The 121,896-nt window shown below is 36.0% G+C and overlaps 2 protein-coding genes and 1 long non-coding RNA gene across 7 annotated transcripts; 2 read left to right on the top strand and 1 right to left on the bottom strand.

The window, feature by feature from the left end:
* The first annotated feature begins 1,457 nt into the window (after positions 1-1,457).
* UTS2B (urotensin 2B) lies at positions 1,458-28,741 on the top strand. 5 transcript variants are annotated; one of them, XM_021934980.2, is made up of 6 exons: positions 1,460-2,016; positions 5,966-6,064; positions 7,286-7,323; positions 8,768-8,867; positions 10,556-10,731; positions 14,148-14,325. In XM_021934980.2, exons 1-6 carry the CDS (start codon positions 1,914-1,916, stop codon positions 14,169-14,171), a joined length of 540 nt encoding a protein of 179 aa, XP_021790672.1. In that variant the 5' UTR covers positions 1,460-1,913; the 3' UTR covers positions 14,172-14,325. The 5 variants fall into 5 exon arrangements, with proteins under 5 accessions (XP_031519739.1, XP_021790672.1, XP_021790673.1 ...); XM_031663879.1 differs by lacking the exons at positions 10,556-10,731; positions 14,148-14,325 and adding an exon at positions 28,447-28,741 and having other exon boundaries at positions 1,458-2,016; XM_021934981.2 differs by lacking the exon at positions 10,556-10,731.
* Positions 17,213-76,972, bottom strand: OSTN (osteocrin). The gene is made up of 5 exons (XM_003895275.5): positions 76,850-76,972; positions 63,565-63,666; positions 57,591-57,805; positions 33,620-33,716; positions 17,213-19,999 (listed from the first exon to the last, which is right to left on the bottom strand). Exons 2-4 carry the CDS (start codon positions 63,664-63,666, stop codon positions 33,632-33,634), a joined length of 402 nt encoding a protein of 133 aa, XP_003895324.2. The 5' UTR covers positions 76,850-76,972; the 3' UTR covers positions 17,213-19,999; positions 33,620-33,631.
* Positions 40,148-57,728, top strand: LOC108584747. Its single transcript, XR_001900237.3, has 3 exons — positions 40,148-46,327; positions 53,571-53,638; positions 57,616-57,728. It is a non-coding gene; the product is annotated as an uncharacterized LOC108584747 (long non-coding RNA).
* Positions 76,973-121,896: the final 44,924 nt, after the last annotated feature.

Below are 121,896 nucleotides of genomic sequence, written 5' to 3'. Positions count from 1 at the left end.
CATCATTGTTCATGGTTGAATTCTTACTTAAGAAAGTAAGACACAAAGTGTTGCAATTATTCTTTCAGCTTATTTAGCTTTATAACTGGATGTAAAGTTTAAGGGAGTTATATTTTTGTCTTTCAATTACTAGAAATTTTGGTTATTACTTAGTCACACATCAAACATGTTTTCACTCATTTTTTCCACAAACCACTATGGTACTTGCACATAGGAACAGAAATGACTATGACTGTAAGTGCTCTCAAAGTATTTACAATTTGATAGTGGAGGCAGACACACAAATACATAACTAATGAAAGGAGAAATGAATTTTGAACTATAGTAGATAGAAACAAAATGTTGTGGCAGTCCAAAGGAGAAAAAAAAAAGTTATGACACAAAGTGGAAAAAAGATCCAAAAGGCTAAACAGTTCTGATGGCATTTGATCGGTAGCTTCAGAAATCAGTAGGTAAAATGGCCAGTTGTAGAATAAAGGATTCTAGGCAGCCATGTCAGCAACGCTCTGAAGTGCAGAAAGTGCAGGATATGTTCATGCATTAGTAGTCTAATGTGGCTGGTACACAAAAATATATAGTGAAAAATGAATCTGTAAAGGAGAAACAAGCCTAAATATCAAATGAAGTAATGTAGATTTCATTCAGAAACTTTACTAAGCAACCAGTTAGTACAAAGATTAGTCATTCTCCTTAGTTAACGCCATCATGTGCTGCAGTGTATGCACTGGAACGGAGTCAAGTTTAGAGTGGATACATCCCAAGTCTTTTGGGACAAGTAAATGCCAAGACCAGAGGTCATTATACTATAGCATCCCTGGAGCCATAAAATTGAAATTGGAGATATACCGAAAGACTTTGACTTAAAAGGAAAACCAGCAAAATTAAAGCAAGTATTAAAGAGAGTAACTGATGGGACATTTGCCAGATTCGAATTAATTAAATTCAGCCTTAATTTTTAAAAGTGCTGCTTGCAGCAAAATGAAGCCATCCTTTTCTAATACAGTGAGACAGTAATGTGATCCCATTATGATTCATTTCAAATTTGAGGTTTTCGCCAGTTTATTCAGTTGATTAAGAATAAAGTGATAGTTGGCCGGGCGCAGTGGCTCAAGCCTGTAATCTCAGCACTTTGGGAGGCCGAGACGGGCGGATCACGAGGTCAGGAGATCAAGACCATCCTGGCAAATATGGTGAAACCCCGTCTCTACTAAAAAATACAAAAAATTAGCTGGGCGCGGTGGCGGGCGCCTGTAGTCCCAGCTACTCGGGAGGCTGAGGCAGGAGAATGGCATGAACCCGGGAGGCGGAACTTGCAGTGAGCTGAGATTCGGCCACTGCACTCCAGCCTGGGCAACAGAGCCAGACTCCGTCTCAAAAAAAAAAAAAAAAAAAAGATAAAGTGATAGTTGCAAATAACATCACTATCAGGAAGATGTCAAATGAAAGACATTGTTCCCATTTTCACCTGCCCTCTATGCTCTCAGCTTTAGTATTAATAAGATTTGAGATTAATTAATCCTGGAATCAGGAAATTAAACCATAAGTTATGAAAATCCAACAGTTTTTTATTTCAAGAGATTTTGCTTCATCCTTGTGCATCTATTTGAATGTGTGGGCATGCCTAGAAACGCCTGCTTTTAGTGAAATGGGTGGGTATGAGATGTATTGATTGGGTTCTTCCTGCCATTGACTCTCTAACGAACCTGTCACTTCTCCAAGTAGTGAATCATGTGGACAGGGTGCATTGCATTTTATTGGTTTCTTTTCTTTCTTTCTTTTTCCTTCATCCAGAGCATTCGTAACCGAGGCACATTTGCCTTTTGCAACTAAGCTGTACTGAATTCCAAAGCCATAGAAATATCCATTTTAACCTGGAAAGTCCTTTTCTTTGCTAGTCCAGAAGATTTTTTAACATGAACAAGATCCTCTCAAGCACTCTTTGCTTTGGACTCCTAACTTTGTCATCTGTGTTGATCTTTTTACAATCTGTGCATGGACGGCCATATTTTACCCAAGGTACGTGCACATCAATTTAAAATCCTGCAGACAGGTAAATAATTCTTCTATTTCTACTTGAACAACTTTGATTTTTCTGCCATTGTTGAAATAATGTTGTAAGAAATAAATATTAGTTAACAGCCAAACCTTCCTTAAGTAGTTGCTGGTCAGAATTAAATGTCATCTTCAATGCTGTTCTTTTCAAGTAGATTAATTTTACCCAAATTAATTTTATCCAATATTGCACTAAATTCACTTCAACTATACTTTAAATATTGGGGTGCTTGTTTCTCATTTGTAGTCCATGACCAAAGATTGGGAATGTATCAATAGTATTATATTCTTCATATTTCAGAACTCTCTCTTGGGGAAAGGAAAAGGAGATTTTCATCTTACAAGACTATTAGTAAATTCTTTCTGAAAAGAGTACAACAAAGAAAAATACATCAAAATAGAAACTTGTATTTGCAGAGATTTGCAGAAAATAAAGCATTGGGGGAAATCATAGCAGTTTCAGGAGGGCAATGCTAACACCTACATTACACATTTTTTATCACATTTCCAACATACTTAGGATACTTATATGAAATGAAATAATTCCATCTATGACAGCTAGAAAATATACACCATGATAAAATTAGTGAAAATAAGTTTCTGCTCTTAATATTGTAATGTATATAATTTTTATTTAAAATTTTTGGTTCTTCTATAGAAAAGGTAGCTCTTAAACTGAGAATTCATAGAGCGAGATTTAGTAGTGATTTATTAGGCAAACAACCTAGCCTCATTGAAACTTTAACACATTGCTTTATGTTTCCAAAATAGTGACTTAAAGTAATGTTCTCTAATATCTTTTCCAGCCTGAAATTCTTGCTGTTTCTCTCATCTAACTGACTTCCTTGTCAGGAAGAGGGAGATAACCTTTTACTCTCAGCTTACTTAAGGGGAACTAAGACAGAATGTAATAAATTTTGTTTACATGACATTAGATTGAGAAAAGAGATCAAGTTTCCAATTTCTGATTCTAATTCCATTTTACTAGACCTTGTTACCTCAGTCAATAAAAAGTAGAGTAGTTCTGTTGGCAGAGGAAATAAAATTGCATAATCCCTTATTATTTATTTATGAGGATTTTACCCATTGAAAAACAAGTAGTCTCAGGGACCTAAATACAAGCCTGGGAATCAAAGATTCTGGATTTTATCCATGACACTCACATTCTGTCTTTGGCCAGCCACAATCATTGCATTTGGTCGGTCTCCATTGCTCTTTCTAGGAAATAACGAAATTTCCAATGTTTCTAACATAATGTAAACATGAGAGGAAAAATGTGATTATTTGCTGAAGACTTTGCAAAATTAGGATTAGGCAACTGTAATTTCTAATTTCATGTGCTTATGAAATAGAGAAAAATCTGCCTCTAAAGCATTTACTAGATTACGGTTAAATAACACCTCTGACCTCAGAATGCCACACAGTTATATGCATATATCACTGGCAGCACAGTGGAACTATTTCTCTCAGAGACCTCTTTGATCTCAGTTTTACTATATCTAAATAAGGAAGATTAAATTATTAATAAGGTTATTTTCTATCTAAATAGTCCACGATTAGAGTGAGCTCTTCTCCATGTATACCTTTTTTAAATTCACTATTTGACTTCTTTTAGTCTTTTAATATAATTTTAAAATAAGCATTTATCTGCTGACATAGACTACAAAGTTGGGGTTATCAGCTTTTTTCTATGTGTTAGAACTCGCCAAGACAAATGGCACAATCCCCCCAGCTTACATCTGGTAGGGGCCATATAAAAGTGTGCCTGAGGGAATGAGCCTGAAATCGGGCAAACTGCCTAACACAGCGGAGGAAGAAAGAGTATCATGACCACGAAGATTATGGGAAATTTATTTTGGGGAATATAGTCGTTTTGGGAGTTTCCAGATTTCTTTCTGGTAAAATTTCTTGTCTCTATGCAGTCAAAACCCTCCCACGTAAATGGAAAGCAAAGAGACAACTAAATTTTTTAAGATTCAGTATCTCGAGTAGTAACGAATCACCATTTTCTGTGTAATATTTGCAAAAACGGTCTCTCATGTTGGAACAGCTTTGCCATCTCTTGTGTCAAATGTATGTCTACACTCAGATATTTTATATTCAAATATTTCCTTTATTAATGTTAACCGTTCAAAGATAGAAACATTAGGAACATAATTTTTTGTTTTAAATCTGTTTTAAAACTAAGTATGAAAACGAAAAACAAAAGACTCATTTTTCTGTTGCTTTTTTTTTTTTTAGCCAGTATCTTAACTTCAGAAATCAACTTTTTAAAATTCCTTGAGAAAAGTTTTTCTTCAGAGACTCCCATAAAAGAGGTGTTTTTTCTTAAGAGATAGTGATGAGGAATTTCTGAAGACAAAGAGTTATAGAGGTATAATTATTGGAAGCAAAACTAATAAAGAAAGGCAAATCTATCAGTTTTGTTTTTTGAAAAATGTTTCACTTAACTATGCAGAGGAATGGACTGTGAATTAAGGGGAAAAAAGCTTTAGATCCATACTCTTCTAATTAGATTACTCTTAGTCACATACATTTTCTAAATTGAAGGTAATGAATCTGTTTCTCTTATCATAGTTGTCTTTCTGAAACAAGTTATTATTATTATCTGGCTCTGAAATATCCTGTCTTTTTTTCAATGAAAACATTTTAAAGATTACAATTTAACATTTTTAATGAACGATTAAAATAAAAATTACATTATTTCATAATAATGTCTTTCTTTTAAACTGAACTATCTCTGAGAGTCTTTGTACAATTGATGCTGAGCAAAATTTGATATTCTATTGGTATTTTAAATACTCAAAAGAAAATTTCACCAATAACTTTTATGTTTATGAAGCAAAGAAAATTGAAGAATTGAGCAACAATTAAGTGTCTTTGGTTAATGTAGAAAATTGTGATTCTGTCACCTACCCCAAATTATTCATTTTCTTCTTTTTAATTAGCCATTTAACTGTTTCAATTTATCAACTAACATTTTGTAGAGACAGGAAACACAGGTGATTTTAAGAAATCGTCTAATCAACTTATAAGTCGTTTCTCTAGCTGAAACCATGTACTCACTCCTAAACTTAAATCTTATTAATATTGCCTCTACTCACACTCTAACAGTACAAGAAGAAGGCAGCGAGAAGAAAAAATGATCTTACAGAAATTATGTGATGAAGGTTTGATTTTTCAGGCCATTTCACTAAAGTTCATTGTAATATACTAATTATATACTAATTATTATTTCAATTGAATTATTTGTCAATGGATATTTTTTGAATCTTCATGTTTTATAGCTTGCTAGAAGTCTCTTGTCTCAGTTTCTACTCCAGAATGAAGATAATGATAGTACTGAGACATTTAGGCAGCTGAGGAATGAATGACTGTGAGGTAAATTGACAAAGATGAAAACATGTCAGTTCGGAAGAGGCTGATACCATCCTAGCTCTGCCACAATCTTCCTTGGATGTTTTAAAGGAAATTCATGGAACATGAACTGGCTTATACATAAATGTGTATATCAAATAAAATCACAAAATAAAATGTTATTTTTTTCTTTTGAAAACTACTTTTAGTTTATACTTATGTTAAATAAAATAGTAGAACATTCTAGAAACAGAGATTAAAAAGAAGAAAGTAAAATTCACCTCCAATTCTCCTACTCAGAAGTAATCACAGGAAAAACTGCAACCCTCCAGGTACATGCATATATTCTCTCTCTCTCTGTGTCTGTCTCTCTTTGTCCATATTCATTCAATAGATATTCAATCCTTTTTTTAATGACCCATCCCTTTGGATTATACACTCTCTCTACATTTCTTTTGTTGTTAAATATACAAATTGATAGTTGCCTGTAAGACCAATTTAATTAGAAATATTTTCGGTGACTCAGATTGAAAATGGTGGTTTTTGATCATTACAGGAAATGAAATACTTCCAGATAAAAATGATCCAAATCGTGAGGAACTGTTGCTGGCTCTACTGAATAAAAATTTTGATTTCCAAAGACCTTTCAACACTGGTGAGTTAAGGATAAAGTCAAGCTCTATTTATTAAAAAATAACAGAATCTATTTTGTCTTGAGACTTGCTATTTCTAAATGTTAATTGATATTAAATGAAATAATTACTCCTTTGTATGTTACACTAAAGATTTAAGTGATTTTTTTTGTTTTATATTTATGTTAAATCCATGGAGTTATTAACAAATATTAAAAGCCTATTTTGGTCAATTCGAGGGTCCTAATGGGATTGGTAACCATATAGTAAAAAAAAATGGTTACCTTTATTCATGTTTTCTTCTCATCTGTGCAATTCTCCACTAGTACTCCCAGTATTTTCTTTTATTAAATGTTTCAAAAATGTTATATTTATAGGTTTCTTCTAGAAATTTCACAAATTAACTGCAGCTTTGTTGTAGTTAATTTAGCATTATTTTAATCAAAATCTTTCAATTTTAGGAAATGATTAGAGTACATATGATGAATGAAAAATTTAGGCTACACCAATTGAGATTATTTTTATTTGAAGAACAGAATAATCTGACTTACAAATATCCATCAGATTGTCTTCCAAGAAATGACTGAGATTTTGTCAGAAATTTAGCAAGTCTAGCCTAAGAGAAAATGTGACCAAATGATACTGTGCTACTCTCCCATACAACATCTGAAGTAGTCTAAAAATGTCTGTATTCATACAACAAAATGCCAGTTAAAAGAATAACTTAATAAATACTTTTAAAATTCAGGGTTTTTAAACTAAAAGTTATATATTCCTGTTGAAAAATAAGTGAAATTTATAAAAACAAAAAATTTGTACCCAAATTTTAAGACCTGGAGCAAGTTAGCATTAGTATTTTGGAGAATTTTCTTCTTGATTGAATTATGCATAGGATACATGGCCTGCTTTTCTTCTTCCCATTTAGTGTTTTATGAGAATTTCCACATGCCAGCAAAAATGGTTTATTTCTAAATCATAGGTCATGTTAGAACTATGGTCTACTTTAGAAAAACTTTGTACTTATTGTTGAAAGTTAGATATTTCAGATGTCATAACTGATTGCATTTCAATACTATGGGCACTGAAAAAATATACTGGAGATTTTGTATTAGGAATGGGTGGATGATGTCAAATCATACGAAAAAGACCTGTGCTTTCTACATAAGATCCTAAACGTATGTACTGAAGCAAATTAAATATCACTTGCGATATACGTTTTTTCATATGACAAATGTGTCTTGCAGATCTAGCATTGCCTAACAAACTGGAAGAACTTAACCAGGTGAGAATGTGAAATACTTAAATGATCAATTTTAATAACAATTATAAGGAAATTTCTTCTTGGCACAATGTTTTTTAAAAGAAATTATTAATGCTACAGTGTAAAACTTCTATTCCTGCTAAACAAAGGGTGAAGCTATTTTACAGGAAAAGAAAAATCAAATTATACTAACACAAAACAGAACAAAACTATGGCTGAAGTGATCTTTCTATATAATGTCTAGAAATCTGGATTCTAATTTTAGCTTTGCAATTACCAAACTATGAAAACTGGGACAAACAAATTCTCTAGACTGAAATCTCCTCATCTGTAAAATGGGAGGCTATAAATAGATGGATGTTTTTTGAAGTTATTGTTTTTAAACAGTGGGTATCTTTTCTCCCCCAAATGTTGTGTTTTTCCAGCAAATGAAACATGTAAAAGCAGAGCTGTTTGGCTTGAAGCAGCTGGTTTGAAGAGCCTGAAGTGCTGCCCTCTTGATGGGGGCCCCTAGCAACACCATTTTCTCTGTGCAATTCCATTATTCTGCAAACCATATGGCCGTTTGGGAGAGAGAATTATTCTCATCATTCTCTTCTGAGTAGCACCAACATGGAGATAAACAGTGGTTCAGGCTGAACCCTACTTTTGTAGTTAGTTCTTCAGGGCTTAAGGCAATTCATAACCTTGTTAAAAATTAAAATAAGTAGAATTCTAGATAGAAATCTTAGGGCCTCAAAATACTTTTTCCTTCCAACTAGAAAAGACAAAAAAATTCAGGAAATCCAAGCATTGACATAATAATTTGTAGCTCCTTGAAAAGACCTGCTCATTATAGGTGACACAAAATAAAGTCCAAGTACACAGGCTGTATCTACAGGTTCCCCATTAACAGCTAGAGGTGACTTCCTTTTGCCCAAAACCTATTTCTTTCTGATCTTTTGTTGAGTCATGTACCTTTCCTAGTCAGCCCCTAAATGAATGCTTCCTGTTTTTCGTCTCTTTTTTGTTTCTTTCTTCCTTTGTTTCCATTTCCTCCTTTTTCTCTCTTCCTTTCTTTTGTCCATTTTTTCTCCTTTTTTCTTTCTTTCATCTTTCTTCTTCTTCAATAAAGAGCAGCTTTTTTTTTTTTTTTTTTCTGAGACAGAGTCTTGCTCTGTTGCCCAGGCTGGAGTACAGTGGTGCGATCTCAGCTCATTGCAACCTCCGCCTCCTGGATTCACACCATTCTCCTGCCTTAGCCTCCCAAGTAGCTGGGACCACAGGAGCCCGCTACCACACCCAGCTAATTTTTTGTATTTTTTGTAGAGGCAGAGTTTCACTGTGTTAGCCACGGTGGTCTCGATCTCCTGACCTTGTGACCTGCCTACCTTGGCCTCCCAAAGTGCTGGGATTACAGGCATGAGCCACCACGCCCGGCCAACAGCATGGCTTTATAGAAGACTAATTAATTATCATTTTACAGTTTTATCAGCTGGAAAAGCTAAAAGAACAGCTAGTGGAGAAGGATTCTGACATGTCCTATGCTATAGATGGTCTATTCTCTTCTCATCCTAGCAAACGAGGTAAGCTTTTATTTCAAGGTTTTAAGATTGACTTCCAAAAGATGATTTTTGCAGTTATTTCTGAGAGGAAGATGATTCAGTGGGCATTTCTTAATCTTATGTTGGTGGTCAATAAAAAGGTTCATATTAAAAAAAAATTCTGATAAAAATGATACCACATAAACGTATTTGAGCTTTCTGGTATTTGCAACAGGGGGCAAGTTCGCACTTCTCAGGTTTAAATAAAATAGGTCCTTATTGTAGAAACTCTGGCTTACCCTTGCTATTTTGGCTTAAACACTGAAGCAGCAAAGACCACAAATAGAAAGAATCCATTTTAAGTCAATTTGAAATTTCACAGAATCTATTCTGACATAAGGGGAAACTTCATTGCTATAACACTTGTTCCAAGGTTCGATTCATAGCATTTTATTTTAGAAAGATTACTTTTTTGGTTTATGCTTTTGGATAACTTTTCCTAGGAAATTATTGTTTCTTACTGCCTTTGTTTTTATTTTTGAAAATTATCGTATTACTATTTCTTTATTCATGTAGTGATGAGAGATTTCCTAAGGCATATTTATTTTTACTTGTCCCCTATACCAGATTTGTCTTTAACTTCTGTAAAATCATATTTTCACAATATTACTGAGGGAAGAAGGTGGACCAGTGTCAAGCCCTGAACATATACCAGACATTTTATATTTTAATGTCTCAAAATATAGTTATTAAGCATTCAGACTCTAGAGCTAGACTGCCTGGGTTCAGATTTTAACTTTGACTACCTACGCAACCTTGGAGAGTTATCTAATTTCTTCTGCCTCATTTTCTTTGCCTAAAAATGTGGATAATGATAATAATTTTCATGGGATTGCTGAGAGGAGTACATGAGTTAATTTAATTTAAAATAATCCCTGGTATGTAGTAAGTACTATGCAAGCTTAACTTAAAAAAATTATTTTGATCATTATTACTACAATTATTTTCTACACGAATCCCATATGATGGCTATTAATATGACTTTTTTTATAGACGAGAAAACTGCATCTCAGAAGGGTTAAATTTCGTGCTGAAAATAACCCAACTGCTAAGTGACTTAGCTAGTAAGGCTGAAGGATAAAGTGGCAGAAGATGAAGTGGAGGGTAGGAGGGAGGGAATTTAGTGACTTTTTTTTTTTTTTTTTTGAGATGGAGTTTCACTGCCCAGGCTGGAGTGCAATGGCAGAATCTCAGCTCACTGCAAACCTCTGCCTCTGGGGTTCAAGCAAGTCTCCTGCCTCAGTTTCCCAAGTAGCTGGGATTACTGGTATACACCATCACGCCCAACTAATTTTTGTATCTTTAGTAGAGATGGGTTTCACCATATTGGTCAGGCTGGTCTGATTCGGGATATATTTTGAATAAAAGTCAACAAATTTTGCTGAAGAATTACACATGAAGTATAAAAAATAGGCAGGTGTCAAAAATTACTCCAAGGTTTTTGTTTTGAGCAATGAGGAACAAAGGACAGTTTCTGTTTACTGAGCCAAGGATAACTGGAGAAGAAAGTACAAGAGAAAGGTTGAAATAGAGATTTGTTGGACCTTTCCTGAATCAGTATAGCTTAGGCTATTATGTGTTAACAGTTTTAATCTAAATCTCAGAGACGTAGTGTAATAAATCGAAAATCAAGTCCAATGCTTGTAGCACAGCACCGCTCTATTCTGTAGCCCTGTCATCTAGAATGTTGATACAGCTTAACTGCCTCCAACATTGCAAAACAGAAGAGGATAAAGGATACATCCCAGCTTTCAATTGCCTCAGTTCAGAAGGGGCACACATCATTTCTACTGAAGTCCATTGGCCAGGATTAGTCACAGACTACCACCAACATAAGGCAAGGAAGGTTAGTAAACATAAGGAAGTGTTTATAGTACTTGGTGAGCACTGCCTCTATCATAGTCTATCCTTCGATCTCTTCTTAAAAACATAGACTATTCCCAACTCATTCTCGTTAGAGACAACCCCAAATCTCTACTAGTAACTGCACTCAGCACAAAGAACAGACTTTGCAGGATACATTTACTAGTCTTCATCAGATATAATGTGGCCACTGTTTTTTTTTGAGACGGAGTGTCACTGTGTAGTCCAGGCTGGAGTGCAGTGGCATGATCTTGGCTCACTGCAACCTCTGCCTCCCGGGTTCCAGCTACTCTCCTGCCTCAGCCTCCCGAGTAGATGGGACTACAGGTGCCGCCACCAAGCCTGGCTAGTTTTTTTGAATTTTTAGTAGAGATGGGGGTTTCATCATGTTGGCCAGTCTGGTCTCAAACTCCCGACCTCAAGTAATCCACCTGCCTTGGCCTCTTAAAGTGCTGGGATTACAGGCGTAAGGCACCATGCCCAGCCAAGCTACTCTTCATTCACAGACCTATTAACTGAAAAGAAGAATTATTATTCACCCCATACAAATCCAACAGTTAGCAGAGGAACAGAGAAAGGATAATTGCAATCAACGGCAACCTGAACATACTGCCTGCCAATTTGTTCTTTTCCAGCCTTTCTTCTAGGAGCTCTAGTCACATGGTCTGAATCCCAAGCTGTTGCAGATGCCAGTTTTACCACTTATTTTGTCATTTAATAAAATACCTCTTAATTTTTCAAACCTATGATATCAGTTTCCATATCTGCCATTAATGAGTTGCTGATACTGTGTCAGATTTTAGGTATGTTTTAGAGCAGCACCCTCACTTCACGTTATCAAACTGTATATTGGGATATGCTAAGCAAGCTAACAAAATAGCCTTTAAATCTCAGTGCTGCATCTTTCTATAATTTTGATCGAGTTTACATGAAGTCTTACATATGCTGATTATTTTTCCTTCACTTCATGCATACACTATGTGGAACACATGGTCCCCATGTACCTATAGTAGGACAGAAGACAGATGAAGCAGGTAAATATGCTTTTAACTGCCAGAGCTATGCATATGATCCCAATTTAACTTAATGGGGATGTGGGATGCCTAGGAAATATAGAGAAGTTTTAGGAATAGTTGAAGAGTTGTATTCCTACCACATGTTTTGGGTTTGTTATGCCATAGATAATAAAATCTTCCAGTAGTAAATTGAGTAGGAGATTAAATGTATGTATGAATTTGAAGTTAGTGAATATGAATTTATATCTCCAATCAGCCCAGATTAAAGATACACATTTGACAGTTATCCGCATAAAAATATTGTTTGGCATTGTGAAGAGACCATCTAGGGAGTGACTCCAAATATAAAGAAAAGGTATCTAAAGACTGAGGCCCAGATCATTCCAAGGGCAGAAACTGAGCAGATGAGGCAGAATCAACAAAAGAGGCTGAGTAGGAGTAGGTACAAGGAAGGAGGCAAGAAAGCAACATCCAGAAGTCAAGTAAAAAAACTGTTTCTGAGCGAGACTCCATCTCAAAAAAAAACCAAAAAAACAAAAAAACAAAAAACTGTTTCCAGGAAAAAGGAGTTCAAGTCTATCCAAAGCTATTGTTACCAAAACACCAGGGGTTCAGTCTAGGTCCTGCAGCTCACTCACTGCACAGAAAGCTGATCACTGAGACAAGTATTGCCAAGGAAGAAGGCTTTAATTGGGTGCTGCAGCCAGGGAGATGGAAGCTCAGTGTCAAATCCGTCTCTCTAACTCACTAAAACTAGGGTTTATATAGCAGGGAAGAAATGTAACTACGTGTGAGAAAGGCAAGGAAGCAATCATGATGAATGAGGGGTCCAATATCTCATTGTCTGGATGTGGTGATCTCGTGAATTTCAGTTCTTTGATACTTTTTTTTTTTTAAATACAGAGTCTTGCTCTGTCACCAGGCTGGAGTGCAGTGGTGCGATCTCTGCTCACTGCAACCTCTGCCTCCCATGTTCAAGCGATTCTCTTGCCTCAGCCACCCAAGTAGCTGGGACTACAGGCATGCAGCCACCACCCCCAGCTAATTTTTGTGTTTTTAGTAGAGACGGGATTTCACCATGTTGGTCAGAATGGTCTCGATCTCCTGACCTCGTATCTGCCCACCTCGGCCTCCCAAAGTGCTGGGATGACAGGCGTGAGCCACTGCACCCTGCCCTTTGACACTTTGTTTGAGAGGCCTAAAGGTCGTTTCCTGAGGAAGAAACTCAGCTAAAACAAATACAAGCTTTAAGCTTTAACAGCAGAAGGGTCAATTTCTGATTATCCAAAAACAACTGTCTATGGGACTATTGGGCTGGTTTCACTATGATAGATCCAGTAAAATGAGGACTGAGAACTTCCAGTCGAATTCAGTGGAGGAAAGGTCATTAATGGCCTTGCCAAGGATTGTTTGGTGAACTTTTTGTAAGAAAACATGACTATAGAACTGGAACCACTGGTGATAGAAAATTATCTTAAAGAATTTTGTGCTGAGGAATAGAAAAAAATTTGGTACATCAGCTAGAATGATTTGAAAGCATCCAAAAAAAAAAAAACACACACACACACACACACACACACAAAAAACCCTTTTTGTTTATTTATTTTTAAGCAAGTAGATACTGCAACATGTTTGTAGGCCAGGTACCAGTGGCTCACACTTGCAATCCCTCTACTTTGGGAGGCCAAGGCAGGAGAATCACTTGTGCCCAGTCATTTGAGACCAGCCTGGCCAATATAGGGAGGCTGTGTCTCTACAAAAACATTAAAAAATTAGCCTGGTGTGGTGACCCACAGTAGTCCCAGATACTCATGAGATTGAGACCGGAGGGTCCCTTGAGCCCAGGATTTCAAGGTTGCAGTGAGCTATGGTTGTGCCACTGCACTCCAGCTTGGGTGACAAAGCTGAACATAACCCACATTGCACATGAAGTGTTCTAATGTTGCCATAACTAGAGACTAACCACTGTGAATAACAACATATGAAGATGAAATAGACCCAGAAATCCAGCTTAAGAAAGTAAAAACTTATGCTTACTATGAAATATTGTACCTTTCTTTAATCTTTTAATATATTGTCGATAGAGATCTGCTACAAATATAGCTATTCAACTCCTAGCGTCATGCTAAAAACAGAGAATACAAGAGTTAACAAGACAGCCATTAAGTGACACTAGAAAGTTGGTTGGGGTTTTACTTTATGTAAATGATAACTGGTGCACGCTATAAACATTGGGGAATTGGCTCTACCACCAATATGACTCATGACAGTTCCCTTTGATCACATCCAAAAAGTTCTCCAAACTATATTCCATTGTATATTTAATCGAACTGTTCATGTGGTATAAGTCTTGGCTAAGTGTAAGTTTATGTTCTTCTGCCAGACTCAGATATTCAAAGGCATCTGAAAGGACAGAAGGAACAGTGATGATAACTTTCCAAAGCATACTATAAGAAGAAGATTGGCCAGACATGGTGGCATGCACCTGTAGTCCCAGCTACTCAGGAGGCTGAGGTTAGAGAATCACTTGAGTCTGTAGCACTCTATAATCATGCCTATGAATAGCCACTGTGGTTCAGGCTGGGGAACATAGTGAGAGGCCTCATCTGAAAAAAAAAAAAAAAAAAACTGAGAAAAAAGAAGACGGTTAGATTAGTGGGTGAGGCGCCTCACTTCAGTGTCTGAAAATAGACTTCTGCTTTTGCAGGGTTTGAATGTGGCTTCTAAGGGAAACTGTGGCTCTTGAAGAAATGAAAAATAGACTCTGAGTGATATCATAACGCTGTTTATATGTGGTGATAAACACAGGGGCTACAGTGTATTTGGGGAGGAAAACCTGGGCAAGCAGATAGAAATTTATCATTCATTTCAATGAGAGATTATATCTTTTTCAAGTCTTGTTCACTGTAAATACTGCTGATCAACAATGAATCAAAGACCCTTCTTCCAAGGGATTTAGTTTTATAAGGTCGTTAAGTAAAAGGAAATTAGAGAAGCTGATAATTAGCCAGGTGCAACTTCTCTAAGTCAAGTGATCGGTAACAACCTACAGAAGGTTTAAAATGATTCACTTATATATTTGAAGATTGAAATGCCAATATATTTGGTTTGATTTCTCTGAAGAATCATTTTATGATCAGAGTGGGAAGGCTAAATGTGATGATAAATGAAGTTAATTAAATATCATTTTATGGTCTGCAAAGTGACCTTCAAACTGTCTTCCTTCCTTTTCACTCAATAAATAGACTGTCATTAGCACTGCTTTTTTACTTATGTGACTTTCTTTTTGGTATTTCAGTTACCTCAAGTGTAAAATAGAGGGATGAATCTCATAGGGCAGTCCACTGAATTCTCTAGACTGTATTATATGTATTATAATGTACAACAGTGCTGTCCAGTAGAATTTTCTGTGATGGGAACATTCTCTAGTTTGTACTGCCCATTATGGTGATCACTGGCTACAAGTGCTACTGAGCACTTGAAACATGACTAGTATGATGGAGATGCTGAATTTTTAATTTATTTAATTGTAATTAACTTAAAGATCCACATAAGGCTAGTAGCTACCACATTGACTGTCCCTTTTAAAAACTTCACTCTCTCATCGAGCCACACATAAGCTATTGATTCAAGAGAAAGTTTTATCAAATATTCTTCTAATAAAAAAGGTATTTTGTTTTCTTCTTTAGCTTGCTTTTGGAAATACTGTGTTTAAAGCTTTTTCTCAGGATGCAAAGAAAGATAAGAATATCAGGAAAAGATATGTATCTACCCACTCTACTGTTTAAAATTGTAGCTGTTTCAATCACAAAGAAACTGGCATTTATTCTGCATATGATGTTTTCACCTTGTTCTTGTTACTAAGTCAATTGTAATAAGCTTAAGGTTTATGTTGTGAATAATCACTAATCAGTTGCACTTTTGAATGGCATGTCATTATCAAAATGGGTTTGTAGAGCTAGAGTTGAAAATGCTGTATCTATTGTATGCTTTCTATAAATTCATTGCTCATGTAAAGTTTTGTCCTGTTGTGACTATGCTGAACTATTAATTAAAACATTTTGAAAAGCATCTTGGAAGGTTAAATTATGTTGTCTCATGTTACATGGAAAATATGCATTATTGTTCTTTCTCATTTTTATGACTGTGTTGGCCACCTCTCTTTTCTATGAATTTGAACAATGGTCATTGAGACTACCCCAACAAATGAATACATTACTAAAGGAGAAACAGATTTATTAAACTCTGGGGAAAAAGTACTAGATGTCTTAAAGATAGAACGTTAAGAAAATTTTCTTAAAATAATGATTTGCCTTTTGTTTTCTTAATTTTCATGTCTGCCTTCTCCACAACATGAGAAATTATTTGAGACTCTCAGCATGCTTGTAAGAGTTTAGACACAATGTGGTTAAAAAAAACCAAAAAACAAAAAACAAACAAAAACAAAAACAAAAAAACAAAAACCACAAAAACTCGTTGGCTTTCTCTTGATTAGTTTTTGTTTCACGTCTATACATCATACTGCCCTTGCTTACATCTAAACAAATTTATTTAGTCAATTAAAAGTTGGATAGTCAACCTCAATTTTGTTTACAATCTGTGCTGGCACAAATATATGGCCAAAGTAACTTTACAATGAAAGAATATTAATGGCTAGCTTACTCTGTGATAGCTGACCAGATCAGTCTACGTACCGCCCTTTACAATATGGGGAGGAGAAGATACAGTTTAATCTACATAACATTGTGTGGTGCTTAAGATAAAGCTGTCTTATAAGATAAAATGAATGATATTGCTTAATCTATTAAAAAAAATTAAGGGGCCGGGCATGGTGGCTCACGCCTGTGATCCCAACAATTTGGGAGGCCGAGGCGGGCAGATCACCTGAGGTCAGTAGTTTGAGACCAGCCTGACCAACATGGAGAAACCCTGTCTCTATTCAAAATACAAAATTAGCTGGGTGTGGTGGCACATGTCTGTAATCCCAGCTACTCCGGAGGCTGAGGCAGGAGAATCACTTGAACCCAGGAGGCGGAGGTTGCCATGAGCCGAGATCGCCCCACTGCACTCCAGCCCGGCAACAAGAGTGAAACTCGGTCTAAAAAAAAAAATAATGAAAGGCTAGGCCCAAAGGCTCACACCTGTAATCCCACCACTTTGGAATGCGGAGGTGGCAGTGGAGGGCATCAGGCTTAAGCCCAGGAGTTTTGAGACCAGCCTGAGCAACATGGTGAAACCCCATCTCTATAAAAAATACAAAGATTAGCAGGAGTCGTCACATGTGTTTGCAGTCCCAGCTACCTGGGAGACTGAGGTGGGAGGACTGCTTGAGCCAGGGAGATGGAGGCTTCCGTGAGCTGCGATCGCACCACTGCATTCCAGTCTGGAGCAAGACCATTTTTCAAACGACAAATGTGTTATAATAAATAAAGATGAAAACTCCTGCTTTCATCATCTCATGTTTATTAACTTTGGAAAAGTTGAACCATACTGAAGCATCTTGAGCCTTTCGGCATAAAGGGTACTATCATTCAGAAAGCTTTTCATACTTTTTCCTTTTAGAAGACTCTATTAAGTTATTTTTTCATAATTTGGTTGAAGAAACTTAATTCCCTAAAGCTATGAACAGATTAAAGGTACAATCTGACAGACATTTTGTAGTGTGTGTAAATTTTAGGACAACATAGCCAGGAACTAACATCCTCTTATGAAATTTGATTATGTAATTGACGCTAGAACCCAGAACTCCGTATACATATATTCATTTGCTGTATAAAGCTTCATGCAGAAACAAAGAGAAAAAAGGTAATACATTATTTTGAAATGAAACAAAAGAGTCCCTTCAAGTTGAAATACAGTTGGATTAGTAATACCTAATGCATTGGATAAATAAGTGAGATGATTTGTCATATTCTTAACAAAAATTATGTCTTAATTTACTGCTACGTTAAAAGAACAGCCCCATTATTTAGTATATCGCTGACTTATTTTCTATTCTGAATGAAGTAATACTAAAAATTAAAATATGAAATAAAATGAGTTATAAGTGGAGAAAATATTTTCTCCCCTTCATGGAAATTGTGTATATATTATATTAGGAGAAAACATATTACACATGAAACTATAGCATAAATCAATATATTGTGACTTCTTGTTTTAATTAAATTGGATGCCATAATCTAATTTTGAATTAAAAAATAAAGAATGTAGGAAATAGATTTGCATAATCCAACTTCCAATATTTACCATGAGAAAGTTTTAGGCTAAAGTAGGTTTTAATACCTTTTGTCAAAGCACGAAGCAGAACCCAGTTGGATTAGAAGCTTACAGATATCCAAATGTGAATACAAGGAAAGAAAGAGCTTGTAAGCAATAGGAGCATTTCTATAGTTCATCACAAGGTTGGGGAAAGGCAGACAAGGATATCATAACTTCTTAAATAATTCTTTCAAATCATGAGTCCTCCAGGATGCTTCCCTATGTGCTATTGCTAGCTTTCTAACACACATTTATGAAAAACAGAATTGGTTAGTTTTCCCAAAATTCACTTCTCTTTGCTCCAGCCCTCTACCATAATTTGAAAAAAAATTTTATTTACTATTTTTCCTAAATTAATTTTGAAGACTTTCAATTTGAAAAGTGTCCAGAAAAACTAAGAAGTTACATACAAAACCAATATATATTCTAAGTACACATGTTCATTTCTTTCACCTCTTTTTGCCTCTTTTAAACTTTATCTTTAAAAAGCACATTGGATAACTGAAAAATTCGTTGTTTATAAAGGTCAATTTCTTAGTTTAACTCTTTATCTAATTTTTTTGTCATGTTTCTTTGAGTTTCTTTTATTCGTTGGATCACAGAAGTCCATTAATTTTTAGTTAAGATTAGCAATTGCCCATTTCTCTCTTTTTCCTTTCATATGAAGACACCTTCTCACAGTACTCTCTTTTTATGCTAAAATAAGCCTTTGCTCTACTGGCCAAGCCTTTTTTCCTCCCACATATCAGACAGTGATTTTTAGGGTTTACAGAGGAAGTGTTTTTCAGATGCTTTATAAACTTCTGCTAAGTAACTTATGATGAATCTCTGTTCCATAGAAAGTTTTTTTGTGTGAAAAAAACTTCACTTGAGAAGAGTTTTGTGTGTTTTCAAAGTATATCCAATGCACAATGGGCCTATGTGTCCAAGCTACAGTAACATCATAGTTATTACGGAGAATTGAGCTTTCTACAATACCAAAACTTACGTTTTAATAAGCCATTCAAAAATAATCTGAATCATTTTAAAGAAATCATTCTCAAAATCATTATGCTCGTCAATTGACTTAAGGATAAAAAGGCAATTGAAGCCAAATAAGCCAATATATGAAACAGAGTAAACAGGTTCTTAGATGAGTCCAAGATATCAAAAAAATCACATTGTACTATGCTGAAATGTACTGAGCTAAAATGATGTGTGCTTAGCTGGCCCTAACCTGTTATGGTGGTTTACTACTTGGTGGTAATCTTTGACTTCCCTCCTACTTTCATTTTTACTTCTGCGTGTACTTATTCCACTCCTAATGAGACACCGCTTCTCTTAACTATCAGAGTTTAGAAAAATGGAAAGTTTTTAGGGGGCAAAGCATATCTACGTTTGACAAATGAGTAATGTCCTTCACTTTCTTAATTCTAAGGCAATATGCTCCTTAGGGCTGTGTTTTATTTTTCTGAACATGATTGAAACTTGAATATGAAAAGAGAAGCCTAATTTCATAATTGTTACCAATCAGGCTATTGGAAAAATGGAATACAGGGAAGTGAAAGTACTTAACAGAAAATATACAGCACTGCCTTTCCTTATTCCCCAATAACAAACAGATTATATCTAAATTTTACAGAAGCAAATCTGTCTTTTGTTATTATTCTTTGACTACAAACATATGCATGGCAAATCCATACAGACGGCATTTCACTGTGTTGTGTTTTTAATTATTATTTTTAAAAGTAAGGTTTAAGGGGAAGTTAACCATTCTTGAATAATTAAGATATATAATTTTTAAATGAACGTGTATCAAAATGATTTACACAACTTAATTGAAGCTGTAACAATGCTGTAATGTGATGGACTGACGTTCAAGCTTTGGAAAGGATTTGCAGAAGGTCAGTTCCTTGAAAATGTAATCATTAAGAAGTGTGAATAACTTCAGTGAAGCATCTTCCACATTTCTGTGACATTTCACCAGGGAAGTTGCATCTGCAAAAATGAAAGTTGAGATTGTTAAAGTTAATGAGAACTCTGTAGATCAGGTGGAAGTCCATCAACTTCATGTGAGAAGAGTGAAATATTTAATTACATGCTGTTCCATTATAGCCTTTATTTACATGGCACATTTTTATTTTGAAGATCATAATGCAAAATAACAATTTCAGTTCAAAATGCATTAAAAAGAATATTTTAAACATATAAGCTAAGTGCTTATGCTCGTTTTAATAAAAATTATAAAAAGTCTTTTTCACAACTCCTTTCTTCAAGCACCAACTATATTCTATTTTGCTTGAGTTTTTAATCTTTGTTCAAAGGATACTGCCATGACAAACAAAAGAAGAACAAAGAAAACCTGAATACTACTTTCTGTTTATTGTAACACATTGAAAATTGTATATTTTGCACATTCTACCAAGAATCCCACAATATACTGCCATTTAAACAAGATTTCTGCTGTGTTTGAGTTATATTAATGTATTTGAACAATGGTATGTCAATATACGTCAATGTAAATCTAAAATAAAAATTGTCAGTATAATTCAGCAACATGTGTCTCACCTTATTGGAAGAAAAGCCTTAATGGATGTGCCAGCAAGTGGTAGCACAATTAATGGTCACGTTTCTTTTCTTTTTTCTTTTTTTTGAGATGGAGTTTGCCCAGGCTGAAGTGCAATGATGCGCGACCTCGGCTGGTTGCAACTTCTGCCTTCCGGGTTCAAGCGATTCTCCTGTCTCAGCCTCCAGAGTAGCTGGGATTACAGGCACGTAGTACCACGCCAGGCTAAATTTTTGTATTTAGTAGAGATGAGGTTTCACCATGTTTGTCAGGCTGGTCTCAAACTCCTGACCTCAGGAGATCCACCCACCTCAGCCTCCCAAAGTGCTGGGATGACAGGCGTGAGCCACTGCGCCCGGCCAGTAGTCATATTTCTAATTTTATCAGGTTGACATTCTGATTTCAATGGCACAGACCTAGAACTTGCTAATTTCATCTAGAGAAGCTAGGAAAATTTAGACAAAATACTTCTTTGAATTTGAGTTGCTTAGAGCTAAAGTCTACTAAAAACTCGAAACTTTGGTACAATGTATTAATGATTTCAGAATGCCATTGCATAAATACCAAATTATCGTCCTTTTGAAAATACGTATCAGAGAAGAAATTAGTGTTTGGTCTGGGAACTAGCGATGGAAATCAAAATATTTTACCCAAAATATACTTCTTTGACTTATTTTGAAGTGGCTCCACAAAGCTGTTTTTTTGTGGGGGAAATTTGCATCTGTGGAGAATTTGCGTTAACGCAGCCAGCCCTCCTTTTGTCTAGATCTAGGGAAGATTAACTGAGAGTCTAATGCTTTTAGAGGTCTGAAAAGAACATTTGCCATCTATTCTCTCTGAGGGCTTCTGGGTTTTATCTACATAACAAGACTACCTTTGCTAGCCAAGCCTCTTTCCTTTCTCTCTCCCATAACCTCTCTTGCCACTAAAACCTGTTTTTGGCCATGCTCTGAGCCTGCATTCTTTCTGTAACCTCAAGATAATATATACTTTTTTGTACACCATTGGTAGATTGGGTCTTCATTCTGAAGGCTCCCCTGCATACACATTAAATAAAGTTGTATCCTTTTCTCCTTCTAATCTTACATCTGCCGCATGTCAGTGATTTTCAGCAAACTTTCCAAGGGACAAAGGTTAAAGTCAGCCCTTGGCACCTTCCGTTTGGTGCAGTGAGCAGGAAGATTAAAACTTCACCCTGCCAGAAGTCACAGTTATAAGAACCCAAGACCTAATCTGCTGGCAAAAAGAGTAAGAATTTCTTACCAGAAAAGCTCCTGGCCTCTATCTCTCTCTGTGTAATCTGGTCGGGGAATGGTAAAAATCACTGTTTCCTCTGCACAATTTTGAGTAATGTGAGACAAAGATTTATGTGACTTAACTTGGGGTATAATATCTCTGGTGTACTTTTTGGTACTTTGTGGTATGAATATTCATATTGTGTGATCTCTTTCCTCCCAGAAATAGTCTTTTCCTTTGCCTCTGTCTTTCTGTGTTGTTCATAAAGAGGGATATCAAATAAAGCTCCCTCTTGTTCAATTTTATGTCCTGGAGAGCCTGACATCTCACTAAGTGGGAGCATTCTTTCCTGGTCTCCACCACCCGAAGGGCATGATTTTTGGGTCACATCAGGTGGTCATCCTAAAAATGCCTGGGAACCCGACTTTTTTGTGACTAATCTCCCAAGCTCTTGGGGGCGGGGGTTTGTCATAAGAAGTCCCGTCCATAAGAGGCTTTTGTTTTCTCAGCCCTTGTTGCCTGGTTAATGCTGGGAAAGTCCAATCCCAGGAGGGGACACCTGGTGTCACAGATTAACATATCTGTGACTGGCACCCCCCCTCACAAATCTGTGGGTTTCTTAATATCTGTGGCAACAAGAGTCTTTTGCTATCTGAGCCTATTTCTGGGAGTGAGATTTTGCTGGGGGAATCTTTGGCATTGTTTCTTCTATGCCCTAACATTACATTCTGGGCTTTACATGGAGAGGCTTTTGGATTGAGTTGTTACTGGAATAAGTACACCACTGGAAATCTTAATTGTCAGTGGCCAGAAGACGGATCCTTTAAGTTAGACTAAAATTCCTAAATTAAAAAAAAAAAAAAAAAATTTAGAGATGTCTTATACCAAACAACTGACAAGAAGATTAAATTAAAAGAAGGATACATAGGCTGGGCATGGTGGCTCACACCTGTAATCTCAGCACTTTGGGAGGCTGTGGTGGCAGATCATGAGGTCAAGAGATCGAGACCATCCTGGCTTACATGGTGAAACTCCGTCTCTACTAAAAATACAAATGTTATCTGGGCATGGTGGCGTGTGCCTGTAGTCCCAGCTACCTGGGAGGCTGAGGCAGGAGAATCACTTGAACACGGGAGGTGGAGGTTGCAGTGAGTCGAGATCGCACCACTGTGCTCCAGCCTGGTGACAGAGGAGACTGTCTCAAGAAAAAAAAAAAAAAGAAAGAAAGAAAGAAGGATACATAATAGGGTCATGGCTAGCCTTCAAAATTCTCTTGACTAAATTAAAGAGCAAAAATTTGACCTAAAACTTTTAAAGTCTTTTGTAAGAGATCGCCTGAGGGAATAACAATAAAAGCCATCCTGCCTTGTGGTCTATTAGTTAAAATTCCATGCTTTCAGCATCAAGGCCTGGGTTTGATACCCAGTCAGGGGGCCCTATTGGTTTGACATTTGTGTGACTTTTGACTTTTTGGGAGTGCTCATTCACTTCTTTGGAGACACCTCATACATCCTTGGTTAAGTCAGAACCTTGGTTAAGGCTTATTAATTTTACCAGGGAGTGTACTTTTGGTTAAAAAAAAAAAATCGGAAGTCCAGGCTTGGTGGCTCATGCTTGTAATCCCAGCACTTGAGAGGCCAAGGCGGGTGGATCACGAGGTCATGAGTTCAGGACCAGCCTGGCCAATATGGTGAAACCCTGTCTCTACTAAAAATATAAAAATTAGCCAGGGATGGTGGTGCACGCCTGTAATCCTAGCTACTTGGGAGGCTGAGGCAGAAGAATCTCCTGAACCCGGAAGGCGGAGGTTGCAGTGAGCTGAGATGGTGCTCCTGCACTCCAGTCTGGGTGACAAAGCGAGTCTGTCTCAAACAAACAAACAAACAAACAAACAAAAAATCAAAGCCAGAAATATTAAGATCAGCTATTTGTCCCAGTTAAAATCTGATAATAAAAACTAAAGGGATTTTTAAAAAGCTCTATGGTTAAAGATCAGCTTAATTAAAAGTTGATATCTGAGCTGTGTGTGTGTATGTGTGTGTGTGTTTGTATGTGTCTTTCTGCTTTTTCTCTTTGGATCCTGTTTTTGGACATTGTTTTTCAGTGGACTAAAACTTTTTTTGTTTTTTTAATGTGCATGTCTCTCTGTTCCCTTCTTTTCTTAAAAATTGTTCTCCTATGCTGGGCGCCGTGGCTCACGCCTGTAAATCCCAGCACTTTGGGAAGCCAAGGCAGATGGAACACCTGAGGTCAGGAGTTCGAGACCAGCCTGACCAACATGGTGAAACCCCATCTCTGCTAAATGCAAAAAAATTAGTGGGGCATGGTGACGCATGCCTGTAATCCCAGCTACTTGGGAGACTGAGGCAGGAGAATCGCTTGAACCTGGGAGGTGGAGGTTGCAGTGAGCTGAGATTGTGACATTGCACTCCAGCTTGGGCAACAAGAGTTTTTTGAAACTCCATCTCAAACAAAAAAGATTGTTTTCCCATTTACTTTCACTTCTCCCTACTTCTCCTTCCTCTCTGCCATTTTTGGTACCACAGGAAATGATCTAGAGAAGACTTCTAACAGATCACACTCCTTCAGGAACTCAGAAGTAGTTTACTCTGAGTACTCTGACTGCTTTCTGGGAGTCTTCTTTCCTTGCAGTTTCAAGCGTCGTAGGCAACCTCCTCTCAGGTCTAAAACTCTGCTCTCTTCTGTGTTGTGTTACCTGATCGCTTTGGCTTTTGACTAGAAATTATTTGATACTGTGAGAGAACTTGACTTTGGTGTATGTAATAGCGAGGCAAGAGAAACAGTGTCAGACATGGCCAACTATAGTTGTTTCCAATAAATGGTTGTTACTACAGGGGGCTACTCATTTATTTGCACATTAGACAAGCAACGGTGCGGTTTAAACACCTACAAAAAGGTATTTGCAGCAAAGTGCCCAAAGTGTGTGGCCTGGTCTCCATGGTGCTTTCCTCTTTTGGGGGGGACCTGGGATTCAGTGAAAGCCTTGATTTTTTTTTTTTTTTTTATTATACTTCAAGTCCTGGGATGCATGTACAGAACGTGCAGCCTTGTTACATAGCTGTACATGTGCCACGGTGGTTTGCTGCACCCATCAACCCGTCATCTAGGTTTTGAGCCCCGCATACATTTGGTATTTCTCTTAATGTTATCCCTCCCCTTGCCCCCTACCCCCGGACAGGCCCTGGTATGTGATGTTCCCCTCCTTGTGTTCTCATTGTTCAACTCTCAGAAACCCTTGATTTTTAAACATCTAAATGCTTTGCCTTTTAACCGCGTCCACTTTTTTCATATTTAAATTATTAGGCCCTATAAACTAAACATACTTTGTTAGCCTTGTTCCTTAATGAGTTCTGTCCTGACCTCAGTGGTCTACTTGAAAAACACAGACTAAATTAAAAGCTCCTTATGCAATCTTATGGTTAATTCCTAAGGAATCTTGGCATCCATTTTTAATCTTCCTTTGACACACCCAAGCTTCTTGAAAAATCAAGTTCTCTCTGTACTTTGAGATATAAATTTGCTACCTGTTTTCTCTGAAACTCAGAAAGGATTCTCCATATAAACCTTAAATTTTTCCATTTACAAAGGCATAGTTTGAATCTGTCTTTTTAGACTAGAGAGTTTTACCTGTCTTGTGGCTAAAATTCTAAAATCAAAACAATGAAGTCTTTGTGTGCAGAGTGTATGCTATACCTTGTGTGTCTCTGTACATACATGTATATGTATATATGCATTTATAACTATACATGTTTAATATTGTCTACACATGGTACCACGATAATTTAAAAATAAATGAGTACTCATAAATTAAGGCCAAACGCTTTTCAAGTTCATGTGAATTTAGCAATCTTGGAGAAATAAAGATAGTTTTAGAATTATTGGTAAAATAAGATTGAAATGTCTTCAGAATTTTAATTTAGACATTTTTGTCTGAGTCTATTGATCAGGCAGGCTTACGGCCAAAAAGCTATTGCTTGAGATTTTTGATACTTCATTACTTTGTTTCTGAGTCTGTGTATCTTGATTTGAATCTTTCGATTAGAGGTCTAGACAGATGCCTATGATGAGGCTCGGGGATGACACCTGGTCCATCTCTCCTATCCCAGGTATGCCTCCCCTGGTGGGAGATGCTGAGAGAAATTAGATTCTCCAGGCATTGTCTTTTGTCCTGGGCTCTGCATCTGATATGTAATTAAAATTACCTACTTCCTGGGTTTTTTACTAAGATAAAAGTTACTAATTATTAACACTATAATAACCACAGGTAGTCAAAACTACTAGATATAAGAGAAAAAATATGCAAAGTGTGTAAGGAAGTAGAGTATGTTTTTGGTAAGAAGGATTATAAAAAGGCATGTAAATTTGTGTGTCTGTGGTCTTTTTCTTTTCTTTTCTTTTTTTTTTTTTTTTAAAGAGGGTCTTGCTTTGTCACCCAGGCTAGAGTGTAGTGGTGTGATCACGGCTCATTGCAATCTTCACCTCTCAGGGTCAAGTGATCCTTCCAACTCAGCCTCCCAAGTAGCTGGGACTACAGGCTTGCCCCACCAAACTTGACTAATTAAAAAAATTTTTTTGTACAGATGGGGTGCCCCTTTGTTGCCAAGGCTGGTTTCAAATTTCTGGGCTCAAAGTGGTCCTCTTGCCTTGGCCTCCAAAAGTGCTAGGATTATAGGCTTGAGCCACCACACCCAGCCTTGGTTTTTGTTAAAGTTATTTTGTCTAGTTTAGAGGTTTTAAGGATTGTTTTAAATTGAAGAAATTTTAAAAATTGTAAGAGATTATAAAACTGATTGAAATTGTATGGATTTGTTTATAAACGTATTAAAATTAGCTTTAGTATTAATAATACATGAATACAAAGGTAAAATTTGGTTTTCTCCTTTGAATAATCTTTTAATGTAGTATTAATAAGAGGTAGTAAAAATTTTATTTACTTTTTGAGTACGCTGCAAAAAAAAAAAAAAAAGAAGGGGAGAGGGGGAGAGACGGATTCAGTTTGCCTCATGCTGTCCTTATTAGACCTTATGATTGTTTAAGAAACTGAGTCTCCTCTCTATGCTTTTTGAAATCTCTGAATTATTATTTTAGCTAAATGAATGTCTTATTTTACAGAGACCTGTGATCTTATTTTGTGATATCAAGTATTTTAAACTTTTGATGTTTGATAAACTTTCCAAAATCAAAATTCAAATGCTAAATTCAGTCTTTTTTACCTCAAACTACCTTTTGGAATATTAGAGCCCGTGGAAGTCCAATAAAAACATATACAGTTTATTTGGCATGTTCAAATCATACAGGAAGCATTGTGAAGTCTGAAATGTGTTTTACTTTGCAATATATTTATATAAATGTGGTATTAAGATGTGTTCTAAAATTGTATGAGATTCCTAAAATTCTGATATGTTTTAGCATATGTTATCAGTAGTATTTCGTTATAATTATTATGTTAAATTGTTGTATGCTATAGAAATAACTGATTTTTCTTGTCAATTTTCTTTAACCATGCCAGTCTAAGACTTTTGTCATATACAGACAATCATTATTTTACTCTGACTCTTCTTAAAAGGTGGTTTATAATCAGCTATAATCCAAAATTTGCTTCTTTATGGAAATTCACGGAAAGTACTTTTATAAGTACTCTTAAATACAGGTTTCTAATAACTTTGGAGATTATACAATTTGATTAGGTAAAAATCCCAAAATTTTTAGGACTCTAATTAAAAAGCTGATGCATTCATGACAACTGGTAACCCAACATCAAGCAGAGCAAGAGTTAATTACATTGGTTAAAAGTAATAGAAAACTGAAATCATTTTAATGACTTTTTTTGTTTGAAACATTGCTGATTCTTTTTCTTTCTTTTTTTTTCAGAGTTAAAACACTTTTTTAGGGCTATTTATATCTTAAAACAGATTGAGTAAAGCATACTTTCATGAACAAAATTTGAAGCATATTTCTACCTGCCTTCTTCAGAATTTAGAAACTATTTGTGAGCATTTTTAGTTTATAGGAATATAATGTTTTGTATAAGTTCAGGAAGAATATGTTTTCTTTTTTAACGGTACACAATTGCAGACACTGGTTATTTCATCAAGGATTTGAGCGGAGTGGTATATTTTCAGAAATGTCCAGACTACTTTGAGGAATTGAGTTTGGCTTTATAGAGCCAATAAAAAGCCTCTTGGAAAGGCTTGCCTGATACCTTGCCTGTGTGATTTCTTTACAAAGTTCCTGACCTGTGGTAAGTGAAGCAGCATTCCCATCCTCTGGGTTGCAGACCAGCACGTGTCTGTCGTCTGTTAGGAACTAGGCCACATAGCAGGAGGTGAGCAGTGGGCAAGTGAGCATTACCACGTGAGCTCCACCTTCTGTCAGATCCGCAGTGGCATTAGATTCTCATAAGAACACGAATCCTATTGTGAACTGTTCAGGCAAGGGATCTAGGTTGTGTGTTCCTTATGAGAGTCTAACTAATGCCTGATGATCTGAGGAGGAACAGCTTCATCCCAAAACCATTTCCCCCCCGTCCCCTGGTCCTTGGAAAAATTGTCTTCCAGGAAACCAGTCCCCGGTGCCGAAAAGGCTGGGGACTGCTTAAGTAAAGAATGTCACTTTCTGACAGGCCCAGGAATCTCAAGTTATTTTGGGACCCTGAGAAGAGAGAAATTCACCCAATTCATACAGGTATGTACAAGCACAAATAAATCTTTGATTTGGTTAACCTCAAGAAGCTTTTGAAAGTCTTATCTGAGATTCCTTATAAGGAAAGTCTCAGTAAAGCCAATTTCAAAAGACGTTATATGGCCAATCACATTTTTGCTGTACTTTATGCAAATAGTCAGACCAAGTATAATATATAATATGACTGAAACTTATTTTGCAAATAAATAAGGACTATGACTTGTCTTTGGTAGAAATGGGGAAGTGGAGAAAGAAAAATTATCTTTCAAAACAAAACTATACAGACACCTGTTGTTAGATTCTAGCCTTATTCATTGTTTTTGAGTTTTTATTATTTGCCTATAGTTTGGACTGAATCTTGAATTCTTTCTTGGCTACAAGTCTCCTAGCTAAGGTTTTTATTTTTTTTCTTCCATTTTTTTCTGACCTGAAATCTCTAGAAATTAAAACTGTGCTTTTCATAAAGCCCTGCAGACTGAAGTTAGACAACTTAAATTTTGAGATAAATAACAGCCACTTACATGTAAACAACCTTCATGCCTGTTGATGTAGACTTCTCAAAGCTCACTTGAACCACAATTCAGAAGAATCTGTCATATTGCCATTGCATTCTGAAGATGCCTCAGAGACTCTAAAAAAATTGGTCTATAGACCGCTCTAGACATTTTTTAACCTTTGTTGTTTTTTTTTTCTATTTCCTTAGAAATACTTCATACCTAGTGTAGGGTATACTAGGTATAATACTTCTTATTAAAGATCTGTTTGTCTGCATCACCTATAGAGGCCTAGTCCACCTTCAGTGCCACCTTCTGGAATGGGACACAGCGATTTAACTGAACCCATCTATTCTCAGGATTAAGAGACTGACTAAACAAGATGTGAGATAATATATTTAAATTTACTTTTTTCTGTTTATCCCAATTTGTCTTTCCATTTTTTGTCTATTTGTATCTAACAACCTCTATTCCAAATCTCTCCAAAGCTATTAGTTTGGCTTTTAATATGTGAAATGCTTTTTAAGTTTCAAAGTGGGGATTGAAGTAAATAAAAAATATTTTACTCCAAAATATATTTCTTTAACATATTCTGAAGTGATCCCGAAAATGTGTCTTTCGTGGAGGAAATTTGCATCTGTAGATCTGTAGAGAATTTGCATTAATGCATCCAGCCCTCCCTTGTCCAGATCTAGGAAAGATTAACTGAGAGTTTGATACCTTTAAAGGACTGAAAATCAACATTCACCATCTAAATTCTCTGAGGGCTGCTGCCGATGAGGTTTCATGAACATAACAAATCCACCTTTGCTAGCCAAGCCTCTTCCATTCTCTCTCCCATCACCTGCCTTGGAACGATTGATAAAAGCTGGTTGTGGCCATGCTCTGAGTCTGCATTCTTTCTGTAACCTTAAGATGTTACATAAGCATCTGTACCTCCAGGGAGAGTTGAGGTCTTCATTCTGAAGGTTCCCATGTGTAAATGTTAAATAAATTTGTGTGATTTTCCTCGTATTTATCAATTGGCCTCATGTCAGTGGCTGTTAGCAAAGCTCCAGGGGGCATTTGGCCCCTATACTAGGCTGTCATAGAGCAGCTGTGTCTAGACTTGACCTCAAATCAAGCAAAGCTTCCATAATTAGGGAGCAGTTTTACTTTTAACGTGAAGTGTTAACGTGAAACCCAGAAGATGAAACCCACAAATAAACCTGCTCCAAAAGTAAATCCATCAACCTGCACAGAAGTGAAACAAAGATGTTTGTAAAGTGTGAGATACCATTTCTGTTCGTCTTAGAAATGTAGAGCCAATGAATGTACCATTCAACAATGAACACTTAGCACCAAGAAGACCTTTTGGGTCATGAAGAGAATGTCGGCCTGTAAGTCCAAAGACCTGGACCCCAGATTTTGCTCTGCCCAAGAGTCTATAAAATTTGAGACAAGTTAATTTCCTCTTGCAAGCTCCAATTTCCTGAATTGTTTTAAAAAATGGGGTTGGACTAAATGAAACTTTATGTTTTTGAACCTCTTAGCTGTATGACTGTGTGAACAGTATTTAATGACTTTTAAGTTGCTATCTATTAAATGATACACTTTAGTACACCCCCTGTTTAACTCAAAGGAATATTGCGACAGTAGATAAAAATATCAAAAGTAACTTTGAAAATCTGATTGGAAATTAGAAATATATTATCATCTCATGTCTTTTGTTATTCATAAATTACATAACATGAGGAAGTAAACAAATGTCTGAGAGAATCTTGGTGACAGTGATGGAAAAGAAATAGAAACATAATGGTTGAAGAGGTGAACCCACAATGATTGATGAATGGGAGGGAAAATTTATGGTAAGTTCTTTTCTAAATCGATTCTTTTGTGATATTCTCACCTTGCAATTTTAATATAAGAACAATGATTGTCAAGATGCTCAACAAAGTTTGCTGAGAAAAGGACATAACAGGGCTGGGTGCAGTGGCTCACGCCTGTAATCCCAGCACTTTGGGAGGCCTAGGTGGGCGGATCACGGGTCAGGAGGTCTAGACCATCCTGGCTAACAGGGTGAAACCCCGTCTCTACTAAAAATACAAAAGAATTAGCTTGAGTGGTGGCCTGAAAGTCCCAGTAGCTACTCAGGAGGCTGGGGGCAGAATGCGTGAACCAGGAGGTGGAGCTTACAGTGAAGCTGAGATCGAGCCACTGCATCCAGCCTGGGGCGACAAGTGAGACTCCCTCAAAAAAAGAAAAGAAAAGAAAGAAAAGAAAAGGACACAACATACAAATTGATTGGATTTCACTCAACAGTGATTCAGGAAGCACTGTATTCAACTCTCTTTAGTTTAGTAGCTAGCTGAAATTTCTACGGTCTCAGTCTTCATACAAACATTCAAGGCCGGGCCCAGTGACTCACGCCTATAATCTCAGCACTTTGGGAGGTGGAGGCGGGAGAATCACAAGGTCAGGAGATCCAGACCATCCTGCCCAACACGGTGAAACCCCGTCTCTACTAAAAATATATTTTTAAAAAAGTAGCCGGGCGTGGTGGCGGGCATCTGTAGTCCCAGATACTCGGGAGGCTGAGGCAGGAGAATCGCTTGAACCCGGGAGGGGGAGGATGCAGTGAGCCGAGATTGAGCCACTGCACTTCACCCTGACCAAAGAGTGAGACTTGGTCTCAAAAAAAAAAAAAAAAAAAAAATTCGTGTGAAAATGAGTTCCCCATATAATTTATCATAACTTGTTGTGGTTGAGCTAAAAAATGTTGAGATGGGTGATAATCAAGGGTGGTAAAGGCATATGTGGAAACCAATCAAACTTGATTAATTTTACCTCATTGTCATAATGTTCTCAGAACATCAAGAAACTGGAGGACTCAAAGAGTTACTTGGTTTTTAAATAGCAATTAACTAGTTTCTACTCAAATATAATGTGGCAACTTTTAACAACCTTGAAGAGTGACCATACTTGGTATATCTCTAGATATGAAGAAATAATGTTCAATCTATTTTGAAGATGATGCTGATTAAAAAGCAGTGTTCTTGGCAGGATTCAGGAAGTTCTGTTGTATCTACAGGCATTCACTAACAGCAGAGGTTCATTAAACAACTGCATGATAAAGAAATTTATTTTAACTGAGTGATTCTGAGAATGAGAGAGTTGAGATAAAATACTGACTATTTATTGTGGTTTTAGAGCATGAGAAGGAGGAAAAAAATGGGGGGATTTAAATTAAGAGAAGATCAGGGCTAATGTGATACTTTTGAGGCCTCTAAATTATTGTTCTAAGGATTATCTCGAGAGAAGCAGAAGGCAGAATTCCCTCTTCTCTGGCCTCAGATTGTTAAAGCAGTTCCAGTTTGTCTTATTTTTAGGGAGCGGGGATGCACCTTCTATAAGCCCTATTGGAAGAAAACATATTGCTAAGATTTCACCTTCAAAAAATATTTATTTAGTGTTTAAAGGATATGTATGATTAAATGCTGTGTTTAACATATCCACTCAGGATGTAATCTTTCTGGATTTTAATTCTATGTGTAGCATTTATACTCTATGTGGCACTGTAAATTAATATTTCTAAGCCTTCCATTTATTTGTATAATAATAATATTAGCTAATACTTATTAAGAAATTAACATGTCAGGTACTATTATAAGTGCTTAGTATGTATCTATTTATTTAATCCTCAGGACAATGCTATATGGTAGAAATTATTATTCTAATTTAATGAAGGAGTGTTTCAGAATTTAAATAAGTTCCCATAGCTAACAAATATTGATAGATGACCTGGAATTTGAACCCATAAAGCCTGATCTCTTTAGCTGGCAACTTTAACCCTTATACATCAATACTTCTCAAGATATTGGAGATAGTGATAGTATTGCTTTATGAAATAAAATGATTAAGTGAAGCAATGCACATAAAGTGCCAAGTATAAGGCCTGGAACAGTAAAATTTTAGAACTGTAATATCAACTATCACTTGCATGTATTGTGTATCCAATATATTGTAAGCCCACTACAAGCATCTAATTTAATCTTCATAATACCTCTACATTATTACTGAAATGTACAAGCTGTAGAAAAATAAACTATCTTAACAGGAACAAGCTAATGAATGAATGAAAGAATCAGGATTTGGCTAAAGCATTTTGATTCCATAGCTAATGCTCTTTCTGCTGTGCATTTTCTCTCCTATGCTCCACGTTATCATAATTCTAATAACGTACTTATTGAAAACAAAATGATGTGTATCACTTGAATGTGTCTTCTTCATAACACAGGGATTGTTATACATTTATGAAGGAGATTTAATATATTGACTAGGATTTTAACCCTTATCTGCATATTAATATTCAATGGTTAATTACATAGGAGTCTGAAAACAACTAAATCATTAATTTTGGAGAGTAAAGCAGAACTAGCACATTCTTTTGCTTTTTAACTATCATTTAAGTGATTTAACATTAATATACTATACTAATTGAATACATAGATGATTGAAAAAGTGAATTGATAAGCTAGGAAATCAAAAAGGGAACTTATAAGCAAGAATAGATTGATTACTCCATTGTGAAATGTTAATCAAATGCCTGCATATATTGTTACTTATTCAAATTGTACTCACAATTGGAATCAATTAGCCTCTGGAATTTGAAAGCCGGTTTCTACCAATCCGATCCATGGGGATACCAAATCGCCTTTTTGGATGATCTGCTACTTTCCTGAAACAAACCAAGGAGGACATTGTTAAGCTAAAGTGCAAGTTATTGATCATTATTTTTGTTCTTTTATTTTATGGAGATCTGGGGGCTTTCTCTGGGAGCTGGAATAAACATGATAGTTCTCACTCACCAGTACCCACTATATGCCAGACACTATCTCATATTTTCAACATCTGTGGGAGTAGATATTACTAGATATTATTAGCTCCATTTTACATATGAGGAAACTGAGGCTTAGAGAAGTTAACTTATCCAAATTCAAATAGACCAAAACAAAAGCCAGGTCTTATCAGCATACTAATCTGCCAACTAAGTGCTTTAGTTTGAGAAAATCCTTTCCCCCTTCAAATTGTATTTTCCTGTTATTTGGTGAAGATTAAACTGGAACAGTAGTTTTTCACAAACTTTGCTTCAGAATGGCTCATCTAAAGAAGGATGATGGTGGGAGAGGAAAGAGTATGATACTAAGACTGAATGTAGAGGTAAATGTGCCTCTCATGCCTTCCCTTAGACTTCACCCAGAGAAGCTTTGTATGTGGTAGTCGACATTTGCTTATATTCTCTTTGTTAAATACTGTTTGAAATAAATTAAACATCTTCATTATTAAAGCGAAGTATAAAAAATCCACACAGTACTACCAAAGGTCTAATATAACTTCCAGCTTATATTTTCTATAAATTACCCCTTTAAAAATAAGACGCATTTTAGAAACTTTTCAATTTGATTTGCTAATATTATCATCACTTAGTTCTATCAAGCCAAAATCCTAACAAGAGAGGATCCAGAACTTTCGTTGTATAACCTTCACTGGCCGTGGGAATTAAGACCAGTGTGAATCTTTATGAAGAAAGAGACAGCGGGGAGAGTCTAAGAAGCCTATGTAAATGAGTGATTTATCTCATAGAAAAGGTAACTGGCTTATAATAGTGTTAGGCTTACTGTTGACAAAATATACATGCAGAAAAGAGGGCAGAAAGGAGGGCATATTATAAAAGTATTAGACATGTACAGATTTTAAGTGTAGTAAATTCCCAGACCAAGAAACAGAACATTACCAGCAGACAAACACTTTTGCAATGAGAAATACACTTAAAAGGCTCTTCTCCCACCAAATGTAAGGAATTCTGCTGGAGTGCAGTGATGTGATCATGGCTTACTGCAGCCTCAACCTCCAGGGCTCAAGTGATCCTCTCACTTCAGCCTCCTGAGTAGCTAGGACTGTAAGTGTGTGCCACCATGTCTGATTAATTGTTTTGAATTCTTTGTAGAAATGGGAGTCTTGCCATGTTGCCCAGGCTCATCTCAAACTCCTGGGCACAAGGGATCCTTCATCTTGGCATCCTGAACTGCTGGAATTAAAGGTGTGAGCCACCGTGCCTGACCCGCTTCCATTTTTTGACCAATAGTGATATACTTCATTGCTTGAAAATCTCAGTGATGTAGGACATAGTGTCTCACAAGGAAACTTAATTTTCAGGAGTTTAAACAGTCAAGAAAATATTTGCTTCAGAACATTTTCAATAACTTTTTTAGTTCTTCTGTAATTCCTAGTATCATATTATTAAACTATGCTTATTTACCAATAATTACTTTATACTAGTTTAAACACTAAACATGAATGAAAACCTCAATGCCTTTGAGGCTTTTCTTATTATGATTTAATTGTTTTTTCTATTATAATTTACTGTGTATCTGCTATGTATAAGGTTCTTTTTGCGGCTGTTCATGGGTGGAAGAAATGAGTCAGAAATAGCCTTTTCCCTCAAAAACCTATAACTGACTACTCTCAGATTGATGATGATTTAATGTAAATAGTAGAGGAAAATAATTATGCCAATTTTTTTCCTTAACTACATGGTCATATCAGTGCTCCTGATATTACTATGAAGTAAATAACTTAGTAAAGGTCTTGGAGGCCAGGCCGAGTGGCTCATGCCTATAATCCCAGCCTTGTGTGCATAGCACCAAGCACAGAATCTGGCACAGAGAAAGTATTAAGTAAATATTAATTGTCTTTAAGTACATTATTTTAATTAGAATTAATCAATGTTTATAGATATTTTTAACGTACAAGGTACAACAGTAAAAATCTCTCATGTTCTCCATACTTTCCAAGACTTTTTTTTTCCCCCTGAGTCAGAGTCTCGTGCTGTCACCCAGGTTTGAGGGCAGTGGCACGATCTTGGCTCACTGCAACCTCAGCCTCCTGGATTCAAGCGATTCTCATGCCTCAGCCTCCCAAGTAGCTGGGATTACAGGAGTGTGCCACCACGCCCTGCTAATTTTTGTATTTTTAGTAGAGACAGGGTTTCATCATGTTGGCCAGGCTGATCTCAAACTCCTGACCTCAGGTGATGCACCCACCTTGGCCTCCCAAAGTACTGGGATTACCGGCCTGAGCCACCACACCCAGCCTACTAGTTCTTGAAAGCAAATGGGGATCTTGGTCCTGCCACTGTAAGGAACTGAATTCTGCCAACAACGTGAATGAGAGGAAGTGAAAAACCAATCCTCCCAGGTGTTTGAAGGACTTGTGAGAAAGGGAAGGAAACAGCAGCTGGGGAAAGCAGTCACATGATACCTGCACTGATTCCCCAAACTCCTTTTAGAAATAGACGTTGTCAGGAAAAAAACAATACATTTACTTTTTTTTTTTTTTTTTTCTGAGACAGAGTTTCGCTCTTGTTGCCCAGGCTGGAGTGCAATGGCGCAATCTCGGTTCACTGCAACCTCTGCCTCCCGCGTTCAACCGATTCTCCTGCCTCAGCCTCCCGAGTAGCTAGGATTACAGGCACCTGCCACCACGCCCAGCTAATTTCTTGTATTTTTAGAAGAGACGGGGTTTCACTATGTTGGCCAGGCTGGTCTTGAACTCCTGACCTCAGGTGATCCACCCACCTTGGCCTCCCAAAGTCCTGGGATTACAGGTGTGAGCCACCACGCCTGGCCCCTTTTACTCTTTTAGAGATACATATGATTAAAACAACATCCTTTGGTCTCTCCTACCAAAATTTATTTTCTCAAAAATGAACCTAAATAAGTGAAAACGTGTTTTTCTTTTTTGCTTTACTGCAGTTGATCTTTCCCTGCTCAATCAAATAAGACGCAGCTACGGTATAGTGGAAAGCAAAATAAATTCTGTTTTACTTCCTTTCTTTCCCTTTTCCGCATTCTCTCCTCACCTTCTTTCCCCCAGATTTGATCCAAAATGTATTAGAAACCAGGAGATGGAGGATTTGGGTTCTACTTGATTCTTTTACTTACTGATAGTATGACCCTCTGCAAGTCTTTTATTCTAAGCTACTCTTTCCTTTTTGATAACATTCAGATAATACTTGCTATGCCCGTCTTCTGGAGCTGTTTATTCACTTAACAAACTTATTTGTTAAGTGATATTTGAATGTTTCATGCACTACCATGTGTTACACGGACTTAACCATGTGTTATGTGTTGTTCTCTGCATTGGTGTTACGATGGTGAACAAGACAAAGGTTACCTCTCAGGGTTCACATTTTACATTGAAAAGAGCTAATGAGGTAACACATGTAAAAACATTTCCTACATTTCAACTGACACTAATTTTTCCTGCCAGGCTAGTCCAGTGGTTTTCAATTTGTAATTATTTCTGTAGATAAAAAGCTTTATAAAAGACAGCAATATCTGAAAAGTAAAGAATTGTCCCGGTAAAAAAGTATCCCTCTTACTCCATATATAGTGGCCACTGACAGACCTTCCAGAAACACTGTAGGTTCCTCAAAGCGAGTTTAAGTGAAAACTACTGGTCAACTGGATAAAATAGTAACTCATGGTTTTACTCTAGCAATAAATTCATAATTACTTTGATTCATCTTATCAAGTTGGAGATTGGTTGTAAATGCTTACAGATATCTGGAAATCAAATAAGAAAAATAAATATAACAAATATATATATATATAAATCAATTCACTTTTAAATTTTTAGTACTAATACAAAATAAAAATAATTTTCATAAAGCACATAATCAGAAACCGTAACAGCCTGGTGAAATACTTTCTATACAATCTATATCCATCAGAAGTGAAACAGCAAGCTAGTAGTAATTTTAACATTTTTGCTGATATGAAATATCTATGTATATATAACGGTACTATATTCTAAAACACATTCACTGGCATGAATATAGTGGATGAAAAATTAATGTTAGATAGAAAATATAATCTTAAAACCAAAAGGCAAAGTTGTACTTTTTGACTATCTAGTCCCTCTTGTGACAAAATGATGGTATGACATGGCTTATATGATATATGCATTTAAAACAACCCACGTTTTCCATTCTGAAATATTCTGTAAGTAAAGTAGTTTAAGGATGTAGAATATTTATCAAACTAATATGATGACAATGATTAGATTGTTTATTTTAAATGCAACTTTAATTTTCACACGAAAATCTAAACTTCCTATGTGAAACAAGATTTTCTTTAACATTTATAGTCTTGGATAACTCCATTTCTAAAGGTATTTTACATTCTAAAAAACAGCAGTTGGAAAAATTGTATTTAAACTTTTTATTGAGAATCACTTCACACATAACAGAGTCTATACATTTATCTGTGTTCAATTTAAAGAGAGTAAAAATAGCCCTATTCCCAGCAGCAGCATAAGAAATAGAGCATTACCAGTACTTTAGAAATTCCGGTATTCCTCCTCCCAAACTGCAACTGTTGCATGGCTCAGTCCCAGAGTAATCTATAGACTAAATTTTGGTCTAATAATTCCCTTGATTTTCCTCATAATCTCAGAATCTATATGTATTCTTCAAAAATCTGTTGTTTACTTGACAGTTCCAGAATTTCACTTAAAAGGAATTGAGTACTACAAACAATGTACAGCATTGTGACTATAGTGATAATGTTGATATTAACATGCTAATAATGTAAATATTAATTATTATGTTGTTAATGAGGTTAATAATAATCTATACTTGAAATTTGCTAAGAGCAGATCTCAAGTGTTCTCACCAAAACAAAAAACAAAAAACGGTCACTGTCAGGTGATAGATATGTGATTGTGGTATCATTTCACAATGTGTACATGTAGCAAAACATCATGCTGTACACCCTAAATATATACAATTTATATTGTCAACCATAGTTCCATCAAGCTGGGACAAAAATTATATATGGATTCTTCTCTACTTCTTTCAGCAAATATTATGTGTTTTGAGAGATTTTCCAAGCCTTTGGCAGGGGCTGTAGTTCCTTTGTTTTACTGCTATGTAATATTTCTTTTTTTTTTTTTTTTTTTTTTTGGGAGCCGAGGTCGCTCTGTATCGCCCAGGCTGGAGTGCAGTGCGTGATCTGGCTCACTGCCAGCTCCGCGCTTCCCAGGTTCCATGCGTTTCTCCTGCCTCAGCCTCACAGTGGCTGGGGACTACGAAGCCCGCCACCAGGCCTAGTGAGAATTTTTGTATTTTTAGTAGAGATGGGACTTGCATTATTTAGCCAGGATGGTCTCCATCTCCTGACCTTCGATCAGCCCTTGGCCTCCCAAAGAGTACTGGGTTGCGATATCCGAACCACCGCACCCAGCCACTGCTGTATAATATTTCATTGCATGAATACACAACCATTTGTTTATACATCCTACTGTAGATGGAAATTTGAGGTATTTCCTCTATTTGTTGTTGTTATGTACTGTTCGGCTGTACATGCCTTTGGTGTTCATGTAAGGATTCCTCTATAGTATATTCCCAGTAGTAGAATTGACAGCTATTCCTATACTTAATTTTATTCCATAGTGTCATATTATTTTTCAAAGTTATTGTATGAATTTACGAACCCAAGAGCAGTGTATGATAGTTCCTATCATTTCAAATTTATGCCAATCCTTGTGTTCTGGGATTTTTAATTTTGCTAGCCTAATGCTTTGGTAATCATATATCATTGTGGTTTTAATTTACTTTCCCTGAATATTAGTGATGTTGCTCAGCTTTTCATTTGTTTATTGGCCACTTGGATTTCTTTTTTTGAAAGTGCCTGTTTGAATCTCCTTCCTGTTTTTCTATTGTTTTTTTTTCTTTTCTTTTAAACATTTATCTGTAGGAGGGCTTTGAATACTCTGAATATTAGACTTTGAGAGTTATAAATTTCAAATATCTTCTCCCATCTGTGATTCATCTTCTTTATTGTGATTTTTAAAAAAATATTTGATGTTGTTTTAAAACATCAATATTTTTGCATCTCATGTAATAAATCACCTCTACCCTAATATTATGAAGATATTCTCCTATGTCATAAAATATTTTTGTAGGTTTGCCTCTCACATTTCAGTTTTTAATACGTTGAAATTAATTTGTGCAAGGCACAGTGGCTCATATCTGTACTACTAGCTACTTGGGAGATTGAGGAGGAAGTATCCCTTGAGTCCAGAAGTTCAGATCAGATTGAGCAATATAGCGAGACCCCATCTCAAAACAAAATAAACAAGAACAAATTTAATTTGTATTTATGGGGTAAGTGAAAATCATGTTTCTTTTTAAAAAATCTATATTCATGCCTAATGATTCAGAAATTTTAGATTCAGCTTGTCAAGTTCCATAGAATATCCTATCGCTATTCTGACTAGAATTGTATTAAATCCAGGTATAATTCATTTAGGGGAGAATTGAAATCGTTATGATATTGATTCTTACTATCCAAGATCATTTATTTAGAGTGTTTTTAACGTCTTCAAATAAATTGTAAAAATTTTCTCCAGAGACCTTTTTGTTGTTGTAAGTGGCATCATTTAAGAATATATGTTGTAGGCATTTTTAACAGTGTCCCTTACTTGGTTAAAAAAAGTTTCCCTGTATTATTAATTTACTAGTGATTTCAATCATAGGTGGGGGTTTAGCTTTACTGAATGCTTTTTCTGAATCTATAGAGATGATGTGATTTATATCTTCAATTTGTTAACTCCACTAATTGATTTTCAAAGTAAATTAAGCTTATATTGTATTTTTGTGATAAACAACATGATAATGGCATTTTTTAAAATACATTGCTGGATTTGTTTTGCTATTTTTTTGGTAGGAATTTTCTATCTGTAGTCATTAATGAGGCTGTCCTACAGTTTTCTTTTCTTATTCTCTCCATATGTGGTTTTGGTGTTTAGATAATGTTATTCTCATTAAATGAGTTGAGAATTGCACCTTCTTTTTGGCTATCCTTCTGTCATTTAATTAATCACACTGTAGCTTGAGAACATGTTTTTTATGATAACTATGCCTTTAAATTTTGTAAGGCTTATTTTACAGACTAGCACTTCATTTAAAATTTCCATGTCTAAATGTTGTTTAACTGTTCTTAAGAGGTGTTTCAGGTGTCATTAAAACTTTTTTTCCTTCCATTTGTTGGATACAACAACTTTTACTGATCCTGTTCATGGTTTCGAGATCCAAGGAAAGAAACTTCGAATCAGAGTGTGGAAAATGTTCCTTAAACTCGATAGTCTGATTTCACTACTACATCTTAAAGGGGCACTAAAATACTACTCCTCCTTTAAGAAAGGCACAGAGCTCCACCAACACTGAGTACTATCCAAAATGGGAGAAAACAGTAATCACTAAAAAAGAATGTTCCTTCAAATAGTTCAGTAATTTAGATTAGTAAAACAGGGAAATTAATGATTATAGTATAAACCTTACATGAGTGTACTAGCCAGACTCCAAGGTGGAGCCCAATAATTCTACCCTTATGTAGTCTCCTTCCGCATTGAATAGGGCTGACTTCTCCAGCCAATAGACTATTGTGGAAATGACACTGTTGGAAGTAATGAAAGCGATGGCAGCTTCTGCCTTACTTTGTTGGATCACTCCTTCTGGGGGAAGCTGGCTGCCATTTCCTAAGTGCATGCTAACAACCCTGTAGAGAGGTTTATATGGCAAAGAACTAAGCCCTCTTGCCAACAGCCAGTGAGGAACGGAGACTTCCTGCCTTCAGCCAAGTGCGTGGGCCATTTAGGAAGTGAATACTCCAGCCTCAGTAAAACTTTCAGATGACTGAAGCCCTAGGCCAACATCTTCACTGTAACCTTGAGAGAGACCCTGAGCTGGAAAAAAATGAGTCAAACTTTTCCTGGATTTCTGGTGCACAAAAAGTGTATGAGAACAAAAATGTGTATTGTTGTTCATTGTAGGTAATTGTTGCATAGCAATAGATATCTAATATCATGAGATTCACGGTGCTCTGAGATTCCAGGAGAGAAGAGACCACACCCAATTTGGGGGTTCTAGAAAAAACTTAGAAAACGTAGGAAAAACTTAAGGAGCATGTAGAAAAAATAAATGATCCTCCAAGAATCTTGCAATCTTGGTCACTGCAATTGAAAATTACAATGCAAAACTAAGAAATGTTTACATTAGGATAGATATCACTATATACAACCTTGGAAGGACTGACATGTGAGAAGAGCCCAAGATGCAGGTCTTGGCAAGAACCTGTGAAGGATGAGAAGGAAAATAATTTATTAAGTGGGGTGTTACCCCACTTAATAAATGGGGTAGTTTTGAATAACAAAAGAAAGTGCTAATTCACTTAGCAGGAAGTTTACTTTTGACTTCTAGGATTCTGTGTCAAAAGTGATCATTCACTTTTCAACAGATTCTGCTCAATTTATGATGATGGAGCTGACTAGGCATAATGTCAGCTTCTGATGTATTATCTCCAGGGATTGGCCACATGGACAGGCATTCAGAAAGAAACCATGAGTACTGGAATCACATAATGAGATTTAAGTGACTGTATTGGCATGCTTAATTTGGAAATGGCTGTAGATGAGGCAGGAAAATAGGGTCTGGAGGCAGGGAACATAAGCCCGATACACACTTCAGCTATGACAGAAAATATCCTCTCCATAGGGTGTGCCCAGTATGTGACTTTGTAACTTAATTTCATCCCTTCATTTACATAGGGCGTACACCAAGTAACCAATGGAATCCTCCAGAGGGTATGTAAAACCCATCAAAATTCTGTAACAGGGCCCTTGAGCCCCGCTCCCACCCTGTGGAGTGTACTTTCATTTTCAATAAATTTCTGCATTTGTCGCTTCATTCTTTCCTTGTGTCATCCTTTCCTTGCTTTGTTTGTGTGTTTTGTTTAATTCTTTGTTCAAGACACCCAGAACCTGGACACCCTCCACCGGAAATATGGAATTTATCATATAAAGCAGAGAGGGTCTCCATTTGCTTGGCTCATGAACCTTGAGGAGCTAATGAAACTTTTAAAACCTCTAAAACTTCTGTTCGGCGAATGGATTTAATACAAAAAATATCCTGTAGAATGCTCTTTTGGGGGTTAGGGTGTGTAATACATTGCAAAGCCTATATATGGAATCGAGTATTATCCCTTTGGGAGAAAGTGTTAAAGCTTCATACATAAGTTGGGTTGGGAGAAAAGGTAACAGGACTGTCTCATCCTGTGTTCTTGAGCTGAGCGGAGAAGAGGCATGCAGTAAGGAACAGTCACTGGCGACAATGGCCCGAGATCATTATGCTCAAAGGCATTTTCCATTGTGTAAGAGGGCAGCGCTTAAAAGGGCAGCACACTCTTGTGAAAGAACATGGAATCTTCTCAAATCACTATGCCAAAGGGAAAGTTAAGTTAGGGAACTGAGTCAATACTACTGCCTTCCTTTTGTTTCTAAACTGAGCTATAATTCCACAATCCCGTATCACAGCCTAATTTCCTCTATTCCCTCTTTTCACATGTTTACTTTATCTTATGTAAACTGTAGATTTACTGAGCATGAGAGAATGCATAATTGACTTTTCCCTCTACTTGCTCTTGTCATATATAAAATGTAGATTTACTGAGGCTCATCAGAGCCTCACAAGAATGGAAGCATCTGCCTCACTGCCCGCATTTCCTGCCTTTTCCCCCTCCTGCATGCTCTTTCCCCTTGAAAACACCCTTTGGAAAAAGCACGGGTCACAGGTGCTCCTGGGACTTGGATTTTTTTCCCGTGAGTATCATCAACTTTGGCCAAATACACCTCTATTGATTGAGAAATGCCTCAGTCACATTTCCATTAATACTGAATCCCTTTTCCGTGTTTCTCACACCTGAAATGGAGCTCATTCTCAACTGCGTCCTCTGGAGATGACCAAATAAGAGCTAAAAAAAAAAAAAAAAGCATAAACCTTGAGATGCCGCGATTGGCCTAGTTCTGTGGCATTTCTTCACAACAAATTAGAAAGAAAAGAAAATGTTAGAATTTTTACCGTAATCTTTGGGATTTTTGTCAAGAAGGGCAATCATATCTGACAAATTGAATCTGGCATTGCTAGTCTCAACTTTAGCCTGAACCTATTGTTATAGTGCATAGAGCTGTACTGGGGCATGAACAGGAACGGAGCAGAAGAGGGCCTCACACCTCACCAGGAAAGCCGGGTAACCATAGGTGATGGTCAGGCATTTGTCACACGGTCTCTCTAAAGCAATAATTGGTCACAGCCAGTACAGAGAAAGGCAGTTTCCGTATAGATCAGAAATATCTGAAACTGGTGATCAGCAGCTTCCTGATAAGATCTCAGGACTTGGGTGACTGGGCTCAAGCATGTGCTTTAAGAGGTTAAATGGTGGTGTTTAACTGGTACATGACCTTCTAGGGGCATTCCACTGAAAGAGCGACGCCAGATGCCGGAAGTAGGTCAGCATATAAAACCCTAAGGCCAAGGTCAAACCGGAAGATGTCTGCTTGGCCTTCTTCCAAGTGTACTTTACTTTTCATTCCTGCTCTAAATCTTTTTAATAAACTTCCACCCCCACTCTAAAACTTGCCTAGGTTTCTTCTTCTGCTTTATGCTCCTCAGTCAGAGTCTTTCTTCTGAGGAGGCAAGAATTGAGATAGCGGCAGTCCCGGTAGGATAGAAATCCATATATCATGGATACAGTAATTCTAAAAGGATTCCTTTAATGCATATATTCTAAGTGAATCTTACTGTTCCTGGCCTTTGACAAATATCTTATTCGCACAGAACTTTAATTTCTTTGTAGAAAGTCGCTTGAGGCTACGCATAATTGACTTTTCCCTCTACTTCCTCATTTCACGTGTAAAACCTAGATTTACTTAGGCTAATCAGAGCCTCACAAGAATGTAAGCATCTGCCTCACTGCCTGCCCTCGCTGCCATTTTTCCCCTCCTGCTCGCTCTAGTAGCTTTGTAGAAAGGTAGTTTCTGCAAAGAAATTAAGTGGAAAGTCATGGCCTTGGAGTTAAACAATCTGGCATGTAATTTATATCAACATAATCTCAGGGAAATCATTTTGTCTCTCTGAAAACATAATAAAATGTGGATCCTAATGTCAGAGGCATTTGAACCAAAGAGACTCCATCTTGAATAGGGGCTGGGTAAAATGAGGCTAAGACTTGCTGGACAGCATTCCCAGAAGGTTAGGCATTTTAGTCAGAGGATGTTTACAGTTAAGAAAACATGTTAATAATGTTGATGGAAGAAATCCAGGACTTAGTAGGCCCAGGAAATGTCCTGATGTTACGATATCGTAAGAACAAAAGCATCCTTAGTTTAAGTTTCACTTTAAATATAATAATAGAAATTATTGTGGAAGACAGTAGTTACACAAACATTAACAGTCCTTTGTCACAAGCCCTTGTAGTAGTGCACATCTCCCCAAAGATTTTTTCTTCTTTTTTGCTTTGTTATCTTATATGTAAACAAGCATTATATCTAAAGTGGACACATTCCTTCTCTTGCTTTTGGGCCCTACTCTGTCTATGGAGTAGCCATTTTTCTGTTTCTTTATTTCTGTAATAAAATTGCTTTCACTTTACTCTGTGGACTCGCCTCAAATTCTTTCTTGTGTGAGATCCAAGGACCCTCTCTTGGGGTCTGGTTTGGGACCCCTTTCTGGTAACAATACCTCCTTCTTAGTGTGTGATAGAAATTTTTAAAAAGCAGTGTGCCAGAATACTAAAATAGGATGCTTTCTCAGTTTTTTGCTGTGGCTTTAAAAGGCTGAATAAAAAAGAGAGAGAAAGGGAGAGAGAAAGTATGTGGGAAGTATTTCGTTTTGCATTCCAAAGTGAGGTGCTAGACTTATGCAGTATTTCCAGAGGAGGTTGCTACAAACTAATTTTTTCCAACTTCAATCCAGTAAAAGGATTCCTACTGAATAGCTCAGGAAAGGAGAATTTCTTGGGAGCAAGTTATTGAAAAACAATGGCATTTCCCCTCTTCCTTCATATGGGGAAAGGGCTTTGAGAAAAGAGTTTAAAATATGCCCATCGAAGCATGGTGAACCTAATCAAATAGTGTCTATGAAATCTAAAGGGCAAGAAACTGTGAGAACTGGCTTGATACCAGGCTGAAGAGATGACTGCACCAAGAACAGCTTCACTTTCAGTAACCAGAGTCAAGGATGTGGGTTTTCTGTGGGCAGATGTAGAGAATGTGGAGAGAGTGAGCCTGGGTCAATTATAGAAGGGACCTTGCCCCAAGGGCTTTCTGCCAGGGCTGACGGGTGAAGCAAACACAGCAGGATGCTGATGGTGGTGTCAAATGCAGAAGACGGGAGAATAGGATGAGGATGAGGGGCATAACAGACCTGGCAGAAGAGGAGTATTCTTGGGGGTAAGAACGTCTATGTTACTGTTCACACTAGGGTTTATGTGACTCCCAGAAACATTCCACAATGAGTCAGCTTTGAGCGTTCAACAAAGTCATGAGAGCACAAAGACAGGTCATGATATTAAGTCAAATAAGACTTTGTTTTACTTCTCTGCATGCATCTCCACCCCCAGTTCTGGAGGAGACAAAAGGCAGCCTACTGTGGTAGGGGAGAGTGTGAATATAAAATGGACACAAGCTCCTTCCCACTGAAGCCTTCCAGGATGAATGGGGTCGGTCCAAGCTAGGGGAAAGAGAAGCTTTATTAATATTCATGGTTTGAGGTCACATATAAGAATGGTTATTTGAATGACTGTTATACGGTTATTTTTCTAGTACAAGTAACCAGAGGGATTCTTGTTATTTCGATGTGACCAGTAGAGCCATTAATACCTGCCTTTTGGTTTATTCAAGGGGTAGTGAACAACTCCCCCTGAGTGGGTTGGAATGCAGGGGATGGGAGGAAAAACTGTTTTCTCTGATTATGACCTATGGAGTTTTTCTCTTTCAATTAGGCGATATAATAATATTCTGGAGCAAAGTGTTTCTTGACCTAAATCTCTAGAATGTGTAGAATTTTGCTGGCTGTCTTCCCTCTGCTCTCAGATATACGCTGCCTTTTCTCACCCTACTTTTAGTCCTAGAAGGCTGAGCTTTTTGGAACACGTAAATGTTCCTGTGCCCTCTGGCTTTGGTGTGGATCAAGCAATAGATAATTTGGGGAAGAGAGAACAGAGGAAGAGCTGGAGACAGGTCAGGATACTTTTCTCCTGGCCACTCCTTGCATGACCTCTTCCAGGGAGGTAAGCTCCTGAAAAAAAGTCACTACTTTTCTTTTCCTTTTTTTTTTTTCGGGATGACATCTCACTCTGTCGCCCAGGCTGGAGTGCAGTGGTGCGATCTTGGCTCACTGCAATCTCTGCCTCCTGGGTTCAAGCGATTCTCCTGCCTCAGCTTCCCAAGGAGCTGGGATTACAGGTGCATGCCACCAACATCCGGCTAAATTCTATATTTTTAGTAGAGATGGGGTTTCACTTTGCTGGTCAGGCTGGTCTTGAACTCCCGACCTCAGGCAATCTGCCTGCCTCAGCCTCCCAAAGTGCTGGGATTACAGGCATGAGCCACCGCACCCGGCCAAGTCACTACTTTTCTCAAGGCATCTGAAACTCTATGACTCTCTGACTTTTGGAAACCTCTTCCTTTCTTGTCTTTTCCGGCCACCATGGGCTGCTGTGCCATCCATTATTATCTGCCTGTACCCAGAGTTTTGTAAATAGTCTTCCTTTGAAAAAACCCTCCTCAAATTTTCCTGTTTCAAAGGTGACACCTATTTCTTGTTGGAACCCTAACACAATGGCATTTCTTGCTTTACTGACCTAAAATATTAAATGTGAGAATTAAAGCAATAAGAGTTGTAAAAATGTTTAATAGTAATTAAATTCAAATATACAGCACTATTACTGTGACTATTTGCAAGACATTTTTAGTGTTGTGTGAAGGAGTGAGAGAAACCATTATTTAGAAAAATTCTAGGCCAATCATCAGTATCTTTTTTTTTTTTTTGAGACAGAGTTTTGCTTTTGTTGCCCAGGCTGGAGTGTAATGGCGCGATCTCGGCTAACTGCAACCTCTGCCTCCCGGGCTCAAGTGATTCTCCTGCCTCAGCCTCCCAAGTAGCTGAGATCACAGGCGTGCGCCACCACGCCCGGCAAAGTTTGTATTTTTAGTAGAGATGCGGTTTCACCATGTTGGTCACGCTGGTCTCAAACTCCCAGCCTCAGATGATCTGCCTGCCTCGGCCTCCCAAAGTGCTGAGATTAAAGGCATGAGCCACTGCGTCCAGCCATCAATATCTTCTAATGTTAAAGAGTCATTCAGATAGTAGATACTATTTTTTCCAGAAAAAAGACAGGGCTTGGTAGCTCACGCCTGTAATCCCAGCACTTTGGAAGGCCGAGGCAGGCAGATCACTGGAGATCAGGAGTCCCAGCTACTCGGTAGGCGGAGGCAGGAGAATCGCTAGAACCCGGGAGGTGGAGCTTGCAGTGAGCTGAGATTCTGCCACTGCACTCCAGCCTGGGCGACAGAGCAAGACTCCGTCTCAAAAAAAGAAAAAAAGAAAACAGAAATAAAATGATAACTTCAGACTTTAAACAAGTGAATGGAAATAAGGAAAATATTTTGGGCTTCAAAGTATAGTTGAGTTAGTGTTGCCTGGAGAATTGAAGTAATTTGCACATGAATCAGAAAATGAAGCTAGTGTCCTATTCAGGTAAAAATATGTTAAGCAATACAAAATAGGAACAACAGGTGGTTCTTTGTCTCAAGTTAATATGATCTGATACAGGGTTTTCCCTGTTTAGCTTTTTATATTTGTTTCTTTTCATCTTTGTTTTCCCTAGCTTTCATGAGTTTTTTTGTTTCCATCTCCTGGTGGACCTTTTTGAAAGTACAGTTAATTTTCTTTTTCTTTTCTGATATTCTGTAGTAATTTAGAATTAAATAATGCATTTTGTACCCTGGTGACTCAGAGTTTTAAAATCTGGTATTATGTAGCAATATAATTCTGGGGCCTATACATGTAGATGGGAAAGGGTTACATCTTTAGTTCCATTAACCTGTAAATGAAAGATAACATTTATGACCGAACACAGTGCTCACGCCAGTAATCCCAGCATTCTGAAAAGCAGAGGTGGGCGGATCACTTGAGGCCAGGAGATCGAGACCAGCCTGGCCAACATGGAGAAACACAGTCCCTACTAAAAATACAAAAATTAGCCAGGCATGGTGGCAGGCACCTATCATCCCATGCCTATAATCCCAGCTACTCGGGAGTCTGAGGCAGGAGAATCACTTGAACCTGGGAGGTGGAGGAGGCAGTGAGCCAAGATCTCACCATTGCACTCCAGTCTGGGCAACAAGAGCAAAACTGCATCTAAAAAAAAAAAAAAAAAAAAAAAAAGATTAAGCCACTGCCCTCCAGACTAGGCAAAAGAGTAAGACTCCATCTCAAAAAAATAAATACATAAAAATAATTTTTTTTTTTTTTTTTGAGGCAGATCTTCTCTGGCGTCAGGCTGGGTGCAGTGGCCAGATCTCGGCTCACTGTAAGCTCCATGCCTCCCGGGTTCCACGCCATTCTCCTGCCTCAGCCTCCCGAGTAGCTGGGACTGAAGCCACCACCTGCATCCGGCTAGTTTGTATTTTAGTAGAGGCGAGGTTTCACTGTGTTATGGGATGGGTCTCAGTCTCCTGACCTCGTGATCTACCGTCTCGGCCTCCCAAAGAATGCTGGGATTGATTACAGGCAAACCACAGCATACTATTGCTCTAAAATAATTTTAAAAATAACATTTACTTTATGAATATAGAAAAGAAATAGTAGTAATTGTTGTGTCTGAACATTATTACTCATATAAATCACCAGATACTTTCAAAGCACATTTTAGTTATCATAGATGCTTTTGGAAATGGGTTATGTTCTGCACTAGTTACAACAATTTATTTTTTGAGACAGTCTCCCTGTCACCCAGGCTGGAGTGCTGTGGCACAATCTTCAGCTCACTGAGCCTCTGCTTCCCCGTGTTCAGCCGATTCTCATGCCTCAGCCTCCTGGGTAGCTGGGATTACGGTGGTGCCGCACGTCACCAGTTTGAATTTTGTATTTTTAGTAGGGCAGGATTTCACCCATGTTGGTCCAGGCTGCTCCACGAGACTCCCTAGCCTCAGGTGATCTGCCTGCCTCAGCCTCCCAAAGTGCTGAGATTATAGAGAGGCGTGAGCCACGCTTTTAACTACAGCTATTGTTTGCAGTCACATCAGCACATCTTATTTTAGGTAATAAATAAAATAAGGTGCCTGTATGTTATATACATGGAATTAGTTTAAAAAATTGATTTTGATAATTCTGTTTCTAAACGGTGGGTAACCTTTGAACTCTTATAAATTCTATCACTCTAAAACAATATTCTGAGGGAAGGGGTTTCCATGGTTTCACCAGAGCTGCTATAGTGACCTGCTTATTTTAAAGTTTGTGGATCCTGAATTAAGTGATGTATGTAGTCTTTAAGCACAGAGTATGGAGAATTGCATCTCCGAGATATATTCCAAATAATCATAAATGAAACCATAGACATTTTCATGATTTTTGTCATATCAACAAAGTATAAAATTAATTCTCAGTGTAATCCCATTAGTAATTAATCTCTTAAAATTGTAATCTTATCTGTATAAAACTTCTAGCCATTCTTGTTACTAAATGCATTTTAGTCTTGTGGTTTATATATATGTGACATATATATGTAATTTTTTAAATGATGCTGAAGCCTTAGTAACAGATGAGAGAAAATTTGCTTACTGTATTATGTTTGAACTATCATTACACCTCAAAACAAGTCTGAAATTGTTTTTAACTAAAACTCAGAAATGTCTATAGAAATATTTTATGCAATAACATTGTTTTATCTTTCATCATTTTCTGCTTTGGAATATACAAAACAAATTTCATATTTGCTTTAAAGAGACAAAAGAGAGGAATTCCTGTATGTATATTTAAAAATGCTGCTGAAACATCTCAGAGGAAGTGTCCTTGGAATTTAATTGAGATACATAAATTATCAACTATAAAAATAAAAAATATAGGCCGGTGGCAGGTGGCTCAAGCCTGTAATCCCAGCAGCACTTTGGGAGGCGAGGCAAGGCGGATCCGAGGTCAGGAGATCAAGAGACCATCCTGGCTAACACGGTGAAACCTCATCACCTCTACTAAAAATACAAAAACTAGCAGGTGAGGTGGTGCATGCATGATCCCAGCCTTCACGGGAGGCTATGAGGCAGGAGGAATAAGTGACCAGGGAGGCGGAGCTTGCAGTGAGCTGAATCCGGCCACTGCCTCTCAGCCTGGGTGGCAAGCGAGAGACAAAGTCAAAAAAAAAAAAAAAAAAAAAAAATATATATATATATATATATATAAAAGACTAGAGAGTATACATTAGGAGGAATTCTCAACTTTGGAAGCCCATGGGTGAGCTTTTGTGCAAATGCCTCTCGCTCCTTAACACTGCCAAACTTCTCGAAATAGTAGGAGGTGGAGGTAAAGGAGAGAAAAGGAGAAAGAAATAGTTCATTTTTAATTTCCTAGGGTCATCATTATTCTACTAAATTCATTTCTTGCTTTATACAGCATTGGATGAAACTTTGCAATCTAGCTCCAGGGATATTGACTAAGGTTATGTGGGTTTTGCACTGCACATTCCAGAAGGCAACAGTATGAATGGTTGCAGAATGCAGCATTCCTTTGTGACCTCCGACTCTCCTTCCCAATTTCATGTCTTGTCCCATTTCTTATTCTTATCACCTAGTAGTGAGTTCTCGTGCTACTTAGCCCTTTTAAGAATTTTATTTATTTATTTATTTATTTTATTTTTATTTTTTTTTTTGAGACGGAGTCTTGCTCTGTCACCAGACTGGAGCGCAGTGGCCCGATCTCAGCTCACTGCAACCTCCGCCTTCCAGGGTCAAGCCATTCTCCTGCCTCAGCCTCCCGAGTAGCTGGGACTGCAGGCACCCACTACCGCGCTCAGCTAATTTTTTGTATTTTAGTAGAGACGGGGTTGCACCATGTTGGCCAGGATGGTCTCCGTCTCCTGACCTGGTGATCCACCCGCCTCTGCCTCCCATTACAGGCGTGAGCCACCGCGCCCAGCCAAGAATGTGTCCTTAATGTTTACGCCTCTAAGCCATCTCCTACAAGATTTTCTCTTAGCAGAATAATCCACTTAACCTGTCAGAAAGGGCACTAGTTATGTGCCCCAAAATTTGTTTTAATTACTGAATTTGAAAATGTTTTCACTATTTCTTGAAAAGTATTGATAAAATATCCTGTTATTTATTTATTTACTTATTTACTCATTTATTTATTGAGACTGAGTCCTCACTCTGTCGCCCAGGCTGGAGTGCAGTGCTGCAATCTTGGCTCACTGCAACCTCTGCCTCCTGGGCTCGAGTGATTCTTGTGCCTCAGCCTGCCGAGTAGCTGGGATTACAGGCGCCCACCACCATGCCCAGCTAATCTTTTCGTATTTTTAGTAGAGATGGGGTTTCACCATATTAGGCAGGCTGGTCTCGAACTACTGACTTCAAGTGATCCACCTGCCTTGGCCTCTCGAAGTTCTGGGATTACAACTGTGAACCACTGCACTTGGCCCAAAAGTTATTTAAATAGTAATTATTTTTCTCTTATTTGTTCCCATAAAGTTCTTATTAAACTATACATTAATTTGTTTTATTCTATTCTTCATATGTTTTTGATATATTGAGTCATTTTCTTGACCTTATTATGTTATTAATTTATTTACTCTTTTACCAGGTCTAATCTGCTGTTTATCTCATTGCTTAGTTTTTAAAGGAATTTACTATAAAATAGTTCAGACATATGACAAAATAGAATAGTATAACAAACTCCCATGTGCACATCATTCTAAGTCAATAATTATCAGTTTACTGCAAATCTTACTTCATCCATTCCACTCCCACTCCTGCATTACTTTTCTAAAAATCAGATAATACTTTCATATTTAAATATTTAACTGAGGTATCTCTCTCATTTTTAAGGTCTGTATCATTTCATATTTAAAAGTAAATAATAGTTATTTAACATTACCAAATAATTACTGTTCACATTCACAATTGTCTGTTATGTGTATTAATTTTTTAAAGGATCATTGTTTCAGTCAGGACACGTAAAACGTTTTAACTGGTTAATCCCTCTACTTTAGAATCCCCTTCCCTTTCTATCTCTTTTTTAATCCCTTCAAACGCTGTAATTTATTTATGGAAGAAACTGGATTATTTGTCCTGCAGTTTCCCACAGTCTGGATTTTGCTATTTGCATCCCCGTAGTGTCTCTGAACTCACTTCTGTCTTTCACATTTCCTGAAAATTGGTACGTATAGAACTAGAGACAAGACTGCTTTTGGCAATACTATTTTATAGGTAGTGCTGGGTTCTATTATCGGAAGGCATATAATGACTTGCTGTTTTCTTCTTCTGATGCTAACAGCAGTTAATGATAATTGTCTAGACCCATCATTTCATTAGGATTTGCAAAATAGAAATTTTCTAATTCTGTCATTTTTTAGCCAAAATAATTTTATAAAGAGAAATTTCTACCTCATTTACTAATTCCACAATTTCTTGATTGTTTTAGATGCAAAAATTCTATAAAGAGAAAATTCCAGCTCCTCTACTATTACTGGTGAAGGTCATATAAGAAAGGTAGGTTTAATGTTCTCTTCATTTATATGTTTTCAAAAACAATGAATTGATAACTAGCATTTCCTAAAGATTTTTCAGTCATAGATTTAAACAGATTTAATGCATTCAACTGGAAAGAAAATGTCAGTGAATTTCAATGAAATAGTAAAAATACAGTTTATCTAGTAGGAATATAAAATTATTTTCTAATAAGATAATACTGCACTCCTACCAAATAAACAGGATTTTAGTAATATCTGAGGGATTTGTGATGGTGAGTTAGACTGTATTTGGCATAGAATTTGGAAATGTAACTTGAATGCAAATATGCTGCAAAATGTTGAATGTATACATATAAATACTTGTTCTGTCGATGCCAAATGCCCATTGTAAATGAACCTTAAATATTACAATCCTCCTTTGCACAATATTTCTTTATAAAACTCATAATTTTGTTTCCCCAGGCAGAGTTGGGGAAGAAAATGTACGAAGTGAGCTTGAATATCTTGTCATACCTGATAGCAAGGAAACTTATTATTTCTAATTTCAGTTCAAAAGAACTCAAGAGCCAATTTGAGGATGTTCTGATTAGCTAAACTATGACAATCTGAGCATCAGTAAAATTATTAACTACAAACTATTTTGGGAAATCGTATTGCTGGTGATAATCCTGGTATTGCTATTCTGAGATGGTTGAGTTTGTATTGTGAAATAAAGCAAATATGTATTTATTTGATAATCAAATTCGATCATTCTTGATGCAAATAAGAAAGGGGATTCACGGCATGGAAAAAATGAAATAAAGTTATAAGTTGAACATGTTAAATAATATTATAACACCTGATATGGCATGATTTCAAAATGTCCAAAAAACATTCATATTAGTATAAATTTATGTTTCTGATTAATATCAGCGTGCACTCATGACTCAGTCTATGCTCTAAAATTCCTAAAAACAATCACTAATCCAAGAGAAATGGGCAACCCTAATGCCCAGATGGCCATCTGTCAACACCACTTTTCACTTAAAGGATCCAGTAAGCCTCCTCCGAAAAAGAGTTATTCCCCCAGGACAACAAACTGCCCTTAAGAGTCATTTCTTTGTTATCACAGGTGTCAATATTTTTCTGTATTTTGCTTATAATTTTATTTTTTAAATAAAAAGTTTATAATAAATGGTTCTAAAATGAACAGCCTTATGCATGCTTTCTTCTGCTAAACACATCTTTACTAGTATATATTTGGGAGAGATATCTAGAAATAGGAGGAAGGCTGGGCCAAAAAGTCAGCACACATCCACTCTGCTGGATATTGCAACATTCCCCTCCATGTGGGTCCCATTTTGCACTCCAATCAGCACCACGTAGGAGTGCCTTTTTCTCATAGCCTCAGTAATTATTTTGGTTTTTCAAAAATCCATTTCTACCAATCTATCAGGTGAGGAATTGTATACCAGTAAAATCATAGTACACTTCTTTCTTATAACAAGAATGGTGTGCATCTTTTCACACGGCTAAAGGCAATTTACATTTTTTTCATGAATTGACTACTGTTTTTTACCCCAATTTTTCTATAGTTTGTTCTTTTTCTTCTTTATTTTTCAAGGTTCTTTATATATTAAATATAGTAACCCTTTGATTTAAGTTACAAACATTTTTTCCAGTTTATTCTTTGTGTTTTTACTTTGTTTTATGGTATCTTTTGTCATGAAAACTTTAAAATATGTAATTAACTTTTTCCTTATTTTTTCTATTCAAATTTTACAACTGAATTTAGAATACCTTCTCTATTCCTTCTCTATGTAGAACTTCCAACAATGTCTTCTTCTAGTACCTATATAGGTTCACCTATTTCTTCAATCAAATCTCTGATGCATTTAGAATTTATCATAATGTATAGTTTGAGAATGAATTAATTTTATCTTTTTCCTCATATCCCAACATCACTTATTCAAACTATATTCTTTTACTTACTAAGATCTGGTAGGGCTCTTTCTTTCTGTCTCTTTTGCAGAGTTTTTCTGGCTATGCTAGCTTTTATTCTTTTAAATGAACTTTATCATCAACACTGATGGCACTTTTTATTAGAATTGTGTTAAGTTTGTAATTTAACTTAAGTGGAGCTGACATGTTTCTGCTTTTGAGTTTTTTGACTTAAGAACACAGTACGTGCCTCAACCATTAAATAAGATGTTGGCTTTTGGGCTAAAATACAAACACACACATACATATACATCATGTTTAAAAAGTGTTTCTCAGTTCTTATTCCATTGCACTTCCTTAGACATTAATAAATATTAGATTTTGTCAAATACCTCTTCTGTCATCTATTGATATAATCATATGATTTTTATCTATTGTTCTATTAATATGAAAGATTACATTATATAATAACTAATATTAACTCATATTTACTTTCCTGGAATAAGCCCCCCTTGGTCAAAATGTATTATATTTTAAAAAGTGCTGTTGGATTCTATTTGCTAACATTTTATCTATGACTTTTGTGTAGATATTCATACATGAGATAAGTCTAATGCTTCCTGTTTTGTAAGTACTGCACACTAATCAGTTGCACTACTGAAGCTCCTAAAATTTTCTTATTTATTTATTTGAAATAAATTTTATCTTTTACAAAGTATTGTTAAAAAATATTTTATTTTAGATTCAGGGTATACATGTGTAGGTTTGCCACATGGGTATATTGGACGATCCTGGGGTTTGAGTTTTTAGTGAACCCATCACCCAAATAGTGAACATAATACTCAGTAGGTAGTTTATCAACTCCTCCTTCTTCCCTTCCACCTTTTAGAGCTCCCAGGGTCTGCTGTTTTCATCTTTATGCCCATGGATACCCACTGTTTAGCTTCCACTTATAAGTGAGAACATCTAGTGTCTGATTTCCTGTTTCTGTATTAATTCAGTTAGAATAATGGCATCCAGCTGCATCCATGTAGCTGCAAAGAACATAATTTTATTCTTTTCTTTTTTACGACTATATAGTATTCCATGGTGTCTACATTCCATATTTTCTTTATCCAGTCCACCACTGTTGGACACTTAGGTGATTCCATGGCTTTGCTATTGTGAATAGTGCTGTGATAAACATAATTTCCTTTTTTAATATATAAGGCAAACGGTATTTACAGAGTTTAGTGAGAAATGTTCAGGGTGAACAAAAGGAATCTTGGGTCAATTTCCCAGGTGTCTGTCTATGGTACTTAGGTGGTCTTTTGTGCCACTTCTAATATGAAATGTACAGTATGAAGAACAGATATTGAAGAAAATGAACTAAGTTTGAAATGATGACTTTAAATTACTGACCTAAAGGGATATTTCACTACTCTAAATCTATTATAATAATTAGCATTCTATGAAGCACTTACATTTGATTATCTTATTTGAATTTTATGGAACCAAGTAATTGTTCTCACTTTGTGGATAAATAAGCTGAGGATCAGAGAGGATAAGATACTTTACAAGTCACATGGAAAGAAACAGAAATTTGACAGAAACACATGTGTTCTGACTCCAAGTTCTGAGAGCTTTTCACTCAGATTCATTCACACAATTTGGAAAGGTTTGTATCAACGGTAAAAACCAAAGGATATTCCAATTACCTCTAGTAAATGGAAAACTCAATTCACCAGAACATTTATACCACTGAGCATATATTTTGCGTCACCTCCCAAACGCAGTAATGTCTTATAATAACTGTTTTATATCTGCATAAGACAGAATCTTACTTAGGAAACATTATGACAAAAATACTAATGCACACTGTGGCAGTCATTTTGCTCCCTAAACAGTTATTTCGAAAATTATATTATTAAACCTATAGATTAGCTAACATGCTGTCAAATCTGTTTCTATACAAAGTTTTCACTGTATTTTTCATGTGGAATTCGCTGTTTTAGAATCCAGAATAAAATAATTAGAAAATAAAAACTTTCCTTTTCTAAGAGTTCACTTACCTCTGTTTACCTTTGTGATCCACAGAGCCAGCTGAGAGTCTGTCAAGGGGAGACCCAAAACCAGAGAAACTCCTTTTCTTCTTTGTCTCAATCACGTCATTTTCTAGGGACACCAATTCATCAAGAAGCAAGAGCTTTGCTGTCAGATCAGTGGCTGATTTCTCTTCCCTGACTGTGGGTGTTGACTGCACATCTATGACTCCAGAATCAAAGGCCTATAAGGCAAGGAAAGGTGATTCCATTAATTTAGACAAAGAGACTTCAAGTATGTATATATGTATTTGGCTTTTGCTACCATTAGCTGACATTCTCATCATGTAACATTTTATACTTTTTTTTCAGACAAAGTTTTGCACTTGTTGCCAAGGTTGGGGTACAATGGCGTGATCTTGGCTCACTGCAACGTCCACCTCCCGGGTTCAAGTGATTCTCCTATTCAGTTCCCAGAGAGCTGGGAGTACAGGTGCCCACCACCATGCCTGGCCAATTTTTTGTATTTTTAGTACAGGCGGGGTTTCACCACGTTGGCCAGGCTGGTTTCGAACTCCTGACCTCAGGTGATCCACCGGCCTCGGCCTCCCAAAGTGCTGGGATTACAGCATGAGCCACCGTGCCTAGACTTACAATTTCTTACGAAGTTATTTTCCATAGAGAGTGCTAGATCTTTGGGGACTGAAACATATAGAAGAGGGGTATAAACAAGGGAAAAAAACAAGACAAGAGAAGAAAAGAAAAACTCCTGGAATGCCTTTAACATTTAGCATATTTACCGATCACTTTTTCAGATTCTTTTCCAGCAACAACTTCATCCTTCCTCATCATTCCCATAGTGCTTTGCTATATACCACTTTCATCATTGCACTTATTATTTTTTGCCTTGTGCCAGGTTGGTTACAATACATTTGTATTTGTTATTAGGTTGAATCTTGAATCAATGAGTTTGTCTAATTAGTCTTTCATTTGATTTATTTCATGCTTCATCTCATATTTTGCTCATAGTTAGTATTCAGCAAATTTCTGATGAATATTTATTAAATGAATTCCGAACCAAATCTCATGCTATTTTCTTTTTACCATTCATTCATTATTTACTAACTCAAGCCATTACTAATCCACTATGTACTAGGTTCTGCATTGGACATGAAGGATACAAAAATAAAAATTTAGTCTCTGTGTCTAAGCATCTCACCTTCTCTATCCCTGTGATTTATCAACAAGTATTTGTGTCTGCAATGTGTCTGAGATATCCCAATAACTTTGTGTGCCCTGTAAAATTTCTTGTTTGTTTCTTACACCTATTGCCACTTTGCACTTCATCCAAGTCATAAATCTATAGCTGTTCAGTTTGTGAGGTCTGTCTTTTCCTCTCTGAGGCCCAATGACAGCATTTCTTAAATGCTCCTACTAACAATCTTGAGTCATTCTGTAGTCCCACAAATACTGCTTTTTTTTTCTGAAATCGTGAGAATATTCCCATGTGGGAAAATTTTTAGCTCTGGGGAATCTCTTCCCACTTCTAGTGATTCTTCCATGTGCCAGACTATTGACCTTGGTTTTTATTTTTCTTCACTTTCTGTTTTTCTTCTAAAATTATTCTTTCTATTGTCTTTTGACATGGTTTGACTGTGTTCCCATCCAAAATATCATCTTGAATTGTAATCCTCATAATCTCCAAATGTGAAAAGAGAGATCGGGGGAGGTAATTGAATTATGGAGGCAGCATCTCTCATGCGGTTCTTGTGATAGTGAGTGAGTTCTCACGAGAGCTGCTGGTTTTATGTGTTTGGTAGTTCCTCCTGCATTCATTCTTTCCGCTGCCTTGTGAAGAAGGTGCCTTGCTTCCCCTTCACTTTCCACCATGATTCTGTTACCTGAGGCTTCCCTGGCCATGCAGAACCGTAAGTCAATTAAACCTCTCTCCTTTATAAATAACACACTCTTGGGCAGTTCTTTACAGCAGTATGAAAATGGACTAACACAGAAAATTGTTACCACAGAGAGTGGGGTGCTGCTATAAAGATACCCAAAAATGTGGAAGCAACTTTGGAAATGGGAAATAGGCAGAGGTTGGAACAGTTTGAAGGGCTCAGAAGAAGACAGGAAGATGTGGGAAAGTTTGAAACTTCCTAGAGACTTGTTGAATAGTTTTTACCAAAATGCTGATAGTTTTATGGACAATGAAGTCCAGGCTGAGGTGGTCTTAGATGGAGATGAGGAACTTGTTGGGAACTGGAGCAAAGGTGACTCTTGCTATGCTTTATCAAAGCGACTGGCGGCATTTTGCCCTGGCCCTAGAGATCTGTGGAGCTTTGAACTTGAGAGAGATGGTTTAGGGTATCTGGCAGAAGAAATTTCTAAGCAGCAAAGCATTCAAAATATGAGCTGGTGCTCTTAAAAGCATTCAGTTTTATCTAATCACAAAGAGATGGTTTGAAATTAGAAGTTATGTTTAAAAGGGAAGCAGAACAAAAAGTTTAGAAAATTTGCAGCCTGATGATGCAATAGAAATGAAAAACCCATTTTCAGAGGAGAAATTTAATCCAGCAGCAGAAATTTGCTTACTAGGAGCCAAATGCTAATCGCCAAGACAATGGGGAAAGTGTCTCCATGGCATGTCAGATGGCTTCACGGCAGCCCTTCCCATCACAGGCCCAGAGGCCTAGGAGGGAAAAATGGTTTAATAGGCCAGGCCCTGGGCCTTGCGGCTTTATGCAGTCTTGGGACTTGGTGCCGTGCATCCCATCTGTGGCTAAGGGCGGCCAACATACAGGCAGGTCGTTCTTTCAGAGGGTTCAAGCCCCAAGCCTTGGTGGTTTACACATGTTTTGGGGCCTGCTGGTACACTGAAGTAAATAATTGAGTTTGGGGAACCTCTGCCTTGATTTCAGAGGATGTATGGAAATATCTGGATGTCTAGGCAGAAATTTGCTAAAGGGGTGGAGCCCTCATGAAGGACCTCTGCTAGGGCAGTGCAGAAGAGAAATGTGGGGTTGGAGCCCCGACACAGAATCCCCACTGTGGTACTGCCTAGTATAGTTGTGAGAAGTGGGCCACAGTACTCCAGGCCCCAGATTGGATAGATCCACGGAGAGCTTGCACTGTGCATCTAGAAAAGCCACAGACACTCAATGCCAGCCCATGAAAGCTGCTGAGAGTGGGGCTGTACCCTGCAAAGCCTCAGGGGCAGAGCTGTCCAAGACCATGGGAACCTACCTCTTGAATCAGCATGACATGGATGTGAGACATGGAGTCAAAGGAAATGGTTTTGGAATGATCTCTAAAGGTTTAATAACGGCCCTATAGGATTTCTGATTTGCATGAGGTCTGTGCCCCCTTTGTTTTGGGAAATTTCTCCCATTTGGAGTGAGTTCATTTGCCCAATGCCTGAACCCCCATTGTATCTAGAAAGTAACAAACTTGCTATTGATTTTACAGGCTCATAGGTGGAAAGGACTTGCCTTGTCTCAGATGAAACTTTGGACTTGACTTTTGGGTTAATGATGGAATAAGTTAAGACTTTGGAGGACTGTTAGGAAGGCATAATTGTGTTTTGAAATGTGAGGATCTGAGATTTGGGAGGGGCAAGTGGCAAAATGGTATGGTTTGGCTGTAACTTGACTGAAAATCTCACCTTGGATTGTAATCCCCATAATCCCCACATGTCAAAGGAGAGACCAGGTGGAGGTAATTAAATCATGGGGATGATTTCTCCCATGCTGTTCTCACGATAGTGAGTTCTCACAAGATCTGGTGGTTTTATAAATGTTTGGTAATTCAGTCTCCTTCCTGCCACCTTGTGAAGAATATGCTTTGCTTTCCCTTCACCTTCTGCCATGATTGTAAGTTTCCCAAGGCCTCCCAAGCCATGCAGAACTATAAGTCAATTAAACCTCTTTCCTTTATAAATTACCCAGTCTTGGGCAGTTTGTTGTTGTTGTTGTTTTGAGACAAAGTCTCATTCTGTTGCCCAGACTGCAGTGCAGTGACTTGATCTTGGCTCACTGCAACCTCTGCCTCCCAGGTTCAAGTGATTCTCCTGCCTCAGTCTCCTGAGCAGCTGGGATTACAGGCGGTCACCACCATGCCCAGCTAATTTTTGCATTTTTGATAGAGATGGAGTTTCACCATGTTGGACAGGCTTATCTTGAACTCCTGACCTCAAGTGATCCACCCACCTTAGCCTCCCAAAGTGCTAGGATTACAGCCATGAGCCACCACACCTGACTGAGTAGTTCTTTATAGCAGTATGAAAATGGACTAATACATTTTTCTGTTCTCTTCATTTTCTCCAGTAGAACAAAAGAGTAGCATTTTCAAGCCCTTTAATCATTGACTCAAGTCTCTTTTAAAATACCTGTAGCCTGGCGTGTAAACTGAAAGCTATTGAGCCTCCTGTTTCCTTATCCAGTCATATGTGCCCTAAGTCTGGTCAGTTCTTGCAGGACAATCTATCTTCTTCTGGCTGCTATTTTTGATTCCCATCAGTGGTGTTTTTTGTTGTTGTTGTTTTTGTTTTGTTTTTGTTTTTGAGATGGAGTCTTGCTCTGTTAACAGGCTGGCACAATCTTGGCTCACTGCAACATCTGCCTCCCAGGTTCAAGTGATTCTCCTGCCTCAGCCCCCCAAGTAGCGGGGACTGCAGGTGTCCACCATGACGCCCAGCTAATTTTTGGATTTTTAGTAGAGAGAGGGTTTCACCATGTTGGCCAGGCTTTTCTCTAACTCTTGACCTCAGGTCATCCAAGTGGTGACTTTAAATGAAGGCCTCCTTACTGCTTAGTGTACGCCCTTAATCACCTTACAATTTGCTATCTCTCTCTTCTCTATTTCACCCGTAATACTGTTATAAAGTTAGTTATCCCCAATACTAGTTTTGTCATATAAAAAGAAAATTACAAATCTCTCATAGTTCTTTATTACTTACAGCACAAAGCCCACAATATGGTTTCAAACTACTGAGATCTTAGCTTCTATCACTTCCCTGTATAATCCTGACAACATAGAAACTGGAGACGGGAAGGATGCAGAAATAACCCAAAATAAACCCTAAAGAAGGAGATAAACCTTCAAAGGGCAAAGGTTTTTTATCTTTCAAAGCATCCTCCAAAAACATGCTTTTATTTTTCCAACTAACACACACTCAACAATCGTTTTTCTAAGAAATATCTTTAATCTTAAAAAAAAACAAAACTTTTACAAAACTTGTCCTTCAATATAATGCATTTGAGACTCTCACTTGATGCTATTTAAGAAACATGTATATATGTTTCTAATAAGATCAAATAAACTAATTTTTCTCCTTGTGATGCCTCCACATTTCTTTTTCTTTGTACTTTAGTCATAGCACTACAAAAACATTTGTACTGTAATTAAAAGTTTGAACAAAACTACTCAAATTTTGGCATGCAAACAACTTCAAATTTTACATAAAAGCCCTTCATTCTGACATAACTGATTTAACTAAATACGGCTGTAATAATGGATTTTCTCTTAAAGCTTTTTTTGTTCAAGGAATACAAGTCTTTGTTCTTAAGTTTCTTTTCACATTTAGATAACTGGCTTGCTCTGACTCCTCTGTGAGGAGAAGATCATGATTACTGCTCTTTTCATTTCAAGTTCACAACCTTGAATGTCATGTTGGCAATAAAAAGAAGACAGTAAGAAATACTTATTTTCTTGATTTTGTGTTATTTCTCCATTTTATTTTGTGTACATTTTCTTGTTGGTAGCTGCACCTCCTTCTTACTCTAGTGGAAATGACATGCTTACAAAAGAATATACATGCAATATATAAATATATACATTATATTTATAAAATATATATTCTATATAAAATATAGAAGACATGATATATAAATATATAAGTTATATTTATGTATATGAAATATATTTATATATATTCTTTTATATATAAACATCATTTATAAGTCATGTCAAACATATATATTTATTTCTCTAAGTCAGTTTCTATTACCTCTGTTGTTGTTACATCTACTGAGAGGACTTTTCCTGAGTTCCACAGTGTCAGTGTCACAGCCAGGATGAAATGTGCACTTGCCAATCTCCAGTCCAGCATCTGAGGGTTAAATGTGTCATAGTTAGCACTGATTCATTTGGAATGTAAAGATAAAAAACAAAAGATCCTAAAAGGACTGTTAGAGGCAAATGGTAAGCCAAATTATTCAGCTTTGGTCCATTGGAGTGCATCTCTACAAAACGTAAATAATATGTAATAGAAGCTGTCCATCCCCCAGAATGAATTCTGTCAAGGTTTCTTTTCTATGGAGACCCTGGATTAGGGTTGTACAGCTATAACAATAATTTAATTCAAACTAACCCACAATCTGAGAAATACAGCTAATGTAACTTTATTTTTTTACTCTAAAATCTAGAGATTAAGACATTATATATGTACCTGAGGAGAAATTTGTAACAGTGGCAAGGTATTAGAGAATAAGTACTGATTGGGTCTGTGGTGAACCAGAGAGACTATAGTGTCTAAAAAGATTTAAGTTCAAAATTTCAAAACCCCCACCATAAATTAAGAGAATTTCTTTATGTCCTTGTGTTATGCCAGGATTTCATAAGCAAGATTCAAAAATGTTATTAAAAAACTATCAGATGTTATTATATCAAAATTGAAAAATTACATAAAGATACAATAAAAAATCGAAAAGCAAATTACTTAATGGAAGGTATTTTCAATATATACATAAAAGAAAGATTAGTATTTGGAAAATGTAAATAAACCCTTTAAATGTAACTTTAAAGACAGACACACAACTAAATAAAAATGGGGCAAAGTTATGAATACACACTTCATAGAAAAGAGGAGAAGTGAATGAACAAAACCTTCCACAATACATACAATCTCTTTAATTCAAATAAAAATAGAAGCAAAATGCCATTTACACACATTAGATTGGCAAGAAATTGATCAACCTTGCAATGTTAGAATGGTTTTAGGAAACAATATCACAAAAAATTCTGGTGGAGTTGAAAATGAATCCAATCATTTGGAGAAAATTGGACACTATGAAAAGGTTGAAAATGCTTATCTCTTACCTAGGACACATTTATTTCACTTCTAGGTATGTGTGTATTCCTGAGAAGCTGTCAGTGTTTATATGGAGACATGTATCTGAAAGTTCATAGCCTCATTGTTTATAGTAGTCAAAGATTGGAATCAACCCAGTGCCCCATTCAAGAGAAAATAGATTTATTAATTGAGATTTATTCCAACTACTGACTTGAAGTAAATGACTTAAATACATATTTACTGTTAAAACAAATAACTTAAATGTATGTTTGTCTGTATGCATGGATTTCACAAAACGGTTTTGTGGAGAAATGGAAAGTATAAAACAATACATGACATTATACCATTTACTGAAATTGTAAATGCCCAAAGCAATACCATATATTTTGGAATACATACATATAAAATATAAACCAATGGAACTTGATTCATGATTATGATTACCTCTGCAGAGATGAAAAAGTGAGTACAATGATAGAAAAAACATACGGGAATCAGTTTTTAATCTATATGTAATTTAAAGCAAATATGTAAAAATCTTAACACGTGTTACTTCTGGGTAGCGAGCACAAAGATGCTTTATTTATATATGTCTGACTTTTTAGATTAAAAAGCCACTATCCAGCCAACTAAAGCTCATCTATGGCCTACATCAGGCTGACCTGCTGCTAGTTTGACTACTGGCAGTTACAAAACTGTAGGTAAAATGGGGCCTTGCTCTACTGAAGGAGGATCGTGGAGTATGGGCTAGAACAAAGTAGGCATGAACCCAAGCTTTGCTGCTTAGTACATGACACTGGGAAAGCCTTCCAACTTCATCCTTTGTGAATAAGAAGTCTCAAGAAACTCTATTTTCTTTAAAAAAAATAATTTGGGAAACCTGCTGGGGGTCAAGAGAAAGTGGGTGCTAGAATGGAATCTGTAAGATTGGATTTGAGTCATGTTTTTGCTTTAGTATCAGTGTAACCTTGAATATGTATCATTTACCCTACTCAGGCTTCATTATACTCCTTTGTGAAATGAGAAGGAATTCCCATCTCCAAAGAGCTTTGAGAGGATTGAATCCATTCATGCATATCCCTTCTGTCTCATTTACTATTTATAATCTGTATGTGAAAGAATATGAGGCATCAATAAATATTTCCTTAATAACTACATTTGTTTGGGTGTGTACCAAGATTGTTTTTGACATTTTCTTGAAGAATTTGTTACTGTGGCTCTTTCCTTGCCCCCAGTGAGTTTGTGCAGAGGCAGAGGCTTGAGTGCGAGCCATTGCAAACCCACTGCCATGAGTTGCCTCCAGTGCTGGAGGTGGGGCCTGGAGGGAGATGACTGGATAATGGGGACAGATTCTCCCTTTGGTGCTGTTCTCTCCTGATAGTGAGTTATTGCGAGATCCGGTTGTTTAAAAGTGTATAGCACCTCTCCTCTCTTTTCCTCCTCTTCCGGCCATATGAAGACGTGCCTGCTTCCCCTTTGCTTTCCATCACAATTTTAAGTTTCATGAGGCCTCCCCAGCCATGCTTCCTGTACGGCCTGCATAACTGTGAGCCAATTAAACCTCTTTTCTTTTTAATTACCCATTCTCAGGTATTTCTTTATAGCAGTGTGAGAATGGACTAATACAGTTAGCCTCTGTAAAACTTACAGAGAGGGAAGCCCCTGACAAGTGGTTGATTGCAGTTGTGTAGCAGTTAAGGTCTATGGCAAAGAATTTTAGGCCTAGGATGTTATCAAAGAGTATTTCAAATGCAAGAAATGGAAAAAATAATAAAACTTTTGCCCACATTCCTAAGAAAACAACAACAAAAAACAACTTGTCACTATTAAACAGCGTAGATTTTAATAATAAATGTTACATGCTGGTATGTGAACAAATGTTTTACTTAAACAGAATAGTATCTGGATTAACTATGTTGGCTAAGAAAAAAATGAAGATACAGTATTTTAGCACTGTCTACAACATTTATTTATCAAATATCATTTTGATTTTCATGTAATGTCTGAAATAATTGTTCATTTTGACACCAATTAGTCTACTTCAGAATCTTGTCTCATAATGCTAGTTACTAGCAACTTCTCTGTATTCTATTTTTTCTAGAAGGGAGCAGTAAATTTTCTCTGTATTCTCTTCACTAACTTGATATCTGAACTGAGATTTTCCATACGCATAAAAAAAAAAAAAAAAAAAAAAACAACCCAGTAAACTATGTCTCTAAACTGGGAAAATAACCAATAAGAATGCAATAGTTATCTGATGAAAATATCAACCCAAACCTGCATTAGTGATTACTTTAGGAAGCCAGCTACTTAATTGTATTCTTCTTCTCTTGATTTTGCTGATGTCTCTTTCACTTTACATAAAGGAGGATATACTAAGAACATAACTGTATTTTTTAAATGATTTCATATCTCTGATACACCTTATTTATTTATTTTTTTGTGATGGAGTTTCACTCTATTGCTCAGGCTGGAGTGCAATGGCGCAATCTCAGCTCACTGAAACCTCTGCCTCCCAGGTTCAAGTGATTCTCCTGCCTCAGCCTCCTGAGTAGCTGGGATTACAGGCGCCCACCACCACACCCAGCTAATTTTTTGTTTTTTAGTAGAGACAAAGTTTCACCACGATAGCCAGGCTGTTCTCAAACTCCTGACCTCATGTGGTCCACCTACCTCAGCCTCCCAAAGTGCTGGGATTATAGGCGTGAGCCACCATGCCTGGCCTGATATATCTTTTTTAAAAAAATTGTTGTCCCATTTAATCAAAGACAAACTACAGTTGTTTATGTTTTCCTTTCTTGCTTTTTATCATAAAAATAGGTTTCAAATGTGAAAATTGCCCAATTTTATATGTCTTTCCATGTGGATTTCCTTTAACTATTTTTATGTACATTTCACTTACCAGGTTTCTCCTCATCTCTGTAATCTTATAAATGGCACAGGATGATTAGTGTTTATAATATTGATGATTATGTCTGAGGTATATATTTTTGTGCTTGGGTGTACATAGGAAAAAATCATGATGTATCATCTTACAGATAACCACATCCTGATTATTTGGATAAGGAGATGTAAAAATAAATGCTGAGTTTAAATACACACATTTAATGGTTTAAAGCCATGCTTGTAGCCAGTTAACCAAAAGGCCAAGTTCCTAAATATGGCATTTGGTACACTAATGAAAACAAACACCTTGGCACCTGCCACACAAAAGACATTTGATTAACTAGTTGAAACTTGACTGCTCCAAAATTAGAAACGGAGGAAATTATAGGGAGGAAAGGAAAAGTCTAAGTTCAGCCCCATTTTCCTATTTTGTTGATAGTGGATAAATATAGCCCATGATTTAAAATCTCTTAGGCACCATGTATACTCTAGATCACAGAAGGTTCAAAGAAAGGATGTTCACTGACTGCATGAATACACCAAAGTAAAGGTGTTTGCATTTTTTTAGCACATCATTTTTTAAAAGTAATTTTTGAGTAATATTTCTCTGGATAGTGTGGAGTTTCAAAAGAAACAGCAGCCATAGAATCTGCCTTATAAGAAGATTATCTGTGTACTTCCTTGGTTTTTTAGACAACTGGACTAGTACGTGTTTTGACGTTTCAAGTAATTCTGCTGAATAAACAAACATATTGTATAACATCTTATGCTTTATTTTAAGGACTTTCCAAATGTAAGAATTGATTACGCCTTGAAAGGATCTTTCAAACTGGCTAGAACGATGGTATATGGAATAAGGCGGTGAAGTATAAAGTTTTGTCAGGAGGTATAAAATTTTGTCATTTACATTTGGGATATATCGTACATTTTTAAAGAGGTGTTAAGAGTTCCAATTCACGTGAAAGGTTCTGAAATTCCAGCAATAAAGAAAAACTGGTTTAACTATATTTAAACCAGAGTTTAATGAGAAGCCTGTTGAGATGAAGAAAGATGTTTTTATTAGTAGGAATCAGTGTCACAATGAGCCATTGTCATTGTGAAAAAAATCTCTCAAGTGGGCTGGGGCAGAAAAAAAGAGATTGAAAATCACTGATCTATGAAAGAAAGAGCAAACTGCTATGAGAGGTGTAAATGTTAGAGATGGTTAGACTGAAAGAGGGAAGCAATGTGAGCTAGTATGGGATCTCATGCACCTGTTAATCAATAAGACTTTTAAACTATCAGCATGTGAAGTCTGGTGTTGAAGGAAAAAAATAACTCAGGTGTAAAGGACATTTCTCTTCAACCTGCAAATTTATGATTAACATCTGACTTATGGATAGTTGATCCAACAATTAGAAATTCACGAAGGTACTAGGTTTATGGGTAAATCTTGATATTGTCCAGAAATTTTTAATTATTTACCCTAATACCTTGACTGGAAATACTCAAAATAGACTCCAGCCTCATTTGAACAAAAACTTAAAATAAAGGACTTAATTAAAGGATTTACAAACTAATTCAGTGGCTACATTTTCTTTACTTTCTCTTCTCACCATGACAGAGCACATACATTTAAGAGATTTAGCAGGATATTTTATAAAGGGGCCTTAGTTCTGACACCATGAAATGACCGTGTGTGCCTGCCGACAACACCATCTACAATCTTCCCTCATTGAACTACTGGTGTTCTTCCAGGCAGGTCGTGAGTCAGCTTGGCTCTTAAGTAAATCTGTAAAACACAGTACGTTCTTACCCCACTCCATGAAGTTATAATCTCTCAGGAATAATAAATGACACAGTGACAATAATTTTTTGTTTTAGGAAAAGGCCTAAAAGGGACAGTGCTTAACACAAAGTCTGCATAGCTCGCTGTAATGGAAAAAAGACCTGAGGCAAGGGTTGTGAGACTCAGGCTCTTCACTGCCTCTGTTGCTACTTAATGATGTGATGTTGGGCAAACACTTTCCTCTCGAGACCAAGTAAAATGGAGATGGTCTAACTGACCTCTGATGTTGCTTCTGGCTTTTAAAGTTCACTGGTGAAGCTGCCTATTTTCTGGTAAAAGTGCAGACACTTAACATGTAGGTAATGGTAATAGTGCAGATTTAGCTAGGAAAACTGACTTGATAGTTTCTCAAATCAGCCAGTTTATGCAAAAAATTGCATCTAGGCTGTGACACAAATATTTCCCTCTTTCACTTTCCGTATTTTTTAAATCAAGTATTTCTAGCTGAAAAGAAAGAACCTCCAAATCCTTGATTTTTGGATGTCGCTTATGGTCAGACATTCAATTTTTAAGAACATTTAAGAAAAAAAAAAAACCAATGCTACCAAGTAAATTGATATGCTTATCAATGTAAGACTAATTCCAATTTCAGAGATGTTAAATGGAGGCAAAATTGATGACATATGGTAATATATTTTAAAATGTTTACTTAGGTTTTTTTTTTTTTTTTCTTCGAGATGGAGTTTGCTCTTGTTGCCCAGGCTGGAGTGCAGTGGCGCAATCCTGGCTCATTGCAACCTCTGCCTCCCGGGTTCCAGTGATTCTCCTGCCTCAGTCTCCCGAGTAGCTGGGATTACAGGCCCTGCCAGTGTGTCCGGCGAAGTTTTGTATTTTTACTAGAGACAGGGTTTCGCCATGTTGGCCAGGCTGTTCTCGAACTCCTGACTTCAGGTGATCCACCCGCCTCAGCCTCCCAAAATGCTGGAATTGCAGGCATGAGCCACTGTGCCCAGCCTTACTTAGGATTTTTTTCTTACTTCTCTTTTTTTCCTATCATGCATAAGTCAGTATGCTCGTTTCCCTACCCTTTCAAAACAAAAAGTATTAGAACTGAGGTTCCAGATGCCATAGAACGCAGTTATATCCTCTCTTTTAAGCTGACAGAAAGAAAAGCTGGTATGATATTTAACTTGGTTATCAGATAGAAATGTTGCAAATAACATAAATAATATTAATAATTTAAAAATAATTGAGTACTACTCGCCTGCATTTTGAATTAACAGTCTGTCAAGATAAAATAATCATTTGAATATTTTCTCAGTAATCATGATCTTAATTTTAGTAGATATAAAATTGGTGAAGACAAAATAGGAATTTTTGATAATAAGAATTTTCAAACCTCTACAACTTCCACCAATATCACAAATGTGTGTGATATTGGTGGAGGTTGTATATACATGTATACATATTTTTTACACAATGTAACTCCCAAAATCCTCCATCAGTGAAAGAATAAATATTCAAAAAACAAACCTCTTTCAGACAATATATAGATATTCAACATTATGCTGGGGAAAAACTCAGGCTCAGACTTGAAGGACAGGGATCAGAGTTTTATTTGTGCTCCTTAATGGGTTAATGATCTTGAACAAGACTCCAACATTGTCAAAACTGTCTGATGAAACTGATTTTCTTCACAAAATGTAAGTTATTTAATTTTAGTTGATCTTAAATTAATTTACAAAGAGCACAAATTATGGAATTAGCTTAGAGTTCAAATAAAAGAAATAAACCTTTTAAGTTTATATTTAATACTGTTTGCTAAAAATATATGAGGATATAAATTTATCTATGAGAAAACTACACTATTTTAATTTGTATTTTATTATAACTAAAAACTTTGCAATGGAAACTAAAATAGTATGTAGAAACATTTTGTAAACTATAAGATAATTTGAAAATATTATATTTTAAAACATGATTAAAAATAATTGTTTTGAAGTGATTGTTATGTAGCTGAAGGCAGATGTTTGAAGCCAAATTTTTTCTATAAACACAAAATTTACACTCAACAGTCACTTAGGGAACTTAGAGACACTCACAGAGACAATCTGCAAAACTTACATTGAAAAAACCAAAAGGATAAATTGTAGTTTGTCATTATACAGGTAATCTCGATATTTCAATAAGTGACAATACTTGAACAAAGTTTTAAAGAAGGTTTTTCTAGCTTTCTTTGATTAGGGAAGCACCCAGATGATTGAGAGACTTACCTGCTGGAAAGCAAAGATTGGGACCTCCTGCCATTGTGGTCTCTTTTTTTATTGAAACTGCGGTTCCAGTCTCTAATGAACTTTGTCTCACAAGCAAGGCAACTGAGTGTGGCTGTGGCACTTAGAAGCTTATACATGGGTAAGAAGTTTGGGATCATCATAAACTCAAATTAGAGATTTAAAATCATTGAGGATTTTCACCCAAGAGCAATTGAAGATTGCTAGTGGCTTGTAGCCCCTGTCACTATCATATACATCATCTATATCATCCTCCTAAAAAATACATTTGAGAAATACTCATGGTGCATAGCCATTTATTTAAGAATTTCCTTCTGAAATTTGCTATTTTTAATAAATTGTGTAATGGTAATTTATGTTTTGGATTCCTGAAAAAAAGGAGCAAGTTGAGATTGAGAAATTTAACATTTCTTGTTAAAAAAAAAATTAAAATACTGGCTGGGCACGGAGGCTGACACCTGTAATCCCAGCACCTTGGGAGGCCGAGGTGGGCAGATCACCTGAGGTCAGGAGTTTGAGACCAGCCTGGCTAATATGGTGAAATTCCGTTTCTGCTACAAATACAAAAAATTAGCCAGGCGTGGCAGCACGTGCCTGTAATCCCAGCTACTCGGGAGGCTGAGGCAGGAGAATCGCTTGAACCCAGGAGGCGGAGGTTGCAGTGAGCTGAGATTGCACCATTGCAATGGCTTGGGCTACAAGAGCGAAACTCCATCTCAAAAAAAACAAAAAACAAAAAACAAAAAATTAAAATATCAGGAATGTGTTCTTCCCATTTGTCGGTGCTCTTCAATTGGCAGTAGCAAATTTTCCAAAGTCACAAAACCAGTTAGAAGAGCCAGAACAACAATTTTCATTTTCAGACTCCCAGTTTCATGCTTTTTCGAGTATAACCTATTTGTGTAAGTGTAAAACCTTTTTCCATCTCCCAAACAAATTTTTTTATAAAGTAATATTTTTATGGATGCAGTGTTATTAATGTGGCAGACACCTACATTTTAAAATGACTTTTCCTGAAGGCAACAAATTAGGAAGAATGATAAATTACTAGAACATGTGTTAACTGATTTATTCTATTTGGCACCACTTTCACTTTTTTTTAGACACTTAGCCTTCCAAAATCTTAAAATTTTATTTTTAAGTATCTCTGCCTGTTTTTTTTTTTTTTTCCCTCTGTTTGGATTTGTGATTAATACTACTAGTCTCTTTCTCGCAAAAATTAAGAAGCCAGAAACCTACAATGCCACTTTAAAGAGAGATTCCATTATTATTTTAAACACCCAGATCTGGATGTTTCACAAAGTGTTTAGTTGTTACAAACTCATTTAGGGCAGAGACCATGTCATGTTCACCATTGCATCTAAGCACCTAACAGAATGCCTGGCATAGGGTCAAATGTATGCGTTGAACGAATGCATGAAGCAGCCTTATGTGGAAGGTAAACAGGAATGCAGGGCAGTTATTAATATCCCAGCTTTCTTGATAAGAAAACCAAGGTAGAGGGAAGATAACAGATTAGCCTATGTTTCTACACTTACAGTAAAATGTGATGAAGTTCATGCTGGAATCCTGATACATCCTTTAGCATTTCACATCACAGATTCTCCTTCTAATGAAAGTTACATGCATCACTAACCTCCAGTGATCATTCCTCTAAACGTTAGGATTTCTCCTTTTCACACATTAATCTGTACTAAATCCCCAAATAATGAAATATTTCTTGATATAAAACTATGTTACTTAAAAATAGAAAATAACATTAGTGTATAGTTGTAGGCAATTCTGTTAAGGGAATCTGTTGTTTAATTCTAATGATCACTAATGGGAAAATAGCTTTAAAACTGTACATAGGGAAAAGCTAACAGAGTTGCACATATCAGCTGGCCATTCTATACATAGGCAATTTTTTATGCAGCATTAAAAGGCTTTCAGAGGGTAAAATTGGATAAATTAAGTTAAATATAGCATATTTAAATCTGAAGTTAATGTGGAATATCACGACCCCCTTCACCGTTTACCCCACTTTGTACTTAGATAAAATACTTGATCGAAATCTTACATAATAATTACATAATAATGAGAAGTACCTCTAACATGTAAAGGGGCAAAAATATAAATTTTATAATACTCAACAGCAGGATGCATTTATTAGGCATACACTGCATGTCAGACACTGGGGATATAAAAGTAAAGAAGATACATTCTCTGTCTTCCGATTGCTCACAGCCTGGTTCAGGTGGAAACTCCTCAACCACTTGCCCTGCTCAGGGATTTTGTTCTGCAAGAGCAGACCCTTTCTGGAATGCTTCCACCTTCTTCAAATGGAATTGTCGTACACAACCTTTTCAAAAAATAACATTTGCATAGGGCTTTATTATCTTGAAATTAATCTGCTGTCATCCTTACAAGTCATGTTAGAGCTATATAGAAAACATTACAATTCTGTTTTTAAAAAATCTGTGAACTGAGACAAGCTGAGTTACTTTAGAAATCTGGTCTCCTAACTCCTAGTATTGTATGTACATTTTCTAATACAACAAAGTGAATTAGTAGAAATAGGCTGGCTCTTAAGTTACATAGACCTGGATCTGAATGCTGATTAGGCATGTCATTTAGCCTTTTTGTTTTAACATCTTCTTCAGAAAAATAGGGGAAAGACCTAATTTGTAGGCTTAGTATGAAGATCAGAAGTAATCTGGGTAAAGCGGCATGCATAAATTAGTTACTCAATATATAACAGTTATCACCATTGTGATATTGCCTTTGAAATATGGCAACTTTTCAAAATTTTTTACTTTTTAATTTTTATGAAAAATTATTTTTATCCTTCATTTTAAGGAACAAAATTAGTCCTCAAAATCTAGAACTATGGCAGAGTGATAGAAAATAAAATATAGTAAGAAAAATAATATTGAATGGCGGTAGAAAATTTCACTATAGAGAGATAGAAATAACTCTAACATTTGGTGCATTATCATTATTTTGAGTAATAATATTTCTATAAAAATTGCTTCCAACTATAGAAAATGTAATCCTGGGAAAGAAACAAAAGAAAGCCCAGCTGTACTGAAGGCATCATTATTCTTCTAGCTCTATTTGTGCCACCTAAAGTGAATTTTTAATACTATTATATATAATATTTTAAAAGTGGAATTTTCACATATTTATAGCCTTAGGTATCATAGGAATATAGAATTTTAGAAACAGAGGAAGCAATCATTAAAAATTGTCAAATTTAATACCCTCAATTAATAGATGGAAAAAGTGAGACTCAGAGAGAATGAACCTGCTCAAGGGAGAGGAAAGAAGATAATAATATAGAAATGGTTGAAGAGGAAGAGGGAGCAGAAGGTGGTGGCAGAGGCATTGTTACTGGAGGGAGGAGATGGTTTGTATTAAGGCCTGAGCTGAAGTAGTGGCAATAAGGAAGAAGGGGTCACTGCTCCAGGGATGAACCATGACACTTATTTGAAGAAAGAAGAGAAAGGGCTAGCTAAAAAAATGCCTTTAATCTGAGAGATCTTAAGCCATTTGGAGAGCTGGTTCATTTAAGAGAGATACCCGGAGTTAGCACCTTGTTGTAGCTTACCTATTGTATCCTCACAAACTCCTGAGGGGAGGAGAATAAAGCTTCAGGGAAGCTGAATGATTTGTCCATACAGCTGTTGAAGTCAGACCTAGAATTCGAAGTCTAGTTTTCTGCCTCCAAAGGTTGTATTTCTCTGACTGAACTATTGAATCTAAGCAAAAGTTGCTTGTAGGTAATAGTCATAGTAAATGAAATATTGGCAAAACAGTTAAATTAGCTCTAAAGATTAATCCTAAGATTCTGTGATACTGAGATTTTATTCTCTAATATAGGGAAAACTGATTGACATGGGGGTTTCCTCAAATATTTTTATACTCAGTATCCCTAGCACTTCTATTTTTTTTTGTCCTTTTCACAAGGACAAAATACAATGTTATCAAGCCTTAATTTGTGCTTCAGTCTTGCCTGAAGTTGTATAGGTGGATTATAGCAGAGCTAGAATGATAAATTAGGATTTTTTACTTCGAGTTATTTTTTGAGACAAGTCCAATTAATCTAATTTTATTAATCAAATGTTCAAATCATTGAGAGTATTTGAAGTTAAAATGAAAGCTCTGAGGTTCCCGTGCCCAATCAACTGAAGATATCTTCTTGTCTACTGCTCATTATTCATTATATAAGAATCAGTTAAAAATCCTGGGAAATAAGAGGGAGAACGCAAACGTCAACCTTCAAGACTCTAAATGATTTTTGAAAGAAGCCATAGTAAAATTCACTTACATGAAGGAGACCTGAACTGTTATCTACAGAAAGTGCTCCTTAGAAAAGTTCTGTAAGACTGCTGAAGAGTAGTACCAAAGTAACAGAAGACACAGAATGTCCCTGATGTTTTTGGTATAACATTATCAATTCTATAACTTACATAGGCATTAAAATCACCCTAATTCATTCTCAAAAATGTTAAATTTTTAGAAGGAAAACTCATAAATAATAATCACATTCCTAAACCTATAGAGTCTGTTACTCAAAGAAACAACATTTGAACTGTTAGAACTGAATTCATTGAGTGCACACTAAACCTGAAATAAAATTTTAAATTTCCTCTCAAACAGAACTCAGATGTATGGTTCAGATTAACTCTCAATTCAATCATTGACTAGCAAGAGCACTACAAATACTGAAGAATAGACATACTCTAGGTCTACTCCAACTATGTTATTAAGATCACATTTGCATATTTAACATATAAGGAGAAAAAGAGAAGATGCATTAGGTTTTAAGAACATAAGATATAGAATTTCCTTAGTTTAGAGATGTTTCCTAAGTTCCAATCTTGATAGAAATAATGAGAAAAAGCCTTTCTTCTTTATCTAGGTTGTTTAGACCACTCTTCTATGTTAAACATTTTTCTAATATTAAACAATTTTGAGGAAAGCAAAATGATACTATTAACATATATATAGAATTATTATTTTGCATTCACTTTCTCTTTGTTTTGAAATGGAAGAAAAGCAAAAAGCAATGTAAAACATATGAAATATCTGAGTAAGCAATTAGTTCTACCTTAAGTTTGCATTACAAAAATATCTTTTTCTACTCATTTTAGAGAGGGAAATATTACCAAAAATTTTTCTAATTTTAAGAAAATCAAGTGTAATCAAAACATTTAAAGAGTCTGTGAAAGTAAAAATAATAGTTAAAAGAAAAAAAGCACTAAATCTTTATCAATTTTTACATATAACTTACCTTGTGAAAAATCAGGAGATTCTAACTTTAGAGTACTGTCTGTGCAGTTTCTCCAAAACTCAGCCCTGATGGTGAGTTTTCTCTCTGAGTTTTTATAGTCTCAGTTATACACCCCTTACTCCAATCCCTGCCTTTGCTTTCTCTTACATCATTTCTACAGATTTTCCACTGAGCATTTTCCCAAGCCTCTCTTCAATCTCTTTCTCTCCCTCCCTCTCCCTCCCTTCTTCAGTTTCTCCCTCCCTCCTTTCCCTCCATATTTAGTCTATCTATTGCTTTGAACATGGCATTTAAATAGCAATGGAAATATAGGCTCTGGAAAATTTAAGTATAGATTTAGTATTGTGTTCAGTTTCACACCCATCACCTCTTCCTGAGGTTTTAGTCCAGCTCTGGTTATTACAAATCATATTTGGGAAATACAATGCACTAAGATTTGTTAAAAATCACCAGATCACCAGGGAATCTCAAAGTATGATTTAGGGAGATTATAATCAGACACAAACTGATATATTAGTATAATTTTTGGACCTTTAAATGATCAGCTATGGAAATAATGAGTAGTTTCAGCCTCAGTCAGGTGCACAGTGCTGTGTCAGTGAAACACAATGACAGCTACTTCGTAATTAACATTGCTATACTGGGAAGGCTGTCACTAACAAACCTATAAATACTGAGCTGTGACATGTGAGCTATAAATGAAGACATTGTAATCATTTTTATCTTGCTCTTGTTCTTCGGTACTTTAATTTCCTTTTAACCAAAATATTCCTGCCTTTGGCAGAAGGTTTCCTCCATTCCTATCTCTTACTAATCACATTTGCATCCTTACATGCACAAATTATTTTTTTAAATGAATTACTAACTTATAAAGGTAACATGCTATCTTATTAGATTATTAATGGCTCATTTGATTCACCAGAGGGTCCCCATCTGACAGGTAAAGAGGCCGAGGCTCAGATGAATTAAGTGACTTTATGAGATCACACAGCTAAGAAGTAGTCGCAGAGCTGGATTTCAAATGCAGATCCTCCTAATTCCATATCCAGTTCTTTCCCCACAACTGCATTCTGTCTCACTACTGTAAAAGCTAGAAAAGAGAATCCAAACCAGATTATATTTTTGCACAAAAACAAATAAATTTCTTCTTTCTGGTTTCCCTAAAAAGGGCATTTAAAATACTACTCACTAGTATAAGAACAATTACATGGTTAATTTGGATCTAGATGAGGCAACTGACCAGAGCACACAGACTTGGTGGGACAGTAAAATGCTTCATTTTTATGAAGGGTTTCCAGGGATAACATATGTCTCAACAAGCTTGAAATTTGAGTAGTTGGCAGAGACAGTTCACAAATCAAGATAAAAATACAGCCTAATTGTGGACCCTTGTTTAGACATTACTGCCATAAAACAATTATGTTAGCTTGAATCCACATGATGGAAAACTCTCAATATAGAATTAATGGATGCATCATAATGTTACCAGAAGCCAATATTATTGACATACCTTCTATCCTTATTTGAAATGCCTTTCTTAGCATGCCGACAAGTGATATCTGTGGCTGATTTATTCCAGATCTGTGCCTGCTTAGACAGTCCAAAGATTCCACCCTATTTGTGGATTTTGTTGACCTAATTCAAAAGTTTGACTTAACTGTCCTGCAGCAGTAGAAATAGCAACAGTTTATTCCAGGAACATCCATGGTACATTTAAGCCATTTATACAGCCTTCTGTATATTACACACCTCTATGTGATTTACTTATGCATTTATACAGGATAGAAAAATTCCATTACCTTCAAAGAGAGAGGAAAAAATGGGAACATGCAAATAAATGAGAAGATACAGAGAATAAATATTCAGTGCTGGATGGGGAGAGACTAAGATGAGAAAGGGAGAAAATATTAATGACAACTTTTTCAGCTAGCATGTCATGATTTAATTCCCATAACAACCTTGCCAAGGAAGTATACTTTTTCAAATATAATGGATGAGAAAACTGAAGCTCAAATTGTAAAATGGATAGCCCAAGTCTTCTTAGCTTAGAAGTGACGAGACAAAGGGTTGAACCTTCCTGTCTGTATTGGTCAGAATCTGGCAGGAAAGAGGTGATGCATTCGGATTGAGTAATTTGAAGAGAATGTAATGTGAACATCGTATAGAAGAACCAGAAGCCATCATGTGGTATCGAGAACCCCAGTCCTGAAGAGTCAAGGATAGTTACAGGGACACAGAGACAGAGGATCCTGAGTAGAGAAAGTTGTCTGGCAGAAGTGTGACATTTCACAAAGCGACATGGCAAGTCAAGAGCAAACCAGAGGGCATGGGACCTATGAAATAAGCGCAAGACTTCACTCTACTTCTTTTCTTCAGTCTCGCGTAGTGTTTCCCTTTGGTGAAACCAAACTGGAAAAGAGATTGAAAGAGGGTAGATAAAAGGGACCCGATACATCATTTAACCTCAAAACTGTGCTCTGAGAAACACAAATTGGGTCCTTTGTAAAGACGAATATGACTGCAAATGCCACCGTTATTCACATTGTTATCCAATATTTCCTGCTTGTTTTTCAAGTCAGGTTTGTTGAGGTATAATTTACGTGCACAACATTTACTCTTTTAGACTGTACAGTTTGATGAGTCTTGACAAATGCAGATGCTGTGTATCTTCCACTACAATCAAGACACAAAACATTTCTATTATTCCCCAAATTTCCTAAATGCCTCTTTGCAGTCAATCCCTTATCCCACCCCTAGGTCCTGGCAATCACTGATTTGATTTCTGTCCCTTTTTGTGTCTTTCCTAGAAACTGTAGGAATAAAACTTAAAGTATGCAGTATTTGGGATTTATTTCCCTTAGAATAATGTTTTTGAGTCTTATCTATGTTGTTAAATGTACGAGCATTTTTTGTTGTTGTTGTTGTTGTTCGTTTTTTGTTTGTTTGTTTGTTTTTGAAACAGAGTCTTCCTCTGTCACCAGGCTGAAGTGCAGTGGCGTGACCTCAGCTCACCACCCAGGTTCAAGAGATTCTCCCGCCTTAGCCTCCTGAGTAGCTGGGACTGTAGGCGTGCACCACCACAACCCTGCTATTTTTTTTTTTTTTTTTTTTGTATTTTTGGTAGAGACGAGATTTCACCCTGTTGGCCAGACTGATCTCGAACCCCTGACCTCAAGTGATCCATCTGCCTCGGCCTCCCAAAGTGCTGGGATTAAAGGTGTGAGCCACTATGCCTGGCCATGTATGAGCATATTTAAAAGGATGACTGTTCTATTGGATGAATGTACTATAATTTGCTTATTCATTCACCAATTGGTGAAAATGTGGGTTGTTTCCAGTTTTGAACAAATATGAATACAGCAACCACAAACATTAATGTGGAGTTCTTTGAGTGAATACATGTTTTCACTTCACCTGAGCATAAACATAGACAGGGGATTCCTATATCATGTGGTAAATGTATGTTTAACTTAAGAAGCAGCTAAGCTGATTTCCAAATGGTTCTACCATTTTGCCTTCCCACCAGCAATGTAGGAGAGTTCTATTTGCTCAGCATGTGGGCGAGCATTTGATATCGCCATTAAAAAAATTAAGTCATTCTGAATATTGTATAGGGGTAAAACATGTCATTGTATTTTAATTTGTATTTCCCTAATAAGTAATGATGTTGAGAATCTTGTCATGTACTTACATATCTTCTTCGGTAGCCTGTCTGTTCAAACATTTTTTAATATTGAGTTGGGAGAGTTCTTTACATATTCTGGATACAAGATTTTTGTAAGGTTTGTGTTTTGTGATTTGTTTTTTACTCTAGTTTTTTTTTTTTTTTCATTTTTATAAGTTTATTTCACAGAGCAGGCATTTTTAACATTAACAAAATTCTATTTATTAGCCCCTTTTTAATGGGTCAAGTTTTTGTGCCCTAAGAAATAATTCCCTCACTCAAGTTTGCAAAAATTTTCTCTTACATTTTCTTCTAGAATATTTTCAAAATTCATTTGACTATTTTAAGCCCTTTCATTTCCGTATGAAGTTTATGATCAGCCTATCGATTTTTAAAAAAAGAATCTGCTAGGATTTTGATTGGGATCTCATTGAACCTTCAGATAAACTTGGGGAGAATTATTGACATCTTATCAGTATTGAGTCATCTTATTCATAAACATAATATATTGCTTTTTTTTTTTTGAGACAGAGTCTCACTCTGTCCGCCAGGCTGGAGTGGTTGAGATCTCAGCTCACTTCAGCCTCTGCCTCTCAGGTTCAAGAAATTCTCCTGCCTCAGCCTCCCAAGTAGCTGGGAAGACAGGCTCATGCCACCATGCTCAGCTAATTTTTATACTTTAAGTGGAGATGGGGTTTTGCCATGTTGGCCAGGCAGATCTTGAACTCCTGACTGAAAGTGATCTGCCTGCCTCAGCCTCCCAAAGTGCTGGGATTACAGGCGTGAGCCGCCACACCTGACTGATATATTGCTCTTTTATTTAAATATTTAATTTCTCTTAACAATGTTTTAAATTTTAGCATAAAAAATTGTACATATTTTGTTAAACTTTTCCCTAGTTATTAATTATTTCATGCTTTGATGCTCTTGTAAATTATAATTTTTAAAATTTCAATTTTGGAGTGGTCAGTCCTACTATATAATATTATATATTGATCTTTTATTCAGTGATCTTGGTAAACTTATTTTTTATTCTAGTGAGTTTCTTTAGATTACACATGTGTAAAAAAATCATCTTGTTTGGAAACAGAAAGTGTTATATCTCCCTTTTGAATCTGTATGTATCTTACCATTTTTTATTATCTATTGCCTCAGCCAGTTCCTCCAGCACAATATCGAATAGATGTGGAATGAATGAACATCCCTTATCAATTGGTGGTGTTGAGGGGAGAAATTAATTCTTTCACCATTAATAATAATAACAGTAGGGTTTTTGCAGATGTCTTTTTTCAGGTTGATGATGATTCCTCCTATTATTAATTTCCTGAAAGTTGCTTTTTTTTTTTTTTTTGAAGGAGGGTCATAAATGAAGATTCAATTTTGTCAATTAAAAAAGTTTCGGTTATTGAGATTGTTTTGCTTTTTGTATATTAATTTAATGAATTACAACTTTGCTAAGATAAACTCCACTTGATTATGATATGTTTTCTGTTTTCTTTATTGCTGAATTTAAGTGCTAATTTTTTTTAACAATCTTTATTCATAAGGGATATAGGCCTTTTGTTTTTAAAAAGTTCATCTCTCATGTTTAGTATCAGGGTTATGCTTATCTTGCGAAATGAGTGAAGAGAATTACGCCCTCATCTATTTCTTGGAAGGGTTTTTGTGGAGTTTGCATTACTTCTTTCTTAAATATTTGGAGAATTCACTGGTGAAGCCATCCATGCCATTAGTTGTTGTAGAAAGGCTTCTAGCTAAAACTTTAAATTATTTAATAGATATAGAGCTAATCACTTTAGCTATATTTTTTTCTGAATGCACTCTTATAGGTTGTGTCTTTTAAATATGTCCATTTCACTATTATTAGAGTGTATTCATATTGTTTTTATTTTGTCCTTCTGATAGCTATGGGATCTGTAGTGATGTCCCTATTTCATTCTCAATTCAGTATTTTTTTATGAGTACATGATAGTCGTACATACAGTATTCTTCTTTAAGCTTTTTTCTTGATTATTCATTCTAGTATTTTATCAATTTAATTTATTCAAGAAATCAGTATTTGCTTTAATTAATTTTCTATATTATTTTTATCACTTTATTTTGTTGATTTTACTTTGCATTATTTCTTTCCTTTTGTTTCATTTGGGTTTAGTTTTCCTATAGGTTTTTATTTTTAATCTTAAGATAGTTTCTTAAATTGCTGATTATAGACATTTCTTGTATTGTAATATAGGGATTTAGTGCTATGATATGGTTAAGTTTTGTGTCCCCACCCAAATCTCATGTTGAATTGTAATCCCCGGTGTTGGAGGAGGGGCCTCGTAGGAGGTGATTGGATCATGGGATTCCCCCTTGCTGTTATCACCATAGTGAAAGAGTTCTCGGGAGATCTGGTTGTTTAAAAGTGTGTGGCACCTCTCCTCTCTCCTTTTCCCCCTGCTGTGGCCATATGGAAATGTGCCTGCTTCCCCTTTGGCTTCTGCCATGATTATAAATTTCCTGAGGTCTCCACAGCCATGCTTCCTGTACAGCTGCTGGAACCATGAGCCAATTAAACCTCTTTTCTTTATAAATTATGCAGTCACATGTAGTTCTTTATAGCAATGCAAAACCAGATTAATACATACTATAATTTTTTTTTCTAAGCACCACTCTGGCTACATCCTATATATTTTTATATTTTCTGTTTCCTTTTTTTTTAATTTGAAATATTTTCTTTTTTTGTTTTGTTCTGTTTTGTAACAGAGTCTTGCTCTGTTGCCAAGGCTGGAGTGCAGTGGCATTATCTCAGCTCACCGCAACCTCTGCCTCCTGGGTTCAAGTGATTCTCCTGCCTCAGCCCCCTAAGTAGCTGGGATTACAGGTGGCTGCCACCACGCCCAGCTAATTTTTGTATTTTTAGTAGTGACAAGGTTTTGCCATGTTGACCAGGCTGGTCTCGAACTCCTGACCTCAAGTGATCCACTGACCTTGGCCTCCCAAAGTGCTGGGATTACAGGTGTGAGCCACCGCGCCTGGCCAAATTTGAAATATTTTCTAATTTAAAAATTTATTGTTGGTCATTTAAACGTATGTAATGTATTTTCAAAATGGCTGATTATTTTCCAGATTTTTTCTGTTATTGACTTTTAGTTTAATTGTTTTATTATCAGTAAATATACTTTGTATTTTGTCAATTCTTTTAAATTTGTCAACATTTGTTTTATGGTCAAAAATATACCATCTATTGGTGACGTTTTATGTGTACTTTAAAAATAATTTTCATTATTGAGTGGATTGTTCTACAAATCTTAACAGTTCCATTGGTTCAAATGTTCAAATCCATATTTTAATGAGTTTTGTCTACTTGCTCTCTCAATTACTGATGAAGGAGTGCTTATGTCTCTAAGTACAATTGTAAATTTCTCTATTTGTTTTTAATTGCATCAGCTTTAGCTGTATGAATTTTAAACTCTTTATTAGGTGTATACCCCTTTGTCATTATGTAATTTATCATTTTATCCCTACTAAAATTATTATGTTGATATTAATTTGCTCACTACAAAGCTTTCTTTTTATGATTGTTGACATGATATTCCTTCTCTCCTCTCTTTTTACTTTTAGTTAATCTATGCATTTTTTCAAAACTGAGTTCCCATAAAGAGCACAGAACTAGATTATGCTTTCATTTCTCCAAACTGACAATCTTCAAATTTTAATAGTATATTTTGATTATTTGCATTTAATGCAATTATTGGTATACTTAAACTTAAAACTATTATTTTGTACGTTTTTCTTCCCCATCTGTTCTTTGTTCTCTGTTTCCTCTCGTTCTTATTTTGGATTGTTAATTTTACCTCTGTTTTATTTTCAAATTGCTGCTATAGGTTTACAATATGCATCATTATATTGCTACAATCTTCCTTCAAATAATAATTTTCCACTTAATGTAACAATCTTTCAATAGCAAATATCTATTTTCTCTTTATCCTTTGCAGTATTATTGTCATATATTTTAAGTTTACCTGTCATAATCCCACATTTTTTCATTTTTGCTTTCTATAGTTAACTATTTCAGCAATGTAAACATTTTTATAATTTTTCATATTTACCTACATTTATCATGGCCAGTGCTGCTTTTTGTGAGTGTTCAGATTCACATTTCCAAGTAGTACCTTATCATTTTGTCTGAATAATTTCCTTTAATTTTTTGTAGTGTTTTCTCTAAAAAGTGTTTACTTCACCTGTATTTTTGAATGTAAATTTTGTTCATTATAGAATTCTGAGGTGACAAGTTTTCTTCTTCTTCTTCTTTTTTTTTTTTTTTGAGGCATAGTGTCGCTCTGTCGCCCAGGCTGGAGTGCAGTGGCGCGATCTGGGATCACTGCAAGCTCCGCCTCCCGGGTTCACACCATTCTCCTGCCTCAGCCTCCCGAGTAGCTGGGACTACAGGTGCCGCCACCACGCCCGGCTAATTTTTTTAGTAGAGACGGGGTTTCACCGTGTTAGCCAGGATTGTCTCGATCTCCTGACCTCGTGATCCACCCGCCTCGGCCTCCCAAAGTGCTGGGATTACAGGCCTGAGCCACCGTATCCGGCCAACTTTTCTTCTTTTAATATTTTAAAATTAATTATATATTTGCTTTTGGATTGCCTAGTGTCTGATGGGAAGTCTGCTATCATCTATCTATGTCGTGCTTAGCTAGACTTTACTTTGTATTTATCTTGTTTCGGGTTCTCTAAGATTCTTCGTTATTTTCTTTCATGAATTTTGGGAGGAAACGGCTATTACCTTTCCAAATTTTTTTTTTTTTGGTCCCATTCTCTCTCTTTCCCCTTTCCGTTACTCCAATTACTTGTATGTTAGATCAGTTGCTATTTCCCACACCTCTTGGTAGGTCCAATTTTGTCTGTATTCCTTTTTCTTCTTATATTTCAGTTTAAATTATTTCTATCGATTTAGTTTCAAGTGAATTTACTGTTTCCTATTCTGAATCTAGCCTCTGATACTGTGCAGGTGGATATCTTTATTTTTAGCCTACTAGAGCTCTGACATATAAATGTGCATTTTACTTTTGTCTGGGGCTCGCAGGAATTCTAAACTCTTGTGCTGACTACACACTTACTTAAAAAATTTGTTAAAGTTTCAACTTATAAAACGTTAACCACTTTAATTTAGCAAGAACATCACCATAAATCACTTCCTTAAATGCTCTGCCAAAGGTGAAACAATTTGTATGCTTGCTTCCCTTACGGTGGATTGTAACGATTTTAACTTTAGTACCCCTGGTTGTTTAGTGACCTCTCTGATGGGTTCAAAGAAAAGTTGGTTTTGCATAATTTTGTGAAATTGATATTGTCGCACAGCTGTCTACGTACTAAATGGAAACACAATTCTCCTTCCTAAGATTTTTATGCTTGTTTTACAGCATAAAAATCTTTTGATAATTCCTTTCTAGTTTTTTCTAACAATATTGTTTTTGTTAACATCTTAATTTTGCAAATATAAAAATAGAGTTGAAAGATCTCACACTATAGAAATAAAATGTAAAATATGTCATTCAGCTAAGTCCAGTCTTTCCCACTGCATTTTCATCTGTATAAATCATCCTTCCAATGATGGATTTCAGAAGTTTGAGAACTGCATTCACAAGTCTTCTCATGTTTTCCCCTGTATTTATCCTGACGTGAACACTAGAAAGCCACATTTCTATTTCACCTTGATCTGCCAGGTAAAGGGACTGATTTCAGAAACCTCCAGATGACTTTAGGATTGCTCATGTTACTCTGACTTTGTACTGATTTTTATGTATTCCACATATGGGCTGATTGTGCCTAGGTAGTTGCCATGTTGTGGGCTGTTTCAATAGACTAGAGATTTACATATTACCTTTGAGCCACTAGCAGTTTACAGATTAGCTTTGAGCCAAAGCACAGTAGCTTTGACCTTTATTTTTATAGGGGTGGAGCTGCAATTATTCTTGTTGGCCTTATTTCAAGAACTGCTTTCACAGCCACACTTTTTGCTGATCCCAATGAAATGCCCTTGCTCTTTGATCTTCCACCCTTTACACACTTTTCCCATTAAGATAATCCTTACTAGTTACATCAACTACATAATTCTACCAGATAAATTCTAGTAGGTCATAACTGACTTTAAAGGCATGGAAATTCTCAGGACACAAAAAGCCACGCTAGAAAACCAATGGTCATATATCCCCAATTTTATCACATAGACATACACATACACACATATTCTATGCCTAAACATAGAGTGATGTAATAAACGTAGACATTGGGTCCTCCCAAAGAAAACCATTTTCCTACAATGAGGCACTAATATAATAATAATAACCTATTATCATACAACAATCAAAATTTGTAAATCTTTTTATAATTTTTATCACTGCCATAGTACCTGTTCGCTTGAGATACAATTCTCTTATTTATTATTTAATGGAGCAGCTATTATTAAGATTATTATACAGATGAAGAAAGTAAAGTTTAAAATATATTTATCTTTCCTATTTGATGTGCAAGTAATTTTGCTGGGTATATAGAAATAGAGACCCTGCTCTCTAGATGCCTATATTCTAATGGAGAAGAAAAAATTGAAATGCAAATAATGCCAGAAAAGCCACTATATTATTCTGTGAGAAATTCAGCCATCCTCTTTGAGCTTTTATGGGAATTATTTTTACAAGGGTTTCTCTCAGGTTGAGTCAGGAATTTTTGTCTTAAGTTAAAAGTTATAAGAAATTGTAGGGGTGGGCACTAGGAAATAATAATAACCATTTATCAACTACCTGTTTGAGACAGTATTGTACTATTTTTTACAGTTATTATTATAATCAACATAATTTATTGAGAACTTACCACACACCAACTTTATGTTGTTAAGTCTTCATTTCTATACAGTAAATGATAAATTATGATTCTCATTCACAGAAGAAAAAAAATTGAGGATTTACTGTAGTTAATACACTAGTTAGTGGCAAAGCCAAGATTTAAATAAAAAATTTTTGACTTGAAAGTCTACATTTTTATCAACTACACTATATTGTCTCTCCCGCTAATACTAGAAACCATCTTACAATATAGGTATTATCCAAAATTAAATCCTGGGGAAACTAGGTTTGGAACATGTTCAAAGTCATGCAGTTATAAATGTCAGATATGAGATTTCTGTTCATGAAAGATTACTACAAAACCTTTTCTCTGAAACCTACTCAACACCCCTATCCACCCTACCACATCAGTGGCACTGAGAAGTCAATGCAACAGCTCTGGATATCCTTGACATTCCTGGTGTGCAGCTAGTTAGGCTATCAAGTTTCATCATTGTGAAGGAATAGTGTCTCTGTAATTTATATATTATTTGAACTCATATTTCTGAATTCACTCTGGGAAGGATCTTCAGTCATCACAAAATAAATAAATTTTGTTCAATATATTATGCTTACTAAGATTGGTTAACTGGATACAATAAAGTAACTACAAAATACTACTAACAAAATCATTAAATTCCCTAAATATCTGGTAAAGTTTATGTGCCCAGTGCAAATCAACACTACTATACGGATGCCTAAAAATGTTAATATAACTGTTAAACAAAGACTGTAGATCTGTGTAATGTCCAAAGCCTGGAGGAAATAGTCCTAGTCTACTCTATGCTGGTCAGATTACATTCTTGTATTAGCCCGTTCTCATGCTGCTAATACAGACATACATGAGACTGGGTAATTTATAGGGGAAAAAGGTTTAATTGACTCACAGTTCAGCATAACTGGGAGGCCTCAGGAAACTTACAGTCATGGTGGGAGGAGAAGCAAACACGTCCTTCTTCACATAGCAGCAGGAGACAGAAAAATGAGAACCTAGTGAAGGGGGAAACCCATTATAAAACCATCAGATCTCATGAGAATTTACCCACTATCACAAGAATAGCATGGGAGAAACCATCCCCATGATTCACTTACCTCCCACCAGGTCCCTCCCATGACATATGTGGATTATGGAAACTAAAATTCAAGATGAGATTTGGGTGGGGACACAGCCAAACCATATTATTCTGCTCCTGACCCCTTCCAAATCTCATGTCCTCACATTTCATAACACAATCATGCCTTTCCAACAGTCCCCCAGATCTCAACTCCTTCCAGTATTAACCCAAAAATCCAAGTCCGAGGTTTCATCTGAGACAAGGCAAGTCCTTTCTACTTATGAACCTGAAAAATCAAAAGCAGGTTACTTCCTAGATACAGTGAGGGTACAGGCATTGGGAAAATAAACCCACTCCAAATCGGAGAAATTGGCCAAAACAGAGGGACCACAAGCTCCATCCAAGTCTGAAATTCAATGGGGCAGTCATTAAACCTTAAAGTTCTAAAAGAATCTCCATTGACTCCATGTCTCACATCCAAGTCACGCTGATGCAAGAGGTGGGTTCCCATGGCCTTGGACAAGTCCACTCCTGTGGCTTTGCAAGGTACAGTTCCCCCTCCTGGCTGCCTGCATGGGCTGGCATAGAGTGCCTGTTACTTTTCCAGGCACATGGTGCAAGCTGTTGGTGGATTTGTTATTTTGGAGTCTGTAGAATGGTGGCCCTCTTCTCACAGATCCAGTAGGCAGTGCCTCAGTGGGGGCTTTGTGTGGGGGCTCCAACCCCAAATTTCCCTTCCACACTGCCCAAGCAGAGGTTCTCCATGAGGGCCCCACCCTGGAAGCGAATTTTTTTCTGGACATCCAGGCGTTTCCATACATCATCTGAAATCTAGGCACAGGTTCCCAAACCTCAATTCTTGTCTTCTGCACACCTGCAGGCCCAACACCGTGTGGAATTTACCAAGGCCTGGGGCTTTCACCCTCTGAACAATGGCTAGAGCTGTATCTTGGTCTCTTTTAGCCAAGGCTGGAGTTGAAGCAGCTGGGACATAGGGCAACATATCCCAAGGCTGCACAGAGCAGGGTGGGCCCTGGACCTGGTCCACAAAGCATTTTTCCCCCCTATGCCTGTGAACCTGTGATGGGAGGGGCTGCCATGAAAATCTGTGACATGCCCTGGAGACATTTTCCCCATTGTCTTGGTGATATTCTCCCTAGGAAATAAGATTTTCTTTTCTAGCTCATCGTCAGGCTGCACATTTTTCAAACTTTTATGTTCTGCTTCCTCTTGAATGCTTTGCCCCTTAGAATTTTTTCCAGAAGATACCATAAATCATCTCTCTCAAGTTGAAAGTTCCACAGATCTCTATAGCAGGGGAAAAATGCTGCCAGTCTCTTTGCATAGCAAGAGTGACCTTCACTCCTCATTTCTCTCTGAGACACCCCAGCCTGGACTTCATCGTACATATCACTATCAGCATTTTGGTTAAAGTCATTCAACAGGTCTCTAAGAAGTTCCAAACTTTCCCACATCTTACTGTCTTCTCCTGAGCCCTCCAAACTGTTCCAGTCTTTGCCTGCTACCCAGTTCCAAAGTCACTTTCATATATTTGGGTGTCCTTACAGCAACACCCCACTCTCTGTGTTAACAATTTACTATATTAGTTTGTTCTCATGCTACTATGAAGGACATACTTGAGACTGACTAATTTATAAAGGAAAGAGGTTTAGTAGACTTACTGTTCAGCATGACTGGGGAGGCCTCAGGAAACTTACAGTCATGGTGGAAGGGGAAGCAAACACGTCCTTCTTCACATGGCGGCAGCAAAAAGATGTGCAGAGCACAGAGGGAAAAGCCCCTTACAAAACCAACAGATCTCATGAAAACGCACTCACTGTCATGAAAACAGCATGGGAGTAATTGCCCCCATGATTCAAGTAGGTCCCACTCAGTCCCTCCCACCACATGTGGGAATTATGGGAACTACAATTTAAGATTAGATTTGGATGGGGACATAGCCAAATCATATCAATCCTACTATGAGAAAGAGATACAGACAACCAAGTGTGTCCCCAAATGGGGACACAGCATAAGGTGGGAACCAGAAGCAAGTTAACCTAAGGACCATTTAGAAGTATGAGTATATTTAATTTGAAGAAAAATAATTATCTTGGGATATAAATTATAGGAATACAAAGTTGAGTTCATCAGAAACAAGATTATCAATTATAATTTTATTTAATAATTTTTGATAATGAAACTCTTTTTCCTAAAGAAGAATGAGCCCCTACATCTAAAAGCATTTATGCAAAAATGGAAATGTCAGGAATGCGGAAGCAAGCATTGTCATGTCAAGTGGGAAGGGAGATTAAGAAACTAATAAGGTCCTTCCATGCTTTGTTACCTATAAACAAAAATAAAAATTAGATACCTACTTGCATTTAAATTGATAAAGAGTGGCTTAGTTAGATAATCTGCCATGCATTGATCAAAGTTATTAGCACATGGAAGTTTTAACTATAAATCATATACCCTAGTGTGGTCACCAGACATGTTGGGCCCACCAAAATAAATTTGTATTCAATGCCCATCTTTGGCATAGAGTCAGTTTATATCTTGTTACATAAACAAATACACTGCTTAAATAAAACTTATATGTAATATGTGATTTGATCACTTATCTTTCTTGCTTCAGAATTAGCTCAATTATTATATGATATCTGCTCACAAAATTATAAATATTTTCATTTTAAATAGGGATAGACTGGAGTAGGTATGAATGTAACTCCTAGCCAGGCATATTCTTTGTCAGATTTCACTCATCTCTCTGATTATGATCTCTCTATATGAAATTATAGTAATTTACTCACACCACATGCAAATGGTTCTAGAATTATCAGTTTTTACTGTTTAATTTATTGTTTTATCAAGCAAAACATTTAAAGCTTAGTTGTCTCTGTTCATTTCAATAATAAAATGATGAAGGAAGGAGGAAATGATCCTCAACTGATTTTGTAGTTTCTTTAAACTTTGAATTTTCTTTTCTGCCAAGTGTTAGGTTAGAAGGAATAGTGAAGCATTCATAACTCAGTGTTTGGGAGTTCGGGCTAAAACATATATATGTATATATAAAAACATATATGAATATGTAAAATGTATTGAGCATATAGTATGAACTACAAGCTGCTCTAGGGCATTTTACATGTACCAGTTTATTTAATCATGAAAATAATTCTATAAGGTGAGTTCTTTTGTTATACTCATTTTGAAAGTGGTACATAGGTGTATAGAGGTTAGTCATTAGATTCTATTTGGTAGCAAGGCCAGGTGCCTGGCCATTACCCTTTATGGATAAAGTGCATTGTGTAAAGTCGGGGCAAGTATCAATCTTAGCTGGAATAGCAGTAGGTTTTATTCATAAAAATAGTCAAGAATTATTCAAGGCAGGACAAGTGTGAATCTTAACTGGACTAACAGTCCTTGACTATTCATAAAAAATAGTCAAGAATTAGTGAAGATAAGTTTCCTTTTTAAGTCCGTATTGATATTAAATGTTCTTATATTAATTTTTAGATTTTCATATAATTATTAATATCATTTCCTTGAGACTATTTTCTTATCCAAATCTCTTTGTTTCCCTTTCTCTTACACACACACACACACACACACAAACTCTTTTTGGTTTTGTGCACATTTTATGATTTTGTGCACTAAAGGTGAATATATATTTAGTAGAGCCACCAAGTCGCCTTTGTCTTCATGCAGAATTTTTACCTTTCATAGCCTTCTGCAGAACTGGACCTTTGGCTGCCAGCCATGAATTAAATTAAGAGCAACCCACAGGTCTTCCCTTTGCAGATTACAAGTAAGATGTTCACTAGAACAATGACTCTCTGGCGCCCTTTGAGTCTCTATGGACAAAGGCTGCTGTAATCTGGATCAGGAAGTAAGAATGGAACTCTGTTGTCCTGTGCTGGTCTTGGAAAAGTCTTATATTTTCTAGGCTTCCCTAGGTTCCTCCTCTGTGAAATAAAAAACTTATTCAGATGATCCCTAAACCTTTTTCCAGTTTTGAAGTCTCTGATTTTCTGTCAGACTACTGCCATTTGAGAATATATCCGTATTGACTACATTATTCTGTGTTTCACTTCCACAAATATTTCCCCAGAGTCTTTCGTGTACCTGGTTTTGAGAAAGTCATTGTGTACAATAAAGAGTTTGTAAGGAATTTTTAGCAGTGTCTTTAAGTAACTCAAGGTTCCACAGAGAAGAGCGTTAATTTTGAAAATAATGGCACTTTGATGTGATTGGTGCTATACAAATGGTATGAATTTTTTTATGGAAGCGTATTTTAAACTTGATTTGAAAGATTTACCTTCTGTCATATTATTTTAGTTGCCAGGGTGCCTGAAGAGTGGCTGACAGATCTCACGCTAACATTAAGTGTGTGCACACATGCGTTTTGAATAAGGATGCATCTTACCATTTACAAGCCAAAACTAGAAGAAGGCTTTAAGGCCCACAACATTAAAATTACAAATGGACAAAAGTAACATTTTTTTTTGCATCCAAGACTCATATTCTCTTTCAGCTTCCATGAATGTTAAAAAAATAATTGAAGCTATAAATCAAAGTCCAGGCTTAAAATGATCTTGCCTACAATTATCACCATGAACTATTTCCTTGAATAGAAATCACACATGCTTAGCCAGTTTCTCTATATTTCTTAGAATATAAAAGACTTCTGTTTCCTAGTCTTCACATTGAGCCTTTGTTTCAGCATTTTTACTGATCTTGCTCATTACTTGAAATAAACTCTCACTCATACATCTGCCAAGTTACTAGAATTCATTGACCTGCCAAACTGAAGAATAACAATATACCTCTAATTAAAATGTAACTTTTAGCCTTAAACCTAATTATAAATGTGGATATGGTAGCATAAAATTAAAAGTAAAGCTAGAGCTTAACCTTGTACATATTTGCCAAATGGAAAGGTATATGTGTGTAAGAAAAGCCATCCTCTTCTCATTTCCTCCCACAATACTTTCTAATTTTATCCATCTTTTCTGAGCAGCACTGGAGTGCTATCAAAACTTATTCAAGTTTTGCTTATATTTCTTACACATACCCAAAATCGAACATGAAATAACAATGAAAATATATTAAATTATTGGAATAAAAATTAATTTCATTATAGATATAAAACAAACAGAATAAAGTAAAAAAAAAAGCACTCTGAACAATACACATTGAAGTGTAAATATGTGTATAAAATTACTTAATTGTTTAATTACAAATTAAAAAGGATAGATCCAGCTGGTTCTTCATTTATTAAAAGTTTTCAAATGCTTTCAAAGATTCTGAGTTCATTAAATAAGCAAATTCCTAAGAAAATGCTTCCATGAATAGTTGTATGCATGTATCCTTTGACACACTATTAAATAATTATGGTTTATTGAACCTTGTCTCATTAAAAAAGTATCTTTTTTTATTTGGTTATGATGATCTGATCTAAACAACTTCATGACCCTTCATTCCTGTGAACTGGAGAGCAATATTTGGGTTAAGGTGAAAGAAACTGAAATACAGAATGATATGTTTACTTCCATATTACCAAAACACGAAGTCGAGTAACAATAATGGTAGTTACGAACGTTTATTCAGCGCTTACTCAGAGCCAACACTCAGCTTTCACTGTTCATTATCTTCTTTAACCCTCGCAGTAATTCTACGAGCTGGGTATTACTATTAACTGTAAGTTTAAAGCAAGGTAACCATGGCATAAAGTACTTCAGTGATTTAATAGAGGTCACCCAGCTGGAAAGTGGCTGAGGTGGATTCAAGCTTGATGTCTTAAAAGCCCACATTTCTGACCATTTCTAACCATTTTTAATTAGATATCACATGCCTTCTTAATATAATTAATTTCTATTCACCCTTTTTTAATTAGAAGTAGTTACCTAGAACTTCACACCTATGCTTTTCTTTTCATTCTTCATTTTTTTCAAGAAACTTTCTGCTGGAATGAAAAAATATTTGGAAAAATTCAGAGAAAATATGCAGAAGAGAATATCCTGGCACATACACGTGTAAAAATCTCTCTTTGGAAGCAAGGCTGGCCAGATTAAGGAGGAAGAGTAAAGCCATAGAATCTGGCCCAGTATCTAGTGCTTTAATACAAAGAATTCGAAATCCCAGGGAGATAGCTCTCTACACAATTGGGGGTTTAAAGTGCAACAGTTACTAACTCATCGGACTATCCTGAAATAACTGTCTGTTGGAAATGCCTTTCTATATCATATGTCTTAACAATTAAAGCTTTATCCATTTATAAAAGCAAGCCAAAATTGATTTCTTTAATTCAGTATTTTTATACTACTTAAAACATTGATTCTGGTATAAAACATAAAATTACATGCTTAAGTTAAAGAACATTAAAAGTAGTTTTAAACAGGAAAAGCCATACAATTCTTTTGTTAGCACATTGATTAGGTCGCTTTCAAAAATTATCTTACACTTTCTCAAAAGCATTCTCTTCTATATTAGAGAGAAAATGTTAATTTATCAAATATTTCTCTTCAGATAGGTTTGTATCTACTACAAGAAGAGATTCGCTTCTGTTCTGAAGACAGAATAGGTAGAGTTAAACTAATACACGGACATTGAAATTCAAAAATGTGTGGCTTCATTTCTGGCATATATTGCTTGTATTTTCTGGTAGAAAGGGCTGAGTGCTCTTTCTGTTTTGCTCAGGGTCTGTCAAGTGTACCTGACCTACATAATCCATATATGGCTTGGGTTTCACTTCTGGAGACATCCTTATGCCGCTTCAGGAAATTCCAGGTCACTTTCTTTTTGTTCACTACATTATTTTACTCTTAATTTTTCTGCTTTCTTAAATAACTAGTTGGTTTTGTTGCTGACTCCCACTGACACTTTACTACTTGATTTGACTTTTTAAATATGTAATTGCCATTGGATTTTAATTTTTTAATTCTGGCATTTGTTTTCTATTATCAAGTTATCGAGATAAAGGTTCCTACTGTGAGCTCAATTTTAGCCCTATGAAACATGTCCTAACTGGCATTGCCTCTCATGCATATTCTACCTTACAAAGAAAAAGAAATTATTATTCCCCTTTACCAAGATGGAGTAGGATGAGTGGAGGATGTAGGGAATGGTGGTTCATTCATAAATATTTCAGAGAGAGAAGTATTTATGGAATCCATGTGAGAACTTGGATTCGTCTATGACATTATTTGATACTTCACAGCAACATCAGCATCAAACCATCTTTACTTTCATTTCAGCAGTGAAGCTGGATACCTGACTTGTATTAAGATAATGGTAAGTTTTCCCTCCATTGAACAAATGATTTGTTTAAGTTTCACCAGGATTACACGGCCTATTTTGAGGTTCCATCTCATGAGTCCTTTTTAGTTATTTGCTAAAATTAGCTTTGTAATTATTTTGTTAAATATAGAAGCTCCTGTAAAAGTTGATTGCTGGTTTATTCCTTTAACAACTTAGTATTACACTTGATTAAAATCTAAATAACGGGGCCGGGCATGGTGGCTCACACCTGTAATCCCAGCACTTTGGGAGGCTAAGGCGGGCAAATCACGAGGTCAGGAGATCAAGACCATCCTGGCTAACACGGTGAAACCCCGTCTCTACTAAAAATACAAAAAAATTAGCCGGGTGTGGTGGCGGGCGCCTGTAGTCCCAGCTACTCAGGAGGCTGAGGCAGGAGAATGGCATGAACCCAGGAGGAAGAGCTTGCATTGCAGTGAGCTGAGATCGAGCCATGGCACTCCAGCCTGGGTGACAGAGCAAGACTCCATCTCAAAAAAAAAAAAAAAAAAAAATTCCAAATAACGGAGTGGTCCTATTTCCCTATCACATTCCAGTTGTTCCCTCATCTCATTTCAACTAATTGGCCAGATTACTGTACTAATCATGGTTTCCCTAATCCTCTGTGCCAATACACACACACAACCACGACTTTGGGTAAATTTTCGGTACAAGGTAGATACCAATACATAGTCTGTAAGGCTACAGGGATGATTAATACTAATATTGTATGTAATGCAAAAGTAAATGCATAAGGTGGTGACTATCATCACAGTTTCACATCCAGTTGGACTCTATAGATAGCTATGTTTTTAGGTGGTCATTATCATTATCATACTTTTCTATTTGAGGGCTTGAGACAAAGTGAAGTGACCGGGTTCATATCACATATCCAATAAAGTACAGAGATTGTCTTGAAGTTTGAATAAATTATTCTCTTATTCTCAGAAAATTTGTGCATTGGAAAGTATCAGACACACGAACACAAAGAGAAACAAATGCTTAGTTTCTCCAGATTTGAAAGTTAAAATAGGACTGGGTTGTGACGTAAATGAAGATACTCTGGTAGATGTTCTGGCAGCTGAGACAGTTCTCAGGAGTTTTTAAAAATACAACAGAGAGCAACTCTTCCACATTATATACTATGAATATCTTCCGTCTTATCCAGGAGATGAGCAATGTAGGCTGATACAAATCTTTGAACTAAACTATTGCAACTAAAAACGTGAAAGTTTATTTTTTAATAGTGAAAGTTCTCTCTGTCTGATGCATAATAAGATGCATATGTGGTCCTGGAGTGAGGGATTATAGGAGGTAAAATGTAGAAGGCAGGTTATCTCATTTAACAAATCACTATTTTTCTCAGCTATGTTCCAGAAGGGTGCTAAACATTAGAGCCCTAAAAAGAGCAAGACATGTTACTCTTACTCCTAAGAAATGCATTCTGAGACAAGAGGTAGAAAAATAAGCATGTTATATCAAGCACAAAGGCTGCTGTCAATTCCGTAAGCACATGAAGAAAGCAGTCTAACTGCCTCTATCTGGGAGAGTGGGGACAGGTTTCATAAAGGAGGAGTATTTGAATTAAGACTTGAAGAGTGTGTAAAAATATTAAGGGATGAGTAAACACTACGTGCAAAGGCATTCCTGGATAAAATTGCATGTTCTGGAAGTAAGTGTTATACTTAAGCAGAATATGAGATAATTGGGGACATAATCTTTCAATCTTGAAGTTAGAAAAATTTAAAAAATACTATCTCAATAAGTAACAAGATGGATGTAGTATATTTAAGATTAAAATAATGCAGTTCCCTTATCATGTTCAGATTTAACTCACACTCACTTCAGGTCTATTATTAGAAAATTTTATAATAGACCCAGGCCTTTATACCAACTCGTTAACCAGGTAGAGTTAATAATCACAGCTTAGTTATTCTCTTTGAGCTATCAAATATACTCCATTCTGAAGTACAGAGATTAGAGAAGTGTAAGCTATATATAGTCCAAAAGACTAAAACCTCAGTAACTAGAACAGACATTTGCTTATTGGCATAGGTACACTGAAGGATGTCTTCTCTTCACATTACTAACATGTCAGGATTTTCAACAGATGTTATTAAGACACCACAGTAATGCAGAGATGTATGTAAGCTGAGAGTATAATCACTATGAGGACTGAAGGCTGATGATTTAACTGTGTTGAAATTACTCTGGTGTCCCTCTAATTTGTCACATGACTTAATGTTTAACTTCGTTATATGGTTTTAAAATCTGAGTCCTTGATGATTTCTTTTTCTTTTTCTTTTCACAAAGTAAATGATGATTTGTAAACTGACTCTTCATGTTCCCAAACCACTGAGCATTTTAAAAATTAGTTTCCATGGAATAGAAGTGGTTTCAAAGGAAGTTTTGGCTCAAGCAGCTTCTGTTTGGGGATTTTGACTGCCAGGATATCCATTCAAAGAAAGATGGTGATTTCTAAATTATTCTATTTTTAGTTTGATATCCTCCCTGTAACTCTACAATTTTCTCCATGCTGCTTCCCAGGATCTCCCTCCTGTTTGTCCTCAAGATATGTTGCCATTAGCAACGGCTATTACTGGCCCTATGTGTTCCATCAGCTACCAAATCTTAGCGTAGAAGTGGAAAACCTTGCAAATATAATAGTTTAAGGAAATATTTCCACACGTACTACAGGGAGTGATCTTTAGGATTCTCTTTTTACTTGTTAATACATGAAAGGCAGATTAGAATCAGGAAAATTATCTTGGTTATTTTGAATACACTAGAGCACAATGATTAGCCTTAATAATATGAACACAGCATTCGATTTTCCTTTACATCTTTTGACTTGTTACTCCTTTTTAATGCAAATTTGAACAACAAACGGTAACTAAATGCTTATTTGTTCTAGGCACTGTGTTAAGAGCTTAGAAAGTGATTAAAAAACTCAGAGTGAAAATTCTACTCTTCCGAAATCTACCAGTTAGAGAAAGAGACACATAAATAATGATTTTTGTAAGGCGACTAAAATAACTCACATGATGCAATGTTAAATTTCCATTTTTTTTTTGGTGGAAACACAAACTTGATTTTCATATATTAGGGGCTCACAGACTTTGGCATTAATTCTCCCTAGAGGATTTAGATGTTTGGACATGCCTGGAGGCTCCACATTGGAGAATTATCTGGATTTTCTGTGTACGAGACAACAAAGAGCTTTCTGGGAAATAATTCCAAGTAGTAGAGTAGGTTGAGATGTATAAAAAATGAGTCCATATCTCATTGGAAGAGAGAATTTTATCTGGCTCTCCTTTTGCAGACATGTACTTAGGTCCTAAGGAGAGGAAAAAAAGAAGAAAGAAAGATCTGAGTCTTAAGTCTCTGTTAAAGACGTATGGCGTACAGTGTATATGCAATTCATGATTGTGGTAAACACAGTAGCCCAAGTGGGCAACAATGTCCAGCAAATGGGTCAAGATAAAAGAAGAGAAATATGTCATGCTTTAGCAATTATGGACAACTCTGTCAACACATGGGCATCATGCCATCTTCTGCATGGGCACCAGCAATTTTGGCCTGGGCACTGGGAGCAGTGAAATTACACAAAAAGTGCACACAAAAAGTCTAATGAACCTTCAGGTTAATCTAAAATAATGTTTTTATTTAGGGAAGGTGCAGAGCTTGGAAGTTAGAGTCTTAGTTTTGGAATCACACTTTATTTAAATACTAACTCTCATTTCCTCTCTGTGTGCCTATGAGTAGTTTAATTTATTTAATTTTCTTTTCTTTTCTTGCAAAATGAAGATATTATCAGGTTAGTACAAAAGTAATTGTGGTTTTTGCCATTTAAAAGTAATGGTTTTGCCATTTAACACTAATGGCAAAAATTGCAATTACTTTTACACCAACTTATTTTGCCTCAATAGCATATGACTATGGTTAGTATTCACAAAAATTTAGTGAATGCCCGGTTTGTGGAGTATATTATTTTAGGGAGTAGAAACAACAAAAACTAAGAGTTAGATATGAATCTTGCCTTTAAGGAAAAGAATGCAGATTTGGGGAAATGGAACAGATACATATGAATAGTTGACGTAAAGGAACGACTCAGTTATGTAGGTGTGTTATCAAGCTTACTATTTTAACACTAGTTCAGTATTATATCCTTGAAATTTTTGTTCAATGTTAATTTAGAGGAGACTCTGAATGCTCTGTTGAGGAGGCATCCGAGCCAAAGAAGGACAGCTGGTGCTACATCCAGTCTAACTACCCAAAATAGACTATTTTAAAAAAGAAGAGAATGAAATACCTTTATTTGTGAAGGTCAAGTGCTGTCTGTTATCAGTCGTCAGAGGGACTTCATAGTACATTGCATTCAACTACAGAAATAAGGTTAGAATTTTTCATACTTCAATATCCGACTAGATATAAGTTAAGTATCCCTTATCTGAAATGTTTGTGGCCTGAAGTGCTTCAGATTAGTTTTTGGATTTTGGAATATCTGTGTATCTTGGGGATGGGATCAAAATCTAACCATAAAATTCACGTATGTTTTATGTACACCTTATACACATAGCCTGAAGGTAATTTGTTTCCCTTGGAGACACAGAATGAACGGTGTCTTGTGAATTTGCATTTTGACTGTGACTGGTCACATGAGGCCCAGGCCAAGTGTGGAGTTACCCACTGTAGCTTCATCTTGGTGCTCAAAAAGTGTAGAATTTGGGAGTATTTAGAATGTTGGATTTTTTTGGATTAGAGATTCTTAATCTGTATACATTTTTCATACTCTAATTTCTGACTCCCCCCGCCACACACACACAGATGAGCCTTGACTTGCAATAGTTCAACTTATTGATTTTTCAACTGTACGATGGTGTGAAAGCAATACATATTCAGTGAAACCATACTTTGAATAATAAAGTAGGCTTTGTGTTAGATGATTTTGCCCAACTGTAGGCTAATGTAAGAGCACATTTAAGGTAGGCTAGGCCAAGATATGATTATTGGTACTTTAAGTGTATTAAATGCATTTTTGACTTAGAATATTTTCAACTTACCACTTTACTGGGATGTAACTCCATCATATGTTGAGGATCATCCATACACACAATGTATACCTATACATCTGTATATGTATGTGTATATGTATACATATATAATTATACGTCCCATATATAATCTAATTTATAGCCCACATATGGGAAAAACATAGAGAAAACATATTTGCAGAGGTCAACTCTCACAAAGAACACCTATGTAATCATGACTCAGTTCCAGAGACGGAATGCTGCCAACATCTATTTCACGCCCCCTCACTGTCCCTTCCCTTTCAACAAACATAACAATATATTAATCTGTAATATTACCCTTTACTTTTGCCTTCGTTACCCTTTATTTTTAAAACTTTCTTGAACACGGAAACATACAGTATGTATCTGACTGAGTTCTTGTGATTAGTGTTAGGTGAGTGATATTCTAATATGTTGGTATGTTTAGCTGTGATTTATTTTCATTACCATGTAGTATTCCATTGTATAAATATGCTGACAGTTAAATATTCACTCTTTGGTTGATGAACAGTTGGGATTTTCCCAGTTCTTGGCCATTGTGAATACTGCTGCTATGAACAATTTTGCATATCTCTTGGTGCATATATGTATATATATATTTTGATACATACTGAGTGGAATTGCTTTGTTATAAGGTATTAATTTCTTCAACTTTAGTAGAATGTGTCAAGACATGTACACTAAATTATTTTGGCTAGTCATTGTCTATGAATATTCCATCTGTTTCTTGAAAGAATGTGCATTACGCAGGTGTAGGGCACAGCGTGACACATATTTCAATTGGGTCAAGTTTGTTAGTCAAAGTTCAAATTTTCTCTACACTTACTGTTTTTTTTTTCTGCCTTTTCTATTAGTACATGATTAAGCTGTATTGAGATATTCCTCTATATGGATTTATCTATTGTTTTCTCATACATTTTGAGACAATGGCATTAGGTATATACAAATATGTCTTTTATATCTTTATACACTACAAGCCTGATGGATTAATGTTTTACCATTTGATGTATCTGTCTTTATTTCTGATAATAATGTTTTATATTAAAGTTTACTTCAATACTGGTAGACTTAACAGCTTTTTTTCAGTTATTGTTCATATTCTACCACTTTTTCCAGTCTTTAACCTCAACTTTATTGTATTCTTATAGTTTAGACATCTTTGTAAGTCTCGTATCATTTTAAAAAGTCAGTTACATATTTCTTTTAATTAGTCTAGTTGTAAGTAATATAATTATTGATATATTTATATTTAAATGTATCATGTTTCTATTTTGATTTCTATTTATCCATTCTCTCTCTTTTCTTATTCCTCATATTCATAATCTTTTGTGTAGATACATGTTTATTTGGTTCTATTTTCTCCCCTCGTAAGTAAAAGTTTTTTTTATTAATCTCTTTGTATTACTTTGGGAATACAATATTCTTGACTAATGTAATATTAGTTGGTGTTTTTACATTATGCTTGTAAAATACAAGGAATTTATAACATTTTAAATCTTTTTACTCCTACATTTCTAGCTATTGTTTTTATTGTTGTAATATATTTTAATTCTCTTTCTACATATATTATATATGTACTACGTATTATATGTCAAACATTATTCCTAAAACTGTGTAATTATTTTGTATAGTCAATGTTTGTTTATATTCATCCTGATATTGATTGCTTTTATTGATCTTTATTTCTCATACATTTCTGATATTTCATCTGAGATTCTTTTCCTTCTTGAAAAATACTCCTTGTAATTCATTTTGTCTGTTGGGAAAAATTTTCAAATTTTATTAATATGAAGATAAATTTATTTCACATATGTTACTTGAGATCCTTATTTTATTATTTTTCTTAGTATGGAATTCTTGATTCATATTTATTTTATTTCAGCATTATAAAGATAACACTTAAAAATTATTATTTCTTTGAGCATTTAGCTTTCTGTCAAATTGTTGCACTTTTGATTTTTTTTTGTGTTTTTAGCTTCTTTTACATATTGTTATTGTCTCATATTTACAGGATTATTAGTAAAGATACGAAATACAAAACAGTTTGCTTTTATCTCAAAGGATTTCTTGAATGTTTTTGTCTTTCATCATTGGATAATTTTCATCCTGTATCTCTTTACATATTGGTGCTCCTTCTTTCTCTCTTTTTTCTTTTACTGAGATTCCAATTATACTTATGTAAGACTGTCTCACTATATCTTAAATGTTTTACTCAATTATTTTGTCTTTTCCATTCTTTTTCCTCCATGACTAATTAGTATGTTTTCTTCTGACTCATCTTCAAGATCATTGATTATTTCTTCTGCTATCTCTAAACTTACAGACATTATGTCTAAACTTACAGACATAAGCTTATGTTAAATCTTATCATTCAATTATCAATTTCAGTTTTTATATTTTTCAGTTACAGATTTTTTTCTCTGTTATACAGAGCGGGTCTGGCAACTCTAATACTTATAGCTCCTGTGAATAAGCTTCTATTTTATTTTGTTTCTGCTACATTTCTTTCATGTAGTCTTGTCTTTATGTGTTGCTGACTGTTTTGGCTTATGTTTATTGAAAACTTTTTTGAGATGATTTGAAGATTATTTGAAGTTGATCTGTAGTCCCTGAAAGTACCAGTCTATATTCATCCAGTTCACACTTTCTCCTGGGATATATTGTTTCCAAATTTGAACCAAAAATATGCAGAGCTTTACCAGCAACCTGACATGTTAGCAAGTCCTCAATTCTAATTTTTATCCGTTCAGCTTTATAAGGTTGTCATAAGTGTGACTCAGATTATCTTTCTCTTAGTAGCTTTTGGCAGATAGCCCCATAGGCAAAGTGTTTCAAATATTGGGCACGCCGTCCCATTTGGCCGGGCGCGGTGGCTCAAGCCTGTAATCCCAGCACTTTGGGAGGCCAAGGCGGGTGGATCACGAGGTCAGGAGATCGAGACCATCCTGGCTAACATGGTGAAACCCCGTCTCTACTAAAAATACAAAAAACTAGCCGGGCGTGGTGGCGGCGCCTGTAGTCCCAGCTATTTGGGAGGCTGAGGCGGGAGAATGGCGTGAACCCGGGAGGCGGAGCTTGCAGTGAGCCGAGATCACGCCACTGCACTCCAGCCTGGGAGACACAGCGAGACTCCGTCTCAAAAAAACAAAACAACAACAACAAAAAAACCAATATTGGGATCACTGCCCACAGCCTCATTTTTATTTTTCTTACATCAAACAGGCAATTTTTCATTATTTTGTTAGCTTGCCAAAAACCCTCCAATGGATCTATCTATCTATCTACACGTCTACCTCTCTACCTCTTCTAGCTTCTCTAGTTATTTTTAGTAGAAATGTTTATCTAAATTAACTAATATGCCTTAATCAGAAATGGGATATTAATTAGCAAGATGGTGTTCTCTCTCATACTACTTTGAGGGGTCAATGTACAGCATGTTGTATCATGCTATAGTACAATTTTGCTGAAAAATTACTTTTAATTTTTTGGTGGTTCATGCTTGTAATCCCAGCACTTTGAGAGGCCGAGGTAGGCAGATCACTTGAGGTCAGGAGTTCGAGACCAGCCTGGCCAACATGGTGAAACCCCATCTCTCCTAAAAACACAAAAATTAGCCGGGTGTGGTGACGCGTGCCTGTAATCCCAGCTACTCAGGAGACTGAGGCAGGAGAATTGCTTGAATCTGGGAGGCAGAGGTTTCAGTGAGCTGAGACCACACACCACTGCACTCCAGCCTAGGTGACAGAGTGCGACTCTGCCTAAAAAACAAACAAACAAACAAACAAAAGCATGATAGTGCTTCATTTTTTAATTCTAAGAACTACCATATAATTACAAGTATAGTTCACATCGTTAAATTGGAAATGAAATAAATTCGAATGAAGTTTAGATATTTTTAAAAGATAAATTATTAGTTAAATTTGATTTTTATTATTTACTAGTGTATGTTTCCCCCTTAAAAGGATTGGTTTTAAGTACTTTGGATAACGAGGATCCCCTATAATTTGAAGTCAACAGTATATGTTAGCATAAAATGTACATATACTGTAAATACATGTATTTATTTATAGTATATAAAAATAAATATATTTATATATACTTATTTGTTCAAATGTTACTTGTTTAAATGTTACTTTAAATATTTGACTAAAAAAATCTCTAAATTAAAAATTATTTGATCATTAAAATATTAATAAATTAATATTACTAGACTATCTTTCTAAGAACCACCTCAGGTAGTATTAGGTAAAATAATGACCACTGAAAGATGCTGATACCATAATCTTATGAAACTTGTAAATATTTATTTTACATGTAAAAACTATTTTGCAAACTTGATTAGGGGCACAGACTATAATTAGAGTATTGTCCTGGATTCTCTGGGAGGGTCTAAACTAATTCTGAGCTGTTAAAAACAGAGAATTTTTCCCAGATGTGCCTAGTCAGAGAGATACAATGTAAGAATGAATTAACTTGGTGTTGCTGGCTTTGAAGGTAGAAGAAGGGCCTGTGAGCCAAAGACTGTACAAGGCCTGTGGAAATTGGAAATGGCAAGGCAACACCCAAGAGCTTCAAGAAATAAACACAGCCATGCCAAATACCTTAATTTTAGCTCAGTGTGATTGATGTCTGACTCCTGACCTATCGAACTAAAGAATGATGAATTTGTATTGTTTTAAGCCTTTAAGTATCACAGGGCATAGTAGAAAACTGATACATTCTCAAAATGAGTTCACTGTTTCTACTTTCCTTCACAGCAGTATTTTTGCATATTATTCCAGTGTGATCTTTTAATTATGGTTATTGAAGAAGATGTAAAATTATAAGTCTTTACAATGTAAAAATACCATTCAGTCAACCTTGTGCAGTAGATAATATATTGATGTACAAAGAGAAGGCTACCTGAGGACACACTGTTATAAGCAATTATTATAAATTGGCTTAATTTTCCTGCAGAAAAATGAAAAGCTTAAAAAGTTATATTATCAAATTAGGATGGACATATTATTGCATTGCACTTATCAATGATTCAGAAAGGTTGACATAGTCTCCTATATCAACTTAGGCAACTACTTTAGATGAGACTCATACATTCACTCAACAAATTTATTAACATTTATTAACATGTGCCATATACTGGGCCATGTAGATTCTGTCTTTATGAGACTATTTAGCAAGTCATTTGTACAAATTAAACCAATAGTGGTAGAAAATTGTAAAACATTTTTATAACAGGAAAGTTCTTTTCTTTTTTTGTAGGAAAGTTTGATGATAGAGGACATAAAGATAAATGATAAGTGATGTATGTAACCAACATTTAGAGACTCACGGGAGGCAGTTATTGCCAGAGGATAGCTTGAGGGGAGAGAAGTGGTTTCAGGATGTTAAAGAAGAGGCATGCGGAGAAAAGATTTTTAGAGCGTTACTGGTCATAATAAGGAACTGATGTTTTACGATAACAGCAATAGGAGTTTTAAGCAGAGAGAGAGAGTTCAATAAGTGATTTATAAAGATTATACACCTGGGCAGAAAATGAATTACAAGAGAAACATACTGGATACAGTGACACCCTTTATAAAGTTGACATTATGGGAAAGATGTTAATGACTTGAACTAGGATAGTAGAAGTAGAGATACAAAGTAGTGGATTGACCTGAGGACAATTTAAGAAATGAAACGATAGGATAAGATGATTTATTGGTGCAGCGGATGCCGTATTAATCGAATTCACACTTCAGGGAATGTTGCTGCTAACAAGCCTCACCTTTAGCTGGAAAAATCTCTTTCCTGAGATTGCACACCATCCTGGAGTGGCACATATTGAATGACTAATCATCATGAAGTTATAACTGTCTTTTCAGGAATAACCGTGGGATTAGCTGAGGCTTCCATTGAGACTGCATCTCAACTCAACTTCTCCCTTTACCCAATACTGCTTATTTTCCCCCTTCCACAGCTGTTGATCCCAAGGGTACTTCCTAGTAAACTTCTGTATACTACTTTGTGCTTCAGAGTTTGCTTCTTAGGGAGCCCAATCTATGGCAATTGCAAATGGGGTGGGATGTGTAATAAATAGTGGTAATTCAATGAACTCCCAGATTTCCGCTTTGGAAACTGGATGATAGATACGCCATTTAATGAAGCAGAAAATCTCAGAGGAAAGGAATATTTAAAGAAGAAATAAAAAAATGTATGTACCAATGTGACATCTAAGTGGAGCTCTTCAGGCATCTCTTAACTCTTCTGAGAATAAGAAGGTGGGTATGGGAGTAGAGAACTGAACGTTTGAAATCACGATTGTGTAAGTGGGAAAATAAATAGACTGGATTATAAAAACATATTATAAACCTCAAACTTTACTGTGAAGAACCATTATCTGGCATGTTTTATGTGCATTTTATGAAAATAAGAGGTTATGAAAATATATCATGGCATTCTACCTTCTTTTAACCTGAGACCTAAAGTTCAATTCATTGATGAGAATATCATCTACATTATACTGTCTTAAGAGCAGTTGATAATAGTGCTACAGAGCTCAAATTCAACTAGCTAAGAGAGACTAAGAAAGCATTTCAATTTGCTTGACAGATTTGTAACAGAAATAATGCACACCAAAATAATGTCTTTGGATGAAAAAAAAAGCGTTATAGTACAGTGGAGTTTGATCCTGTCTCTTAAGGTCAAGAGCATATTTTGGCTTTGGTGTGATCCTCAATTCAAAACATCTGTCCTTATTAATGATGTGGTAAAAAGGGTCATGTAATATTTGGCACCAAAGGACTGGCTTCTCTAGAAGCCAAGAGAGAAGACACTCTTCAGGTATTTCTTTGGCTCTGCTTTGCAGAGAAATAAATTCATCTTTGCTACACTGAGAATTGCATGGTCAGAAAATTGCTGCAGAATAGAAAACTCATGTATTCATGACTTATTTTTTATTGACCAGAAACTAGATTGTAAACCCAATTTTCTAACTCAGGGAAAACGAAATAAGATCTGTGACTGAGAATCCTTTATCTGAGAGTGGAGAATGTCATTTTTCAGTTTTATTTGAAAAGATATTAGATATAAAGAAGGCAGAGGCTGTAATTAGGGATTAAATAGAAGCTCAGAATCAACACATTCCATTTATTAATACAATGCATTTTTTATCTGAATACCATGGAAAAAATTGACATAAACCTTATCCTCCCAGTTAAAAGAAGTAAAGCCTTTGTGCTGAAATCTTCTGTTTGTCCTTCCAGAATCTCTACCTACCTTTTTCTACTTTGCTCAGGGAGGCTCACCTTGTAAGCTGAATCAATTGGCTCCTTTGTCTTCTAGCATTTGGTTGTTTAACCAATGCAAGACTTTGGTGAGTGTGAGGGGAGTGAAGTCAGAGTTTTGTTCTCCTATTCAGTCTTTCTCAAGGATTGTTACATGCTGGCTTTCTGGATGGAAGGTCACAGCTTCTGTCAGGTAGACTTCTCTCTCTCTCTTTAGAAAACTATTTCTTCACTTCACTCTCAGGAGACTCAGGATGGTAGCAGTGTTTCATTGTTAGTAGTCCTAGGATAGTGAGCAATTTGTTACAGTTTTCCTACACAGAAACATAGTATTGCCAAAAGAAAGGCTTTATAAAACCCTCCTCTAATTTCCCGTTTGGGTGTGCCATTTTGTGTGTGTCTGCATGTGTTTTTTTTTTTTTTTTTTTTTTTTCTGAGGCTCTAAACTGAATTCCTCAGGTAAAGCAGGTAAAGCTTAATGCATTATTCTTAACTGTTCTTCAAACCTCCTCAAAATCATGTTGTTATAAAAGGTAGAATCAATCAACTTTGAATGGTATTTAAAAAATTTTCACTTTCTTTTACCTAGGCTTCTAAATATATATGAGGTGTCTTCAAATAAACTTGTACTAATGTGTTTTAATATGTCTGGACAGGATTTCATTCGAGGCACTAAGGATAAGACATCAGCTTAAAAACAGCCCCTAACAGAGAGCCACACACATTCTGCTAAAACTGAAGCAAGAATGAACATCAAAGGTATGGAGAAGTTTGAGTAGAGGAATGGTGAAATCATTAGTTCTCTACAAAAGGTTTATGGGGACAATGTCCCAAAGAAATCAGCAGTTAACACTCAGATAATTCATTTTAAGAAGGGATGAGATGATGTTGAAGATGAAGCTCACAACAGCAGATCATCCACATCGATTTGCAAGAAAAAATTAATCCTCTTCATGTTCTGATTAAAGAGGATTGATGATTAACAGCACAAACAATAGCCAACACCACAGACATCTCCATTGGTTCAGCTTACACAATTCTCACTGGCCTGATTCAGCTTCTTCTGACTTCTTTTTGTTTCCTAATCTTAAAAATCTTTAAAAAAGTCTTTAGAGGGCACCCATTTATAATTATGTAAATTATGGTAATAATGTAAAATAGACTGTATTGACATGGTTACATTCCCAGGACCCTCAGTTCTTTAGGGGTGAACTAAATGGCTGGGATGATCACTTACAAAAGTGTGTTGACTTAGATGAAGTTTATGTTGAGAAGTAAAGTTTAATTTTTAAAATTTTTGTCTATTAATTACATTTCCATGATCTTTTTGTAAGTTCTCTAATATATTCATTATAAATTGAGCATTTTTAAATTTCATAACACCTACTGTATACATGGAACTGGACACAAAGGTGAATCAAATATTAAACCAGCTCTTGGGAGTAGGAAACAATAGTATTTCACAGACAGAAAATGCGAGCTAGAAAGTATATTAAAGTACCAATGATGGGCTTTGGAAATTCAGCACATTTTCTATATTTATAACTAATAATTTTATATTTGACTTTGTTTTCAGGGCTTCTTTTGATCTCCTTTATAGATTATGTTTGTTTTCTTTAGCATGCTTTGGTTTTCATGTTTCTTTCTTTTTTTTTTTTTAATAATTTAGATAGCTGTATTCTGATTGCATTTCTAAAACTATTTCCTAATTTATAAGCTTTGAAATTTGTTATCTCTCCATTTGAAAGAATGAGGATTTGTAAACATATGCCTTCCTACATTCTATGCTTGCCTTCATCATCTTAATTCTTAATGAGTGGTAGTTATTTATCATAAAGATATATCACTTTATATCTTCTTCACTAACCATAATTATTTGAATGACAAAAGCAAAGTGGCAGAATAAAAATTTTCTACTGCACTCTCCAACAGAAGCATAAATTTTGACAACCACCTACAGATGAGAATACCTTTGAAAGAGTCCAGGAATCCAGCAGAAAAGTTCAGCACATAGTTGGAACAAAAAGTCCAAGAAGAGACATATTGAAAAAGAGTAAGAAAAACAGTTTCACTTCATTTGCATCAACCCCTCCCCAAAGCAGCACAATGCAATACAAATAAAAGACTTTTCAGCCCATGATTTCACCCATACGGGAAAGTGACAGAATAGTGAAAAAGCACTTAGCTTCCACAGATATGTAGAGTGATGCACAAAAGGCCCATTTTTTCTCACCCTATGCAGAACACTGAGATGACTGGCACAGTGGAGTGGTGAGGAGAGACTGGGTTCAGGGAAGAGAGATAGGCAATTACAAAAATGAGAGCTCAGAACCCAAAAATGGATATTGGATTCTACCAACTACTTCAGACACCAAAAAGCCTTTTGGGATGATCCACCTGGAATTCTTCACCTGTAGAATGACTCAAATGGCCCATGAACACCCTAATGCTTCATGTGTCATACCCATCCTACACTGTGGCAAGCTTCCTATGTAAGCTCCCCTAAAATGTTAGTGTAAGCCTCTGCAGATGGCTCATAGACATGGGCAGACACCTGGCTCAACTCTGCAGAACTGTTAGAAGACACACAAACTTGGACATCTTAGGAGGCCACTCTAGGAAAAACAAATAGATGGCTGTCAGCACCCAGAATGACTTTTCAGGATCAAGAGAAGTCATATAATCATAAGAATTGCCCCCACCTCCAACTCCAAGAGAGAAGAAGAGTTGTGTAGGGAATACATTTATAGGAAAGGTCTTAGGGAACCCCCGAATTCTTAGGAAGGTTGACTGTGGAGGTGTTTTTCTCCCAAAGCCAGTGATTAAAAACTAGAGGAGATGACTTCTTCAAATGCAAAAATATCCAAAATCTACAAGGAACATAAAACATCAAGGAAACATGACACTACTAGACAAATGCAATAATTTTTCAGTAACTGAGCTTGAAGTAATGATGATCTATGAAGTACCTGAAAATTCAAAATAATTGCTTTAAAGAAGGTCAGTGAGCTACAAGAAAACACAGGTAGACAATTCAATAACATCAGGAAAACAATACATGTACAAATGAGAAGTTCATCATTTAAAGAACCCAGAAATTTTGGACCTGAAGAACACAATGAATAGAATAAAAATGCAATAGAGATGATCAAAAGCAGATGTTATTAAGAGGAAGAAAGAATCTGGAGAAAAGAGAGAGAAAGGGAAAAAAATTGTATTTTTAAAAAATGGCTGAAAACTTTCTAAATAAGAGAAAAACTACAGACATTCAAGGACACGAAGTTCCAAAGTTTCCACACAAGATCAATCCAAAGATTAATTTATCAAAAAATATCATAAGAAAACTGTCAAAAATCAAAGACAAAGAAATTTAGAACAGTAAGAGAAAAAAAACTCATCACACACAAGGGAAACATAATGAGACTATCTGAAGATTTCTCAGGAAGAACTTAACAGGCCAGGAGAGAGTGATGCTATATTCAAAGTGCTGAAAGAACATACAAACAACCAAAAATATTTTATGCAGCAAATCTGTTTTTCAGAAATGAAGAAGATATAGTTTTCTAGACCCCCCAAAAAAACAAAACAAAAAAGCTGAGAGAGTTTATCACCACTAGGCCTGCCATGCGAAAAATGCTCAAAGGAGTTCTTCATGCCAAAAAGAGGAATGTGTATCATTACAGCATATCAAAGTATAAAACTCATTGGTAAAAGTAAATCTAAATATTTCCAAATTCAGAATACTCTAATATTTCCAGATTCAGAATACTCTAATACTGTAATGGTGGTATGTAAATCCCTTTTAACTCTGCTATAAAAGTTAAAATACAAAGTATTTTACAATAGCTTGTTAATAGATACACAGTATAAAAGATATAAATTGTGACATCAGAAACAAAATGTGGAGATGGGTGTAAAAGTGTAGAATTTTGTATGCAATCAAAATTAAGTTGTTAAAAGCTTCAAATAGACTGTTACAGCTATAAGATGTTTTATGTTAGCCTTGTGATAAAATCTACTATAAATCTATAGTTTATTTTGTCTCATATACTATAGCCACCCCTTCTCTATTTCCATTTACATGGAATCTCTTTTTGCTTCATTTCACTTTCATACTATGTGTGTCCTTAAAACTGAAGTGAGTTTCCTATACTCGGCAAATAGTTGGGCCTTGTTTCTTTTTATTCATTCAGTTACTCCACGTCACTTTCTGAGAGAATTTAATTAAAGTAATCACAAATAAGCCAGAACTGACTACCGTCATTTTGTTAATTTTGTTCTGGTTGTTTTTTAGTTCCTACTATAAATCTATAGTAGATTTTACCATGAAAAAATCTATAGTAGATACAAATGCAAAAATCTATAGTAGATACAAAAATCTATAGTAGATTCAAAAAGGCAAAAATCTATAGTAGATACAAAAACATAAACAGAATGGCAACAAAGCATACCATTAGACAATCACTAAATAAAAAAAGATGTCAGCAAGAGAGGGAGAAAGAAACAAAGGAACTAAAAAACAGCCAGAACAAAATTAACAAAATAACGGTAGTAAGTTCTTGCCTATTTATGATTACTTTAATTAAATTCTCTAAGAAAGTGACGTGGAGTAACTGAACGAATAAAAGAAAACAAGGCCCAACTATACGCCAACTACAGGAAACTCACTTCAGCTTTAAGGACACATACAGTATGAAAGTGAAGTGAAGAAAAAAGAGATTCCATGTAAATGTAAATAGAGGAGGGGTGGATATATTATACGAGACAAAATAAACTTTAAATAAAAAACTATAATGAGAGACAAAGAGGGTCATTACATAATAATAAAGTAGGCATTTCCTCAGTAGGATATGGAATTATAAATACATGTATGAACTCAACATCAGAATACCCAACTATAAAAAACAAATACTAATATTACTGAAGGGGAAAATAAACAGCAATACAGCAATGTAGGGAAAGTAAATATCCTATTTTTAACAAAGGACAGATTATCTAGATGGAAAATAAAAAAAGAAACGATGGACTTGAACTACACTTCTACACTTTAAACCAAATGACCCTGTCAGACGTATACAGAACATTCTATACAGCAGCAGAACAATACACATCTTCTCTAGTGTGCACAGAATATTCTCCAGGATAGTTCATATGTTAAACCACAAAACAAGTCTTAGCAAATTTAAGAAGACTGAAATCATACCAAGCTTATATTTTTCAACCACAATGGTAGGAAGCTAGAAATCAATAATAGGAGGAAAACTTAAAAATTCACAAATATGTGGAAAGTAAACAACATACTCCTGAACTAATGGATCAAAGAAGAAATCAAAAGGGAAATTTAAAAATACCTTGAGAAAAATGAAAATAGAATCACAATATACCAAACTTAGGGCCTGCAGCAAAACAGTTCGACAAGGAATTTTATACTGGTAGATACTTACCATATATTAAGAAAAAACTCTAATGGCCGAGTGCAGTGGCTCACGCTTGTATTCCCAGAACTCTAGGAGGCTGAGAAGAGTGGATCATCTGAGGTCAGGAGTTTGAGAACAGCCTGGCCAACATGGGGAAACCTTGTCTATACTAAAAATACAAAAATTAGCCAGGTGTGGTGGCCCACGTCTGTAAACCCAGGTACTTGGGAGGCTGAGGCAGGAGAATTGCTTGAACCTAGGAGATGGAGGTTGCAGTGAGCCGAGATCGCACCATTGCACTCCAGTCTGGGCAACAAGAGCAAGACTCCTTCTCAAAATAAATAAATAAATAAATAAATAAATAAATAATAAACAAACTAACTCATAACTTTTAAGGAACCATGTCCAAGGTTAGTAGAGGAAAAAAAGAAACAAATATTATGGCTGAAATAAACATAATAAAGACCAGAGACCAATAAAAACAATAAACCAAATTAAGAGTTTATCTTTGGAAAGGTAAACAAAATTTACTAACTTTTAGCTAGATTAAGAAAAAGGGCTCCTCAGGAGGCTGAGGCAGGAGAGTTGCTTGAACCTGGGAGGTGGTGGTTGCAGTGAGCCCTGATCACACTACTGCACTCCAGACTGGCCCACAGATCAAGATGCCTTCTCCAAAAAATAAAAGAAAATTTAAAAAAGTGAAAAGAAAAAGGGAGAGAGAGAGAGAAGATGTTACAAATGATATTACTGGAAAAAAATAGTAAGAGAATACTATTAACAATTAAATGCCAACAAATTGCATAACATAGAAAATAAAGACACATTCCTAGAAAAATACAACCTACTAAAACTGAATCATAAAGAAATAAAAAATCTGAACAGGCCAATAATAAGGAAGAAGATTTAATCAAGAATCTCTCAATAAATAAAAGTCCAGGACCAGATTATTTCACTGGTAAAGTCTACCAAACAGTTTAAGAAGACATAGTACCAGTTCTTCTCAAGCTCTTCCAAAATATTAAAGCATAGAAAATATTTCTAAACTCATTTTACAAGGCCATCATTATCCTGATACCAAAACTAGACAAGGGCAGTACAAGAAAGGAAAATTATAGGCTAATATCTTTGATAAACATAGATGCAAAAATCCTCAACAGAATACTATCAAATGAAATTAAACATCACACTAAAAGGTTCACGTGCCATAATCAAGAAGTGTTTATCCCTGAGATACAAGGATGGTTCAACAAACACAAATTAATCAATGTGATATAGCACATTAACAAAATGAAGTATAACAAGCATATTATTATCTCAATAGATTAAAAAAAACATTTGATGGAATTTAACATCCTTTGAGACACAGCCTCTCAACACAGGTCTCTGATAGGTGTTCATAATAACTAATACTTATGGAGAACCTACCCTATGCCGACTATTGTTCTGAGTGCTGTACTCAACTGGTTCTTACAACAACCAAATAAAGAAGAAACTGTTTTTAATTCTTATTTTAGAGAACAGAAAACTGAGGCACAGAATGGTGAGCACTAGGCCAAGGTCACATAAATAAGTACTAGAACCACGTTTTGGGATATAAGCAGTCTATCTCTGTTATCTATGCTCTTAACCCCAGCATTCTACTCCACTTCATTTCATATGTGCATAAATGTTTGTCTAAGTTCTCACTCAGGTTTTATTGGTCTAGTTATTGAACTAGTCTCACAGTATTTTTAAAACTCCTGTGCTTTTTGATATATCCCACTATTGGGAAGGATGAATATTTGTTCTTTCTACAAATTAACCATTGTGTATTTTTATACTTCAAGGTAAAATTTTAAATAATTTTACTGGGTTCCAGAAAAAAAACCTGGTGGATTTTGACTCAAATTTGATTTGAATTTATAGATTAATTTGGGGGAGCATTGGCATGTTCATAATGTTAATCCATCCATAAACATGAAATGAATTTCTTTATTAGTTCATGTTTTATATTCTTCATAATCTTTAATATTATTATTTTTTCTTTATAAATTACTAGTGCAAGGTAAATTTTTGTCAAGTAAATTCCCATTTTTTTTCTGTCACAAATGGTATCTAAGATATATACTCTAGCAGGATATTACTAATGTAAATTTTTTTTTAAATCTAAAAATGTTTTGCATTTTGTAAATTCATCTTGAATTTAGAATCCCAGATAAATTCCATAATTCTATTTTTTTGGTCTATTGCAATTTCAGTGTAGTCAGTTCTACTGTCTGCAGATAATGCCCATTGTGTCTCTTCCCTTGGTATCTTTATACCACCTATTAATTTCTTCCCCTGTTATACTCCTGTGTTAACTGGGCCTTTTTATCTTATTCCTGACCTTAAAGAAAATATACGCTGGGCACGGTGGCTGTCACCTGTAATCTCAGCATTTTGGGCAGCTACGATGGGCAGATCACCTGAGGTCAGGAGTTCAAGGCCAGTCTGGCAAACATGGTGAAACCCTGTCTCTACTAAAATATGAAAATTAGCCAGGCGTGGTGGCACGTGCCTGTAATTCCAGCTACTAGGGAGGCTGAGGCAGGAGGATCTCTTGAACCCAGGAGGCAGAGGCTGCAGTGAGCAGTGAGCCAAGATCATGCCACTGCACTCCAGCCTCAGCAATGCAGTGAGACATGGACTCAAATAAAATAAAATAAAATAAAATAAAATAAAAAAGAAAATATATCCAAGTAAATACTTTAAAATAAATCCTGAGGTTTCCTAAAAAGTTTTTGGCTAAATTAAGAAAGTTCTAGTGTATTTCTAGCTTTACATGCTTTTTTTCTAAACATAGTACTTAATATTTATTCTAATGAGCACAAATGGAATAAGAATACATGACTCAGTCACCAATGCAGGGCCCTCTGTCTTGATTCCCTCCTTTGTGAAATAACAGAACTGAACCTGATAGTCCTCCAGGCTCATTTTTAGTTTATTGTTCTACAAATAGATTATTATGCTTTGGAAAAATTTATATCTAGAACTCTGAAATATCAAAAATTAAAATATAATTATACTAATTTCATAAACCATAACTATAAATGCCAATTACAAGACTCCTTTGTGATTAACAAGTATTACCACCCAGATCCTCTACTTAACTAATTGTGTGACATTGAGTGGGCAGCTTCATCTTTGTATGTCTCAATTTTCTCACTTGTAAAATAATTTTTTGTGTGTCTATTGAATGATCCCCCTTATTCTGCTTTGGGCTTCGGATCATATGGTTTAATAAAATGAATTACATAGCTATTTCTCTTTTTATTTTTTTTTTATAACAGAGTGTTTAAGGAAAGTTTAGTATAATTGATCATAAAATTATTTGGGTTTGGATTTTTTTTTTTAGAATCTGATGATTATATGCCTTGGGGGTAATCTTGTGAAGTACCTTACTGGGGTTCTCTCTATTTCCTGAATTTGAATGTTGGGCTCTCTATCTAGGTTGGGGAAGTTCTTTAAATGTAAATGGGATAAAAGCCCCAATTAAAATACACAGGTTGGATAAAGACCTAAGATCCATTGGTATGTTACCTTCAAGAAACCCATTTCACATGCAGTGACACACACAGGCTCAAAATAAAAGGATGGAGACAATTCTACCAAATAAATGGAAAACAAAAAAAGTAGGGGTTGCAACCCTAGTTGCAGACAAAATAGACTTCAAACCAACAAAGATTAAAAAATGCAAAGAAGGGCATTACATAACGGTAAAGGGTTCAATTCAATGAGATAAGCTAACTATCCTAAATATATTTGCACCCAATAGAGGAGCATCCAGATTCATAAAGCAAGTTCTCGGAGATCTTCAAAGAGATTTAGACTTCTACACAATAATAGTGGGAGACTTCAAAACCCCACTGGCAATATTAGACAGATCAGTGAGACAGAAAATTAGCAAAGATATTCAGACCTCAACTCAGCACTGGATCAAATAGACCTGATAGCTGTCTACAGAACTCTCCACCCAAAAACAACAAAGTGTACATTCTTTTCATTACCTCATGAGAAATACTCTAAAATGGATCACATAACCAAAAGTAAAATACTCCTCAGCAAATGCAAAATAACTAAAATTATAACCATCAATCTCTTGGACCCCAATGCCATCAAATTAAAAATCAAGACTAAGAAATTCACTCAAAACCATACAATTAAATGGAAATTGAATAACCTGCTCCCGAATGACATTTGGGTAAATAATGAAATTAAGATAGAAATCAAGAAGTTCTTTGAAACTAATGAGAACAAAGATACAACATGCCAGAATCCCTGGGACATAGCCAAGGCAGTGTTAAAAGGGAAATTTATAGCACTAAATGCCTACATCAAAAAGCTAGAAAGATCTGAAGTTAACCTAACATCACAACTAAAAGAACTAGGGAACCAAGAGAAAACAAACCATAAAGCTGGAAGACAGAAATAACCAAGATCAAAGCTGAACTGAAGGATAGTAAGACATGAAAAACCACTCAAAACATCAACAAATTCAGGAGCTGAATTTTTCAAAAAATTAAAATAGACCACCAGCTAAACTGATAAAGAAGAAAAGAGAGAAGATTCAAATAAACACAATCAGAAACAAGAGGAACATTACCACTGACCCCACAGAAATACAAACAACCATCAGACAATACAATGAATACCTCTATGCAGATATTCAAGAAACTCTCAAAGAAATAGATGAATTCCTGGACACATACTCCCTCCCAAGAGTGAACCAGGAAGAAATTGAATCCCCGAACAGACCTGAGGCAGTAATAGATAGTGTATTAAACAAAAAAAGCCCAGGACCAGATGGATTCGCAGCGAAATTATACCATATGTAGACAGAAGAGCTGGTACCATTCATACTGAAACTATTCCAAAAAATTGAGGAGGAAAGACTTCTTCCTAACTCATTCTATGAGGCCAGCATCAGCCTGGTAGAGATACAACAACAACAAAAACAAACCAAGAAACACTTCAGGCCAGTATCCTTAGTGAACATTGATGCAGAGCTCTCAATCACATACTAGCAAACTGAATCCAGCAGCGCATCAAAAATCTTCTTCACCATGAACAAGTAGATTTTATCCCTGGGATGCAATTGGTTCAACGTACACATATCAACAAACGTGATTCATCACATAAACAGAACTAAAAGCAAAAATCACATGATTTTGTCAATAGATGCAGAAATGGCTTTTGATAAAATTCAACATCCATTCATCATGAAAACTCTCAGTAAACTAGGTACTGAAGAAACACACCTTAAAATAATAAGAGCTATATATGACAAACCCACAGCCAACATCATATTGCATGCACAAAAGCTGAAAGCATTCCCCTTGAATACCAGCACAAGACAAAGATGCCCTTTCTTGCCACTCATATTCCATATAGTTTTGGAAGTCCTGGCCAGGACAATCAGGAAAGAGAAAGAGATCAAGGGCATCCAAATAGGAAGAGAGAAAGTGTAACTATCTCTGTTTGCGGATGAAATGATTCTATTTTTAAAAAACCCTAATAAGGCAGGGGTTGCAGTGAGCTGCGATTGTGCCACTGCACTCCAGCATGGGCGACAGTGTGAGACCCTGTCTCAAAAACAAAACAAAACAAATAAAACAGAACACAAAAAGCCAATAGTCCCAGCCTCAAATCTTAAGCTGATACACAACTTCAGCAAAGTCTCAGATTACAAAACCAATGTGCAAAAATCACTAGCATTCCTTTTTTTTTTTTTTTTTTGAGATGGAGTCTTACTCTGTTGTCCACTAGCATTCTTATACACCACCAACAACCAAGCTGACAGCCACATCAGGAATGAATTCCTACTAACAATTGCCAAAAAAGAATAAAATACCTAGACATACAACTAACTAGGGAGGTGAAAAATCTCTTTACGAAGGTTTACAAAACATTGCTTAAAGAAATCAAAGATGATACGAACAAATGGAAAAGCATTCTATACTCATGCATGGAAAGAATCAATATTGTGAAAATGGCCGTACGACCCAAAGCAATTTATAGTATTCTGGTTTTTTTTTTTTTTCTTTGAGATTGAGTTTCGTCGCTCCTGTCACCCAGGCTGGAGTGCAACGGCCCGGTCTTGGTTCACTGCAACCTGGGTTCAAGCGATTCTCCTGCCTCAGCCTTCCAAGTAGCTGGTGCAATAGGTGCCTGCCCCCACACCCAGCTAATTTTTGTATTTTTAGTAGAGACGGGGTTTCACCATGTTGGCCAGGCTGGTCTCGAACTTCTGACTTCAGGTGATCCACCCGCCTCAGCCTCCCAAAGAGCTGGGATGACAGGTGTGAGCCACTGCTCCAGGTCCCAATGTTATTCTTATTAAACATTTCACAAAACTAGAAAAAATGATTTTAAAAATCATATGGAACCAAAAAAAGAGTCTTAATAGCCATGACAATCCTCTGCAAAAAAAACAAAACAAAACAAACAAAGCTGGAGGCATCATGCTACCCTCCTTCAAACTATACTACAGGGCTAATGTAACCAAAAAGCATGGTCCGGGTACAAAAACAGACACATAGATCAATGGAAAAGAACAGAGAACCCAGAAATTAGACTGCACACTTATAGCTTTCTGATCTTTAACAAACCTGGCAAAAGCAATCAATGGGGAAAGGATTCCCTATTCAACAAATGTTGCTGGCAGAATTTAGCCATAGGCAGAAGATTAAAACTGGCCCCTTCCTTACATCATATACAAAAATTAACTCAACATGGATTAAAGACTTAAACATAAACACAAAAACTGTAAAAACCCTGGAAGACAACCTAGGCAATACCATTCAGGAAATAGGCATGGGCAAAGATTTCATGAAGAAGACATCAAAAGCAATTGCAATGAAAGTGAAAATTGACAAATGGGATCTAATTAAAAAACTCAGCTTCAGAGATCATTAGAGAAATGCAAATCAAAACCACAATGAAATACCATCTCACACCAGTCAGAGTGGCTGTTATTAAAAGTCAAAAAATAACAGATGCTGGTGAGGTTGTGGAGAAAAGGGAATGCTCCACACTGTTGAATGGCAGTGTACATTTATTCAACCATTGTGAAAGACAGTGCGGCAATTCCTCAAAGACCTAGAGACAAAAACACCATTTGACCCAGCAATCCTATTACTGGGTATACACCCAGAGGAATATAAATCATTCTGTTATAAAGACACGTGCACGTGTATGTTCATTGCATCACTATTCACAATAACAAAGACAAGGAATTAACCTAAATGCCCATCAATGATAGACTGGATAAAGAAAATATGGTACATATACACCGTGGAATACTATGTAGCCATAGAAACGAATGGGATCATGTCCTCTGCAGGGACATGAGGGAGCTAGATGCCATGATCCTTAGCAAACTAAAGCAGAAACAGGAAACCAAATACCACATGTTCTTACTTATAAGTGAGAGCTAAATGATGAGAACACACGGACACAAAAAGGGGATAACACACACTGGGGTCTATGGGAGCATAGTTGGTAGAAGGAGGAAGAGGGTTAGGAAAAGTAACTGATAGGTACTAGGCATAATACCTGGGTGAGGAAATAATCTGTACCACAAACCCCGATGACACAAGTTTACCTGTGTAACACACCTGCACAAGTACCCCTGAACTTAAAATAAAAGTTAAAAAAATTATAAACTATAATGCAAGATAGTATGAGCTAATACACTGAAAAATTCAATAAGGAGGCCATTTTCTTTGAAGTTTTTTTGCTATCACTTCTTGTTTTATCTTGACAGATGTTAAAATGTTAAACGTTAAAATATTAACATAGTTACCATTTTTAAAATGGTGCCTGGTTAGATTTGATTAAATATCCTTAGAGAATGACTCAGTTCCTTTCCTTTCAGGTTATTTTCCTTTTTACTTGAAGTCCATCATTTAAAAATTCCAATTTTATTAGGACTTCAGTGATAAATTGCTTTTTACCTTAACCAGTAAGAGATTATTAATTATTCAATACATATTTTGGGAATTGTTTTCCATCAAAACTTTCTTTGTTTTACCTTAATGTGAGTGAAAAAGTAATTTCTCTCACTTTGGTATTTGATATGCCAGAACTAGAGGTCGAAACTTCACATCCTGTAACACAAACACTTTTATGTATAGTTAGACTTGGTGTGAGCTGAGGTGCAATTAAAAGCGCACTGGGTAAAGGAAGTCGTGTTTTGTTCTTAGGTCTGCAGTAAATGACTGTGTAATCATATTAACCACTTTCCCCTTCCTAGCCTCAGTTTTCTTATATGAAAAATATAGAGTGAGTCAGATTGTGTTTGATCCTATTTTGCTTTTAATTGTTTGGATCTATGAGCTTAGGTTATAAATACACTGACTTCAATAAGAAAACAAAAACTGTCATATTTTT

The sequence above is a fragment of the Papio anubis genome, chromosome 2 (genome assembly GCF_008728515.1).
Source record: "Papio anubis isolate 15944 chromosome 2, Panubis1.0, whole genome shotgun sequence".
NCBI lineage: Eukaryota > Metazoa > Chordata > Mammalia > Primates > Cercopithecidae > Papio > Papio anubis.
This window is presented reverse-complemented; position numbering and strand designations above follow the sequence as displayed.

Bases quoted from the DNA above. Each gene is read 5' to 3' on its own strand.
- UTS2B (XM_021934979.2), top strand. From the start codon at position 1,914: ATGAACAAGATCCTCTCAAGCACTCTTTGCTTTGGACTCCTAACTTTG. The intron at 6,065-7,285 runs GTGAGTTAAGGA...TGTGTCTTGCAG, and splicing joins CCAAAGACCTTTCAACACTG to ATCTAGCATTGCCTAACAAA. The intron at 8,868-10,555 runs GTAAGCTTTTAT...TCTATTCTGTAG, and splicing joins TTCTCATCCTAGCAAACGAG to CCCTGTCATCTAGAATGTTG.
- OSTN (XM_003895275.5), bottom strand. From the start codon at position 63,666: ATGCTGGACTGGAGATTGGCAAGTGCACATTTCATCCTGGCTGTGACA. The intron at 57,806-63,564 runs GTAATAGAAACT...CTTGCCTTATAG, and splicing joins TAGATGTAACAACAACAGAG to GCCTTTGATTCTGGAGTCAT. The intron at 33,717-57,590 runs GTAAGTGAACTC...GGTTTGTTTCAG, and splicing joins GATCACAAAGGTAAACAGAG to GAAAGTAGCAGATCATCCAA.